The sequence below is a fragment of the Oryctolagus cuniculus genome, chromosome 12, assembly GCF_051225735.1.
Source record: "Oryctolagus cuniculus isolate XC-2025 breed Fujian yellow rabbit chromosome 12, ASM5122573v1, whole genome shotgun sequence".
NCBI classification, from domain to species: domain Eukaryota; kingdom Metazoa; phylum Chordata; class Mammalia; order Lagomorpha; family Leporidae; genus Oryctolagus; species Oryctolagus cuniculus.
In genome coordinates this window covers 14,320,831-14,465,009 of record NC_142878.1, presented here as the reverse complement: position 1 = coordinate 14,465,009, position 144,179 = coordinate 14,320,831, and the positions used below count along the sequence as shown (strand labels likewise).

Genomic DNA, 144,179 nt, shown 5'->3' with positions numbered 1-144,179 from the left:
AGCAAAAAAAATAGAGGGAAAAAAACAAATAATTTAAAAGGCAAATGCAAGTACTAGTATGTAAGTATCTTCAGTAGATTGGCCAAGGTAAAAAAAATATAACTGCTTTATATACTGTATAGAAAAATCTCATCAAGTATAACAATACAGTAGATTGAAAGCAAATAATTAAACAAATGGGTTCATCCATAATGTGGAACACTCCTCAGCAATGAAAAGGAATGAATTATTGATACACTGACTTGAAAGAGGGGAAGAAATTCTAAATGTTTCAATCTGTATGATTGCCTTTGCATAACAAATGTGAAAAGACAAAACCTTAGAAATTGAGAACAGTATTTGACAGGGGCAAGGGGCCAGGGAATGGAGTAGAGGGAGAGGTGGTTATAATAGAGCAACACAAGGGATTCTAGTGATGATGAAACTTTCAATATCTTGACACTAGTGGCCAAGACTTGATCTTACATACTTGATAAGATTGTATAGAATGAAACAGACACACACAATACACAACAGATGCAAATCAGTACAGGCAATACTGGGAAAATTTGAAGTAGATGGTGCATTATTTAAATGTCAATATCTTAGTTGTGGTATTATACTATACATTTTTAAAATATTGGAGAAAACTGGGACATTTTTATGGGATCTCTTTGCTCTAGTTCTTATAATTACATGTGAATCTAGAATTATATCAATAAAAATTTTAGTTAAAATAATTTACATGGGGGCTGGTGTTGTGGTATAGCAGATACGGCTGTCGCTTGCAGTGCCAGCATCCCATATGGGCACTGGTTCAAGTCCTGGCTGCTCCACTTCTGATCCAGCTCCCTGCCAATGGTCTGGGAGGGCTGTGGAAGATGGCCCGAGTACTAGCACTTGGGCCCCTGCCACCCATGTGTGAGACCTGGAAGAAGTTCTTGGCTCCTGGCTTCAGATTAGCTCAGGCCTAGCTAGCCATGTAGCCATCTGGGGAGTGAATTAGCAGGTGGAAGATCTCTCTCACTCTGTCTCTCCCTCTCTAACTCTGTAACTCTACCTTTCAAATAAATAAATCTTTAAAAAACAATTTGTCCAGAATTGTGTTTTTGTTTTTTTTGTTTTTTTGTTGTTGTTGTTGTTTTTGGACAGGCAGAGTGGAGAGTGAGAGAGAGAGACAGAGAGAAAGGTCTTTCTTTGCCGTTGGTTCACCCTCCAATGGCCGCTGTGGCCAGCGCGCTGCGGCCAGCACACCGCACTGATCCGATGGCAGGAGCCAGGTGCTTCTCCTGGTTTCCCATGCGGGTGCAGGGCCCAAGCACTTGGGCCATCCTCCACTGTACTCCCTGGCCACAGCAGAGAGCTGGCCTGGAAGAGGGGCAACCGGGACAGAATTCGGTGCCCCGACCGGGACTAGAACCCGGTGTGCCAGCACCGCAAGGCGGAGGATTAGCCTAGTGAGCCGCGGCGCCAGCCCCAGAATTGTTTTAAGACATATGCACCAAGGCACACATATGCGTACTCCCCACCACACACACACACACACACACACCAAGTAAAGTATGCAATCTTTTCTCTTGAGTGAAACAGTGTTTTCCTCTTGGGAGTTCATCACCTCTCAGATTCCCTGCCCTCTGCCCTAGGGCATATCTAAGATGTTTCAACAAAGAGAGGCACTTCAGGGAGCCACCTTGTCCGAGTTTCCACTCCTGCTTTTGTCTCCAGTTCAGGGTACAGTGCTGATCTGGCTCTTTGGTTCTGAGTCAGCGAGAGTTGGCTCATTATGAGCTGCAGCGTTAACACCACAGCACTAAGCCCAAATTTGGCAGGCCAAGAGAAAAAGGAAAGAACAGAAAAAGGAATGCCAAGACTGCGAGGAGGCAGGATTGAGTAATAGGAATTTGAAACCAATGCTGCTCATGGCTACAGAGCTACCCTTACAGGTCTTTTAAAGTCTGCTGCTCCTTCCTTGGCTGCAGGAAAACACAAAAGGAAGGAGCCTGTCTGTCCAGCTACATCTTTATAATTAATTATAACCTTCTCTATTAGTCAGTAGGTAACAGGAATGTGTGTGCCTTTCAAGACAGGTGAAAGTCACAGTTCTCCCCTTGGGCCACTTAAATTCTAAAGTCTAAACTAGTTAGACCAGTGACTTGGTAGACACAACTATGGTGCAGCATTGTATCATCAGCAGGACAGTATTTTTTTTTTAAAGATTTATTTGAAAGACAAAGTTACAGAGAGAGGTAGAGACAGAGAGAGAGGTCTTCCATCCACTGGTTCACTCCCCAAAATGACCACAACAGCTGGAACTGAGCCAATCCGAAGCCAGGAGCCAGGAGCTTCTTCCAGATCTCCCATGTGGGTGCAGTGGCCCAAGCACTTGGGCCATCCTCCACTGCTTTCCCAGGCACAATAGCAGGGAGCTGGATTGGAAGAGGAGCATCCGGGACTAGAACCAGCACCCATATGAGATGCCAGTGCTTCAGGCCAAGGTGCTAACTCACTGTGCCACAGCACTGGCCCCCAGTGTGGTTATTCTTAATCACCTTTAGACATTGTGTGGTTGATTAGCATTTATGGACATTATGGGAACTGTTTATTCAATCCCCACCCTATAATTTGAGTAATACTTTCTTCTGTGGTGTAGACATTAGTAAAGCAGGGGAGACTAGGAGATCCCAGCACAACCATGGCTGCGAAAATGGAGCTTCTCTAGGTTGCCTGGGGCGACCACTCCTTCTTGCTCACAGCATTGGTGAGGAAGGGGCAACACACAAAGGGGAGCAGGGAGCATCCTTGCCCATTGCAACAGTACCTCCTTCCAAGGGAGCAGAGGGATTTGCCTCAATGCAGAGTTTCTTACCCTCAAAACCTTCCGTGTTGCCATGGCTTTTCCTACCCTTTCTGCCATCACTTTCCCTCTGACAGACTGAACCCCATGGCCAATAATTCCAAATCACTATTTTCTCCAGGATTTTGCAACTGCTGCTTTTCCAGCTTACCACAAAGATGTGACTTTCACACTGACTGTAATTTCAGAGTGACTGCACAGTGTTCAAATTTGTTCACCTTTTCTTGGACATTGTCTAGCAGGGGTGGGGAGCCTTTTTTCTGCCAAGGCATTTGGAAAATTATAACATCATTCTTGGGCAACACAAAATCATCAACTTAAAAATTATCCAGCTATAGACTTATTGAATTTTGAATCCTGCCTTGGCATTGCCAGACCAACTCATTTTGTGGGCCTTATTCATCCTGCCAGCCGGAAGTTCCCCACTCCTTGATGGCTCCAAGCATGTGTCACCTCCTTCATGCCCCTGGGGACACCTCTGCTCCCTCCATCTGTATCGAATTGCCTGTCCAATCAGTTTTGTAAAATGGTCAAAATGGTCAAGGATATCCAAGGAAAGCTTCCTCCACTTTCTCTTCTCTCCTTCTCATCACATGTCTTATCTTTCCTTCTTTTCTCTTGTCACTTTCCTTGGCAGTACAACCTCTACTTGGAGATTCATCCATTGTCTCAGCATGATTAGTCTCTCCCTTTCTCCCACAGATTCTCCCCTTCCATCTACCACCCACATCCTCCAGCCTTCACCTCTCCTGCTCCATAACTCCTTAGTCCTCAGCAGAAAACTCTCATCTCTACTGCTCTGACAGACAATTGTTTTCAGCATCTTCCAGCACAACACCATAGCCATTGTCTTGCTTCAGTGCTTAAGCCACTATCACATCACTGTGCCCATTCACTTCTAGGAACTCTCCCTAATCTTGTTTATTGGGTACTTCCTTGGCTCTTCATCATTTCTAATGATTTCAATTCCATCTCTTCTTTTATTTTATTTTTTCCTGCAGACCTCAGTCCATGAGCTCTCTCCAAGTTCCCTTCTCAGTAATTTCCCTTTTCTGTTTGAATTTCTTTAACTTACCCATAAATTTGCAGATTTCAGGGGCTGTTTTGGTTCTTGCTCCTGAGTTCTCCTCTCAGACACTGAGCTCTTCCTCTACTCCAGTCCTTTCTTTGGATTATTTCCTAGTCTTTAATATGTGGGTAGATCTTTGGAAATGAAAATTCTTGATGTTCCAGACTGAACTCATCCTCTTCTCCAAAGTTTGTTCTTCTCTGTGAATCCTATTTTTGTTCCCATCACCAAATCTGGGAGCTCCAAAACACCCTCCCCTGTGTGTTCTTTGAATTAGCACTAAGTCTTTACCATTCTAGCCTAGGCACCTAAGACAAGGCCTAATACAGAGCATTTATGATCAGCCTGTTCCTCCTCCCACTTCTCATTTTATCAGCTGTTAATTCCTAGGACTGAGAACTAACTATTCACTGCCAAGAATTCAGACCAACTATCTGAAACATCTGAATAAATTGACCATGACGCTGGAAATTGCAAGGAGTAGTGAAAATATGCTAAGAATTGACTTGTGTAAATCTGATTCCCCACAGGGTACTATCAAAGCACATACAAGTAAGCATACAGAAAATAATCACTATTATATCAATTCTTAATATTTATTTTTGTATCACTTTTACTAAAGTAATTCCAGACAAGTGATTCTCATGGGTTTCCTAGCCCTGCCACTTAGCAATAGTGGTGATTTTCTTTCATAAATATAAATATATACATATATACATTTCATTTCTATTACATCTATTACATTTTAAGTCATTATTAAATAATAAAAGAGGGGCCAGTGCTTTGGTGTAATAGGTTAAGCATCTGCCTGCAGTGCCGGCATCCCATATGAGTGCCGGTTCAAGTCCCAGCTGCTCCACATAATATCCAGCTCCCTGCTGATGGCTTGGAAAAGCACTGGAAGATGGCTCAAGAGTCTGGCCTCTGCACCTGTGTGGGAGACCCGGAAGAAACTCCTGGTTCCTAGCCTCGGATCTGCCCAGCTGCAGCAGTTGTAGCCATTTGGGGAGTAAATCAGTGGATGGAAGACCCCTCTCTCTGTCTCTCCCTCTCTTTGCCTGTAATTCTGTCTCTCAAGTAAATGAATAAATCTTTAAAAATAAACAATAAAAGAAACAACAAAGTGCCCAGACTCTCACCCAGTGTTTCACCTTCTAAGAAGCATCTTGAAGGGGATCTAATGATTTGTTGAGGTTCCCAGTGTGGGTGTGGGTGAGCACACACACTTAGGGTGTTTGAGCAGGCAGGCACCAACTATAAATGTATGTATATAAAGGCTTTTCAAGAACTCCATTCACAATACCAGTTAGGTCCCATCACTATTTAAGAGCAATTAGGAACACTAACAATGTACACTGCATACGTTATTACCCAGTTGGATATTTTTATTGCTAGCAGATTTATGTCCTCAGAGAAGGAAAGTGAAATGCAGCTTAGATGAGAACATTATAGGCACAGAGCTCGGAAGCCAGGAGGGTGCGAGCAGGGAAGCTGTGAGGCAAAGTCCTCGAGACTTCGTTTCTAAGGGAACACTGAATGTCACAGTGCTGAACAGGAAATGGGTGATTTAGTCCTCCCTTTATTTCATTCACTCTACAAAAAAAAAAAAAAAAAAAAAAAGTCTCTCAAGAGATTTATTGAGATTATCGATTATCCTGTAATCACAGAGTAATATAGGCAGTACCATCTTTCCATGCAGAGGAAGAAACTGGGCTTTTGATGTTCCTTAGAGTGAAATTATCAAAAAGTGGAACTCCCCAAGGTTCTTTTGCCAACAGGTTGGGCTACAGTGATGATAACTGCCAGGGGTCTGGCCTTGTTCATGTGCAAACTGAGGACACCTGGGGCAAATATTGAGTCACACGTTCCCTGCTGCTGGCAGGGTCATTGGTGACCTCAACAAAACAGCTTCATGGATTCACCTTCCTGACAAGTAAAGCATCTACTGTGTTTCAGAAACTGGACTTTGGTACAGTGAGAGACTATGCCAATAAAGCCACCAGTCTTTTGAAATTAATAACTTAGCGAGAGAAAGTGTGTTAGTAAAATGGCATGGTCTTAGCTGTGGTGCCAACTATGCCCTGGATGCCAACTTAGGCTCCTTGCACAGTAAGCTTTGGTCCTAAGCCCTGTGGCCCAAACACAGGTGCCAACTCCACCCCCACCCTAATGGGATTCGCTGCTCCTACTTCCCTGCCCGCCAGCAAAGGTTTAACAGGACCTGCTTCCAGCACATGTGCTCTCTCTCTTGATCCATTTCTCTCTTATTCTTTTGCCCTCTACCCCCAGCCCATCAGGCTTTCCCTACCCGACAATAAACTTTCCCTTAACTTTGGTGTTTGATGCACTTTGTGGCCACCTTACAAAGTATAAACAAGTGAAAAAATACATAAATTAGGAAACATACTCTGAAGTAATAGGAGGCAGAAGTGAGGGAACAGTAGGAGGTTTTTAAAATCAGGTAAGCAGGCAAGACCTGTGTCTGTTATGGACACTAAAACCTCAAGAATGTGAAGTCACAGGCCCACGTTTCAGGCCTTTTATCCACTTCCAAAGGGGAGTGGTCACATAGCCTGATTGACAGGCGGATGTACAGGTGGATTCAGGTAGGGGGATGAGATCACACAGGGGCGTGGTGAAGGAGTGGCCTTCCAGCTCAGAAACCTAATCAATTTTATCCTATCTGCCTGCCTACATCACTGGGAACAGGACAGAGCTGCATGTGAACACAGGACAGGTGGGCTCTTCAGGTTTGGGTTTGTTTGGGTTAATAGGTGGGTTTTGTTTGTTTTAAGGGTAACGGGAATATATGTGGCATGGTAGAGAGAAACTGAATTTCAGAGAACTGGTGAAGATGGATGAAGAAATTGATGACAAACCTTGGTTAATTTCTTAAGGAGATCATAAATATAAAAGAATACGTAGAAAAGAGGTTGAGAGAAGATTCTGTTTTTAGTGGGGAAGATTTGAGCATATAGCAGACTAGGGAATGAATTAGTAAAAGCAAAAATGAACATGGAGATGATCCCCATGGAGCAGGGGGTGTTTCTCAACGAGAGGAAGAGGGATACAAAACTCTCTGTGAGGTTTGCCTTGGCAGTGGGGGCTAGGGTGGGGTGGGGCGGGGAGAGTATTGAAATAAAAATCGCTTGGGCAACACCATCAGAACAGAGAGAAGGCCCAAGGACTGTCTGTTTTTTAATAGAGTCCTTAGTAAATTTTGCGTAAAGGCTGGGAGCTCTGAGTAGACAGGTTTCTCATAGGAAAAGGGACTTTGTTCTTTGAGACTGCATGATGAAAAGTGTAGAGCATAGTACAAGAAATGGCAAATCTATCAGGGGGAGAGGAGAGAATCAGGAAGAAGCTCACCCCAGCGACATCCAGAGATTAAACTCCCCCACTATCCCAATGTGAGGAGTCAGATGGGTTAATAGGAAGTCATGGTGGTCCCAACAGAATCTGGGGTATAAAATATTTGCTTTCTCCCCCCCAAAACATTAGCTTTTTTAACTATAGATTTTTATATTTATTTGAAAGTCAGAGTTACACAGAGAGAGGCAGAGACACAGAGAGGTCCTCCATCCACTGATTCACTCCCCCATCAGCCACAATGGCTGGAGCTGCACCCATCTGAAGCCAGGAGCCAGGTGCTTCCTCTGGGTCTTCCCACGTGGGTGCAGGGGCCCCAGGACTTGGGCCATCCTCCATTGCTTTGCCAGGTCATGGCAGAGAGCTGGATCAGAAGTGGAGCAGCTGGGACCTGAAGCAGTGCCCTTATGGGATGCCGGCACTGCAGGCGGCGGTTTTACCCATTATGCCACAGTGCCCGACCCCAAAAAACGTTATCTTTAGCAGGAACAAACAGGCCACCCTCCTTCTTTCTGAATATCCAAATTTACCATGAGAACAGCAAGGGAGCTCTTTCTGAGCTCACTGCTTATTGTGAAAACAAGTTACCTATCCCACCCTTCATATGAGTTTTTGTTTTATCATGAGTAGGCCAGACAGGATGGAGAATTGTAAATCAGGCCTTTTTGATGGGTTCCCCCCCTCCCTTGGTAACTGAATGCCAATCTGATTTTCAAGGTTTTTTTTCCCTTATAAATTGTACTTTAAAACCCCAGTGCCATGAGGTTCTCTGGGTTTTCCTCTCTTGGAAGCTCCCCCTCCATGCCACTCTGGCTGGAGGTCTTTGACTCTAATAAATCATATTAAATCTCTCTGCTTGTCCACTTGGAAATTCTTCTTCCATTTGAGAAAAAGAACCGAGGTAACAATTTCTCTGCCGCCATTTTCCCGTAACACCAGGCCTGGTAACACAGCACTGGGATTCTCAGTACCTTGTATTGAAAGTTACACTGAACTCCATATGAACCTGATTCTTCCACATCCTTCTAAGTGTCTAACTGTTATTTAAATTCATTTATCTGAGAGATGGGTATTTGATACAGTGGTTAAAAGTTGCCTGGGATGCTACATCCCACATTGAAGTGCTAGGTTCTGGTCCAGGCTCCACTTCCACTTCATTAGTTTCCTGCTAATGAACATGCTGGGAGGCAGCAGGTGATTATGGGTCAAGTACTTGAGTCCCTGCCACCTACATGGGAGATCAGATTGAGTCCCAGGCTCCTGGTTTCTGCCTGGCCCATCTCTGGCTGTTGTGGGCATTTGGAGAGCAAATCAGCAGACAGAAGAGCTCACTCCACCAAAAAAAATAAAAAAAAAATATTTTTTAAAACATCAGTTGAGGGGCACGCACTGTGGCATAGAGAGTAAAGACTCCTCCTGCCTCTCTGGCATTCCATGTGGGTGCCAATTTGAGTCCTGGCTACTTCACTTCCAATCCAGCTCTGGGCTAATGTGCCTAGGAAAGCAGTGGAAGATGACTCAAGTGCTTGGGGCCCTGCACCCGTGTGAGAGACCCAGAAGAAGCTCCTGGCTCCTAGCTTCAGACTGGCCCAGCTCTGGCTGTTGTGGTCATTTGGGGAGTAAACCAGCAATTGGAAGATCTCTCTCTCTCTCTCTCCCTATAATTCTGCTTTAACACACACACACACACACACACACACAGAGTTTATATTTGAGGGGCCAGTGTTGTGAGCAGTGGATTGAGCCACTGCTCAAAACACCAGAATCCCATATGGGTGCCAGTTCGAGTCTCAGCTGATCCACTTCCTATCCAGCTCTCTGCTAATGTATCTACCATCCACGTGGGAGACCTAGATGAAGCTCCTGACTCCTGGGTTTAGTTTGGCCCAGCCCCAGCCATTATAGCCATTTGGGGCATAAACTAAGGGATGGAAGATCTCCTTCTTCCCTGTCTTTCCCTCTCTCTAAGTAACCACCTTTCAAAAAAATAAATGTTTTTTAAAAATTCATTTGAAAGGCAGAGAAAGAGAGCTCCTATTCACCAATTTGCTCCCCTAAATGCCCACAGTGGCCCCAGGACTGGGCTGTTGTCCAAAGCCAGGAACTCAATCCAGATCTCCTACATGGATGGCAGGAATCCAATTATGGAAGCTGCTGTTCCCAGGGTCTTTATTATCAGGAAGCTAGAGACAGGAGTCAGAGGCAGGTATCAGATCCAGATACTCTGATACAGGATGCGGGCATCCCAACCTGGTACCTTCACCAACAGACCAAATGCTTGCTCCCTATATGTGTAATTTGATTGATGGTGGCCCATCCTTTCAAGTGCTTCCTTTAACGTTTATTATGGGCCGCTTTATTTATTTGAAAGATCAAGGAACAAGAAGAAAGACACAAGGAGATCTTCCATCTTTTGATTCACAAATGACTGCAACAGCTAAGTCTGGGCCACACCAAAGCCAGAGCCAGAAACTCTATCTTGGTCTCCTATGTGGGTGGCAGGGGCCCGAGCCCTTGGGCCATCCTCCTCTGGCTTCCCAGATGCATAAGCAGGGAGCTGGATCAGAAGTGAAGTAGCCAGGACTTGAATCAGTGCCCTGATATGGGACACCAGCTTTGTAAGTGGTGGCTTAACCTGCTGTGCGACTCCCCAGGCAGTTGATAGTGATCCTTCCCTCGAGGTCAGTAACATCCAAGACTGACAAGGAACACCAGAACAGAAGAAACTTGGAATGTGTATGGATTGGGTAACTAGACACTGTTCTCTATACACATATCAGGTTCTTGGCTGCAGATGCATTTCAGATTAGCCAACTGGTAAGCAGCCTATTTATACAGGCTTAGGATTTTCTCAGGACTTGGACTGGCCTGAGTGAAAATAATGCTCTCAGTTCCAAGAACCTTTGCTGTAGAAAGCAAAGATTGATGCTTTCCCATTATATTTTCTAACATTTTCTCCAAATGTTCATGTACTGTGAATGGTATTCTGCTGAGTCACAAAACATAGAAAAATGTATTTGCTATTCTTCTGCTTTTGTGCTACATCATACTTTATTATCTCAATTTTTCATAAACGTCTTTAAAAAGAAAATTACTATCTTCACTGCTAGGCCAAATGTCAGCACCTATTTTTTTCCTTTGTAATTGACATATAACAACTGTACTAGTTTATGGCAGACAGCATAATAATTCAATACATGATATAATTATAAAATTAGGATAACTAGCATTTCAATCTCCTTATCATTTTTTAGATACACAGAGCCTTTCTAGCTCAGAGTATATTTTATCTCACTGTAAACTGTAGTTTCCCTACTAAGCTGTAGGACACTAACACTTACTCTTCCTATCTAACTGAATTTGGTACTCCTTTATCCTCTATTCCCCCCGATCCCTCCTAGCCTCTAGTAAACCATACTCTAGTCTCTTTGAGATCAACTTTTTAAGCTTCTACATATGAGTGACAATATGCAGTATTTGTCTGTGCCTGGTTTATTTCATTTAACATAAGCTCCTCCAGTTTCATCCATTTTGTTGTAAATGAGAGGATTTCATTTTGTTGGTGGCTGAATAATATTCCATTGTGTATATATACCACATTTTCTTTATCCATTCATCTGTCAGTGGATACCTTGATTCCATATTTTTAATTATTGTGAATAGTGAATATTATTTAATTATCTGTGAAACACTGATTTCATTTCCTTTGGATATATTCCCAGTGGTGACATAGTTGGGTCACATTGCAGATCTATTTTTAGTTTCTGAGGCAACTCCATATAATTCTCTATAACTGCTGTATTAATTTATATCCCCACCAACAGTGTGTAAGAACTTTCTTGTTTGCCATACCCTCACCAGCATTTGTTATTTCTGGCTTTCTTGGTAATAGCCATTGTGACTAGGGTAATATGATATCTTGTTGTGGTTTTGATTTACATTTCCCTGATGAGTAATGATGTTGAGAATTTCTCATGTATTTGTTGGCCATCTGTAGATCTTCCTTGGCAGCTATTCGCTGAGCCATGCCCGAGGTGCTGTGACAACATGAAGACCAGTTAGCCCTGGCTCTTGTCCTGGAGGACAGATGATCACAACACATAAAGGAAAAAGAGAAATAATTAGAACTGTGGTAAGTTCAAAAAGGAAATAACAGGGTGCTTCACAGAAAACAATGGGGACGAACTATTTAGAATCCCCTCCAGAAAGCAGAATGTTCTGTGTCACAAAATAGTACAAGGAAAACACTGAGAGCAGAAAAACTGAGCGTTTCTGGTTAAAGAGACTGAAGACACCCTAACTCCAAGTCTTCTCAGGGCCCTTTTGGGAGTCAGGGGCATCATTTGTGTCCAAGAGGGCATCCCATGCTACCAATTACATAGTTACAAGATGACAAGACTCTTCAATGCTGGGGCAATCCATGAAGATGCACTTAGGGGACCCTGGAAATCACTCTGGAGCCCTCAAAACAGGCATATCAGTGCATGTGCACTGAGGCGTCCTCACCCTACACAGAGTCACAACATGACTCTGTATCATGAATTCTACCTTCATTGATTGAATAAGTAACTTAAAAAAAAAGCCAGCAGCTATATTTCATCTATAGATCATTCTCATAAGGACTGAAATGGTATACATAGGGATTTTTTCTTTAAAGTCACTCCTTCATTCCCCTCCTCAGTCCAGAAATACTGTAAATGGCTACTGGATCTGTGTATTTATTAAAACACTGGCTAAATCACTTTCTTTCTGAAGTTTTTTAAATCCCTCTTGGAGGGGGAATCTGAATACAGCACTCTCCATTAATACAACCTTTCTCAGCATGGTGTCTTTATGTTGATTGTGTCATTGGCTTTGGCATCTGTCTGAAGGATGCAGAAGTGGAGCCTCTAGGTCTTTGGCTATGTGAGGATGACATACGACCCCTCAGAACTCTCATCAAACTGTGGGTGTCACATTGACTTCTGACTTGGTCTGCATTCAAGCACAGTTGGGCTTCACCAGGCATGTTGGAAAGCTCGTATTCATACGACCAAATGTTTAAGTCAATCAATTTTCCTTTCATTTTACTGTGCTTGCACTTGGTTTGTGTAAGCTGCAGCAGATGGTTGTGATCTTGTCTTTCACAGGGAGGTGTAGCTCCCTAATACTCAAGGCCAGTCTCTTTCTTTAGGTCTCATGAGGGCTGGGCTGGCATGTGGCAGCAAATGCATGTGTCACCTTCCTTCATAAGGACTCCCAAATGTCTTCAGCCGCTTTGTTTACTATGGTGCTTATGAGGATCATGAAACCAACCAAATTCAACTTTGGGCTGAATTCAAATGGTTGTGAAAGTTCTTATTTCCTCATGAATGCATCTGCTTGCTGGTCCTCATAATATAACCTCATGCCAAACCTCAATCAGCCTGTAATTACAAAACAAGGCCACTCCTGATGGCTTGAAATGAAGCCATTGCTCACCTTGGTCTTCCCCATCAGTTCCTATTCATTCAGATTGACTGACAACACCTCTATCTGCCCAAGAGATCTCAGTTCCTTTCATCTCATCCCTGCACAACATGCTCATACCAACCTCCAGCCAGAGAATGTCTTTCTGGACTTGCTATACCCTCCCACACCACCATGTCTTTTCACATGCTGTTCCCTCTGCCTGGGGTCTTCTCCTCATCAGAGCACCTCTTCTGGTCTCAAATTGTCCCTTTATTAAGAAGAGAGAATTTCTTTTACCCTCTTACTCCCCTGTGTCCTACACTCCTCCATTTTCTCCTCCATACAGCCTGCTATTGCAGCACGCTGGAGTCCATCCCAGAATTCCTTTATTATTATTATTTATTTGGCAGAATGACCAATAGAGAGATCTTCCATCCACTGGTTCACTCTCCAAAAGGCTACACCACTCAACTCTGGACTAAGAACTTCATCTGGGTCTCTCACATGAGTGGTGAGAACTCAGAGACTTGGCCCATCATCCTCTGCTTCCCAGGTACATCAACAAGGAGCTGGATCAGAAGTGGAGAAGCTGGAACTCAAACCGGTTCTCCAACACAGGCCCAATATGGAATGCTTGCCTCACAAGTGGTGGTTTAACCTGCTGTGCTACAATGGTGGCCCCCATTCTGGAACTTCTTATAACCTGAGTGCATTCTGTAGGTTGCGTGCTCTGAAAGATGAGAATGATGTCTTTTAAATTTTGTTTCCCCAACATCAAAAAGAGTGTGTAGTATGTAATAAAGGTTCAATAAAACCTTGTTGAATGTGTGAATGTGCACACATGGTTTTTTCTCCATATTGGTGGAGTAGATATCCTTGAAGAATTGTGGATGATCTTTTATTGAATCTTTAGCATTTTCATAATAGTGTAATCATTTTTTGAAGATTGAGAATTTAAAAAAAAATTTAAAGCTATATTCTTTTCTAAACTTTTTTAAAAGTTTCTTTTTTTTTTGTTTGAGAGAGAGAGAGAGAAAGACATAGAAAGAGATCTTCCATCTGCTGGTTCACTCCCCCAAATGGCCACAACAGCCAGGGCTCGCCCAGGCTGAATCCAGGAGCCAGGAGTCTCTTCCTGGTCTCCCAGGTGGATGCAGGGGCCCAAAGACTTGGTGCATCCTCCACTGCTTTCCTAGGTGTATTAACAAAGAGCTGGATCAGAAATGGAGCAGCTGGGACACAAACTGGCGCCCATATGGGATGCTGGCACTGTAGGCAGTAGCTTAACCTGCTGAGCCACAGTCCTGGCCACAGTATCATTTATAATTATAGAGTAAAAAACTCTCATAAAAGTAAAAATTTGGAAATTAATCAATTAAAATTTATTTCATTGTCAATACAATGGCTATAAACTATAGTAATTTGTGATATTTATGAGTTCATCCTAAAGTTAGACAGATGCTCCAAGGTTTATGGTCCTTTTACGACTTGATTCAAAATATGCTTTTCTAAAAAAAAAAAAAAAAGAACATAAAAATGGTATGATAACTAAAAATTACCCCATGGCAGTCCAAGCATGTACTCAAATCAATCTACTCTTTCCAACCTAAAAATTTTCTGACTGTCCTCACTGAAGATAAAGAAGTTCTTGCAAAGGCTTTTTCATTTTCTTCAAGCATAATCTGTGTCCTGGATGGCTCTTTTCAATAAGGATTAGCAAATATAAGTGTAGGTGTGTGTGTGTGTGTGTGTGTGTGTGTTCTCAGGTAGATTGTAAACTTAGCTAATTGCTCTTTTAAAGTTTCTAAAGCAAAGTGCTTTACACCAGCACCTTCAGATTTGTTTTAATAGCTTCTTCTACTGTAAAAACAAATGCTGGGATAACTTTCCAATGGATTCTAATGGCTCTGTTCTATAAAAGCTGCCATTGACAGGTGCAGCTTTGTTCAGGGAAATGCCAGGCAAGGGTGAGTCTATCCAGCCCGTCACCAGGATGTTCCTCCTGGGACGGTGACACATTCCAGGGCAATCTTACTGCCTTGGTTGCTTCCCTTTTCTGAGACTTATCAGTTCTGAGGATTATCTGATACTATTGCTGATTTGGATACAATGTGTGTGCTGTGCTAACTTCAACCTTCACAAGTCAGTAGACATTGTATCATTCAGTCTAGGAAGCACTAAAGAATGTTTTTCTATTTCTTGTTCCACTATGAATTTCTACATTGCAGTCTGCGTAAATCTTCAACCTCTCAACCTCTTATTTTTTTTTTCAACCTCTTTTCTTAAAATTCCCCAGTGGCCATGACGCTGTTGCTCCTTCCTCAATAAGGAAAAAGTGTAACCCATCAATGAAAGCCACCCAGGCCAGATCAAAAGCAACAGCTCTGAGAAAGTGCCTGTAGGCACACTCCTGCTGCAGGCTGGCTGGTCTTGTCTGCTCCACACTGGTCAGGCAGAATTATTTTGGGATTATTTCTGAGGGTGGAAGGGACATTGGACACCCAGATTCTCTCCCAGCTTCTGTGTCAGCGCTTGGCAGAGGACCAAGGAAGTGTGGCATGATCTTAGTACACTAAGATAACCAGTTGATGTCAGGGTTTATTCGCTGGGCACTGCTTTCAACAACATACCAAACGCAATGACCTCACCTGCTGCTCCCTAAAATATATACTGGGGATTCAGATCTAATTCTATACCACGGTCAAATTCAGTTAAAGTGAAACTCCACATAATACAAAACATCCCCAAGACTTAGCTGACAATCTAAATGATTTCACATAATATTCTATACAATAGGATTTCAGTAGCAGAAACTAATTCAGACAACCCTCTAAGCGTCACTGACATCCCCCAGGTCTTTTCCACTAGGCTCTACCCTCAACCTTTACACTATGTAGTGATATACTTATTCCTCTTTCTCCTTTCCTCTTTGTTATTTATGATGAGAGAAAATGTTTAAGCCCTATAATACCTGCTTTCTGGCACCCGTGTCAAATAACTCCTTTCCTCCCAATTCTCCATGAGGACATGCAAAGGTAGTATGCTGTCCTCTGCTGACAGCTTATGCCAGGGCCACATGCAGCACAGTGCCCCTCTCCTACCCAAGTTCAAAACTTTATCAGGCACACTGGCACCTGCCAGGCCATATTACCCATGGAGACGCTTCCTCCCTCCCTTCACTTCTCCCTCCCTTTATGGGTCTGAAGGTTAATAATCCACAACTGATAATCAACACAAGCTCATGAGTGCCATCTCCAAGAGCCTTCATGCACTTGGAGCTGTGAGAAGTGGTTTTTGTGTTAGCCAATCAGGGCCTCCTGGAATCACAGCCTCTAGCAGTGGCACCCTCATGCTTTTTTGTCAGTCAAGCTCAAAACTTTGACATGATTTGGCTCTCTCCCTTCTTTTTGTTCAATTTTTTAGTTAGTTTTACTAGCCATTCTCCTATCAAAATTCTCTTTGTATTCTCTTCTCTCCAACCATATAACTCCCACCCTAACTGAGAACTATGTCCTTTTGCTCCAGTAATATTCCCTGAGAAGCACTGATTCCAGGCTCTCCTTTGAACCTGGCTTTTCACCACTTACATGTATTTTCCTATTATTATACCTAGCCTGCCCCAAAATGATCCAACTACCTAACCTTATTTTTCCTCCCTCCCTCCCTTCCTCCCTTCCTTCCTTCCTTCCTTCCTTCCTTCCTTCCTTCCTTCCTTCCTTTTCTTCTTCTTCTTCTTCTTCTTCTTCTTCTTCTTCTTCTTGTTTGTTTGGAAGGCAGAGTAACAGGGTAACAGGGCGAGACATACAGAGATCGTCCATCTACTGGTTCTTTCCCCCAAAGGACACAATGATTAAGGATGGGCCAGGCTGAAGACAAGAGCCTGGAAGTCTATCCTGGTCTCCTATGTGGGTAGCAGGGACCCAAGCACTTGGGCCATCATCCACTGCTTTCCCAGGAGCATTAGTGAGAAGGCGGATTGGAAACAGAGCACCCAGGACTGCAATCAGTGCTCTGATATGGGATGCTGGCATCACAGGTGGCAGCTTAATCCACTGTGCCACAACTTTATTTATTTGCTATACTCAGCATGCATCCTCTGTTCTAATCAGCCTACACAGCCCTTCTTTTAACAATTACCTGTATTGAATTCTCCATTTGGTCTCAAGGAACAACTGTGTCTCTGAGAGAAATCAAAAGGGTCTTCAGGAGGAGAGAATTTCCACTTTGACTATGGACTCATCTAAATAATGTTGGAGTTTGTGAACTCAAGAGGCTTCCATAGCCTTGCTGCTCATGACAAGAGCCTTGGGTGATCACTGACATCATAAATAAGAGTGTCAGTTGTTGAATCAACAACAGGAGTCACTATGTACTTGCTCCCCATGTAGGACTTCTGTCCTTAATGTGTTGTACTATGCAAATTAATGGTAAAACTAGTCTTCAAACAGTACTTTATACTTTGTGTGTCTGTATGGGTACAAACTGTTGAAATCTTAGTATAGAGTTGGTCTTCTGTATATAAAGATAATTAAAAATGAATCTTAATGCATAAGATGGGAGAGGGAGTAGGAGATAGGATGGTTTCTGGTGGGAGGGCGGGTGTTGGGAGAAGAACTGCTATAATTCAAAAGTTGTACTCTCAAAATTTATATTTATTAAATAAAAGCTTTCTATTAAAAAAAGGAAAGAAAAAAAAGGCCTTCAGTCATTGCTCTTCAGCTTACCTCAGGTCAACTTTCTTGATCACCCAAGCCTTTGTCACTCCTGCCCTGTCCACTTGCTGAGTGCTTCCCTGCCTTCAACACCAAGACTTTGCCTTATGCTTCAATTCTATTAGCTGATCCTTCTGCAAACCTCCCCCAGCATGTCAGTTTCCACTTCTTTCCACTCTGCTCTTGCTTCTAGCCCTTCCAGAATTTGGAGAGCTGCCATTTGAAGCAGCCACATAGGTAGCTCCCCTGGGGAAATCCCTGGGCACTCCCTCAGTCATAAGTCTCTGTCCTATGCATGCTGATAGCATCCTTTGGATCACCTGCCAAGCTCTTTGGGCTTGTCTGTCCTCTAAATCCTGGCCATGCCCTTTTTCTGGTGCTTGAAGAGGCTATCTCCTTTACCCAGAGTGAGTTGTGGCCCTTTCATCCGTATACCAGTTGAATCCATGCCTTAATGACAAGTCATGCCTCCTCCAAGGTGCCTACTGGCTCTATTCCAGCCCCCAGACAGCTTCTTCTTCTCAAAAACCATGATACTTGTAGGTGGTACAGACTTATTTAACACATTCTTTATTTATGCTAAAAGCAGATATTCCTAACACATGTACTTACAATGAGTCACTGTGTAAGGCACCTAGTTAAAAAAAAGCCACTGCCATCCTCCACCTTGAGAAAGTATCACTCTGAAGGACAAAATGTCATCCAGAATAACAGAGTCAATGACAAGCTAAGGGAGGTGTATGTCATGCCAGCCTTTCTGAGCTGAGGCTTCATCTGTACCAAGATCAGAACCTGGACCAACGCAGTGTGCTCCACATGCCACAACACCACCATAGCCATACTGCTACCTACTTGCTTAAAACGCCTTCTGGACGCTCCAATGTCTAACTTCTTTGTCGTTGTCTGTAAGGCCTTTTTCTATTGGCCCCAGCCTATGCTCCAGTCTCATCTCCTGTGCTTGGCCCTTAAAGATCTGGCATCCCTGATCTGGTGGACCACACCACTTTCCAGATACACTGTTTGACTCTGGGCCTTCACACACACTTTGCCTGGAGCAGAATTTCTTGGACTGCCATTCAAGACTCAAATTAGCTGTATTTTTCTTGTGAAACTTACTCTGGATACTCCAGAAGAAGTATTTACTCCTTCCTGTCCTCAGCATGCCCCTCCCTGTGGAACTGCCACTTACCTATGGAAATACTTACCTACTAATGGACTCTGAGCTCTTGGAGACCTAGGACATGTGTTTTGCTATGGCATCTATCACAGTTCCTGAAGTGTACATGGTGCTTAATGAGGCAAGACTTGAAAGCAAGGAATGGGACCTGGAAATTATGAATGCCATTGGAATCGTGGTCAGTGTTTCTGAACTGTTCCTGGAGTTATTCAGTGGAAAACATGGTTCCACTTTCAAATCAGCATGAACAGCATTAACTGTGTTCTGGACTTGGAGAGTTGCAGTTCATGAGGATATCTTACATGCTCTAGGGAGTCTCACCTAAAGAATTCTGCTTAAATACACCTGTTCCACATTTAGTTAATGATCCCACACCTACTGCCTAGCAACATCCCCTAGACCTCACTTTTGGAGCCCCAGGGACAGACACTTTAAGTTGCTCTGGCTTTGGCTGATTAAGGTTGAGGCACCAAGTCTGGATGTTCAGATATAAAGCAGAGATGGTGATCCTAGCAGAGGGTCCACATGTGGAAGATCAAGGTCAGTCCTCAAAGGCAGGCAAACCAGATCATGGGGAGGGCTGGGAGTAGGCATTTATGCAGCTGCTCAGGCAGATGCATGAGGCAGCAATATCAGCTGTGACCCACGGTTCTGGCAGAGAATTTCAGGCTCTGAGACAGCTGCCAAGAGTAGTTGGGCCCCAGTCTCTGAAGAGGGTTAGAAAAGGGGGTATTAGTCACCAGAACATGGCAGGAACCCAGGTACTGGATCTAGGGCATGAAATCAAATGAAAACTGTAGCAAGGTCCCAAAAAGGCACACAGGAGCAGGACAGGTTTGGATTCTGAGCCAGAGCAGACCCTGGCAAGGCATATAGAACACCAGGTAGATTGTTAGAATCTTTGACATCAAGCACAGATTCCTTTGGGAGGGTCAGCAGGGAACCATTCCTCCTGAGCAACTGGTCATTTGGCTGCAGCACAAGAAAGGTTGAGAAAAGCCAGAACTAAAAGTGACAGTAGGTTGGGGCCTCTTAATGAAAGCTTAGATTTTCTTCCATCAGCATGAGAGGCTGTACTTGTGAGACTCATCTTGTAACCATGCACAAGCATTTCAGACAAGAAACAAAGTATTCTTATAGATAACAAGTTAACAGCAAGTATACTTTGGTTAAGTGATAAGAAAAGATGGGTGGGAAGGTTGAGAAACAGAATTCACAGAATTTGGTATTTGATTTAATGTGGAACCAAGGTTTTCAACTAGGAGGATGTTAGACGCATTGTTGTAGAAAGGGAGACAATGGCCATAGGCATCAAAAGAACAGTCTCAGTCAATAAAAGTTGTGCAGCCTTGGAAAATTACCTTACTTCTGTAAGCTACGGCATCCTTAACAACAAAATAGGGCTAATAATGGTATGTACCTGGTAGAACTGCTATGCAATCAAAAACATACAGTTCTTGGCATAGTTCCTGGCACCTGGTAAACCCCTGATGCTGACTGTTTAAAACAATCCATTGATCCAAACATATTCATCACAAGGAGGATCTGGTTAAGCATAAAAAATATCAAGTGTTAGTTTGGCTATGTTTAATAGGAGATATTTGCTCTATGAAGCACACATCCAGAGGTGAAGATGTGTGCCTATGTGCTGGGCATGTTGGTTAGAGTTTAGAGGGGAGATGTAGGCTGGAAGTGATCTTCATCGATGTAGCTGCAAATCCTCAAAAGGAATGCAATCCCCAGAGCAGAGATACATGATAAAAATAAATATATAATAGCAAATTAAGTACTTGAGGAGCTGAAATGCTGCCCAAAGAGAAACTTTCAAGAATATTACTGAGTTAACTAAGTTCCAAAATAAGACAGGGAGAATATAACTAGAATTTGACTATTAAGAGGTTAGTTGGGTATTTCAGTAACAACCATCCACAAATTCATGACCCAGAACACACATGTCCCTTGACAAAGATCATAAAATCTATCTGGATGCCTCTCATCCAAACTCCCATGTAAGGTAACCAACAAACTGTATGCTCTGTGCTTCATTCCCAACTATTCCATTTAATATATTCTCATTACATCTAAGTACATTCTTATCTGAAATATTTTTTAGTTTTTCCAGAAACAGATCCTAAGACAAAGATTCAAGAGAAAGTTGCACAGTTGGATGTACATAGTCAGATGTGCAATGCCAATAGAGAAGTGGTGAGGTGATTTAGGGCAGTGACGTGTGTACAGTTATTCCAGCCTTCTCGGTGGATGAATGAAATTTAACACCAGAGGAATCACTATGAAACAGTGCAAACATCTGTCTTAGAACTGCCCTATTCAAAGAGCAGGGGCGGCCGGTGCCGTGGCTCAATAGGCTAATCCTCCGCCTAGCGGCGCTGGCACACCGGGTTCTAGTCCCGGTCGGGGCACCGGATTCTGTCCCGGTTGCCCCTCTTCCAGGCCAGCTCTCTGCTGTGGCCAGGGAGTGCAGTGGAGGATGGCCCAAGTGGTTGGGCCTTGCACCTGCATGGGAGACCAGGAGAAGCACCTGGCTCCTGCCGTCAGATCAGCGGGGTGTGCCAGCCGCAGTGCGCAGGCTGCGGCCGCCATTGGAGGGTGAACCAATGGCAAAAAGGAAGACCTTTCTCTGTCTCTCTCTCTGTCACTGTCCACTCTGCCTGTAAAAACAAACAAACAAACAAAACAAAACAAAAAAACAAAGAGCAGGGGCATCTGAGGTATTTATATACTAACTCTAAGAAGCCACTGGTTGAAGGATGTTCCTAGAGAGTATTGCTTGTCTAGTAGAGAAAGCGGTATTTTTCTTATGACTTATTTTACAGTTTTCTCACTAATAATGTCAATATTTTTATTGTGATATATGTACTGCTCCTGTGTGTTTCTTTTCTTAAAAAAATATTTTCATGGGGGCCAGTGCTATGGTGTAATAGGTTAAGCCTCCACCTGCTGCCAGCATCCTATTTGGCATCAGATCGAGTTCTGGCTGCTCCACTTCCAACCCAGCTCCCTGTTAATGGCTTGGGAAATGAGTGGAAGATGACCCAAGTGCTTGGGCCCCTGCACTCACATGGAAGATCTGGAAGAAGCTCCTGGCTTTGGATTGGTCGAGCTCCAGCCATTTTGGCCATTTGAGGAATGAACCAGTGGATGGAAGACCTCTGTCTCTTGGTTGCTCCCCTCTGTAACTCTGCCTCTAAATAAATAAATAAATAAATAAATAAATAAATAAATAAATGTTTAAAAAATATTTTTGTGGTGTGAACATTTGGCACAGTGGTTAAGAAGTTGCTCAAATCACCTGCATCCCTATCAGAATGCTTGGTTGAAGTCTTGGCTCTACTCCTCATCCAACTTCCTGCCAGTGAACACCCAGAGAGAAGCAGGTGATGGCTCAAATGCTTGGGAACCTGCCACTCACGTGGGAGACCTGGATTGAATGAGTTCCTGGGTCCTTGCTTCATTATTTGGGAAGTGAACCAGCAGAAAAAAGATATCTCTCTCTCCCCAACACCACCTCCTTTAAACAAAACAATTAAAAATATTTTTTATGTTTTCTATTTTTCTTCTAGAGTTCTGTTTTCCTTATTGATACCCAAGAACTCTTAAATGCCAATTGTTTTCTGTCTGTCTATACTGCAAATATCTCCCACTTTATTTCTTAACTTTCAGTCCTTTAAGGAGTGGGTTTTTTGTTTGTATGTTTTTTAAGATTTATTTATTTTTCTAAAAGGCAGAGTGACAAATGATTGAAATGGCTGAGGCTGGGCAAGGCCAAAGCCAGGAGCCTAGAACTACATCCTGCTCTCCTACATGGGTTGCAGGGGCACAAGAATTTGAGTCACAATCCTCTGCTTTCTGAGACACATTAACAGAGAGTTAGATGAGAAGCAAGAATTTCAATCAACACTCCAATATAGGATGCTGGCATCACAGGTGTTGGTTTAACCTGCTGCACCACAACACCAGTTTTGTAATAGCAAGAAGTATTTTTACACTTTCAGTCTCATCCATTTGGACAATCATTATTCTCAGCCTCACCTTTCACATACCTCCCCTAATATTCTACCTTTTTCAATATTCCAAGGACTCAAACACATGGAGAGCTATTTCTATGTTCCTTTGATCACAACAATGAGAGTGCCTGCAGGAAGAAGAGATCACATGGAGAGGCAGGAAGCCAAAGAGGATGGGCAGTGCCCAATACTGACCTTGCCACTTCCTATTAGGCTCCATCTTTTAAAGGACCCACTACATCGAGGAACAAGGCTTCAGCACCTGAGTCCTTAGGGGATAAACCATATCCAATCCATAGCCTATTGCTCATCCATACTGTTATTTTTGCTCTTTAGCACCTTTATTAAGGAAGCTAGGGAAGAATTTATAACATATGACTAAACTGTATGAAATTTTAATCATTGATCTGTGCTATATCTGAGTCCCATTAATATAATAAGTGGGGAGTGAGTCTAGGGTACTTCTCCAGAGGGGCTCAAAGGATTTCAAGAGTATAAAATCTAGGGGCCAGTGCTGTGGTGCAGCGGGTTGGGACCCTGGCCTGAAGCGCCAGCATCCCATATGGGCGCCAGTTCTAGCCCCAAAGGTTCCTTTTCTGATCTAGCTCTCTGCTGTGGCCTGGGAAGGCAGTGGAAGGTGGTCTGGGTCATTGGGCCCTTGCACCCACATGGGAGATCCAGAGGAGGCTCCTGGCTTTAGATGGGAGCAGCTCTGGCCATTGTGGCCATCTTGGGGGAGTGAAATAGTGGATGGAAGACCTCTCGCTCTCTGTCTCTACCTCTCTCTATAATTCTGTCTTTCAAACAAATAATAAATCTTTTAAAAAACAAGAGTATAAAATCACATTCATCCTCATAATGTCTCCTCTTGGCAAACATGTATTGATAGAATAAGGAAAGTGAAGATTATTTTGTGTTGATGAATCATAACAGGTAATGGAAAGAATATTATCAATCAAGCAGTCATCACAGGTCAGAAAACTGAACTGTAATAAGGAAGCCTGGAGAAGCTGTTTCTGCGGTAGTAGGGTCCCTGGTTCATGACTCAGAATGCTGCAGACACACTCCCTTAGAATTTTCCTAGTAGCATTATTCATTAAATCCAAAATAGATAAGAACTCAAATGCCCATTAGTTAGTTGTATTATATTAACACTGTATGGCAGTAAAAATGAAATAGCCACAGATACATGCTACAACATGGATAAATCCCACAAACATCGTTCTCAATGAAAGAAAGCAGAAAAGAATATATGCTATATGAATCCTTTACTTCAAGTTCAAAAAGCATGAAAAACTAAACTGTTCAGGATTTTAAACTTTATTTTAAACTTTATGGCAGAAGCATAAAGAAACCTGAGGACATTATATCCATAAATGTCCCCTTTAGGGCAGAGAAAGGGAATGAAGACAAGCTCGCCCATCACTCTGTAGCAGTCCTTCCTGGCCAGTGATCTTGCTGATGAATGCCAACAAGGGGATAGGGGAACTGTTTTCAACTGTATCTAAAATTCTTAGAGCATGTCTCATTGACCAGGGAAACAATTTAAGTCCTCCTTTTTTTGTATAAAAGGGTGGGCATTTGGCGTAGTGGTTATGAAACTGCTTGGGATGTCTGTATCACATATCAAAATGCCAAGGTTCAAGTCCCAGCTTTGCCTTATATTCCGGCTTCCTGTTAAGGTACACACCCTGGGAGGCAGTAGATGATGGTTTAAATACTTGGGTCCCTTATACCTATGGGGGAGAACCAGATTGAGTTCCTGGATCCTGGCTTCAGCGAGGCCAGTCCCAGCTTGGGAAGTGAATCAGCTATGAGAGAACTCTGTCTCTCACCTACTCTCCGTGCCTTTCTCTTTATATCTCTACATTTCAGATAAATAGAATGAAGGAAGGAAGGAAGGAAAAATTGGACAGTGTAATTTGAAATGAGCAAACAATGTTCTTTTGGGCTTATTTATCCTGCCCCAACTCTGAGGCTGCATATTTCACAGGAATTCATTGAATGTGATAATGGGTAGCTCTACTTGTGCATAACTTAATGTTACTTCTGGGATTTGGAGATTTCTCACTTAAGAGTCCTCTTTGCTTTCATTCATTCACATATTCAACAAATGATTCTGAGACCTAATTTTTTTAAGATTTATTTATTTATTTATTTGAGAAGTAGAGTTACAGACAGTGAGAGGGAGAAACAGAGAGAAAGGTCTTCTATCTGCTGGTTAACTCACCAAATGGAAGCAACAGCCAGAGCTGAGCTGATCTGAAGCTAGGAGCCAGGAGCCAGGAGCTTCTTCCGAGTCTCCCACATGGGTGCAGGGGCCCAAGGACTTGGGCCATCTTCCACTGCTTTCCCAGGCCACAGCAGAGAGCTGGATTGGAAGAGGAGCAGCCAGGAGTAGAACCAGCACCCATATGGGATGCCAGTGCCATAGGCAGAGGATTAACCTACTGTGCCACAGCTCTGGCCCCCTCTATATTAATACTAAAGAAAAAGAATCGAGGGAGAAAAATCTCCTTTCTCTATAAAATATTAATTTATTTACTTGAAAAACAGAATGACAGAGACAGGAAGAGAGAAAGATTGAGATAATTCCTTTTGCTGGTTTACTTCTCACATGGCTAAAATAGTCAGGTCTGAGCCAGGTTGAAGCCAGGAAACAGGAACTCTATCCTACATGGACAGCAGAGGCCCAAGGGTTTGGGATCATCTGCTGCCTTCCCAAATGCATTAGTTGAAGACTGGAAGCAGAGCAGGCAAGACTCAACTGACACTCTGATATGGGATATCAGTGTGGCACATGGTGACTTAACTTATTATGCCATTATAGAGGCCCTGAAAAATCTCTTCTTTACTAAAGAACACAGCAAACACAGACAAAAGGAAGAAAAATTATCACTGTGAAACAAAAAATGTAAAGTTGATTCATACAATGATCACCATGGTTGCCAGAACCACCAGGTAAAATTTTAGAAGTTATTCAGTCTTCAGAGTAACACCACTCAGAATAGCTAGTAATTACAATTTACATTTAGAGAAATTTAGCACATTAACCACATTAACCAAGTAATAAAACAGCATCACAAATAACAAACTACCATTATGTACCTCTTCATGCGATGCAGTGAGAGGAGCGTAACATGACTTACAACAATTTCATTTCCAAAAATGTATGTTGGGAATCTAATCATGAGGAAATAATCAGATGAGTCAGATTATGAGAATTTCTATGAAACGACTGCTTTGAAATCTTCAAAAAATGGCAAAGTCATGAAAGAAAAGCAATTTTCTGAGGCTGTTTTAAGATAAACAAAGACTAATGAAATGAAAACTAAAGATATGTATGATTTTGAGTGTATCTTGGATGGGGGAACATCTATAAAGAACATTATTGCAATAATTGGGGAGAACTGAATATGAGTTGCATATCAAATGATAATATTGAATTGGTGTTAAATATCATACGGTATTATCTATATATAAGTGCCCTGGGGTCAGCATTGTGGCATAATGGGCAAAGCCATTACCTGTGACCCTGGCACCCCATACAGATGCTAGTTCCTATCCTGACTGCTCCACTGCTAATACAGCCCTATGATAACAGCCTGAAAAATAAGCAGAAGATGGCCTAAGTGGCTGGGCCCTTGCCATCCATGTGGGAGACCTGGAAGAAGCTCCTGGCTTCGGCCTTGCCCAGCCCTAGCTGTTGTGGCCATCTGGGGAATGAGCCAGCATGCGGGTGTCTCTTCCTCTCTCTGCAACTCTTTCAAATAAATCAATATATTTTAAAAAATAAAAAGAATGTCCTTGTTCTTAGGAAAAACATGTTGAGGTATTTAGGAAAAAAGGTTATGAGGTCTGTAATTTCCATCAAATGATCCTATATTTGGAGATTATATAGATAGGGAATACAATTATGGCACAACACAAACAATTGGGCAATCTGGGTGAAGAAAATATGTGTGTTCATTGTACTGTTCCTAAACTTTTCTTTAGGGTTAAATAATGACTGAGAAATTAGGAGATAAGAACAAATGTAGCATGTTTCATGTGAGAAATATTTGAACTGAAAAAAACAGTAGAAAAGCTACTAAGATCTAATTGGTAGGTTTCAAAGATTTGAGAGGCCTGAAGTTCAGAATATTCATTATAGAAAAAGACTTCTGGGCCGGTGCCTCGACTCACTAGGCTAATCCTCTGCCTTGCGGCACCGGCACACCGGGTTCTAGTCCCGGTTGGGGCGCCGGATTCTGTCCCGGTTGCCCCTCTTCCAGGCCAGCTCTCTGCTGTGGCCAGGGAGTGCAGTGAGGATGGCCCAAGTACTTGGGCCCCTGCACCCCATGGGAGACCAGGAAAAGCACCTGGCTCCTGGCTCCTGCCATCGGATCAGCGTGGTGCGCCAGCCACAGCGCGCTGGCCGCAGCGGCCATTGGAGGGTGAACCAACGGCAAAGGAAGACCTTTCTCTGTCTCTCTCTCTCTCACTGTCCACTCTGCCTGTCAAAAAAAAAAAAAAAAAAAAAAAAAGACTTCTGGACAAGAGGAGATTACAATTAATTATTCAGCTAATAATGTATAATATTGTCTGGACTTGGTGCCCACAGTGAGAAGTGCCACAAAGACAAAAATAAAGGAAAACACAATTTCCTTCTGAGCTTTCACATTAGACACATAATGGACCAGAACAGAAGTTGACATAAGTCACTAAAACAAGAGGGTTAGTCATCAGTGGAAACAACAGAGTCTGATGAAAAAACGTTGGCTGCAGACCTCCCAGGAGATACTGGCCAGAAAGCATCAAATATTCTCATTTCTCTGTCAAAATGATCTTTACTCAGAAATTGGACATATCAGATATTTTAGTTTAACACCAGAAATTCAGGTCCTCCAATTCCCTTTGTCTAGATTTCAAGCTTTTGGGCAACCTTCTGTTATTTGAAGGCTCTGTTTATCTTCTCACAGGGAAAGAATGGTCTTGGTCATATGCATTCCAGTCCCTTCCAGTGAAGGGATTTCCTGTGATGTTGTTTCTCCATTTAAGTCAATCAACTGGCATTCTGGTTTGCATTTCCATCCCCTAAGCCTGGTTAATTTTAGTGCCGCTGGTGGGCTAGTAGGTTTCATGTAGAAGATTCCCTTGGGACTTTGATCTTACCTATATATTGCATGTCAGTCCTAGTTTCAATTGCTGGCATCTGCATTTCTTGTTTAGGTCTCTCTCTGACCAGCTGGGGCAGCTAAGCCCTACTACTAAAAGCTAGCAAGTTGAGGACAATTATGTCATATCACAGGATAAACTGTGAAGCGAGTACTCTACTGGCTCCCAGTTTCCCAACAAAAGTAAATTCCAGTTTCCCAAAATAGATACTTGATTGATAATGTACCCTTTATTGGTTATCTATCATTTCCAGCTCACATTCTTATTTCCTCATCAATGCTTTTTGGGATTATCTTTCAAATAAATTACTTGACTCAAATTGTCTCAACATTGGTTTCTGAGGGACCCCCATAATAAGGCAATTTCATCCACTCATTTGTCAATATTTATTGAGTATTTATGATGTCACAGTCACATTGTTAGCATCACCTTTTCTCTTTAATCATCACAATATCATCCCATTTGCAGACAAAGAAATTGAGGCTTGTTGGTGTTAAGCAGCTGGCCCAACATCATATAATTAGGACAGGGTCCTGGAAAGGGGTAATGGCTGATCAGGCTGGCTGGCATTCCCAGATGCCCAGTATTGAACTGAACACTACAGAAAAGGGGCTTTGTATTCAGAGTAAAAATTTGAGAATATAATTATTGTGTAAAAAGTGTTATGAAGCAAGGAAACAAGGGATTATTGAATGAGAAAACATTTCAATGAAATGTTATTTTTGAAATAAAAAAAAATTCTATTACCTGAGAAAGCAATGTGTTAAAAGAAAACAAACACATACACACAAGCTCATGCTCCAAATATCCCTGGCTTTAAATCCTAGCTGTACTAGTTTTCAGCTATGAGATATGATTTGATTATTTATTATAAGTTTAATTTCCTAATCCACAGAAGGAAAATACATCAGATTTTGGGGAGAATCTATGAAATTTATTCAAGCAACTGGCACCTAATAAGTACACAAATTCAATTTGTAGAGATAAACTGCCATTTTAGGAACTCTGTGTTAAGTAACTGAAATATAGATGCACTCAGTACCATGCCTAGCAGGTATATATAAAAAAAGCAACATAACACATTTTATGCTATGAATGATATCCATCCAATTTTACTATCCTTAAAAATCTTGATCTTTCCATATTGCAATGCTAGTTTAATATTACAACAAAAATTTTAAAAGAAATGCTTTAAGTATAAAATTCTATTTGAAGCAATGTCAAAGAGTTCACATAATAAAATTTCATAAAATTTTGTAGCTGTATGTCAGTGTCAAGCAAGACTAAAAAATATTGCTTATCAATTACAAATGATATTCATGATTCTTCTCTAGCCAGATGAGAGATCCTGGAAAAAAAATTTAAAAACCCCATTCTTAATATTAAGATTTTATTTATGATAAAATTTATAATCCCTGTTAGAATCAGTATGATACATATTTAAAACAGTATTAGACATTTGGATGCAGTGTGAATGATTTCAAAGAACTCAAATGATTCATGTATTAAAAGGAAAAAATACTAAGGGCTCCTACATTGATTTGAGTGGATATGTTTTATTCAGAACAGCTCAGATTAGCAGCAGCAGCAGTAGCAGCTGGTATTCAATGAAATGCTTCCCTTTTCTACCTACTCTCCAGCTGGGTTAAGGCAGACACAAAGAGATTAAAATGACCAAGGTCAAAGCATAATTTGAGAGGACTTCCAGGTTTTTGCTCAAATGATTTAATAGGTAGCCTTGAATATAGGAACATTTACTGAAACCAGTGTTTGAATAAATCTTAAATAGGACTTCACAGATTATCTTGTTTAGTGTCTTCATTTTCATTTTATACATCACATACTAAGCTGCCTTTTTTCTATGGTAACCATAAAATTGTAATCATTTGCCTTTTTAATCACATAGTTAAGGTCATGTTTTTAATTTTAATTTTTATTATTATTTTTAAAAAAGATTTATTTACTTATTTGTGAGGCACAGTTACAGATAAAGAGAAGGAGAGGCTGAGAGAGAGATCTTCCATCCACTGGTTCACTCCCCAAATAGCCACAAGAGCTGGAGCTGGGCCAACCTAAATCCAGAAGCCAGATGCTTCATCTGGTCTCCCATGTGGGTTCAGGGGCTCAAGCATTTGGGCTATCTTCCTCTGCCTTCCCAGGCCATAGCAGGGAGCTCGATCAGAAGTGAAACAGCTGGATCTCAAACCGGTGTCCATATGGGATGCCAGCACCATATGCAGAGGCTTAACCTACTATACCACAGCGCCAGCCCCCACACTAAGCTTCTAAGAGAGCAAAAGGCTACTTACCTAGTTTATTAGAGTTCACAAGTTAATGGGGCTGGTGCTGTGGTGCAGTGGGTTAATGCCCTGGCATCCCATATGGGTGCGGGTTCTACACCTGGCTGCTCCTCTTCCAATCCAGCTCTCTGCTGTGGCCTGGGAAAACAGTAGAAGATGTCCCAAGTCCTTGGTCCCCTGCACCCATGTGGGAGACTTGGAAGAAGCTCCTGGCTCCTGGCTTTGGATCGGCACAGCTCCAGTTGTTGCGGCCCTCTGGGGAGTGAACCAGCAGATGGAAGACCTCTCTCTCTGTCTCTATCTCTCTCTGTAACTCTTTCAAATACATAAAAATAAATCTTAAAAAAAACAATTTAAGATTTCTCACAATAAATTGATATGCTTGGCTTTTCTGTATCTCCTAGATTTCTATAAGCAGGCGATTTTGCATCTTGTCTCTTTGCTTGACACAGCTGAAAAGTGAAACATACAAAGATATGTTACTTTGTCAAATGTTAACTGAGTAAGGGGTACTTTGTTGGACATACTGATCTCGGAATTTTCTTCTTTTACCTTTAAGCTCGACAAGAGTTGATTCATTTACATTTTTTTGGAGGATGTCAGGTTAGCTATTGAGATAGGTATCAGAAACACAGGGGAAAGTCAAGGGCACCCTCGTCTCTCAAGGAACTTGTGGGGTGACAAAAGTGCAAACCCATGTATCAACAGCATGTGGGCAGTGCACAACAGGAAGTGGTACAGTGGCACAGGTATCAGAAACACAGGGGAAAGTCAAGGGCACCCTCGTCTCTCAAGGAACTTGTGGGGTGACAAAAGTGCAAACCCATGTATCAACAGCATGTGGGCAGTGCACAACAGGAAGTGGTACAGTGGCACAAGCAACAACCAAGCCTGAGCAGGTCATAGGCTTCTCAAAGGAGATGCTCGAACTTGTCTGAAAGGTAGAAGGAACTGCATACAAAAGGGCTCAAATGTCTCTTAAGTAAGTACTGTTGGAGCAATGGGTTCATGTTGGGGGTGGAAGATGAAGCTGGAAGGCAGAGGCCACATCCAATTGGCTCATCCTGGAGTTCAGACGTTCAGAAGACCCTGATGAAGTCCTTGACAGAGGTAAGAAAGGAAGCAATACGATCCTATTTGTTTCTTTTAAAAAAGGTTTTTTTGAGGACATTCGGTAATCAAGTAATATTAATATGAAGCAGCATTTTGATGGGTGCTGGGGATAACACAGTGGATGAGATAGTGACTTTCTGGAATTTATGGTACACTTCAGAGACACTAAGAAACAAAACACTAAGGGTCCAAATTAAGATAGTGACAATGGGGTTATGTAGGAGGAAATGGATGCTATAACGATAATCACAACAACAACTGTAATAATCATCCTTATTACCATTTACTGAATACTTCTCACATAGCAGACACTAAACACTTAACATATACTATCTTTTTTCATTCTTCACACAGTAGCTAGAGTAATTTTTATAGGCTAGTGTCATAACCTCCTGAAATCTTTTGGAGGTTTCCCACTGTATTTAACGCAAATACTCAAGTTATTAAGCTACATAATTCTCTAGGCTAAGACCCAGTGTGACTTCTCTAAGCTCAGATTCATCTCTCCCCCTTTCTCTCTCTAGCCACAGTGCCTTCCTAACTGTTCCTAGACAGTTTTAAGCAACTTTTTGCCAAAGGGCCTGCTAAAGCTTCTTTCCTCTGTATTCCCACAGCTTATTCCCTCACTTCTGTGAAAGTCTCTACTTAAATGTGATCTTTTCAATTAGTCATTCTCTGGCTATCTTGCATGATAAAACTCCCTTATACCCTTTGCATTTTTATTTCTCCCTAACACTTGCCACGTGTGTTGGTTTCCTTCCTTCACTACATCATAAATGCCATAAGGGTAGGCTGTTTTGTTCACTGCCATATTCTTGGCACCCAGAACTGTGCTGGCACAACATATCTACTCAATAGATACATAATAAGTGGAAGGATGAAGGCCCTGGGAGGTCAGTACTATTATTTTTCCCATTTTACTGATGAGGAAACACAGATACTAACTCTTGTTCTGTATCTGGTACATGTCACACATAACTGGGATTTGCACGTGATTACAAAAAAAGGCTTACCTTTGTTGAACTTGTGTTATATGCCTAGCTTTAAGCTACTAGTGCTAATCCTCACAACCACCTCATTTTATACAAGAAGCAACTGAATTAGACAGGGCTTCATGGTTTTGCCTGGCATTTTTGCACTTGCTAGAATATTGGGTGCATGTGCACTTTGTTATACTGCCTAAACCTAAAGCCAATTCTTTATGTAGTGTATGACTTTACCTTTTAATTTCCAGGAAAGTGAAGGAGAGGAAGAAATTGAAGATTATTAACATTATTATGACCAGGTGGGAGAGTCATCAGCAAGTCAAGGGATGCAGGATGAGCTGCTCTTCTAACTCCAGATTCCCACATCCAACTTCCTTCTTGATGTCTTCACTTTGATGAGGTCAGCTGCACTAAAAGGGATCTAGAATAACCACAGCAGATTTGAGAAGTCAGTAGCTGTCTCACAACAAAGTTTAAGCTGATACACGGCTCTGCCCCCATGAAATCCTCAGGGATCCACTGTGTTGCTTTGCAATTCCTAGACTGCTTCCCTCTATTTTCATATGTGCTGCTAAAACAAAAATCCTGGAGACTAGGTAATTTATAAACAACAGCAATATATTTTCTCATAGTTCTGCAGGCTGAGAAGTCCAAGATCAAGATGCTGGCAGGTTCAGCATCTGGTGAGGGCTCTGCTCTGCTTCCATAGTAGTGCCTTGTTGCTGCATCCTCTGGAGAAGAAGAATGCCATTTCCTCATTTTAGCAGAAGGCACAGAAGGACCCAAGCCAGCTCCCTCCAGTTAATTCATAAGGGCACTAATCTATCTGTCAAGGCAGAGTCCTCATGACTTAACTGTTTTCACCAAAAGTCCCAACTATTAGTACCACTACAGTGGGTACTCAATTTCCACATGAATTTTGAAGGAGAAACCATCATTTAAACCATAGCACTCTCCAACATTGTTCATCATTTCAAACACATTCCAGTCACCACAAAAGAACAAAGGCAAAGTACAAGGAACATTCCATTTCTTTTGGACTATGATATGGCAGTTGCACACATCATTTCTGCTCATATCCCACTGTCCAGAACTTAGTGATATGGTCACACTTGGGAGTTCATTATACACAACCATGTGTCTGGCTGGATATTCTGCTACCTGGAAGAAGAGGAGAGGACATAGCATGGGTCAATCAGCAAGGAGTCCTTACTAGAGGTATCTAATAAACATCTCAAATCTAACACTGCCAACACTAAATTCATACTTGATTTTTAAAAAATCTGCTCCTCTGCAGATATCTCTACCTCAGTGAATGCTGGAAGATGGAACAAACTCAGTTTGAGTTTGATGTGTCTGCAGAACATATAGTATAAATATCCAATAAGGGGTTGAAGATACTCTGTCTAGTAAGGGTGGGAACCTTTTTTCTGCTAAGGGCCATTTGGATATTTATAACATTCATGGACCATACAAAATTATCAACTTAAAAATGAGCCTGCTGGGGCTGGCGCTGTGACATAGTGGGTAAATCCGCTGCCTGCAGTGCCGACATAACATATGGGTGCTGGTTCAAGTCCTGGCTGCTTCACTTCCAATCCAGCTCTCTGCTATGACCTGGGAAAGCAGCACAAGATGGCCCAAGTCCTTGGGCTCCCGCACCTGCATGGAAGACCTGGAAGAAGCTCCTGGCTCCTGGCTTCCAATTGGCACAGCTCTGGCCATTGTGGCCATATGGGGAGTGAACCAGTGGATGGAAGTCCCCCCCCAACACCCATAATTCTGCCTTTCAAATAAATAAATAAATCTTAAAAAAACGAGCCTGCTATAATTTACTGAATTTCAATTTTCTCCTGCAGTCACTTTGGCAGGGCCAGACCAAATGATCCTGCAGGCCTTGTAAGGCCTATGGGCCTATTGTAGAGGTTGAAAGCCACCACCTGCAGCACCGGCATACCATATGAGTGCCGGTTCAAGTCCTGGTTGCTTCACTTCCAATACAGCTCCCTGCTTATGTGCCTGAGAAAGCAGCAGAACATGGCCCAAGTGCTTGGGCTGCTGCACCCATGTGAGAGACCTGGAAGAAGCTCCTGGCTCCTGATCAGCCCAGCTCTGGCCATTGAAGCCATTTAGTGAGTGAACCAGTGGGTGGAAGCCCTCTAATTCTACCTTTTAAATAAATAAACAAATCTTAAAAAAATCTGAGAATATATATATATATATAAAACAAAGTTTACCACTGTAATCATTAAAAAAAGATTAAAAAAAAGCAAGCTTCTGAATGACACCTGTGTTCAAGACTCAGACTTGAGCTGACTGAATCGGTAGTGTCAGACTATATAATATGATAGGCAAAGAGAACCACGGTTTGGGAGGAAGAGGATTCTCCATAGGAGACTTGCTGTTCAAGAGTCTAGAAGAAGAGGCCAGAGAACACAGGCTATATGACCAAGGGAGCAATTTCCAGGAGGCAGCGGTCAGCAGTGTGGAAGGCTGTAGAGAAGTCAGTTACTATGAAAACTGAGAAACAGCCTTTGGATTTGGCCATTATGCCAAGCAATATATTTAGTAAAATGGAGGCAGATGCTAATTTTTCAGAGTTGAAGAGGGGCTTGGAGGAAATGGCAAAGTGTACATAGTTCTACTTAGCAGAAAGGACAAAGGCAGCAGAGGGAACAACTGAGAGAATAGTCTTCAGGTGACTACTCTGCCCTAAGACTGGTTGTGGAAGGGATGATTCATAGTTGAAGACAACAGGTCAGGAGCAATGCAAATGAAGACAGGATTGTAGGAATAAGGGCGAGGGCATGAAGGAATTCATGCCTGACATGTGTCATGCTGAAGAATGATAGAGATAATACTATGTTCCTACCACCAACATTTACTGTTACTATACTAACATTTATTGAGCACTTACACACCAGATAATGTTCTCTATGGAGCCAATTTTGTTTCAATATTATTTCTTAACTACTGGGATTTACTGACATCATGAAATTTAGTGCCTTTCAACAGTTAAGTGTGAAACACTCTGACGCAGCCTAAAAACAGCAAGTGAATGCCATCCAATCATATCTGTTTTCTCTCAGCTCTCAGCTGATTCCTGGCCCCAGGGCATGCTGGGTAACAAAAAATGAACTTTTGCATTTAATTCATCTGTTGACTCCTATCAATAGGAATTCTTGAGTAACAGGGCAGTCTGTCAAAAAGCCAACCTAACCAGAATTTAGGCCAAAAATGTTTCAATTTACAAAAGCTTATTAGTTTAAATAGATACATATTAGCAGATACCCTCACTTAAATATTAGGTTATTTGGATGAAGTGTCTACAACTTTACAGGTTCCACTTCCTCTTGAAGTGTGAGTTCTTGAGGGCAGGGATAGACTGTTGCTCTTTTATTGTTTTCCAAGGCCTGACACAGTTCTGGGCAAACAGCTGAAGTTCAAAGTTAGTTCAAAGCATTAACACATATGCTTCTAAAATTAAACTGCTTCTTTGTATCAGAATTGAGAAAGTTATTAGAAACTACGGAGTCTTATTTTGACTAGAATAAAGAATTTACTACTCACTTAGTGGATATTAAGTTATATTCTTGAGAAAACGTATCTGAAGGGTCTGATATAAAGAAATTTCACCAAACTGATATATATACATGGAGGTAAACACTACTAGTGTTCTAAGAAATCCTGATATTATTCATGCTGGTAATTCTTACCAACAACTTTCTAAATTTTAAAATGGATAAAGCAAGGAGCTCAGTGAGTTCATGGATTAGTGTCACATTTAAGAATACATATTTAATGTTAATGAACTAAAAAGGATATGTGTAATTTCTCCAGGTTCCAGGAGGAATTAGGGTACTCCTTGATCTTAGTGATAGTCATTTTGTTACCTATGAGCAAATTTACTTCCCTTCTGTCTTTGATTTTTTTGGAACTCAGAGATTTCTGCCATCTTTTTATACACCAGGCTATTAGAAAATCACATTTAATTTATTCAATTTCTACTTAAAGAGGAAATAGAATAGCTAAAATTATCTTCACATGCCAGATTTAGTAGTAACGTTTTGCTTCAATTATTCCATCAAGTCTTTATAGACTTTCTTTTTTTCGATAATTTGCAAAGATAAACACTTGAGATTATAATTTTAACTATTCCCTTCCATAAAATATAACACCAGTATTCCAATGTAGAGGGGAATAAAAAAAATCAGAGTTAAAATATCTTAAAACTTGCCATGGCTTATTATATATTTTAGTGATTATATTTCCCTGTCTATAGAAAAAAAGATGCTGTGAAAATGACGGTTAAAAAATGCACTGCTGTATACCATCATTGATATCCGCAAAGCTGCAAGCCTTGAGACTATGCATTGTAATTCTCTTACAGTTTTGCTAGCAAGTGTTGCAAAACCATTAATACATATTTAAAAAACGCCTTTTAAAATAATAACCTTGTTACTTAACATGACGACACATAGCTTTAAATGGGTTCAGCTGTCACATGGATGACACTTAGCCTCGTTCTGTCTGGGGTCAACCAGGAGGCCACTTCTCTTCATCCACAACCTAGAGAGTCAAAACTGCAGGAGGTGGGCTTTTACCTTCCAGTTTCTGGTAAACTAGTGACATAGCCTGTGCTGGCAAGAGGCCTAAGCAGATGACCTTGGTCTCCGGAGGACTGGCCCGCACTCTGGGGCCGCCGATGTAATATTTACAAGGGCAGCTACGGGTGAAAGGGGCTGGGGTCGGAGATTTAGCAACGGTTAGCTTCTGTCCGCTTCGGGGCTGCAGGCTATCAATGCCACCTTGACTGACAGCCGGAGCCCATCCGACTCCCAACAAGGGCGGAGGCCCGCTCTTCTGTTGGGCCGATTAGTGGGGTCTGGAACCCTCCGAGGGGGCCTCCAGAGTGCACCTCTCTTTCTGATGGCCTGCATACAACAGAAGCCAACAGGAGGCATTACTCCCACCCAGTCCCAAGATGGCGACCGACCCTAGCGGGACTCTCCGAAGAGCCGCGGACCACCTCTCCTTCCCAGCGACCCCTGCGCCGGCGGCGACGGCAAGCGGGAGGAGGGCAGAGCCGGCGCCGGCGGCAGGGGCGGAGCGGGACGCCCTCCCGCGCGCGCCCTGGCCCCGCCCCACGTCCTCGCGTCCGGGCCCGGAGCCCTCGCCCGGCCGGGCAGCGCGCGCTGCCTGCTGGGATACTTTGCCCGCCCAGCTAGTCCTCCCGTCTTGCGCCGCGGCCGCGAGAGCCGTGTTTCTTCCAAGATGGTGGCGCTGGGTTCGGGGTGACTACAGGAGACGACAGGGCCTTCTCCCCTTCGCCGCGACCCCGACACACCAGCCTTCGCTCGCTCGCGCACCCTGCCGCCGCGTAGCCATCCGCCGGCCCAGGCGCCCGTCATCCGCCGCCGAGCTACGCTTCACCTCTGTCGACCCCGCGCTCACGGCAGCGGGCGGCGGCGCCTCCCTCGGCTCCTCCTCGGAGTAGCTCGCGGCCTATAGCCCCTGTCTGGAGGGCCCCGCAGCCCCCCAGCGTGGACGGACAGCGGCGGCCAGCGACAAACGCCGGGTTTTCAGCGGCCCCGGCGCCCCCTTTCCCGGCCTCGGTTTCCGGAGAAGGAAGCGCGGGTCCCGCATGAGCCCCGGCGGTGGCGGCAGCGAAAGGGAACGAGGCGGTGGCGGGCGGAGGCGGCGGGCGAGGGCGACGACGACCAGTGAGGCGGCCGCAGCCCAGACGCGGGGGCGACGACAGGTCAGTGTTGCTGCGGACGCGGCCAAGGCCGGGCGGCGCTTCCTGCCCTCGGCTGCCTGTGCCCCTCGCCATCCTCAGGGCCTGCTCTGGCAAGGGTAGGCGCCCCTTCCCCCACCGCTGCTGGAGCGGGTGTTTAGGGGCGCGTGGTCTGGAGGGGCCAGTGCCAGGAGAAGGCCCCTGGTGGCCGCGGCTGCTGCAGCCTTAACTGTCAGTCCTGGCTGAGCGCCGGAGGCAGGGTTTTGTCGCCCGAGAGGGCCGGAGGCGGGACGGGACGTGCAGGGCGTCGAGAATTGGGCCTCCTTGGAGCGAGGCTCGCTGAGCCAGACGGGGCCCCAGGCTGGGAAGGGCAGGCCATTTTCTTCAATGGTGAACCTTTTCTCGGCATTTTCGAGTTTTTTGTGTTTGTTTGTTTTGGCTCGCTTGGGGGAGACGTATTTAGACACATTTAGAAGTGTGCTTGGTGGGCTGGGGTTTTGGGGGTGGGTTGATGGGGATGGAGGACGGATGGATGGGGTGGTATGTCAAAGCGAAGGCTTGTGCTCACCAGTTACTCATTTGTTACTGGTCACCAGGATTCTGAAGTTGACCGTGAGTTACTGGGTTTGCCAGAGACCGCTGTGTCAAGTGCACACCTGCAAGCAGTTGGCCTTTTATTTATTTATTTATTTTTCCCTCTTTCACTTGAGAAAATGAAAAGGAGTCTTTCCTCGTGTTGGTGTGGAGGCTTTTTTGGTGAAGTCAGAATCGAATGTGCCAAATGCTTTAGTCTGGAGCATCTTTAAAATAATTTTCACACGGACATTGGTTGGTTAAGTGTAGAATCCTGGAAAGATAATTTAGCCTCTCAATCTTTTGTGACTTACTACGGGCGAGCTAAAATAGAAGCGGCATAAAATCTGTGTGAGATTCTGTTTATTAAGTGGCTAGTGTGCTGTTGAAAATGCAAACTAATAGTCCTAAGGGAACATGGATGCGACCAATAATTTGGGGTCATTCCACTGTACATTATTGACGGTCCCAGCAAAATGGTTCCGGAGGCTTTTGGAGAAGAAAAGGGCTTTGAGAAATACAACAGTTAACTACAGGTGTTAAGAAGTTATATGTCGAAGACACATAGAGACCCAGTATCTTGCTGAATAAATTGTACAAGTAGGATAAGAACCTGTTTTCTTTACACCTCTGACTTGCAGTACCCTTACTTAAGGCATTATGTGCTAAATCATGTAAAATTTGCAATGTAGGAGAGACAAAAAGAAATTTGTCTTGGTATGTATATATCGTGGCTTATCACTTTTTAAATGAATAGTGTTAATGATGCTGCTGATAAATCTTCTAAATGACCAGAATCCCTTTATAGAAATACTAGTAAGTATGACCAACAGGAAAAAAACCCAAGTAATACCTTTTAGAAATAATTTACAATCTTTACATGTGAGGATTTGTAATAAGAAATGCAAGATTATAATACAAATAAGTAACTTGTAATCTTTATATAGAAAATTAGAATGTAAACTGTGAAGTTTGATTGTCAATATTTAACTAGGCATTACTGTGCTAAGTCATATGCACACCATCTTCTGGACATTGCACCCTTCCCTGAGGAGTTTATGCAGAGATACAAAATACTGTGCTTTGATTTCTTTTTCCTTGTTTTTGTAAGCTGTTTTTATTTTATCTCTCCTAAATTTCACTTTTTTGTGTGTGACTTAAATAACTTTGTAAAGGTGCTTACTTACCTGTTAGAGGTGTGAGTAAAACCTGTTTTTATACCACTTGTCCAGTCCATTTAACAATATTCATTGAGTGCTGCAGCATCTTTGAACGTGTAACATGTTACATGTTACCAATTTTTTTTCTTAAACCTTAAGTTACTTATATTTCAATCTCTCCTTTCCCCTCCAGAAAATTTGGTAATAATTTACTGGTTTTCTAAGTATTACAATCAGTGGAATGATCTAAAACTATGAACCATGCTTAATTTTTCAGACTAAACATTGAAAATGATGTTTCCAAATGTATTTTCTTAAATGATTATTATGTTCTCTAATCATGTACACTTTTTGTTAAGATCTGTAATTTTTGTAGGCCTGTATGTAGAAACATACTAAGTGCATATGCATTTATTTTAAAAATTAGTATTCTGATTGTTAAGAGTAAAGACAAATTTTTCAGGAATGTTCTTTCAAGTAAAGTGCTTTGATAAAGTTTTGGATGTTTTTGTGATGGTTCTGGACAACAGTTTTGGCTGGTTTTGACAGCCTTCTTCTCAGGCCAAGTATAAAGATAATAATCCGAGACATTGTGGTATGTGTAATAGAAATAACTTTGGATTTAGACCCTGCTTTTCATTCTGGCGATACCATGGTTTCCTTAGTCTTGAGCCACGGTTTTATCTGTAAAATAGGATGGTGAACTTACTCCTATTTGTGAGTATTAAAGGATGTAAAATGCCTAATACATAAGCACTCAACAAGTATTTCCTTAGAAATCTTCCTATCCAGTTTGAATTGTCAAAAGTCCCTTGCATGTGGTGAACTACATCATACTATCTTTGCTATACCTTATGCTTACTCTTCAAGGGCAAGAACTCCTCGTTTTTACCAGAGTCTGTTACCGGCTGTCTTTTTTTTTTATTAGATTTTTTTGGACAGGCAGAGTTAGACAGTGAGAGAGAGGAGAAAGGTCTTCCTTCCATTGGTTCACCCCCCAAATGGCCGCTTCGGCTGGCACGCTGCGCTGATCTGAAGCCAGGAGCCAGATACTTCTTCCTGGCCTCCCATGCGGGTGCAGGGCCCAAGCACCTGGGCCATCCTCCACTGCCTTCCTGGGTCACAGCAGAGAGCTGGACTGGAAGAGGAGCAACCGGGACAGAATCCGGCACCCCAACCAGGACTAGAACCCGGGGTGCCAGCGCCGCAGGTGGAGGATTAGCCTAGTAAGCTGCGGCGCCGGCCAACCAGATGTCTTAATATGTTTGGACTGCTATTATAAAGTATCATAGGTTGGGTGGCTTACAGGAAAAAAACTAAATTATTTTAAACAGCACATTTATTTCTCACAATTCTGGAGGCTGAAATCTCAGATCAGGATGCTGGCAAATTTAAATATGATGAGGGCTCGCTTCCTGGTTCATAATCAGCAGTCTTTTCACTGTAATCTCACAAGGTGGTGGACAGGTAGAGGGATTTCTATTTTATGAGGGTGCTAATCCTGTTCATGAGGGTGGAACCTCCCAGAGATCCTCACCTACTAATACCTCATTTTAGGAGTTGGGCTTTCAACATAGGAATTTGAGGGGAGGGCGCTAACATTCAGACTCAGGCACCAAAGTTTGGGTGCATTAGTTATCAGTAAATCAGTAAATGATGGACTTTCAGTTATTAGGTACCTACTGTGGTTACTATGAATTGAACTAGATACAGGGGCCACATAGATAAGAAAGATGTCTGTCTTCTGGAAGCTGATTGTCTAGTGACTTTATCTACATAACATTTTTTTGGGGGGTGAAACCATATGGCCTAATGGAACTACATTCCCACAACTTTCCAATCCTAGGACAATTTAAGGACTTACCCTCCTGCCCTCCACCACCCCCAACTGCTAAAAGACTTAACTGTTTCATATTTTGTTTATATAACCTTTTTTTATTTTTTCTTTCTTTTTTTTGTTTGACAGGCAGAGTTAGAGAGACAGAGAGAAAGGTCTTCTTTTCTGTTGGTTCACCCCCTAAATGGCCTCTTCGGCTGGTGTGCTGCGCCTATCTGAAGCCAGGAGCCAGGTGCTTCCTCCTGGTCTCCCATGGGGTGCAGGACCCAAGCACTTGGGCCATCCTCCACTGCCTTCCCGGGTCACAGCAGAGAGCTGGACTGGAAGAGGAGCAACCGGGACAGAATCCGGCGCCCCAACCAGGACTAGAACCCGGGGTGCCAACGCCACAGGTGGAGGATTAGCCAAATGAGCCGCGGCGCTGGCGGTTTAAATAACCTTCTGCACATGCTTTACTTGTTTTGATACCAGTCCACCACCTGTATCTGGCACATAGTGTGTTACGTGTTTATATGAGGGGACTTGACAAAGCTTGTGGAAAATGGAATTAAAAGGTTTATTTGAGTGCAGAACTTTTTGAAATCATGTATATGAGATATCTTCAGAAAGTTCATGGAACATGCATATAATGAAAGATCTGCATATATTTCAAAATTTTGTACCAAAATAAACTTGTAATTCTGTTTTTCATGAACTTTTTGAAGTGCATGTGTATTTAAAATTACCTGTAAATAACTTGGTTTTTAAAGGAGTGCTTATTGTTCTGTCATCTTGTAATAGATTCATATTTTTTAAAAATTTATTTATTTGAAAGTTAGAGTTGGAGAGACAGATCGATCTTCCATCTACTGGTACACTCTTCAGATTGCAACAGCCGGGGGCAGGCCAGGCAGAAGCCAGGAGGCAGGAACTTCTGGGTATCCCACGTAGGTGGCACTGACCAAGCCCTTGGTTGGTTCTCAGCTGTTTTTCCAAGGCTGTTGGGGAGCGGAGCAGCCAGACAGGAACTGGCACCCACATGGGATTTTGGCACCATGGGCAGTGGTTTAATCTGTCATTCCACAACGTCAGCCCCAAAATTTGAACCTGAGTAGGACTGTTCTTGATGTCTATCACTGTAGTCATTTTATACGTGAGGAAATTTAAAGTACAAAACTTTTAAATGGTATTTTTTCCTTTTTGAATATTTATTTATTTGAAAGGCAAAGTTTCAGAGAGGTAGAGACAGAGAGAGGTCTTCCATCTGCTGGTTCACTCCCCAGTTGACCACAGTGACTGGGGCTAGGCCAGGCTGAAGCCTAATGGGTGACAGGGAGTCTAAGTACTTGGGCCATCTTCTCCTGATTGCCCAGGCTCATTAGCAGGGAGTTGGATTGGAAGTGGAGCAGCCTGGACTCTAACCGACATGGGATGCTGGTATCAGAGGTAGTGTCTTAACCCACTGTGCCATCACACTAGCCCCTAAATTTTTTTTTTTAAGATTTATTTTATTTATTTGAAAGAGTTCGAGAGACAGAGACAGAGAGAGGTCTTCATCTGCTGGTTCACTTCCCAGATGGCTGCAACGGCCGGAGCTGTGGCGATCCGAAGCAAGGAGCTAGGAGCTTCCTCTGGGTTTCCCACATGGGTCCAGGGGCCCAAGCACTTGGGCCATCTTCCACTGCTTTCCCAGGCCATAGAAGAGAGCTAGATGGGAAGAGGAGCAGCGGGGACTAGAACCAGTGCCCATATGGGATACCGGTGCTTCAGGCCAGGGCTTTAACCTGCTGCACCACACTGCCAGCCCCAGAATGTATTCTTAAAGTCACCCAGGCAGCAGGACCAGAAACTGAGTTTCTGGCCTGATGTTCAGGACTCTGTTCATTGGCACATGTTGTGTCCAGGGTAGTTACACCTAACATTGTTGTGATTACTTATCCACCTTTGGAGATACAGGAGTGTGTTTTACACTTAATAAAAGGCAGCTTTCCCAAGATGCTACCAGCAGATCTTATATTTTTTCTAATACACGAAACAAAATTACATTAAATAGAAAGTGTTAATCTTCTAGGACTTATATCTAAACTTGAGATATTTTAAATACTTGGAGATGCCATATAAATAAAATTTCTAATGAAATTAGAAATCAATATACAGTGAATTTCTTTGTCATCTTACATCGTCATTTATTCCCTAAAATGTCACTTAAAAGTGCTTTGATCTGAGAAATCTTTAGCAAGTAAATACCAGTATGGGTAATAATTCAACATGGTTATTAGTATTAGGGCTATCTTAGAATGAAATAAAATATATATATTTTAAGTTTTGTGTTTATTTTTAATTGAAAGACAGAGTGGCAGATAGATCTTCAAAATATCCATGGGTTCATTTCCCAAATGCCTGGTGTTTTGGATCTGGCCTAATCCAGTAGCCAAGGGCTCCATCCAGCTCTCCCATTTGGGTGGCAGAGACCCAAGTACTTGAGACATCATCTGCTGCCTCCCAGAGTGCACATAAACAGGAAGCTGGGTCGGAAACAGGTAGGACTCCATCTCAGGCACTCAGAAACGGGGTGCAGGCATTGCAAGAGGCAGCTTAACTTGTTGCACCAATAGTTCTTCCCTATATATATTTTTAAATACTGCTCTTTGCACATTAGATTTATCTGGTAATCAGTTATTACTGTTTGGTTTTTAAGCCTTATGACTTAACCTCCTAAAATTATATATAAACTTTTAAGTGCTGTAGAGTCTAAGCAGGTTCAGTGAACAAAAACCACTAAGAATGGAGGAAGGAGCACTAACTTTTGGTAATTACTTTTGAATTGAACAGTACACCTAAGTATTGTTGATCCCAATTCAAATCTCCTGTAATTTTCTGTATTTGATTTGTTAATTTGATAAGTGCTGAGTGAATCATAAGATTGACTGAAAGGAAAAGAAGTTTTGGGAAATATAGAATGGTTCTGTATAAGATTTTCTGTATAAGATTTTCCAGTGTGTCTGAACAAGAATTTCAAACAGGCATTATATGTAGATTATAGAAGAGAATACTACAATATATTATCAGTTAAAACTACTGTCTGTTGCAAGTATATGGGAATTTCAAAGAGTTTATGAAAAATGGAATTAAATATATAAATTAAAATATAAAAATAAAAACTTATTTCTTAATATACATTCTGTTAGGTTCAGTGTACTTTTGTAAGTGATGATACGGGCCATTTAGTCCATTCCCAAAGGATTCTGGGAACTTAACTATGTGAGTGCAGTCATTTTTACATTATTAACTAAAAAAAATGGGTGCACTTCGAAGATTTTTTAGGATTAAGCAAAAAGTCCGAAGGAGCAAAATCAGGATTGCAAGGTGAATGTGTAATGGTTTCCTATCAAAACTGTTGCACATTGGGGTTGGTGTTGTGGCCCAGTGGGTAAAGCCCATGCCAGCATCCCGTATGGCTGTCCCAGCTGCTTCTCTACTGATCCAGCTCCCTCCTAATGACCTGGAGGAAGCAGCAGACGATGGCCCAAGTGTTTGGACTCCTGCCACCCACCTGGGAGACCCGGATGAAATTCTTGGCTTCAGCCTGTCTCTGCCCTCCCTGTCCATTGGGGCTATATCGAGGAGTGAACCAGCAGATAAGATGTCTCTGTCTCTTCCTCTCTCTCACTCTGTAACTTTGAAATAAATAAATCAGTCTTTTAATAAATGAAAAAACTGGCACAATGCCCTTGTTTGAAGAGAGTAATGAGCAGGATGATTGTCCTGGTGGAGGATTCTCTGTTGAAACTTTCCTGGGTGGTGTTCTGCCAAGTCTTCTCTGACTTTCTCAAAACACTCTTTAATAAGCAGGTGCTACATTCTTTGGCCCTTCAGAAAGTCAGTAGGCAAAATGCCTTGAATACTGTTGACATGACTTGCTCTTTATGAGTCCACTTAGCTTTGATAAGACTACTCCCATATCTTGGTAGCCATTGCCTTGATTATGCTTTGTTTTTAGGATTGTACTGATACAGCCATATTTTGTCTGTTAAAATTCTTTGGAAGAAATGCTTCAGGATCTTGATTTCCACTGAAAACTCTTATTTATTGTCTGCAGCTGATCTGGATGCAATAGTGTTGGTACTCATTGAGTAGAAAGTTCTTTTTCTGTCAGAATTGTGTGAGCTGAATCAGTTGATAGGTCTCTGGTGTTGGCTATTGTTTTTTTTTTCTGTGAATTATTGGTCCCCTTCAGTTAGGGAGTAAATAAGTTTACTTTTTACTCACAAATTGGTGTGGGTGGTGCTGTGGGCTTCATCTTCAACATTTTTATTAGATCTTCCTAAAATGAGTTATCCATGTGTAAACTGCTGATCTCTTTGGGGCATTCTTTCACCCAAACTGCACTGTAAATGTGATATTTGTTTTAATTTTAGCAGAATTGACATTGCTTTGATAGGGGATATTATCAAAGTAATGTCTTATCCTTCTTGGTGCCTCAAACTAGATCCTTTAGAGACGTATTATAAAAAAATTAGTATGAGTTTATTTTTTGCAAAAATGGGTTGAAATCCATGTATAGTTTTCTTACACATTTTTCATGAACTTTTTGCATACCGCTTGTAAAAGCATAGAGGTAGTATATGAGCCTTGAACTCTTACAGGTATGCATGGGGTTCAGGTTTTTTTTTTTGGTACTTGTATAAACTTCTATTTTTCTTACCATTTTAAGTGTTTATTTTCGTCTGCTTCAAAGAGCGAGTGAGTGAGAGAATCATCCATCTGCTGGTTTACCCCAATTCCTAACAGTCAGGGCTGGACCAGGCCTACTTAGCAGTCCACAACAGCCAGAGCTGGGTTAGACATTAATCAGAAACCCAGAACTCCATCCAGGTTTCCGTTGTGGGTGGCAGGGGCCCAGCATTAGCAGGAAGCTGGATCAGAAGCAAAGGTGCTGGGTTGGGTTGAGGGCATTGCAAGCTGCACAGAGCTCTACCTATCCCCCCCTTTTTTTTTATTTTTAAAAATTTGAGAGGGGGGAGAGAGAATGAATATGAATATGAATAAATACGCATGCTAGGGCAAGCAGACTCTGATTTCCTGGTTCACTACCCAAATGCCTGCAGTGACGGGTTGAGCCAGCCATGCAGCCATGCTGCTGCCTCCCAGGGTCTGCATTAGCAGGAAATGAGTCAGTAGTTAGAAACAGTTTTCACTTCTTGGTTATTATGTATAATATTGTTATGAACATTCCTAAATGAGATTTTGTGTGAACAAGTATTTAGTTCTCTTGGGTATATACATAGAAGTATAAGTGCTTAGATCGTAAGATAACCCTAACTGTAATATTTTGAGGAATTGCCAAACTGTTTTTGTAAAATGGCCATACGATTTTACAGTTGTAACAGCAGTGTGCAAAGATTCTGATTTTTCTGCTTCCTTATCAACACTTGTCCTTTTTGTTTTAGGTATTTTTTTTTAAGATTTATTTATTTGAAAGTCAGAGTTACAGACACACACACAGAGAGAGAGAGAGAGAGAGAGAGAGGTCTTCTATCTGATGGTTCACTCTCCAGTTGGCTGCAGCAGCCAGAGCTGAGCTGATCTGAAGCCAGGATCCAGGAGCTTCTTCCGGGTCTCTCACATGGGTGCAGGGGCCCAAGGACTTGGGCCATCTTCTACTGCTTTCCCAGTCCATAGCAGAGAGCCAGATCGGAAGAGGAACAGCCAGGACTAGAACCTGTGCCCATAGGGGATGCTGACGCTTCAGGCGAGGGCTTGAACCCACTGTGCCACAGCGCCGGCCCCTGTTTTAGGTATTCTTATACATGTGAAGGTGTCTCTGTGGTTTTGATTTGCAACACCTTGGCTACTTAATGATGAACCTCATTTTATATGCTGATTGGCTCTCATCTTTGGAGAAATACCTATTTAAATCCTTAACCAGTTTTTTCAGACTAATTCCATTTATCTTTTAAAAATATTTATTTTTTTTATTAGAGAGAGAGAGATCTCCTATTGGCCGATTCACGCACTACTACCCCCAAAGCCAGCAATAGCTGGTGCTGGGCCAGATCAAAGCCAGTAGCCAGGAACTCTTTCCAGGTCTCCCACATGAGTGGCAGGTTCCCAGGTATTTGAGCCATCACCTGCTGCCTCCTAGGGTTCACATTAACAGGGTATTGGGAGTGGAACTGAAATTTGAACCTAGATTCTCTGATGTGGGATGTCTTAACTATTTCCCTTTGTCATTTTTCATTTGGGATATTTTTGTTGTTGATTTGTAAAGAGTTCCTTATATGTTTTGTATTCAACTGGCTTATCAGATATATGATTCCCAGTCATTTCTCCTATTCTGTGGGTTGTCTTCACATTCATGATAATTTCTCTTGAAGCACACAAGTTACTCATTTTGGTGAAGTTTAGTTTTTTTTTTTTTTTTTTTTTTGTTATTTGTGCTTTTGGTGCCATTACCTAAGAAATCATTGTCTAATGCAGGGTCATAAAGTTTTTTTTTAATAAAGATTTATTTACATATTTGAAAGACAGAGTTACAGGGAGCGAGAGAGAGAGAGAGAGAGAGAGAGCGCGCGCTAGCAAGCGAGCCATTTTCCATCTGCTTACCCACTCCCCAAATGACCACAACATACAGGTCTAGTCTGGGTGGAAGCTAGTATCCAGGAGCTTCTTTGGGGTCTCCCATGTGGGTGCAGGGACCCAGGGACTTTGGCCATCCACTGCGCTCTGAGGTGCATTAGCAGGGAACTAGGTTGGCAGCAGCTAGGTCTCGAACTGCTGTCCATATTTGATTTTGGCATCACAGGCAGCAGCTTTACCTGCTGTGCCACAGCCAAAACCAGAGACCTATCAACTGATTCAGTTCACACAATTCTGACAGAAAAAGAGCTTTCTACTCAATGAGTACCAACACTATTGCATCCAGATCAGCTACGTTCTTGTCCAAGAGTTTTATGGTTTTAGCTCTTAGATTTAGGTCTGTTACCTGTTTAATTTTTGCTATGTGTGAGGTAGGTATCCAGTTTATTCTTTGATGTGTGGCTGTTCAGTTATCCCAGTACCATTTGTTGAAGGGTTTTCTTTCTTCATTGTATGGTCTTGGTACCCTTGTTGGAAATCATATAAGTTTATTGATTTGTGTTTATGTTCGTAACACCAGTAACACAATCTTAACCACAATAGCTTTTTGGTAAATTTAGAAACCAGGAAGTGTGTTTATTCAAGCTTTCTTGCTATTTTTTTGATTGTTTTTGGCTATCTGCCTTCCCTGAGTTTTCACATACATTTTAGAGTTAATTTACACAAATGCAGGCTAGGATTTTGACACGGTTTGTGTTCAGTCTATGGATCTTTTTGGGGAAGATTGCTGCCTTAGTATGTGTGTTTTGCTTTGAGCATGGGATGTCTTTCCATTTATTTAAGTCTCTTTTACTTTCTTTCTTTCTTTTTTTTTTTTTTTTTTTATTTTTTGACAGGCAGAGTGGACAGTGAGAGAGAGAGACAGAGAGAGAAAGGTCTTCCTTTGCCGTTGGATCACCCTCCAATGGCCACCGCTGCAGCCGGCGCACCGCGCTGATCCGATGGCAGGAGCCAGGATCCAGGTGCTTTTCCTGGTCTCCCATGGGGTGCAGGGCCCAAGCACCTGGGCCATCCTCCACTGCACTCCCTGGCCATAGCAGAGAGCTGGCCTGGAAGAGGGGCAACCGGGACAGAATCCGGCACCCCAACCGGGACTAGAACCCGGTGTGCCGGCGCCGCAAGGTGGAGGATTAGCCTATTGAGCCACGGCGCCGGCTTCTTTTACTTTCTTTCATGCTTTGTACTTTTCAGTGTCTAGGTCTTGTACTTCTATTGTTAAATTTATTCCCAACAATTTTACTCTTTTTGATGTTACTGTAAATGGAATTGCTTTTTCAGTTTCATTTCATATTACTCAATGCTTTCAGATTTTTGTATCGTTAACTTGTATTTTGTATACCTTTTTTTTCTCTTTTTTTTTTTTTTTTTTTTTTTTGACAGAGTGGACAGTGAGAGAGAGAAAGGTCTTCCTTTACCGTTGGTTCACCCTCCAATGGCCGCCACGGCCGGTGCGCTGCTGCCGGCGCACCGCACTGATCCAAAGCCAGGAGCTAGGTGCTTCTCCTGGTCTCCCATGAGGGTGCAGGGCCCAAGGACTTGGGCCATCCTCCACTGCACTCCTGGGCCACAGCAGAGAGCTGGCCTGGAAGAGGGGCAACCAGGACAGAATCTGGCGCCCCAACTGGGACTAGAACCCGGTGTGCTGGTGCTGCAGGCTGAGGATTAGCCTACTGAGCCATGGCGCCGGCCTTTTTTTCTCTTAACAATAGAAATCTACCTATCCAAATTCCTGCCTTCATGGCACTTACTTGTATGCTAGAAGTAAAAGAGACCAAAAATAAGATACATAAAATACAGTCCTAAGGGGGAAAAACAAATGAGGAAAGTGCCATGCAAAGTATTTGGAGGTGGAATGGATGAGGGGAAATTTTATTCAGCATGGCCAGAGAAAACTTCACTGGAATGTTAACTTGAGAAAAGAACTAAAGGAGATGAGAGAGCTAGCCCTGTGGATATATGGGGAAGAACATTGTATGTAGGTAGAGAGTGTATTAAATCTGGGAACCTTGAAATGCAGAAGTATATAATGTACATGAAATAAAATGAAATGGCCAGGGTGGTTTTAGAAAAGTAAATGATGGTAAATAAAGAATCAAGAGGGCACATATCATCTGATCGTTATAAGGAGTTTGATTTTTACCTTTGTGTGATGTAGGAAACCACTGGAAGTTTTTGAGCAAAGAAGTAAAAGGGTATGACTTATGTTTTGGCAACATCATTCTGATTTTGATACTGAATATAGACTGTAAGGGGAAAAGGGCAGAGAATCAGGAGACAAGTTAGTAGTAAAACAAGTAAGGTGACTGTGGGTTGGATGGAGTGATGATGGTGAGAATGGTAAGAAGTGGTTGAATTCTGGATATATATTGAAAATAAAGCCCTTAAATTTGGTAGTAGATTATGTGGAAATGTGAAGTAAAAGAGAAGTGAAAGTTGACACAGTGGTTTTGATCAGAGCAACTGAGAATGGAGTTCAATATATATTTTTAAATTATTGCATTAAATTTATGTGTTACATTACATGCCACATAACTGCAGACAGTTTTACCAAATAAATGTGGCAGAAAAGAAAGGAAGGAAAATGTTTTAAAATGTTAGAAATTAGGTTGTAATGGACATTTGTCCTGAAGTAAATCTGAGCTGGAAAACCATGAATCTGGTGTGTGTTCTATCAGTCTTTTTTTTTTCCTTTTCTTTTTTTAAAGACTGAGGGGCCGGTGCTGTGGCATAGCGGGTAAAGCTGCCACCTGCAGTGCTGACATCCCATATGGGTACCAGTTCAAGTCCCAACTCCTCCACTTTCTATCCAGCTCTCAGCTATGACATGGGAAAGCAGTAGAAGATGGCCCAAGTCCTTGGGCCCTTGCATCCACGTGGGAGCCCCAGAAGAAGTTCCTGGCTTCAGATCAGTGCAACTCTGGCTGTTGGGGCCATCTGGGGAGTGAACCAGTGGATGGAAGACCTCTCTGCCTCTCCTCCTCTCTCTGTGTAACTCTGACTTTCAAACAGATAAATAAATCTTAAAAAAAAAAAAAAAAAACTGATTGATTGATTTGAAAGTTAGAGATCTTCCATCTGCTGATTGACTCCCTAAATGGCCACATCGGCAAGGGCTGAGCGAGACTGAAGTCAGGAGCCAGGAGCTTCATCTAACTCTGCTGCTATGTGAGTGCAGGAGCCCAAGTACTTGGACTGTCTTCTGCTAATTTCCCAGGCGTATTATCAAGGAGCTGGATTGGAAGTAGAGCAGCCAGGACATAAACCAATACCCATCCAGGATGCCAGCATTGCAGGCAGTGGCTTTGCTTGCTAAAAAATCTTTTAAGAATATTTGGATGTTTACAGATAGCCTTATGTAATTGTTCATTTTTGTTGATTTCTTGCCTTTTTTTTTTTCCCTCAGGTATTTATTTATTTTAAATCAGAAGTAGAGAGGGAGGGGGGACAGAGAGCAAGTGAGCTTCCATCCACTGGTTTAATCCCTAGATGGTTGCAATGACCAGGGTTGAGCCAAGCTGAAGCTAAGATCCAGGAGCTTCATCTGGTCTCCCACATGGGTAGCAGGGGTCCAAACATTTGGGGCTATCTTCTTCTGCCTTTCCCAGGCCATTATCAGGGAGCTTTCTTGTTCTAGAACTATATATCCATTGAATTGCACAATATATCTTTGGCATCTTTTCATTTAGTTTTTGACGTTTATCCATTTTATATTAATCACTAATTTGTTTTTTAATACATTGTGACTGTACAACAGTTTATTCATTTTTTGGTGAACCTTTAGATTGTTTTCATATTTAGGCTGTTAAGAATAAAAGTATGCATGTCTTTGTGTGAACATATGTTTTCATTTTTCTAGGGTAAACATCTTAATTTCGAATTACTGGGTCACTTGGTAAGTTTATGCTTAAATGTATAAGGAACTGCTGAACTATTTTCCAAAAGGTTATTGCCATTTTTTATTCCCACCAGTATGTGTGAGAGTTATATAGTTCCTTCAAATCCTTTTCAGTGTTTGATACTCTCCAGTTTTGATTGTAAATGTTCTGATGATTGTGGTGATAGCTCCATTGCGTTTTTAAAAATGTTATATCTATAATATAAAGTTTACCATTTTAACCATTTCAGAGGCAGTTCAGAGACATAAAGTACATTTGCATTATTGTACAACTGTTTCCAAACTGAATGTATTCATTAAACAGTAACCACCCATTGCTTCCTCTGTAGTCCCTGATAATCACCATTCTACTTTCTGATCCTGTGAATTTAACTTCTAGGTACTTTCATACAATAGGAACCATGATATTTTGTATTTGGCTTATTTCATTAGCAGAGTATCATTAAAGTTCATCAGTGTTGTAGCATGGAACAGAATTTGTTTTTTTTAGGTTGAATAATGCTTCAAAATGTATGTGTATAACACATTTTGTTTTATCCATTTATTGATTTACATTTGAATTGTTTGCATTTTTGGCTGTATGAATAATAATACTATGAACTTTGGTGTAGAAATACCTACTTTGGCTTCTTTTGGTTATACATTTAGGTGCAGAATAGTTGGGTTGCATGGTAATTGTTTAATTTTTGAGGAACTGCTGTATTTTCTACAGTGGCTGCACCATTTTATATCACTACCAGCAGTGTATAAATAAAACTCCCCAGTTTTTCCAGGTAATCAATAAAATTTATTTTCTGGGGTTACGAAAGTAATTTGTCATCCTAGTGAGTATTAAGTGTCTTTATAGTTTTAATTTACATTTTCCTAATGACTAATATTATTAAGAAGTTTGCTTCTTTTGTAAGTGCTCAAATATTTTATGTGTTTTTCTTTTCAGAGTGTAAATCCTTTGTCAGATCTGTGTATTCTTTACTGGCTGCTTATTTATTTTAAAAAATTCTATTGCTTTTTTTGTTTTATTTGAAAGGAAGAGAGACAGACAAGAGATCTTCCCATCCCCAGTTCGTTCTGTAAATACCTGTAACAGCTAGGGCTGGTCCAGGCCAAAGCCAAGAGCTGGAATTCAGTTTGGATTCCCCACATTGGGTGCAGGGACCCAAGTACTTGAACCATTATCTTTTGCCTTATATCTTGTGTATTAGCAGGAAGCTGAAATCTAGGGGACAGGATATGTGTGTGCCAAGTGGTATCTTGACCACTAAATGGCCACCACTGCTTATTTTTTTTTTAACTTTTATTTAATGAATATAGATTTCCAAAGTACAGCTTATGGATTACATTGGCTCCCCCCCCCCCCATGACTTCCCTCCCGCCCACGACCCTCCCCTTTCTCGCTCTCTCCCCTTCCATTCATATCAAGATTCATTTTCAATTTTCTATATATACAGAAGATCAGTTTAGTATACATTAAGTAAAGATTTCAACAGTTTGCACCCACATAGAAACACAAAGTGAAAAATACTGTTTGAGCACCCACTGCTTATTTTATTAGGGAGGAGTGTTGAAATCTCTGATTTTTTTAAATAGCTGATTTTTTTGTTTAGTTGTAAAACATTTTGTTCAAATTATTGAGGTTTAATTTATATGCACGTGTTTTGATTTAAAAGCTTGGTCAAAAGGTATAACTTGTTTTAAGAGTTTTTCCTTTAATGAATTCAGTATAGTTCCTAGATAAAGTTCTAAGAATATAATGATATACCCTTCCTCCTTCCCTCTAACTCTGCTGTCCTTCATCCCTCTCCTTTTCTTTTTTTTTTCAGCTTTTGAGATATTTTAAATTTATATTACAGTAAAAAGGGTTTGATGCTTTGCCAAATAAGTTTAACAAGTAAAAACAAAAACACTGTAGTTTAGTAGCAATATAGACAATGGCTATAAACAATACTTGAATGAGAAAATGACCATTTCACCCATGTGGGATGCAGGTGCTGCAGGTGGCCCCTCCTTCTTTCTTATTGTTTCTGTTTAGATAATGTAGTTTATCTTGTTTTTCCATTTACTTCTATAATCTCTGCTTTTTAACTTGAATGTTTAGACCATTTATATTTATTGTAATTGCCAATATGGTTATGTTTAAGACTATTTCCCACTAACCTTACCAGTTCTTCCTTTGTAAATTCTTTTTTGCTTTCTTTTGGATTAATTGAGCAGATTTTTGAACTTTGTTTTTTCTCTGTTAACTTATTCTTCTGTAATTTTTCTCTAGTAGTCACAGTAGGATTTACACTATGCACTTTGATCTCAATTTATCTTCAAAATATAGTTCATCTTAGTTTATAATGTAAGAACATTAGTATATATCTCTTCCCTTCCTCTCCTTCCTTTTTTTTTTTGCTATTTTGGTCTTATTTTGTATTTCCATATGTTACAAATTATACAGTAGATTTTATAAGTTTCTTTGAAGTTTGTTTTTAATTGAGGGCAGAGTTGGGAAGAAAGGAAGTGAATTTCCACCTATGGTTCACTCCCCATATGTTCACGATAGCTAGGGCTGGGCCAGGCCTAAGCCAGGAGGCAGGAGCTCCATCTGGGTCTCCCAAGTGACAGAAATCTGAATGGTTGAGCCATTATCTGCCTCCTGGGGTGCTCCAAAATAGGAAACCAACATCCAAGACAGCATCCTAATGCGCTGCAGTTGCACCACAATGCCTTTTAATTGTTTTAGAAGTAATGATAAAAACTAGCAGTAACATTTTTCTATTTACCTTCATATTTACCATTTTAATTTTCCCCCTTTTTTGTAGATTCCTGCTTATAGATCCAAGTTTCCTTCTACTGATACTTCAAATTCTTCTACTTAAAGAACTTTCTTTAGTTCTTTTTAAATCTTTTTTTAAAATTTATTTTCATTTTTGTCTGAAAGGAAGAGTGAGACAAGCAGATCTTCCACCTGCTGGTTCACTCCCCAAGTGCCTGCAACAGTCAGGATCCCAGAACTCCATCTGGATCTCCCATATTGGTGGCAGGGACCTAAGTACTTGAGCTATCATCTATGATTCCTAGGGTGCACATTCACAGGAAGCTGATTAGAAGCAGAACAGTGGGAACTCAAGCCAGGCACTCTGATATGGAATGTGGGTGTCCCAAATGACAACCTTATGTCTTTAGTATTTCTTCTTCTTCTTCCTCTTCTTCTTCTTCTTCTTTTTTTTTTTTTTTTTTTAAGTTTATTTCAGAGAGACATAGAGGTCCTCTATGCTGATTCATTCCTCAAATGGCCGCAGTGGCTGGAGCTGGGCTGATCCAAAGCCAGGAGCCTGGAGCTTCTAACAGGTCTCCCATGTGGGCATAGGGTCCCAAGGACTTGGGCCATCTTCTGCTGCTTTCTCAGGGCATAGCAGAGAGCTTGATTAGAAGTGTAGCAGCTGGGACTTGAACTGGCGCCCATATGGAATGCTGGCACTGCAGGCGGTGGCCTTATCCGCTATGCCACAGTGCTGTTCCCCTTCTTGAGTATTTCTAAAGTGTAGTTATATTAGGCATAAAAAATTCTGACTATTTATATGGAAATATTTTCATTTTACACATCAACATTTTAGCATGAAAATTTTCAAGTTTACAGACTTTAAAATAGTTAAAATAATTGTAAAATGTAATACCATAACATTTTGTTTGCTTGTCTCATATCTGTTAATCTGACCACCTACTGTATTTCTTAATTTGTCTTATTTTTTGATACTCATTGTAAGTTGCAGATGTTTATATGACACACCATTAACTTCAGCGTTTATATTAACACAAACTTAGTAATTTAGTATTATTAATTAGAATGTAGTATACTATTCCAGTGTTTAATGCTGTATAACGAATCATCCCAAATGTAGTGCCTTAAACATAATTTATTTTGCTTATGAATCTCTTAATTTGAGCTGGGAATGGCAGAGTTGATATCTTGGCTTTAATTTAGCATGTCAGCTGGGCTGACTTGATGCCTGGAAGGTAGAATCATCTGAAGACTTGCTCATTCACACATCTAGAGATTGATACAGATCGTCAGGAATTTAGCTGGAGCTGTGATCTAAGAGCTGTGTTCTAGAATAGTTAAATGTAGCTTCTGCATATGACTCCTTGGCTTCTGTGCTACATGGCTGCCTTTGCAGCATGATGACTGGATTCCGAGAGTGAGGATCTTTTAAAGAGCAAGGCATAAAAGCATGGCATTTTTATGATTTTGCCTCAAAAGTCACAGAACATATACTTCTGTACTTTTTGGTCAAAAGGGTCAAAAACACCATTTAGCTTCAAGAAGTGTCATAGGCTCCACCTCTTGATGCAAGAATGCCACTATTGCGTTGTTAAGAAGAGCATGTGGGATGGGTGTTGTTAGGATGGCCATCTTGGAAAATAATAATTAGCCTGCTGCATTACTATTCCATGAGTTTTGATAAAGTCATACACTTTTGCAACAAAGTCCTAACAAGTATAGAACCCACACCCCTGCCTTCCTTATTGTTCCTCCTCACCCCCCCACCACCATTTTTCTGTTTTCATCATAGTTTAGCCTGCTCCAGAACTTCATGTAAAGAGTATCTTTCATTACTTATGATTTATACAATGTTGTTTTTACCTTGAATGATGTTTTTGAGATTCATCCCTGTTTTTGCAGGTTTCAGTTGATTTTTAACTTTAATTCTATTAAAGGACACTTGGCCTGTTTTCTGTTCTAAACTGTTTTCAGTTCCTAGCTGTTAGGAATAAAGCTACAGTGAAAGTTTGTGTGAAAATCTCTTTGTGGCCATATATTGGTTTTGCTTTCTTTTAGGTGAACAGCGTAGAGTGTAGGTATTTTTTACAGACTCATTTTATAATTAAATGCCAAGTCTTTCCACTAAATTGGTTTTAATTTATATTCCTGTGAACAATTTGTGAGAACGCCAACTGCTTTACATCTTTGTCCACATTTGAGATGGTCAGTCTTTCTGAGGTAGTATTCTGATGCATGTACAGTGATTTTTCTTCATTTTGTGGAATATATTTTCATTTGATAATATATAATTGTAGGTTGGTATATTTTTCTTTGTTTGTGATAAGATTGTGATTATATTTTTTTCTCCCCTCAGACTTAGTTTTTTTCTTTGACTTAAGATTTTTTCTTTATCACTATTTTTCTTTGTGATCATTCAGTTGAGAGTTTTGAGATGGTTGGTTGGTTGGTTGACTGACTGCTTTTAGATCTGTACATTTATAGTTTTTATCAAATTTGGAAAATCAAAACCCATTATTCTATGTATTTTAACCACCTCTTCTCCCTACCATTTCCTTTTTTCCTGTGATTCTGTTCATTACTTTTCTGTTTATGTTGTATGACTTATTTTCCTTTTGACTTGCATTGTTAGTAATTTTTTATGGGATGGTGAGCATTGTAATATTTTGTTTTGGAATGACTGGATTTTGTTTTCTTTGACAGTGTTGAGCGATGTTTTGGCATCCAGGTAAATAACTTGTTGATTAGTTTGATCTGTTCCAGGCTTCATTACAGTGTATCTAGAGAAGGCTTTATTTTAAGGATACTAAGTTCTAAAGTGTGACCCTTATTAATCCTCTCAGTTTGAATGTGTTCTCTTCACTCTGTTTGGAGAGAATTTAGGAATCTCCCAGTTCTTTTAAGCACTGGGAGTATTTAATTCCTTAGCTCCTCTTTTCTCCAGTTTCACCGAGTTTATCGCCTTACTTGTGAACAGTTAGTATGCAGCAAAGGCCTCCCAAGGATGGATTTCTGGATTCTTTTCTCCACATAGTTTTCATCCTCTTTGGCACTCTGTCTTCAGCTCCAGAACTCTGATCTCTTGATTCTCACCTTAGTGAGACTGCTGGCTTCTGATTCTCCTCCATTGACTGCAGGTTGGGAAGTGCCTGTAGAACATACTTAGGGTTTGGTTCCTGGTGCCCCACCCCCCTTTTTCTTTTCTCCTTTCATGGATCCCATTGATGTACTGTTAATCTAGTATTTGAAAATTCTTGCTTTTCACAGGAAGCAACTGGTATGTTTGCTTGAATCATTTTTTGCACTTTCTGTTCTACTTGTGTGCTTTTCTAGTATTCTGTCTGGATTTTTCTCTTTGAATCCTTTTTGATTATAATGTGGTATTTGTTGAATTTTTACGCTGAACACTTGTTTAGCCAGTCTTCAGAAAAAGAGTAGCAGCTCCTCTGAATTGCCCTCAAGTGTGATATCTTGACTTTAATAGCGTAATTTTTCCTGGCTTTATACTGTTTGTGACTAGACTCTGTCACATTCATTGTAGTTTGACTTAGAATGTTTTTGACTTTACAGTGGTACAAAAGCCATATATACAGGATAGAAACTGTACTTTGAATTTTTATCTTCTCCTGGGTTAGCAGTGTATGTGATTCAGCAGCAGCAGCAGCAGCAGCAGCAGCAGCAACAGGATTCAGTTCCTTGTCAGGCATACAGACATGAGAGTGAATGACTGATAATCTAGTCTACAGTAGTCTTTCCTTAACTATGATTTCATTTTCCTTAAATTACCCGTGATCAACCACAATCTGAAATATTAAGTAGAGAGCTAGAAAGACAAATAATTTTTTAATTTAAAAATTGCTATTCTGAGGCCTGCGCTGTGGCTTACTTGGCTAATCCTCTGCCTGCGGCGCCGACACCCTGGGTTCTGTCCCGGTTGTTCCTCTTCCAGTCCAACTCTCTGCTGTGGCCTGGGAAGGCAGTGGAGGATGGCCCAAGTCCTTGGGCCCTGCACCCACATGGGAGATCAGGAGGAATCACCTGGCTCCTGGCTTTTGGCGCGGTATGCCGGCCGTAGGGGCCATTTTGGAGTGAACCAACAGAAGGAAGACCTCTCTGTCTGTCTGTCTCTCTCTCTGTCACTAACTGCCTGTCAAAAAAAAATTGCTATTCTGAGCAAAATGATCAAATTTCCTGCTGTCCTCCATCTGACTGGGAGATGAATCATAACTCTGTTCAGAGTACCCATTCTGTGTAGTCTACCTCATCATTAATCAGTAACTCTCTAGGTTACCATAAGGACTCACATTTATGGCAGTGCTTTTAAATTCAGGTTGCCCTTGTTTTACTTAATAATGGACCCAAAGTGCAAGAGTAAGGATACTGGCAATCTGAATAAATGAGAAGCTTTGAAGTGCTTCCTTTAAGTATCCTCTCAAATCATCATGTGAAGGGTGAATGCATTAAAACAAAATACTCAGAGACCACATTTATGTAACAACAATATAGTGTTAGAATTATTGTTTTACTGTTGTTGATAATTTCTTACTGTGCCTAATTTATTAACTAAGCTTTGTTATAGGTATGTATAGCTAGGAAAAAACAATTTACTTGTAAGTAGGTTTCAGTACTCTCTGTACACTTTATTGGGGGTGTGTCTTAGAATATCTCCTTCATAGACGAGGGGTTCTACTATCCTTTGTTGCTAAGCTGTAATGTTTGGTAGGTTCAATCTATTAAATGTGTTGTAGACTTATATTTTCCAGTTATAATGGATTTATTTGGTTTAACCCCATCATGATTGAGGGGTCATATGTGATTGTGTCTGGCATTTTTTATTTAGCATATTTGTGAGATTGCACCCACATTGTTGACTGTAGTAATTGATTGTTTATGTGTGTTAATGTTAGTACTCTGTTTTAGTAATATACCACAGTTATGTTGATGGATATTTTAGTCATTTTTTGTGGCTATTAAAGAACATTGCCATTCTAAACATTCCAGTGAATGTTTTCTTGTGAACATATGTACTCGTTCTGTTTGATGTATACTGAGGGATGGAAATTTTAAGTCATAGAATATACTTATATTTAGTGTATATAATTGCTGTCAGAGATATTTGAAGGAGGTATATTTTTATTATGTTTATTGTGTTATGCACTAATGATAGAGCAGACTGGGAGAAAAGAACATTATTTTTCTATTAGAAACAAGATTTTGATTATTCTAACACATTATTTTCTGAAATAAACATTTGTTAAGTAGGCATTTGTGTTACTTGCGAAAATCATCTTTTTTATTTATTATTTATTTTTTTATTTTTATTTTTTGACAGGCAGAGTGGACAGTGAGAGAGAGAGAGAGACAGAAAAAAGGTCTTCCTTTGCCGTTGGTTCACCCTCCAATGACCGCCGTGGCTGGTGCGCTGCAGCCGGCGCACCACGCTGATCCGATGGCTGGAGCCAGGTACTTATCCTGGTCTCCCATGGGGTGCAGGGCCCAAGCACTTGGGCCATTTTCCACTGCACTCCCTGGCCATAGCAGAGAGCTGGCCTGGAAGAGGGGCAACCGGGACAGAATCCGGCGCCCCGACTGGGACTAGAACCCGGTGTGCCGGCGCCGCAAGGCAGAGGATTAGCCTAGTGAGCCGTGGCACCGGCCTCTTTTTTTAAAATCTGTATAACATATTCATATTTGGAACTCTGTCTCAGGATCTTTTATTAGGTCATGGATCCTGATTCTTTTTTTTTTTTTTTTTTTTGGTAGGGGAGGGGAGAGAAAAAAAAAAAAAAACAAAAAGAAAAACTGTTCCTCAGCAGTCAAGACAAGGGCTCTTGAAAGTCATTCAGCATCATTCTTTCTGTATCTGAGTGAATGTCTCAGATTTTGATTCATCTCGCATTGAATCTGTAAATTGCTTTTGGGAAAATGGACATTTTCTGATATTGATTCTTCCAATCCATGAACATGGAAGAGTTTTCCATGTTTTTGGTATCTTCTATTTCTTTTCTTTTCTTTTTTTTTTTAGAACAGCAATGGCTTAAAAAATAATATATTACTTTTGAAATTTTTTAAACTTTTATTTAGTGAATATAAATTTCCAAAGTACAGTTTATGAATTACAATGGCTTCCCCCCCATAACTTCCCTCCCACCCGCACCCCTCCCATCTTCCACTCCCTCTCCCATTCCATTCACATCAAGATTCATTTTCAATTCTTTTTATATACAGAAGATCGATTTAGTATATATTAAGTAAAGATTTCATCAGTTCGCACCCACACAGAAACACAAAGTGTAAAATACTGTTTAAGTGCTAGTTATAGCATTACTTCACATTGGACAACACACTAAGGACAGATCCCACATGAGAAGTAAGTACACAGTGACTCCTGTTGTTGACTTAACAATTTGACGTTCTTGTTTATGGCGTCAGTAATCTCCCTAGGCTCTAGTCATGAGTTGCCAAGGCTATGGAAGCCTTTTGAGTTTGCCAGCTTCGATGTTATTCAGACAGGGTCATAGTCAAAGTGGAAGTTCTCTCCTCCCTTCAGAGAAAGGTACCTCCTTCTTTGATGGCCTGTTCTTTGCACTGGGATCTCACTCGCAGAGATCTTTCATTTAGGTGTTTGTGTTTTTGTGGTTTGTTTTTGTTTTTTTTTTTTTTTGCCAGAGTGTCTTGGCTTTCCATTCCTAAAATACTCTTATGGGCTCTTCAGCCAGATAAGAATGCCTTAAGGGCTGATTCTGAGGCCAGAGTGCTGTTTAGGACATCTGCCATTCTATGAGTCTGCTGTGTATCCCGCTTCCTATGATGGATCGTTCTCTCCCTTTTTGATTCTATCAGTTAGTATTAGCAGACGCTAGTCTTGTTTGTGTGATCCCTTTGAATCTTAGACCTATTAGTAAGATCCATTGTGAACTGAAATTGATCACTTGGACTAGTGAGATGGCTTTGGTACATGCAACCTTGATGGGATTTTATTGGAATCCTCTGGCACATTTCTAACTCCACCATTTGGGGCAAGTCCGATTGAGCATGTCCCAAACTGTACATCTCTTCCCTCTCTTATTCCCACTCTTATATTTAACAGGGATCACTTTTCAGTTAAATTTAAACACCTAAGAATAATTGTGTGTTAATTACAGAGTTCAACCAATAGTACTAGAACAAAAAAAAAATACTAGAAGGTATGTTCTGTTTCTTCTTTAATGTATTTTAATTCTCATCTTAGAGCTCTTGACATCCTTGTTTAAATTTATTCCATGGTATTTGGTTTTTTGGGTAGCTATTGTGAATGGTATTGATCTTAGAAGCTGTTACTCTGCTGTGGCATTGCCTGTGTATACAAAGACTGTGTTGAATTTTGTGTGTTGATTTTTATATCTGGCTACTTTACGAAACTCTTCTATGAGTTCCAATAGTCTCTTGGTGGAGTCTTTTGGATCCCCTATATATAGAATTATGTCATCTGGAAATAAGGTAGTTTGATTTCCTCCTTTCCAATTTGTTTACCTTTGATTTTTTTTTTTTTTTTTTTTTTTACCTAATAGCTCTGGCTAAAATTTCCAGGACTACTGAATAGCGATGGTGAAGGGCCGGCGCCATTGCTCACTTGGTTAATCCTCTGCTTGTGGCACTGGCATCCCATATGGGCACCGGGTTTTAGTCCCAGTTTCTCCTCTTCCAGTCCAGCTCTCTGCTGTGGCCCGGGAGGGCAGTGGAGGACGGCTCAGGTCCTTGGGCACCTGCACCCGCATAGGAGACCAGGATGAAGCAGCTGGCTCCTGGCTTCGAATTGGTGCAGTGCTGGCTGTGGCGGCCATTTGGAGAGTGAACCAATGGAAGGATGACCTTTTTCTCTGTCTCTCTCAGTCTATAATTCTACCTGTCAAATAATTAAAAAAAAAAAAATAGTTGTGGTGAGTGAGGGCATCCTTGTTTGGTTCTAGATGTCAGCGGGAATGCTTCCAACTTTTCCCCATTCAGTATGATTCTGACCGTGGATTTGTTATAAATTGCATTGATTGTGTTGAGGAGTGTTCCTTCTATACCCAATTTGCTTAGAGTTTTCATGTTGTATTTTATTATGCTTTCTCAGCATCTATTGAGAAAAGCATATAGTTTTTGTTCAATAGTTTGTTAATGTGGTGTAGCACATTGATTTGAGAATATTGAACATTATCTACATAGCAGGGATAAATCACACTTGTTCTGGGTGGATGATCTTTCTGAAGTTCTGTTGGATTCGATTGGCTAGAATTTTGTTGAGTTTTGCATCTATATTTGTCAGGGAAATTGGTCTGTAATTCTTTTTCTTTGTTGCATCTTTTTCAGGTTTAGGAATTAAGGTGATGCTGGCTTCATAGAAAGAATTTGGGAGGATTCCCTCCCTTTCAGTTTTTTTGAATAGCTTGAGAAGAATTGGAATTTGTTATTCATTAAATGTCTGGTAGAATTCAGCGATGAATCCATCTGGTGCTGTGCTTTTCTTTGTTGGGCAGATGTTTCTGTCTTTGTTATGGTTCTGTTTAGGTTTTCTGTGTTTTCATGGCTTAATTTAGGTAGGTTGTATGTGTTCAGGAATCTGTTCATTTCTTACAGGTTTCCCAGTTTGTTGGAATACAGTTTTTGTAGTAATTTCTGATGATTCTTTTAATTTCTGTGTTGTCTGTTGTTACATTTCCTTTTTCATTTCTAATTTTATTAATTTGGGTCTTTCCTTTTTTTGATTAGTTGGGCAATTGTGTGTCAGTTGTGTGTATTTTTTCAAAAAACCAGACTATGACCCTGTCTGAATAACATCGAAGCTGGCAAACTCAAAAGGCTTCCATAGCCTTGGCAACTCATGACTAGAGCCTAGGGAGATTACTGACGCCATAAACAAGAACGTCAAATTGTTATTTCAGCTTCATTGATTTCTTCTCTAATTTTAATTATTTCTTTTCTCCTAGTTTTTGGTTGGGTTTGCTGATGTTTTTCTAGATACTTGAGATTCATTGATAGTTCATTTATTTGGTCCCGTTCCAGTTTCTTGATGTAGGCACCAATTGCTATAAACTTTCCTCTTAACACTATTTTTACTGTATCCCATAGGTTTTTTTTTTTTTAAAGTATTCATTGGATTTTTTTTTTTTTAATAAGATTTATTTATTTGAAAGAGAGGGGGGGGGGGTCCTGCATCCGCTGGTTCACTTCCCAACTGGCCACAATGGATGGAGCTGCGCCGTTCTAAAGCCAAGAGCCTCTTCTGGGTCTCCCACGAGTCAATGGCCCAAGGACTTGAGCCAACTCCATTGCTTTCCTAAGCTGTAGCACAGAGCCAGATCAGAAGTGGAGTAGCCAGGACTCGAACCGGCGCCCATATGGGATGCTGGCACTTCAGGTGGCAGCCCTGCCCACTGTGCCACAATGCTGCCCCCAACCCCACAAGTGTTGATATGTTGAATTGTCATCTTCATTTGTTTCCAGCAATTTTTTGATTTCTTTTTTTTTAAAGATTTATTTATTTGAAATTATTACACACAGAGAGGAGGAGAAGCAAAGAGAGAGAAAGAAAAAAAAAGAGAGGTCATCTGTCCGCTGGTTCACTCCCCAATTGGCCGCAACGACTGGAGCTATGCCCATCCAAATCCAGGAGCCAGGAGTTTCTTCCGAGTTGTCCATGTGGGTACAGGGACCCAGGGACTTGGGCCATCTTATACTGCTTTCACAGGCCATAGCAGAGAGCTGGATCAGAAGTAGAACACCTGGGACTTGAACCAGCGCCCATATGGGATGTTGGCACTGCAGGTGGCGGATTTTCCTGCCACAGCGACAGCCCCGATTGATTTCTCTTTTGATTTCTTCAGTGACCCAGTGTTCATTCAGGAGCATGTTGTTTAGTCTCCATGTGTTTGCATATGTTCTAGAGATTCCTGAGTTGCTGATTTCTAGCTTCATTCCATCATGGTCTGAGAAGATGCATGATATATTTTGAGTTTTTTGAATTTGCTGACACTTGCTTTTTGATCCAACATGTGGTTAATCCTAGAGAAGGTTCTGTGCACTGCTGAGGAGAATATATATTCCACAGCTGTAGCATGGTAAGTTTTGTAGATATCTGTTAGGTTTGTTTGGTCAATAGTGCTGATTAATTCTGTTGTTTCCTTGCTGATTTTCTGTCTGGTAGATCTGTGCACTTCTGAAAGTGGGGTATTGAAGTCCTCTATTACTATTGTATTTGAGTCTATGTCTCCCTTTAGCCCCATTAACATTTCTTTTAAATAGCCAGATGCCCTTCAATTAAGTGAATATACATTTAGAATAGTTACATCTTCTCCTTGAATTGATCCCTTAATCATTACATAGTGCTCTCATTGTTGCTGTGAGTCTAATTGGAGATGTTCTGATAGTAATCTGGCAATTCTCTGATGCACATTTTAGAATCTTTGTTTTACTGTGGAAAGTTTGAATACAATGTGTCATGGTGAAGATCTTTTCTGGTCTTGTCTATTAGGGGTTCTGTGTGCTTCCTGTACTTGGATATCCCTTTATTTCTACAAATTAGGTAAGTTTTCTGTTATTATTTCACTTAAAAGTCCTTCTATCATTTGTTTCTTTCTATGCCTTCAGGAATTCCTAGAACCCGTGTGTTTGGTCATTTGATGATATCCTGTGGATTCCCAACAGTGTTTTTTAGTTTTCTAATTTCTTCTTGTTTTTGTTCTGAGTGAATAATTTCCTGCGATTTGTCTTCTAATTTGGATATTCTTCTGATTCTGTTGTTAAGGCTTTCCACTGTGTTTATTTGTTCTATTGAATTCTTCATTTCCAAGATTTCATTTTGATTTAAGAACTCAATTTCATGGGAGAAATTTTTTTGTCATGTAAGGATTTTACTAGTTCGTGCATTTTCTTCTGATTACTTCTAAGTAATCCTGTGATCAATTTTTTGAATTCTATTTCTGGTATTTCTTCAGTCTTTTCATCTTCACAATCTGGTATTGAAGTGTTTTATTCTTTTGCGGGCATCATGTTGTGTTCCTTAGTGTTTCTTGAATCAGTGTGTTCATTGTGCGGCATTTGTGCAGATACTTTTTGATTTCTTTGAATTTTCTCTGCTGTGGCTTTTATCTTTGGATTATACCTCTGTGGATTAGTGTAGTTTCTATTTTTTCAGTGAATACCTAGAGGCCTATGGTGGGTGTGGCCAGGGAGCTTTGTTGGAACTCTAGGGTGAAGGGAGTTTCCAAGGTGACATCTAGGTTGAGTGTGGTTAAGTCAGTCAGTCTCTCTCTTTTTTTAATTAGAAGAGTGGTTTGTTCTGCTCTGTTGGCGTAGACTCAGCTTACCCCCTCTCCTCAAAGAAGACCAGTTCCTTGGGCTATAATATTTGTCCACGCTGCCACAAGGATCACACAAAGGATCTGTATAGTCCTTGGTCTAAGCACAGATTCCCCAGCAGAGTCCCTCACCAGGGAACTGGGGAGCCCTGAACATGTGGAGGCTCCCACAGTGACTGCCCAAAGTTCCAGCCGCACCCAGAACCCTCCTACACATCCTCAGTGTTTTCACAGTCCCAGCAAAAAAAGCCTCCTACAGTCACAAGCACCCAGCCCCCTATCAGTTCTCCCCACCAAACCCTGGAGTCTCCGCCTGGCCAGGCAAGGACAGAAGCTGGTGCAGCTGTTAATGTATGTCCAAAATGGCACCTGCTGTTTATTAGCTTGTTACAGGGATGTCGTTGAAGGGTGTATGGGGAGAGAGAACCGTGCACATCTCCCCGTCCCCTCTCCTCCCGCCTTTTTTTTTTTTTTTTTTTCCCCTCCTCTAGTTTGCCAGGTACACTATCCTCCACAGAGCTCCAAGCCAGATTCCCTCCAGGCTCTTCCTGCAGCTTTATTGCCAGTGACTTGGGCTGCCAGGGTCTGGTCTTACCTCACTATTTTAGAGTTGGTGAGGATGCTCTTGGCTGCTGTGGTCCTGAGTTGTGCACGTCCTCGTCCTCCACGTAGGTCCACTGTGTCCCTCTAATTTGTGTGGAGTTTCCTCTGCTGTTTTCTCCCGAACTTCCCAGAGACTGCATTCTCTCCTTTTTTTTTTTTTTTTTTTTTCCTTTTTAAACTATCTTCTCCTAGACTAGAGCAGTAAGCTCCCTCCCTACTTCACCATCTTAATCCAGTCTCAAAGAGTAGGGTTTCAACACTACATGGTAGATGACTTTGGAGTAAGGGTTGCAAAAGTCACAGAAGTATTAGTATCTTAATAAGCCAAAGTATTGAAATCAGAATACAGATAACCAGTAATTCAGCGACAGTACTAGGTTTGTGTCTGAATGTTGGTGGATCATGTAATGTCTCCCAAACTGAGAAGAAATCCTGCGTCTGAAGAATGAAGAAAGAAACTCTACAAGAATAAAAGGGTTTATTGGGGCACCTTACATGCTAGTTTCCATGTTGGGGCAGAACAGCAGTATGGGCAAAACTACAGCAAAGATTTCTGCACAGGGGTACAGAGAGGGGCTAGATTTTACATATTTACAAGTCAGATGGGGCCGGCGCCGCGGCTCACTAGGCTAATCCTCCGCCTTGCAGCGCCGGCACACCGGGTTCTAGTCCCGGTCGGGGCACCGGATTCTGTCCCGGTTGCCCTTCTTGCAGGCCAGCTCTCTGCTGTGGCCAGGGAGTGCAGTGGAGGATGGCCCAAGTGCTTGGGCCCTGCACTAGGATAAGCACCTGGCTCCTGCCATCAGATCAGCGCGGTGCGCCGGCCATTGGAGGGTGAACCAACGGCAAAAAGAAGACCTTTCTCTCTGTCTCTCTCTCACTGTCCACTCTGCCTGTCAAAAAACAAACAAACAAAAAAAACAACACACAAGTCAGATGGGATTGTCTAGAATCTGTGTTACATTTCTTTATGTATGCTTTTAGTAGTTTGTCTCTAAGGCATCCTGCTGGTCTTTCCCACCTTATCAGAAAACTTGTGATAGGAGCTGGAGTTGTGGTGCCACCTGCAATGCCAGCATCCCATACAGGTACTGGTTCAAGTCTTGGCTGCTCCATTTCCAATTCAGCTCCCTGCTAATGCACCTGGAAAAACAGCAGAAGATGTTTCAAGTCTTTGTGCACCCATGTATACCTGTACTGCACCCATGTAGGAGATAGGATGAAGCTTCTGACTTCTGTCTGACCTAACCCTGGCTGTTGTAGTTATCTGGGATGGAGGATATTTCTCTCTCTGTCTCTGTCTCTGTAACTGCCTTTCAAATAAATAAATCTTAAATAAGACTTGTGATAGCACTTAATTTTTTGATGAGTCCTGTTACTTTGGTGGGAATTCAGCATCCTCCTGTGAGACAGAGGTTAAAATGGAGGTCTGAGACTCAAGATGGCTTTACTGATTTGTTGTCACCATGTTGTTCATGTTGGTAATGTCATTTGAGTAATGCTTAGATGAATGATGCCCATGTGGCCAGGGCTTTAAGTAATAATGTATGAAGGGGTTTGAAATTTGTTGTATTGGTGTTGGGAAGGCATAGAAGCTTTTGAATATAGTTACAGGACCAAATTATATTTTTTCAGGAAGATAATCCTTTTTATTATTCTAATAACTAATAATATTTGGATAAAGGCAAAAGGGAAAACCAGATAGAGGTGCTCTGCTCTGTATGACTGCTGGTAAGCATAGGAAAAGAAGCAGAGGCCGGTGCCACGGCTCACTAGGCTAATCCTCCGCCTTGCGGCGCCGGCACACCGGGTTCTAGTCCCGGTTGGGGCGCCGGATTCTGTCCCGGTTGCCCCTCTTCCAGGCCAGCTCTCTGCTGTGGCCAGGGAGTGCAGTGGAGGATGGCCCAAGTGCTTGGGCCCTGCACCCCATGGGAGACCAGGAGAAGTACCTGGCTCCTGCCATTGGATCAGCGCGGTGCGCTGGCCACGGCGGCCATTGGAGGGTGAACCAACGGCAAAGGAAGACCTTTCTCTCTGTCTCTCTCTCACTGTCCACTCTGCCTGTCAAAAAAAAAAAAAAAAAAAAAGAGAGAGAGAGAGAGAGATACCTCAAAGATAAAATTCTGTGAGTTATAAATTAGAAGTAAAAGGGAATGAGCATGGCCTTCAGAAGCACACACATTCGGGTTTGAATCTTTCTTTCTTTCTTTCTGTCTGTGTGTGTGTCTGTCTTTTCTTTCTGTCTTTCTTTATTAAAGATTCATTTGATAGGTAGAGTGACACAAAAAGAACATACTGGTTCACTCACTGAATGGCCACAATGGCCAGAGCTGGACAGGCTAAAGCCAGGCCCAAAACACCATCCAGGTTTCCCATGTGCATGGCATTTACTAGTTAAAGGACAGGAAGCAGGTCACCTCAATGTCACCTCAAAGATCTTTTGGCAAGATCTGTCTTATTTATTTGAAAGGCAGTGTGACAGGGAGATAGAGAGAACTAGAAAGAGATCCTCCATCTGGGGGTTAATTCCTCAAATGTCTACAGTGTTTGGGCCTGGGACAGGCCAAAGCCAGGAACTTCATCTTGGTCTGCTATGTGGGTGACAGGGACCCAAGTACTTGGGCATTTTTTTTCCCAACCACATTAGCAGGGGGACTTGAACCGGCACTCCCATATGGGATAGCAGCAGTGTAGGCAGTGGCCTACACAGTGCTGGCCCCTCAAAATTTCTTCCTTGGTATGATGTTTATTCTTTGAACATTTTCTTTCCTTTTTTAAGATTGATTTATTTATTTGAAAGAGTTACAGAAAAGGCAGAGAGGGAGGGAGGGAGGTCTTCCATCCGCTGGTTCACTCCCCAGTTGGCCGCAATGGCCAGAGCTGCACCTGATCAGGAGCCAGGAGCTTCCTCCAGGTCTCCCACGTGGGTGCATGGGCCCAAGGACTTGGGCCATTTTCCACTGCCTTCCCAGGCCACGGCAGAGAGCTGGATTGGAGGAGGAGCAGTCAGGACTAGAACCAGTGCCCATATGGGATTCCGGCGCCTCAGGACAGGGCATTAACCCGCTGCGCCACAGCGCCGGCCCCTATATGAGGTGCCAGGTTCTGCAGGTGGAGAATGCACCTACTGCGCCACGGCACGGGTCCCCTGAAAATTTTCAGACAGTGCAAGTGTAAAATATTTCTCAAAGTTCTATACTAGAAGAAGTTACTATGAATGGGAAGGTTTGGCTAACTTGTGTTTATTTTGATGAGATAAGGAGATTTGACTTTATCATAGAAACAACTGAAAAAACTGTCAAGAAAAACTAGGGATGGTGTAGAAATTTGGGTTGAGTTCCTGTGGTAGTATTGGTAACACTTGGTGAACAGTTTGTACTGAAAAATATGACTTTTCTGATTTGAATCACTGGACTAATAATGCTATCATTTTCTCACAGGATTTACTTTGTGTGTCTGCCCGTCCCCAAGGAAGAGTATCTTCCCCTCGCCCCCAAACTGTTAGGACTCTTTTATAAATGCATATTTACAAACCTTGTTTTTTTCATTAACAACACTTAACTACATATTGTAGTTATGATTTATTGTGGTTTCTATTATTTGTGCCCACCTCCTCCACCCTCCACTACCATCACATAAAGAGAAGATTGTTTAGTTTCTTTACTACTTCATTTTCATCTACCCTAATAAGCATTCAAAATCTACTTGACAGATTTTGAATGGATAACTTTTAAGAATTTGAAAACTGATGAGTAATGGTTAGACTAAATAAAAATGACGAGAAATACAAAAGTTGGTACCCTTTTTGTTTTTAAGATTTATCTGTCTATTTTGAAAGTCAAGAGAAGATCTTCCACCTGCTGGTTTACTGCATAGATGGCTGCAAAGGCCCACACTGGGCCAGGCCAAAGCCAGGGTCTCATCTGGTCTCCTACTTGGGTGGCAGGGGCTCAGACACTTGGGCCATCTTTTTGCTGCATTTCCCAGCCTATTAACAGGGAGCTGGGTTGGAAATGAAGCAGCTGGGACATGACCCACGCCCATGTGGGATGCCGGTATTATAGGGGTGGCTTTACCACCTATACCAAAATGCTGTCCTGGGCACCAAATATTTAATTATAGCTAGGAGGACAGTAAGATTAGGAATATATAGAGTGCATAAGTATTTGGGAAATGAATCTGATTTTAGATATACTGGCATTAAGTGCTAATTATACTTTGAGTAGTTGTATACCATTTGTAATTGGGAGTTATAGACTTATCACTTAAGAGATAAAGATTTAAAGATGTAGACCTAGAGGTCTTCAGTATAAGATGCTATGGGAGTGGATGACACTGCACTGATACTTGATTTAGAAAAGATAATTGGTTTTAGAAAAATGACTGTTGATAGAAACTTGGAGAATGGCCAGTGAAGGGTGTGAAGATGAACTAGTGGAAAATCTACTTGTTTTTAGGTAAAGGAGCATGGGTAGGTACAGCATTAGGGAAGCTGGGGAAAGTAAGGAGTGATTGAGTGATAATGATGCTACAGAAATTAAATAGGACTAAGGAATCACAGCATGTGGAATATACAAGAATGATGATGACTTTTATAAGAAAAATTTCAGTAGGTGGAAGGTTTTATGTATTAGCAGCTGAGCTGATGAATTTAAGGTTTTTCTGGCATTTGAAGGGGAACAAGATAGTGGCACACTAAGTTAAGAGTAAATGGAATTATGTTGCAAGTACTATGTGAGAGCCATTTTTAAAACTTTTCTTAGTCTTTTTAAACTTATTTTTTATTTTTTTCCCCATTTATATGAAAGTTACACAGAGAGAGAGGAGGAGAGGCAGAGAGAGAGAGAGAGAGAGAGGTCTTCTATCCGCTGGTTCACTCCCCGATTGGCCGCAATGGCTGGAACTAAGCCAATCCAAAGCCAGGAACCAGGAGTTTCTTCTGGGTCTCCCACGTGGGTGCAGTGGCCCAAGGACTTGGGCCATTTTCCACTGCTTTCCCAGGCCACAGCAAGAGCTGGATTGGAAGTGTAGCAGCTGGGACTCGAACCGCCGCCCATATAGGATGTGGACACTGCAAGCGGTGACTTTACCTGCTACGCCACAGCGCCGTCCCCTTTTCTTAGTCTTAACTGCAGAATGGCCTTGAAACAGAACAGCCTAAGGGCCAGAAAACTTAAAAGTTTGGTCAGTTTTTGGTCAAATGTGAAATATAAATGGACAAAATTTAGTTTTAACATGGAGCTTTACTGATAAATGTAAGATACCAAAAACATAAAATAACTGGAAGTGTTGGGTGTCACAGAAAAACTGATGAAAAATATAGTCTGTGAGATAAGTTTTAACATGAGTTCTGAAGAAAATAGGCCTTTGGAGAGGAGATAAAGGCCATTACCAGTTGTATTAATAATAATGCATGTATGGTTTTATGTGTATGTATATACCTATATATATATATATATATACACACACACACACACACACATACATACAGAGAGGGAAAGAGACTGAAATTTTTGGCAGGTCATTTTTTTTTTTTTTTTTTTAAATTTTTGACAGGCAGAGCGGACAGTGAGAGAGAGAGACAGAGAAAAGTCTTCCTTTTTTCGGTTCACCCCCCAGTGGCCGCTGCGGCCGGCGCACTGCGCTGATCCGAAGCCAGGAGCCAGGTGCTTCTCCTGGTCTCCCATGCTGGTGCAGGGCCCAAGGACTTGGGCCATCTTCCACTGCCCTCCCGGGCCACAGCAGAGAGCTGGCCTGGAAGAGGAGCAACCGGGACTAGAACCTGGGATGCTGGCACCGCAGGCGGAGGATTAGCCCATTGAGCCGTTGCGCCGGCCAGCAGGTCATTTTAAGAATAAAATAGAAAACAAATAAAATAGAAATGAATAAAATAAAAATCTTAGTGATAGAAATAGATGATAGATACATGTTTTACTTATTAGTTTCTTATTAGCTTATTAGACTGAGCCGTCTATTAAGGAGAGACAGCAAATATAAATAAGGGTATTACATCTGGTGTTGTGGTTCTGATGGTTAAATTTACAGAGTTGAGTGTGACTGACATTTTTGCTGCTTAAAATTTTTATTCATCCTGTGCCTTAGAGATACTATGTATTTCCTCTATGATTTTGTGTTTCTAATCCATAATTAGGCAGGGTTTCTGAAATTGGGGTCTGTATATCACCCAGTGTATATGTAAATAGTCCAGATTCATACATCCCTCTTGCATTGAATCAATATTGTTGAAGATGGAGCCCAAGTAGCTGCATTTTTAGATTTCCTAGGTGGTTTTGAGACTCAGTCTTCTAGTGTCTTAAAAGTTTGGTAGTTTTACTAAAAAATATTTATGTGTAGTGTATTCATTTTCTGCTGTCAGCCTGTGGGATACTGGGTGGGATTCTTAATCTTTGGGATTTGATTTCCTCATAGGGTATAATGTACTGTGTATTAAAAGATTACAATTAATATTCTATAGAGAAACACTCTATACAACTGAATTAGCATTTTACAGAGATTATTTGGAGGCTTGCTTTATGCTTCAGAATTAGTTTGTTGTAGGAGTTAAGTTTTGATAGGTATGCTAAAAGTTTGATTTGAGAAATAATATTTTTATTTCTGTGTACTGAGTCTGTTAAATTCCAGATAGGCATTATTCTTCATCCTTTTACTATATTTTTTTCCTGATCCAGTATCCTGGCAATTGAGAAGCAGCAGTCACAGGACCTGCCCATGACCAGTACTCTAGGAGGTAGTGGATAGATGCCCATATTTGTACCTAACATAGTAAATGCATGGCATATAGAGTTAATTAAAAGCAGAATTGTTGCAGTTATCTGAAAGGATCAGTGGTGTGTACTTAGTGAGTTCCTATAACAGGGACACTTCAAAAAGTTACTAGAAAATGCGCACTGTGAAAAGATTATGGATGTCACTTTTTTTTTTTTTTTGACACTAAAATAAGCTTAGTTTTAGTTGCCTTTTTGCACCAACTTTTTGCAACTCCTGTATATATTTTTGGCATACTTGGAGGGAGGGTAGAGGAAAGAAATGGAAAGCACTTAGCTTTGTGGATTAAAATAAGAAAACATTGCTTTGTCAGCTGAAAGCACTCAGGCCACAGGACCTGCCTAAATACCCTTCTACTCATCTTGGCAATAGCAGTAGGGTAATTTGTCTCTTGATATGTTCTTGTATGTTCATAAATATTATGGAAGATGAATTTACATTTATTTTATAAAATATGAATGATTTTTAGTAAAATTTATTTGAAAGTTTATTCAGTTGTCTATGTAAAAGGAATTGAGTGAGGTGTTTTATATTTTAGGTTAAAAATCTGTAAGAGCCTGATTTTAGAATTCACCAGCTCCTCAGAAGTTTGGCGAAATATGGTATGTTTACATTTTTTTGTTTTTGTTTGTTAAGAATTCATATTGCATGAATATCTTAATGTCATGGTTAGAATAATGACAAATGCGTTCAGCAAATTTGGACGCTTGCCATTTTTAAAGCAGTGTGCTAGGTACTAAGTAACTATATAGGTAGGCTGTATGCAGGACCCAACTGGAGTGCATAAAGAATTTAGAAGATTAGTGTGTGCCATGAGAAGTAAAAATAGTATTTATAAGAGGATTGAGGGGACAGGTTTGGCTGTTGGGCTATGAATATTAATAATAGATTTCATTTAAGATTTCATTATTTGCCAGACATTGTTTAGATGTTAGTTCATTCATCTTCATGACAGTCCTTACTACATCTTAGTTCTACCTATAGGAATACTAAGGTTCAGAGAGGTTAAGTAACTTGCCCAAGATTTCCCAGCTACTGAATGGCCAAACCAGGGACATGAATACCTGTTTGGAGCTTGTTTGGTGTTCTATTAAGCATTGGACCTCATAAAAGAGGAGTCTGGAAGAGATGTTTTGACTTTGTAATTTTTAATATACATATAGCTGTTTAATTTGGCTTCAATTAGTCAATTGAAAGATATTTTAACTTTCTTATTTTTGTGTTTATAAGATGTGAAGTTAGTGTTATTTGTATCTTCCAGATCACATACACTATTAGTTTCATCAACACTTAAGAGGAAACTCACTATTTTGACTCCATTCTTCATTTCAGGAATGCTGTTGCTTCTTTCTCATGTGACTTCAGTAATACATAGGTTCTTAATAAGACATGTAATTATGTCAGTCAAATTTAATTACAAGGTACTTCAAAGAATTAGTGGGAAATGGAATTAAAAGAAGTTTGTTTTGGTGCAGAAGTTTGTTAATTCCATGTATACTTTTTTCCTAATTCACGTTTTTCATGAACTTTTAAAGACTCCCCTCATTTCCTCATAATGATTGGATGTCAAAATATTTTGTACCAATTTTTGCTTATCTTTTAAATCCATTTTCCATGAACTTTTTGAAGTATTCTCATCTTTTTATAGTGATTGTAAGTCTTATTTATGGGCATTTCCTGAGATTATTTACATATACTCAGACAACTCCTCACCTTCATCTGGATTTAAAGCCCTGTGTTCATAGCTATGGAAGTACAGGCTCAAGCATTGATGTGTCAGCACTTCTCTATGGGTTCTCAGATACCTTGATGTTTTTTATTTGGCTCTGGGTCCATGCTGGTAACTGCCTTCTGTGCTTGTCTGTTGTTAGTTTGAACGCATTAATTATGAAAGATCATTCCCTTCTAATTTTCTCATCTTCCCTTAGTTGCTCCTCAGATAGTGCCTGAATAATGCAGTTCAGTAGGGGAATTACAAGAGGAAAAACTAATAGTTTGAAAGGATCTCTTGATACAAGGCTATATCACATGTATGCTGTGCTTGCCAAAACCTGTAGTATAATTAAGGAGATCTGCAAAATTTGGACCATGACAATTAGGAAAATTTAGCTGAGGCCACCTTAAAAGGGGGTAAAAGATAACTTGGTTGAAAGGAGGATATAATTTCATAGTTTTATCATAATCTTTCATGAAATTGAATCTAATGAGTTTGACTGGAAAGACTAGGACGTATTTTCATGCAGTAACCAAGGAGTTTTGGCTAATGTGTGGTGAATCTACGTAAATATGGAATAAGTAACACTTTGGTTTGTATATGTGCGTGTGTATGTATATAACTATTTCTTTAAACATTTTCATTTTTGGTGATTTGTTTTCTTCATCTGTTTAAGAACCCTATCACTAAAATGTGTCATATTGAACCTGTTGCCATAATTTTGAGGTCTCAATCCATGTCCTAATTTTTTTGCTCTTACATTAAGTAGCGAAACTAAACCAAAATAAAAATTCAGCCTCCAAAATCCAAACTTCTTTATTCAGTAAATTTGCATTTTATTACTAGTTTCAGCACTAATTCTAAAATCTTGGGCAAGTCAGTTAATCACTCTGAGGCTGCTTGATTTTTTAAAGTTCTTATGTATGAAATAGCTTTATTAGTTAGTCAAGTTGTCTTGAGATTCAAGGTAATTACCAAGCAGAGTGCTTTGTAAACTCATAACATTACACAGAAGTAGAAGGTATTATCACAGATTGAGTTTCCTTTGTCTGAAATAATTGAGACCAGAAATGCTTTATTTCTGAGTTGTTCGGATTTTGAATACTTGTATAGACTTTATTGGTTGAAAAATTCTATAATTTGAAAATCCAAAATGCTCCCAATAAGCCCTCAGATTATTTAGGAGCATTTTGGATTTTCAGGTTAGGGATGTTCAACCTATACCATGTTTTCTCAATGAAAATATCATTTAAGAAAACAAAATGCTGAAGAATAGTTCTTTGTAGTAATTATTCTTCTGATGAATTTTGCATTGACACCTAATTTAAAGTTTCAAATTATTATTTGAACAATGAATTGGATTTATATATTAAAGTGTTCTAACTAAAGATTTGTTTAATTTATTAGAGTTATTAAGCCTACGCTCAGATCAAGTTAGCAGCTAGACTGGTGTGCCAACCTGTTTTTAATCAGTGACTCAAAGCTGTGATCACCCTGATGTCACCGAATGGCCACAGCTTGTAAAAGGTAATTTTGAATGTTATGTTAGAGCCTTTAAAAGGCTGCCATTGTAAAGTGAAATACATGCTGTAAAAATGGAGAAAATGTGTAGTTGGCAGAAACACTGCCAAGAATAGTGGACCTAAGAGTTGATTTATTTCTTCATTTAGTCTCATTCTGAAATATTTATTTTTTTCCCCTCATTCAGAATATCAGTAGCCACCACTGAAGACTTATCTGTGTGGATAAACAGGAAAGCATTTCTCAAAAAATTTCAAGTTGTAACATATAAACATTTTATTATATACATTGTAAAGGAGATTTGTAATATTTCTTAATAAACATTTTAAAGTGTGTCTTTTACGTGGTGGGTGTTTTAATTAAGATACGTTTCTAGAAATTTTTATAACTTTAATAAAACTAGTATACTTTTCTCTCCTAGAGAGTTACAGTGGAGGTAAAAGGAGTGGCTTGCAGGATGGAGAAGCTGCACCCAGTATTATTGGAAGTGAGCCACCGTTTGAATTTGCTAGCTAATGCTGCAGTATTCAGATTAGTGGGTGTTTTGTGATCATACTTTTTGCTATTCAAATCAAGACTTAAAATTGAGACTTTTCTAAGCTGTATTTTCTATTTTTTTAATACTACTTAGTTATGGCTTCGTTTTTAAAATTTTCTTTCTGCTTTGTTACTCTGCTGGTTTAAGATAACAATGGCTTTTTTTTTTTTAATTTAGTAAAATTATGAGCACATAGTGGATTGTAACTCCCAACATCTTAGCAGTAAAGAATAAATAAGCTCTGAAGGAGCCAGAGTAGAGTGTGGGAACTGTTGTATAAGGGGGCCTTAAAAAAATTCATGTCCTGAAAAAAACATGTAAAAATTTAAAAGTTTTTCTGTATCAAAATTGTAATTCCATTTTTCCACAAAGTTTTTGAAGTGCCTTTGTGTGTTTCATAGTTTGAAGAGTTTGTATCCTAACTTTAGGATAATTTTTGGTAACTTTAAAATATTATTGAAATGTTTAAGCAAGATGACTAGAAATTTATTGAGAAATGGATCATTAATACTGCAAGAAGAGTGTTTATTCTCTGTATATTCATTTTTCTCTCGATTTAAAAAACATTTCCTATTTGAATAGAAAGTAATATGCTATATATGAGACCCAGAATAGATTTATTTTAAGGAAAATTTTTCAATTTTTTCTTATTGTTTTGTTCTTTTTCTAGACTGGATTGGTTTAAATTATTTGGTTTGACTCATAGACGGTTTTTAGTAACTCACTTTAACATACATAGATATTAAGTAATTATCTAGTATAACAATAGTGACATTTTGATACAAGTGATCACATACTGTTTAGGGGAAAGAAATTGGGAAAAATTGATGTTGAACTTTATCTCTGTCCTGTTTCAGAATCTCAAGACTTTGCAGCCATTATATGTTTTACTTTAAGGTTTGAGCTTGTTTTCCTTTTTGGCTGTGTCTTTCCTTTTTTTGCAGTACTATTTTAATTTTCCTATCATTAAGTCCCATTTTTCCCCTCACCTTGCCCTGATAATTTTTAGAGTTTGATACCTACATGTTTGAAAGCTTCTAATCTGCCCGTCTTCCCTCAGTGCCAGCACGAATTTAGTTTTTGTTTTGCAAGCCAGCTCTGTCTCTTTATAGTATGATATCTGATGCTAGGGGGTCACACTTGGCAAAAATGAATCAGCTGGTACATGGGCATATCATCAGTTTTTAGCTCTTCTGTCTAAAAGATACTAGTTTGGAAGCAATCTTGGGGTACTTACCCCACAAGGCTGGTAGAGACCAGGTGTGTCACAGAGGTGATTTGCTTGATCCCTGGGGAGAGGGTAGAGTGAAATTTTTACATTGTGTAACTTCAAAGTCACTACCACCTCCAGCATGCTCCGGTTTTTAGTTCTTAAACAATTTTCTATAAAATTTAAATATACTGGAAAGATCTAAAATAAATATTTGAGCTGCTGGAGTATTGCGTCCTTCGAATATGAATAGACTACAGTGAGTGTAACTTTGAAACCCTAATAAAAATTTTTTTTTGAAGCCCATAAATTTGGGGAACATTTTCTTCTAATGACTCTGATTTTAAAATTCTTTTAAGTTTTTTTTTTTTAAGTTGGATATCTGAAGTCTGATAAATTCACAAATCAAGTCCTTATAGTACCAATTTGATATACAGGTTTTGACTTCAAAGAAAATTTTTTTAACCTTTATTACGAATTTGAAACATTAGAAATTGGTATTATGTTGCTGTACATTTTTTTTTTAAATAAATTTGTGTATTTTTTATTTGTAAGAGTAACAGTTTGAGAGAAAGAGAGATCTTCTGTCTGCTGATTTGCTCCCACAGTGGCTGCAATGGCCAAGGCTGGGCCTAGCTGAAGCCAGGAGCCTCATTGAGGTCTCCCACATGGCTGGTAGAGTCTCAGACACTTGGACCATCATCTGCTGCTTTTTCCAGGCCGTTAACTGGGAGCTTGATTGGAAGTAGAGCAGCTGGGACACAAACTGGAACCCATATGAGCTGCCAGCTTTGCAGGTGGTGGCTTTATCCACTACAACACAACACCAGCCGCTGTTGGATTACTTTACAGCAGTGGTTGACTAATGCTGTTTATAAAAATGAATAAGGTAACAGGCTTTTTTTTTTTTTTTATACTGTAATAGTCATGGAAAATATGGGTTTGTGTCCTTCAAAATGAAAGTGAAAACCTTCTTCTTTAGAATTTTCAGTATTTCTACTTTAAATAACAGCAGTACATTCAGAGGTATCAAAGTAATTGACAACTATTTAAAACTGAATTAATTGACAATTATTCAGAGCTAACTTCAGTAGCCCAGGCAGTATACTTCAGATAGGTAGTACATCCTGCTAATATGTTTTTAGAGAGACCTAATTTCATTGTGGAATCAAGATAATCATGATCAGAATGGTATCTCACTGAGGCTGTTAGATTTTAGTTTGTTATTTAGTACAGAGATTGGCAAGCTTTTTTGTTAAGGTCTAGATAATAAATATTTTAGGCTTTGTGGACCATATGGTCTCTGCCACAGAGAGTCACTCTTGCTTTTTAAGAGTGAAATCATCCTTAGATAATACCTAATAGAACTTTATTTACAAAAACAGCTGGTGTCCCAAGCTTTAGTTTGTCTAACTTAGCAGTAGTTTGTTAACCATTTTGAATATCATTTTATTAATATGGATAATCAAAACTGGGCAAAAGATAGCTTCGTAAAATAAAAGCTTGTTTGTTTTTATTATAAATATTCAACTGTAAATAATTATGATTTATAGTGGTTTATCTGTTGGTATCTGACTAATGTTAACAGTTTCCTTTTCTTGAAGATAATGCATAATGTTTTTTATTAGTCCAGTACTTTAAATGTATTGTATGGTAAGCCGATCTGACTACTTTTTTCTCATTTGAAATGTTTATTTTAAAAACTATTGCATCTAGTGCTTATATTTTATTCTTCAACCTGTCTTTCCAAGTTATATGTTTACCCTTTTTTAGAAAATGGTGGAATATTTTACTAACTTTTTCTTCAATTGCATTTTACAGATCACCAGGAGAACCTCAGTCTGACGACATTGAAGCTAGCCGAATGTAAGTATGACTTGTTTACATTGCCCTAGACAGCTTTGAATATTACCACATTACTTGAAAATGATTTCTAGTTAAAATATTTTAAAAGCAAATTTGGACATAGAAACATACTTGCTTTTTTTCTTATCAAATACCTCAAAACCTTGGTAAGAAGTCACTAGATTTCTACACTTAAAATTTCATGCTCTTGGATTCTTATCTTTTTGCTTTATCCTTTGTGTGGTAGAAGGGAGGTTGACAAAGAAGTTGAGTTTAATAATCTAGTGCCATCTTGTGTGTAAGGCATCAGGTATTATGTTTTGGGTGCAGAGATGCATGAGAATTAGTTCCTGCTTTGCAGAAATTTAAAATATACTCAGATTAAAAGATGCAGAAACAATTTCATTCACTGAGGCAGAATGGTCACCAGAGTGTACCCTGGACGTAAAGTCCTGGAGTAAGCAGGTATGCACTAAGAACCTAATTCTGATGGAAGGGAGATAGGGTTAACTAGAGAAGACTAAGTTAAATCTTAATATGTGCCAGGGAAATAGGCATCTGGAACTGTGAGCTGGATTGTACTAAGCATAAGTATGAACAAAGTTGTGAAACAGCATAGGGTAGAGGACAGTGGGCAATTGAAGACTTTCAGATCATAGACTGGGAAAGAGGTAAGACTTGATAGAAAAGACTGTAACCATGGCATGCTCTCTGAAGGGTTTTGGCTTATATCTTACAGATATTTTGGAGTCCTAAAGAATTCACTCAGTAAGAGGTAGTAATGCTGTTAGACATGTATTGATAATAGCTTTAGCAGTGGATAAACAGGATTAAAGTTAGGATGATGACGACTTCAGTAGTTCAGTCAGTGAAATCATTAACAAGGACAGTAGTACAATATAAATATCAAAATAAATTTTCTAGGTATAAGGCAAATATTTAGAAAGTGAAGTAAGGTTTTATTGATTCATTTTGAAGACTTAAGTTTAAGGTAATAGAGGTGGTAAGGGTTTTTGAGATAGTAAGGATCAGAATGAAAGATACAGTTATTGGGTTTGACCTTGAATAAGAGGAAAGACATTTATCTGAAATTAGAAGAAAGAGGTAAAGATGATACATAATGTTAAATGTGTTTGTGCATGAGGGTCAGAAAATCAAGGTTTTTTAAACTGAAAATAGTAGGAAATTATTTTTTGTACTGATGGACATTGTGAATCTTCAAAAAAGGACTGTAGATATATTTTTCAAATATATATGCCAATGTAACTTCCTATTAATTTTTAAAAAGCTATAAAATATGTAACCCTCTTCACCATTTTAAATGTACAATTTAATGGTGTTAAGTTTATTAATATTGTGCAACCATCACTACAACAATTCTAACAGTGTATCATTTTGCCAAACTTTTTTTTTAAAAGATTTATTTATTTATTTATTTGAAAGGCAGAGTTCCAGAGAGGCAGAGGCAGAGAGACAGAGAGAGAGAGAGGTCTTCCATCTGGTGGTTCACTCCCCAGATGGCCGCAATGGCCAGCGCTGTGGCAGTCTGAAGCCAGGAGCTTATTTCAGGTCTCCCTTGTGGATGCAGGGGCCCAAGGACTTGGGCCATTTTCTACTGCTTTCCCAGGCCATAGCAGAGAGCTGGATCGGAAGTGGAGCAGCTGAGTCTCAAACTGGTGCCCATATGGGATGTTGGCATTGCAGGCTGTGGCTTTACCTGCTACGCCACAGTGCCGACCCTTGAAAAAACATTTTTAAGACTTGTGGAGTTAAACAAGATAATTCCCTATGCCCCTCTCTGCTGCCAGTCACCATTCTACTTTGTGTCCATGATTTTGACTAGTGAATACTTCATATAAGTATAATCATGCAGTTTTTATCTCTTGGCAATTGACTTATTTTATTTAGCATAGTGATCTCAAGGTTCATCTGTATTATAGCATGTGTCAAAATTTTCTTTTTTTAAGGCTGATTATATTTTATATATGTACTATATATACATTCATCTGTTGATGGATGCTTTGGTTGCTTCCATGTTTTAGCAATTTTGAGTAATGTTACTATGAATATAGGTGTACTCTTGAAGACTCTGCTTTCAGTTGTTTTGGACATATACCTAAAAAGTGGCATTATTGGATCATATGATAATCTATTTTTAATTTTCTCAGACCACTGTATTGTTTTCCACATTGGCTGCACCATTTTACATTCTTGCTAACAGTACACAAGGGTTCCAATTGTTCTGTATCTTGTCAGAATTTTTTTGTTTGTTTTGTTTCTAGATAGTAGCCATCCTAAGAGAATTGAGTAGGTATTTAATTTTAGTTTAGTGACCATGTACTTTTTATGAAACATTTTTTAGTTGTGTTTTGTGGAATTGTATAATTAGTATATAGTTAGGGAACTTGTTAATACTGAAAACTTAGTAAGTTACTAAGGGGTATGGGTGAATAAGTAGAATGAAGATTGTTGAGAGTCTCATGCCACAGTGGCTAGCTGAAATTAGAAACCTTATCACTCTTGCAGTTGTAAATTTTTTCTCTAGTAGCCAGAAGATTACATTATTCCAGGGTTAGGTATTAGCAGAATAGATGGGCTAGAACCACTAGTGGTATGGCACAGGATATTAACATCGGGGTAATAAGTTTATATGCTTTGGATGAAGGCAGTGGTTGGAGGGTTGTGGTGCCAGATCAAAATGTTTAATTGTTTAATGAAAAACCTGGCTTCTTAAGGTTTAGATGCTAGCAAGATATGATCTTGTATTACTCATCTTACAGAAATGTTAATTTGAAAAGCTATCCACACAGAAAAATTCCTTCAGAAGAGCTACGAAAATTATTTCAGAGATTACTGGATTTGGCACAGATGCTCCTGCATTTGGCACAGATGAGGAAAGATACATTAAAGAGAGTAGGAAGGGCAGTGTTAAATTACCTGCATCACTTCTCCTTTAACCCTGGGTAGCAATATGCAGAGATAATCTCTTTTGGGGGAAAAAGAAGGGCATAAACTTGAAACTTTGTATTTGACTTCAACAATGGTCCTGTTCCAGTAAAGTGGAGGGCCAGGCAAGTCCCCGACCCCAAAGTCTTAAGTTTATATCCATGGACTGAGCCTCTTGTCCCACCTTGGCTGAATACCAGACTTCTAGTTCCAGGACAGCCCACTTCTAAGCCAGTACCTGGAGCTTTATCCTCCTTGTGTTCCTTGTTCGAGGTCTCAGGGTCTCCTTATTACTCCTTATCCTTCTCGTGTTCCTTGCTTCAGATCTCAGGGTCTCAGTCAGTCTTATAGACCCTATTGCTGGGTTGATCCCTTCAAGCTAGGATTATCCCTGTGGACTCAAGTACAAGGCCAGATTCTGTGTCCTCAGGATTTATCCCATGGTTCTGTACCTAATCTCCAGGCCAGTACCCACATACCAAACCTCTGAGCTGGTTTTCCTTAATCTAGCCTGTGCACTTGCCTTATCACCAGTAGATGTGAAACTGCAAACCAATCTCTCTGGCCTCACGTTCCTATGGAACCAAAGTACAGATCTACTCCAAAAGACCCTGTGCCAAACCTGCCCCACATACCAGAATTTTAGTACCTCCCTTGTAGAACCTGCTCTTGAGGCCAGCCCTGTGGTCTCAGGTTCCAAGCTTGTGCCCCCATGAGGCCAGTACCTTGGACTTAGGCGCTAGGCTTGTTGTTGTGGGCCCAGGTGCAGACCCCTTCTAGCACCTGGCTGGTATTACAGATTCAGACTCCCAGCCTACTCCATCACCAGATCAGCCCATGAGGACCCAGGCTTCAGGCAGGTCCATGTGGACACAGACTATAGGACCGTGTTCCTGGATCCAATAAATAGGTCCACTTCAGTGCTGTCAGGTTTCATATCCAGACCTGAGACTTAGACTTCAGACCAGCCTACCCAAAGATTCCAGGAGCAATACTGCCTTTGCACACCAGATGGCCTACCACAAATCTCTGCAGGCTGACTGGTGAAGAACTTTCCCAAAGTCAATCTGTAAAAGATTGAAGTCCCATCTTTTTCAAATACAGATTTCAGTGCATGACCACAGGGATAAAGAACAGTCTGGGAACCATGACACAATCAAAGGAACAATATTACCAGTTTTCAACTCTAAAGAAATGGCAGTTTGTGATCTGCTTGAAAAAGAATTCAGAGAATTTTTTTTTTACGATTTTATTTATTTGAGAGGTAGGATTACAGATAGTGAGAGGGAGAGACAGAGAGAAAGGTCTTCCTTCCATTGATTCACTCCCCAAATGGCCACAATGGCTGGAACTATTCTGATCTGAATCCAGGAGCCAGGCACCTTTGCCTAGTCTCCCACGTGGGTGCAGGGTCCCAAGGACTTGAGCCATCTTCTGTTGCTTTCCCAGACCATAGCGGAGAGCTGGATTGGAAGTGGAGCAGCTGGGACTAGAACCAGTGCCAATTATGGATGCCAGCGCCGCAGGCAGAGGGTTAACCTACTGTACCATGGTGCCGGCCCCCAGATAATTTTTTTAAAGAAGCTCAGTGAATCTTAAACTATAGAGAAACAGAAAACAGTAAACTACCAAAATGAGAAATTTAACTATGAGTTTGAAATTATTAAAAAAGTCAAATTCTGGAGCTGAAAAATACAATGAAAGAAAAAATGCAAAAGAGGGCATCAGCAGTGGAAGAAGAAAAATCTGAATTTAGGTTATTTGAAGATATATAGTTGGGGCTGGTGCTATAGCATAGTAGGCTAAGCTTCCTCCTGTGGTGCCAGCATCCCATATGGGCACCAGTTCTTGTTCTGGCTGCTCCTCTTCTGATCCAGGTCTCTGCTCTAGCCTGGGAAACCAGTAGAAGATGGCCCAAGTCCTTGGGCCCCTGCATCAATGTAAGAGACCCAAAGGAGGCTCCTGTTGCCTGGCTTCGGATCGGCTCAGCTCCTGCCATTGCAGCTATCTGGGAAGTGAACCAACAGATAGAAGACCATTCTCTCTCTCTCTCTCTCTCTCTCTCTGTAACTCTACCTTATATAAATAAATAAATTTTTTTTTAAAGTAGAGAGATATAAAAGAGAAAAGAAAGAAATGGTGAATTTTTACAGGATTTATGGAACAACATCAAAAGGATAAAAAAAAGAGTGGAAGAATTTAAAGGAAAACAGACACAAAGCTTATATTATAATAGTAGGAAGATATCAAGTCCAGTAAAATTCACCATAAGTAAGGTTACATCAAGATATGTAAACAAATTTTCAAAGGTCAGAGGATTTTGACAGCAAAAGAAAAGAAATGTTTCGTATATTCCAGTAAGGCTGTAAGTAGACATCTTAGCATAAATCTTATAGGCCTAGAGAGGGTGGAATGAGACATTTAACCTGTTGAAGTAAAAACTATCAGCCTAAATAGCTTGCCTGGCAAAACTGTCGTTTAGAAAGGAAGGATAAATAAAAACTTTACTAGAAAAATTAGAGGGAATTTATCACCACCAGACCTGTTTTAAGTACAGAAAGGAATTCTTCAAGCTGGAAGAAGCCAGAAAAGGTCAATGAAAATAAAATGGATATTGTTTCCCAAACTAATTGATAGCAGAACTTTGATTGACACAGTTCTGTCTCTAACTACTACTATCTCATGATAATTATGAGATTAAATGATGTTATATACATAAATCACTAAGTGCTGGTGAATGAATGCTCTGTTTAGCATCTCAACTGTGGCACTACTCTCTACCCTGTTGCCCCTAGAAGAAATTGAGGCAACATGTTCAACTTGTGCTACTTAGAGCATATTTCCTACAAACTACTACTTTCCTGTGTTGGTTTTCTCTTCATTTTTGCTACTGCTACATTCTTGCCGACAGTACTATAACAGTGATTTCCTAACTAGATTGCCTGCCTCTAGTTTTGACCACTTTTGTTCCCCAGTTTAGTAAATGGAAGTATTGTAAAGGCAAATTTGATTAGTCATTTATCTGTTTAAAACCCTTTATTGACTAACTGCATCTTTTCTTAGCTATTGGTTTATGAATTTTATGAAATTACTGACAAAGTGAAGTATCTGCAGTTTTGTGGATAGAAGGTCATTAGTTTTTATTAAATTATTTCTCTGTGGGCTAAAATCAAAATTCTTTGTCCTAGCTTTTGAGTTCTCTCATGATCTAGCTTCTCCCTGCTTTTCCATTTTCATATTTTTATACTTCTGTTAGATTTCAGGCTCTTTAACTGCTTGTAGGTGTCCTATTCTCCTTTTCTTTACTTCACTCATTTTCCTCTATCTAAAATGTTCTTCCCACACTTTTTGTTATTAGCTGCTAGTCATTTTTTATGATTCATCGCTACTAAATTGCCTCTTTATATTATAATGTCTTCGTAGTCATCCTTATGATATTAAAATCATCTGACTTTCTCCTTTAAACATTAAGTTCCTTGAGCTCGTTTTAAATAGCCTGAGGAGCTGGGATTGTACCAGAGTCTCAAGCAGAGTTAGATCTTTAGTGGAGTAGACAATTGAAAATCATATTGCTCAAGCCTTAAGAAAATGAAATTGTCCCAAGAGAAAGTATCTAATGGCAGAGATCCCTGGGACGTACAGATATTTCTGGATTTGGAAAGGAATTCTGAAAACAGCTAGTAAGAAAGGAGAAAACTGAGAAATAGTGTGCTCAGAGCCCAAAGTCAGTAATTTACATGAAGTCTCTATATTTTTAGCAAGTTCAGGTAAATTAAGTAGTGAAATGTGATTATTTTTCTAGAACAGTTTCTGCATTCCCAGATAAAGAAGGTAGATTGTTTATTTAGTAACCCCTGGACTTGTTTCTTTCCCATATTTCTGCTTTGAACTGCTACCATTTTTCTCACAGCACAAAATCCCTGCTGCTTTGAAGCTTATGTCTTGTGGCTGTGTCATCCTTTGGTGAGCGCGCAGTCACTGTTTTTGTCCTTGAAACTGGTGCCTAAGCTTGTGCTCTTTCACTCTACCTTGGATATGTTGCCATCTCATATAGTTAACTCCTAACTCTTGAATCTCAACTCAACTATTTTATCTTTGATAATGTTCTCCATTTTAGTGATTCTTCCTACATCCCAGGGCATGCCAATCTGAATACCCCCAAAACATCCTAGTTCAGGTTGCAGTCTTTGAATCTGTTTCTGCCATTTGACTGTTTTAATTACTTTATATAAGTGTAGTCATGAAATATTTATCTTGGTGATTGGCTTTTTTTTTTTTTTTTTTTGTATAGAATGGTATCCTCAAGCATGCTACAGGATTTATTTATTAAAGACTGAATAATGTTGCATTGTATGTACATACCACATTTTCTTTATGTAGTCATTTATTGCTGGACATTTGGGTAGATTCCACTTCCTGGCAATTGTGGATAATGCTGCAATAAACCTGAGTGTATAGCTGTCTCTTTGAGATCCTATTTTTAAATCGTTTGAATATATACCTAGAAGTAACATTACAATATCATGTAAGTCTGTGTTATTTAAAAGCTGTGCTTTTTTTTTTTTTACAGTGATTTTTCCTCCTTTTTTTTTTGACAGGCAGAGTGGACAATGAGAGAGAGAGACAGAGAGAAAGGTTTTCCTTTGCCGTTAGTTCACCCTCCAATGGCTGCCGCGGCTGGCGTGCTGTGGCCGGCGTACCACGCTGATCCGATGGCAGGAGCCAGGTGCTTCTCCTGGTCTCCCATGGGGTGCAGGGCCCAAGGACTTGGGCCATCCTCCACTGCATTCCCGGGCCACAGCAGAGAGCTGGCCTGGAAGAGGGGCAACCGGGACAGAATCCGGTGCCCCGACCGGGACTAGAACCCGGTGTGCCGGCGCCGCAGGGTGGAGGATTAGCCTAGTGAGCCACGGCGCCGGCCCTTTTACAGTGATTTTAAGCTCATAGCAAAATTGAGAGGATGACAAATTTCCAATACACCTCTCCCCTCACACCTGCACAGACTCCCTATTGCCAACATCCCCCAACAGAATGGTATATGTTACAATCAAGAAACCAAATGGCACATAACATTTACCTATTATGAATAGTTAATTCACAATCATTTCTTAGTGTTGTACATTTTATGACTTGGGTGAAATAACAGGTAACCACCATTGTATAAAGTCATATAGAATACTTTCATTGCCCTAAAAATCTTATGTTCTACCTATTTATTGCTCCATCTCCTGATTCTCTGCAGCTCTTGATCCTTTTATTGTCTCTTCTAGAACGTCATATACTTGGAATCATTCAGTTAAGTTGCCTTTTTGGATTGACGTCTTTCACTTAGTAATAAGCATTCAAATTTCTTCCAGTTCTTTTTATGGCAGTTTATTGATTTAAAGGCAGAGTGACACCCACAGCAGGGGGGTTGGGGATCTTCCGTCCACTGGTTTATTCCCCAAATGTCTATAGACAGTGGTGTCTGGGCCAAGTCAGAGCCAGAAGCCAGGAATCCTTTGTGGTCTCCCACAGCGATGACAGGGCCATCTGCTGCTGTCCTCCTAAGCACATTAGCTGGAAGTTGGATCAGAAGTAGAGAAGCTGAGGCTCAAATTGGCATTCTTTTTTTTTTTTTTTTTTTTTTTTTGACAGGCAGAGTGGACAGTGAGAGAGAGAGACAGAGAGAGAAAGGTCTTCCTTTGCCGCTGGTTCACCCTCCAATGGCCGCCGCTGCAGCCGGCGCACCGCGCTGATCCTGGCAGGAGCCAGGAACCAGGTGCTTTTCCTGGTCTCCCATGGGGTGCAGGGCCCAAGCACCTGGGCCATCCTCCACTGCACTCCCTGGCCATAGCAGAGAGCTGGCCTGGAAGAGGGGCAACCGGGACAGAATCCGGCGCCCCAACCGGGACTAGAACCCGGTGTGCCGGCGCCGCAAGGTGGAGGATTAGCCTATTGAGCCACGGCGCCGGCTTCAAATTGGCATTCTGATAATGGGATTCCAGTGTCACAAATGGCAGCCTAACACAGTGCCCCACAACACTGGCCTGGGTTTATGACTATTTAGTTTCCTTCCTTTTAGTGCTTAAATATATCATTTTCCAGAGATGGTACACAGCTTATGTACCATTCACTTAATGAAAGTTATCTTGCTTGTTTCCAGAGATTTGACAGTCATGATAAAGCTACTATAAATATCCGTATGCAGGTTCTTGGGTGGTCTTAAGTTTTCACCTCCCTTGGGTTAATACTAAGGAGTGATTGCTAGATTTTATGAAAACAATGTTATTTAGTTTTGTAAGAAATGGCCAAACTGTTTTTCCAAAGTGGCTATACCATTTTGCAATTTTTTTGTTTGTAAGAATTTCTATTGATCTCCATCTTCATCAGCATTTGATGTCAGTTTTCTGGATTTTGACCATTCTAATAAAATATGTAGAGATATCTTATTATTGCTTTAAATTGCATTTCCCCATGGCAGATGATTGGAATATCTTTCATATGCTTAATTGCCATTCTCATGCTTAATTGCTTATCTTCCTTGGTGAAGGATCCCTTAAGGTATTTGACCTCTTTTCAAAGTTAGGTTTATTTTAATTGTAGATTTTTAAATTTTTTATTATAGATAATAGTCTATCAGATGTATCTTCTGCAGATATGTTCTCCTTGTCTTTGGTTTGTCTTTTCTTTGTGTTGACAGTGTCTTTTTTACAGAGTGGGAATTTTTTTAAAAAAGATTTATTTATTTATTTAAAATGCAAAGTTACAAAAAAAGAGAGAGAGGTCTTCCATTTGCTGATCCACTCTGCAGATGACCACAACAGCCAGAGCTGTACAGATCTGAAGCTGGGAACCAGGAGCCTCTTCTGGGTCTCCCACACAAGTACAGAGGCCCAAGGAATTGGGCCATCTTCTACTGTTTTCCGAGGCCACAGCAGAGAGCTAGATCATAAGTGGAGCATCCAGGACTTGAACCGGAGCCACATGCGATGCCGGCACTGTAGGCTGCGGCCTCACCAGTTATGCCACAGCACTGGCCTGCCCTTTTTCTAGTTTCCTTAGACAGTAGCTTATATGATGGATTTTTGGACCTTCTACAACACATACTTCAGTGGTTTGATTTTTTATGTCTAAAAGACTGTTTTCACTGTGTTTCATAAATGTTGAAAATTGTGTTTTCATTCAGTTCAAACAGTTTTATATTTCCTGAAGTTTCTTTTTTAAATTGTGTTATTTTGAAATTGTGAAGCATGGTTTTTAATATCTAAGTATTTTGGAATGTTCTAGTTACCTTTCTGTTACTGTTTTCTATCTGAATTACATTTTGGATTTATAGCAGACATTTTATATGATATCTCTTCTTTTAAATTTATTAAAGTGTGTTTTGTGTGCCAGAATGCAATCTGCTTTGGGAGAATGCTCCGTGTAACCTTAAGACTGTGAGTAATTGGTCTGTACATATCAGTAAAGTCCACTTGATCGATCTTGGCAGATTTAATTATCTACTGATTCCTACCTCCTGAATTTGTCCATTTCTCATCAAGGTGTATTGAAATCTTCAACTATAATAGTTTGTTTACATCTTTCTCCTCTAGGTCAGTTTTTTCTTGTATATTTTGGTAACTGTTGTTAGTTGCATATAATTAAGGATTGTTGTCTTCTTGGAGTATTGTCCTTCTTTATCTTGGTTAAATTTACTTTTTTTGAAGTCTGCTCAGTCTGAGATTTATATATAGTTACTCCTACATTGTTTTTATTGCTGTCAGTATGATATATCTATCTTCATACTGTTTTAATCTATATGCATCTGTGTTTAAAGTAAGTTTCTTGTTGACAGTATACTTGGATCTTACGTTTTGATTGATAATTTCTGCCTTTTTAAATGTTGCATTTAGACCACCTTTGTGTGGTGTCTTTATTGACAGTTGGGTTAATGTCTATTAAATTTGTTAATATTTCTTATTCTGTGGTCCTTGTGTTCTTTGTTTATATTTTTATCTTCCATGTGTTTTCTGACTTTTATGGTTTAAATGGGACACTCCCCCCCCCCCCCCCCCCCAAGATTTATGGGTTTCTCTCAGATCTTCCATGTGAGTAGTAGGTGCACAAGCACTTGGGCCATTGCAGCTGCTTTTCTGAAGCCATTAGCAAGAATCTGAATCAGAAAGTGAAGCAGCTGAGAGAACCGGTGCTTGTATGGGATTCTGGCTTGCAGGCAGCGGTTTTACCCTATGCTACAACGCTGGCCCCTAAATTGAACATTTTATAAAGATTCCAGTTTTTTTTCTTTCTTAATATATCATTTTATAAAAATTTTGTTTTACTGATTGACATGGAGTTTGCTTTGAATATTTACAAGTAATCCAAAGCTACTTTGAAAGAACCCTATGCTGTTTCATGAGTAGGGAGAACATAACAAAATAATTCTAGGGACTGGCTTTATGGAACAGCGAGTTAAGCTGCTTCTTGTGATGTCAGCATCCTGTATCAGAACGCTGGCTTGGGTTTTGGCTGCTTCTCTTTGCATCCAGCCTCCTGCTAATGTAAGTAGAAAAATAGTAGATGATGACCCAATTCCTTGGGTCCCTGTCACCCACCTGTATGGAGTTCCTGGTGGCCCAGCCCTGACTGCTAACATTTGGGGAGTAACCAGAAGATAGATGATTCATTCATTCTCTCTCTCTCTCTTTCTCTCTAAGATTCTCTCTCTGCCTTTTAGATAGAGATTGATTGACTGATTGCTTGATACTCCCTTCTGAATCTTAATTTTCTTATTCATTTCTTTTATTTATAATTAGTATAAGTGTGTGTTTATTTGTACATAAAATATACATGTAAGGACACATAATTGTATACTCTGTTGATAGTATTTATTTATTTGAACGGCAACACAGAGAAAGAAGGAGAGAAGCCTTCTGTCTACTGGTTCACTCCCCAGTTGGCCACAATGGCCAGAGCTGCACCATTCTGAAGCCAGGAGCCAGGAACTTCTTCCAGGTCTCTCTCACGGGTATAAGGGTTCAAGGACTTGGGCCATCTTGTACAGCTTTCCCAGGCCGCAGCAGAGAGCTGGATCAGAAGTGGAGCAGCTGGGATTCGAACCAGCACTCGGATGCTGGCACTGCAGATGGTGGCTTTCCCCGGTACACCACAGCACTGGCCCCGATAGTATTTTAAACAAACGTTTCTCTGTTAAGTCAATTAAATGTAAGCAAAATAAAATATTTTATTTTACCTTCTTATGTTCCTTCTTTTGTCTTTATGCAGATACATGTTTCTATCTAGTAATATTTCTTGCAAGGCACTTCTTTTAACACCTTTTTGAAGGCATGTTTACTCAAAACATATTGCTCAAATTTTTGTTTGTCCTAGAATAAAAGATGTTTCTCATTCACTTTTGAAGGCTGATTTCACAAGTGACCTGCCATGTTCTAAATTGTGGCATTTTTCTCTGAATACTTTAATGTTTCACTTTGCTCTCTGTTTGCAGAAAGGCACCTTTAAGTTTTATTTATTTTTCCTAAATAGGTAAGGTAATTATTTTTCCCAACTTTTCAGAATTTTTTTTATCTCTGAATTACTATACTTTCCTGTATTATGCCCAAGTATATAGTATTGTTGGCAATTATCTTTGTTCTCTGAACTTTGTGGATTTTATGACTTGATTGATAACATTAATTTGGGGGAATTATCAGTCATTTTTGTTTTACATATTCCATCCCCCTTCTCCATCTGATATTTTCATTACAAGTATATTGTATGTTTTGATATTATCTTGTAATTCTAGTATTTTTCTCTTTCTTACATTTACTTCTCAGTTTAAGTTTCTGTTAATACATGTTCAGGCTGTTACTTCTTCATGTGCTCACAGTAAGTCTATCAACAGTGTTCTTAATTTTGTTCCAGTTTTTTTTTTTTTCCCCCAATCTAGTGTTTCTTCTTTTGGCTCTTAGAGTTTTTATCTCTTTGTTTACATTGTCCTTTTAAAGAAACTTTTTTAAACTGACACGTAATGATTGAACCAAAATTGTATTGAGGGGCCGGAGTTGTGCTCCAGTGGGTTAAGCCAGTTGAGGGGTTAGTGTTGTAAACCAGAGGGTTAAACTGTAGCCTGGGATGCTGGCATCCCATATCAGTGTGTCACTTGAGTCTTTCTATTCCAGCTCTCTTTTAGTGCACCCAGGAAAATAATGGGAGGATGACCTAAGTACTTGGGCTCCTGCCACCCATGTGGCAGACCTGGATGTTGAATATGTCAAATTCATGTTCTACATGAAATGAGATAGTTTTTTTGTCCTTCAGTCTATTAATGCAGTGTATTAAATTGATTTTTGTATGTTGAACTTTGATTTTTTAAAAGATTTCTTTTATGTATTTCTTTTTTAATTTATTTGACAGGTAGAGTTGTAGACTGTGAGAGAAAGAGACAGAGAAAGGTCTTCCTTCCATTGGTTCACTCCCCAAATGGCCGCCATGGCCAGCACTGGACCAGTCCGAAGCCAGGAACCAGGTGCTTTCTCCTGGTCTCCCATGCAGGTGCAGGGCCCAAGCACTTAGGCCATCCTCCACTGCCCTCCCGGGCCACAGCAGAGAGCTGGACTGGAAGAAGAGCAACTGGGACTAGAACCTGGTACCCCTATGGGATGCTGGCACCGCAGGCAGAGGATTAGCCAGGTTAGCCATGGCGCCGGCTGCTATTTTATGTATTTTGAAAGAGTTACAGAGAAAGGTGGCAGGGAAAGAGAGAGAGAGAGAGATCTTCCACCTGCTCGTTCACTCCCTAAATGGCCTGAATGGATGGAGCTGAGTTGAACCGAAACCAGGAGCTAGGAGCTTCTTCTGGGTCTCCTATGTGGGTGCAGGGGTCCAAGGATTTTGTCCATCCTCAGCTGCTTTCCCAGGCACATTAGCAGAGAGCTGGATTGGAAGTGGAGCAGCTATGACTCGTACCATTGCCCATATGGGATGCCAGTGCTGCAGACCAGGGCTTTAATCCACTGTGCCACAGCACCAGCATCTGTCCTTGCTCCTAATGAGTAAGAAATGTGTAGAAATTTAAGAAATAAAAATCTTGGGGCCCGCATTTTGGAAAGCCACGGTCTTTCCCACAAGGAAAGGGAAAGCTCCCTTTCCTACAAGGGAGCTAGTATTTCCCAGCTGTTCCACTTCTGGTCCAGCTCCCTGCTAATGGCCTTGGAAAAATAGCAGATGATGGCCCAGGTGTTTGTGCTCCTGCTACTCTCGTGGGAGACCCTGAAGAAGCTCCTGGTATCTGCCTGGTCCCACTCTGGCTGTTGAGACCATCTGGGGAGTGAGTTAGTGGATGGAAGATTTCTGTCTCTATGTAGCTCTTTCAAATAAATAAATTAATCTTTTAAAGTAAATTTTTTTTCATATTTAGGTTTATATTAATGGGGTCCTATGTGTTGTTTGAGTACATATATGCATTGCATAATATTCAAATTATAGCAGGTTTCTTTTTAATATTTATGATTTCTTTGTGGTAAAAACATTCAGAATTCTTAGTTTTTTTCCAAATACACATATTACATTATTGCTGCCTATAGTCACTCTGCTGTGCAGTAGTCTCCTATCTAACTGTAACTTTGAATCTGTTAATCATTCTCCATCTCTCCTCCTTCTCACTCTCCCCAGCCTTTGGTAACCACCGTTATATTGTAAACTTCTATGGGATCAACTTTAGAAGATTCTGCATATGAATGACATCATATAATACTTGTCTTTCTGGTCTTGGCTTATTGCAGTTAATACAATATCCTTAGTTCCATCCATGCTGTCACAGAGGACAGGATAGTATCCTTTTTTTTCCGACTGAAAAATGGGGCCCCAGCCATGGTGTAGTGGCCATGGCTGCCAGTTCAAATTCTGGCTGCTCCACTTCTGATCCAGCTCCTTGCTAATGTGCCTTGGAAAGCAGTGCAAGATGGCCCTAGTGCTTGGGCCCTTGCACCCATTTGGGAGACTCTGAAGCAGCTCCTGGCTCCTAATCAGCCCAGCTCTGGCTGTTGTGGCCATTTGGGGAGTGAACCAGTGGATGGAAGATCTTTCTCTTTGCCCCTGCCTCTCTGTAACTCTGCCCTTCAAACAAATCTTAAAAAAATACTCCATTGTGTATATGTTCCACAGTTTCTTATGTGTATTCATAAAGAATGCATAGATTATTTCCATTTTTGGCTATTGTGAGTACTGCTGTAAAGAACCATGGGAATGCAAATATCTTTTTAAAAGACTAATTTCATTTTCCCTTTCTAATGTATTCAGTGTTTGAATTGTTAATATGGTAGTTCTGTTTTTAATTTTTTAAGGAACTTCCATATTCTTTTCCATAATGGCTGCACTAATTTGCATTCACACTGCAGTGTGCTAGGGTTGCCTTTTCTCCATATTTTTGTCAACAGTTGTGTTTTGATAATAGCCATTCCTACTGGATAAGGTGATGTCATTGTGGTTTTGATCTGCATTTCACTGATGATTAGTGATTGTGTGACTTTTTCTTAGACCTGTTCATTTGTATTGCATCTTTTGAAAAAATAATATTTAGATCTGTTCCCTGCTTTTAATTGTATTATTTGATCTGTTTGCTTGATGGGTTTCTTTTAGCTCTTGAAGTAAGGGCAAAATATCTTGAAGTATTTCAAAAAGTTAATGGAAAAATGAATTAAAACATAAGTTTATTTTGATGCAAGAAAATTTGAAATCTGCATTATGAGATCTTCAAAAAGTTCTTGAAAAATTCTTGTAAGACAAGTTTGTGTCCTAAAATTAGCCTACCTTTTAATTCCATTTTCATTAACTATTGGAAGTATCCTGTTATATTTTTATTAACTGCTTGATAGATGTACAGTTTGCACAAATTTTTTCCCGTTGTGTAGGTAGTTCCTTTACTCTGTTACTTATTTTCTTTTCTGTGTAGTTTTTAAGGTTTTATTTAATACCATTTGTCAACTTTAGCTTCCTGTGCCTTTGGGGTCTGATCCAACAACACCCTTGCCTGTGCCCACAACCTGAAATTTCATTTCTCCTACATTTTCATCTAGTAATTTCATTATTTCAGATATTAATTTAGGTCTTTAACATATTTCCTTTTGTTTTTATAAAATATTTATTTGAAAGACACTGTGACTTGCAGGGAGGGTGAGATGGGTGTGGTGGGGGGAGAGAGAATGAATGAGAATGAGAGAATGAATGAATCTTCCCATGTACTGGTTGATTCCTAAAATGGGGGGCCAGACTGAAACCAGGAGCTTGGAATTCCATCTTGGTTTCCCATATGGGTAGCAAGGGCCCAAGTACTTGGGCAGTCTTCCACTGCTTTCCCAGGCACATGAGCAAAGAGTTGGATCAAATGCAGAGCAGCTTGATAAGGGATGCTGGTATTGCAAGCAGTGGCTTAACCCTTCGTGCCACAATGCTAGCCTCAGTGTCTTTAATATATTTTGAACTGATTTTTGTGTATGGTGAGAAAAAGAGGTCGAGTTTAATTTTTCTACATGTAGATAGCCAGTTTTCTCAGAATTATTTGTTGTGAGGATTCAAATGTGTTCTTAGCAACCTTGTTGATGATCCATTGGCTAGAGATATGTTGGTTTACTTGTAGCCTTTTATTCTATTTGATCCATTTTTTTTTTTTTTGTTAATGATTTATTTATTTACTTGAAAGGCAGAGTTACAGAGAGGCAGAGAGAGAGAGAGAGTTCTTCCATCCACTGTCTCACTCCCCAGATGGCTGGAGTTGCGCCAATCTGAAGCCAGGAGCCAGGAGATTCTTCTGGGTTCTGACATGGGTGCAGGGACCCAGGGACTTGGGCCATCCTCCACTGCCTTTCCAGGCCATAGCAGAGAGCTGGCTTGGAAGTGGAATAGCCAGGACTCGAGCTGGTGCCCATATGGAATGCCTGTACCACAGGTGGTGGCCTTACCGGCACTGGCTGATCTATTTGTTTTTATGCCAGTACCATGCAGTTTTTGGTTACTGTAGTTTTGCAGTATATTCTTATGTCAGTATAATACCTCCTGCCTTGTAGTTTCTGTTCAAGATTTATTTTGCTATTTAGAGTTTTTTGGAGTTCCATGTGAATGTTAAGAGTTTTTTCTAGTTCCATGAAGAATGTTGCTGGTACTTTGATAGGGATTGTTGAATGTGTAGATCACTTTTGTGAGTACAGGCAATTGAACAGTAATTATTTTTCCAGTCCATGAGCAGGGGATCTTTTTCTGTTGTTTGTGTTCCCTTCAGTTTGTTTCATTCATGTGTAGTACTTTACCATGTAATGAGCTTTCATCTCTTTGGCCAAATTCATTCCTATGTATTTTATTCTGTCTTTCTCTCTGTAGCTATTGTAAATGAGATTGTTTTCTTGATTTTGTTTTCAGATAATTCGCTGTTGGCCTGTAGAGATGCTAATGATTTTGTTACTGAATTTGCAGTACAATTTTATTCAGTTCCTTTAGTTCTAATAGTCTTTTGTGGATTCTTTGGTTTTCTGTATGTACATTGTGTTAACTGAACAGTCACAATTTGACTTTCTCCTTTCTAGTTTGGATGCTGTTTTATTTCTTACCTAACTGCTATGTTTATGACTTCCTTATTAAATTGAGTAAAATTGGTAGAAGTGGGTATCCTTGTCTTGTTCCTGACTCTCTGTAATAAGTCTTCCATTTTTCCCTGTACTTGTTGATGATAGCTGGTGACTTGTTAAATATTACATTTACTATGTTGAGATACGTTAATTTTGTACCTATTTTGTTCAGATTTTTTAATCATGAATTGATGTTGAGTTTTATCAGATACCTTGTGTGAATCTATTGAGATGATCATCCAGTTTTCCCCTTTGTTCTGGTGATGTGATGTATCACATTTATTGGTTTGTGTATGTGTACCTATGCTTGCATTCCTGGGGTGAATCTTCCTTATCATGATGTGTAATCTTTTTTTTTTAATGTGTTGGTGGATTTGGTTTGCTAATATTTGCTATGGGTTTTTGCATCTGTGGTCATAAAAAACATTGAGTGTAGCCATCTTTATTTTTTGTCTTGTCCTCCAGTTTTTTGTTTTTTTTTTTTTTTTAAGATTTATTTATTATTTATTTGAAAGGTAGAGTTACAGAAAGGCAGAGGCAGAGAGAGAGAGAGAGAGGTCTTCCATCCGCTGGTTCGCTCCCCAAATGGCTGCAACAGCTGTAGCTGGGCCGATCTTAAGCCAGGAGCTTCTTCTAGTCTCCAACATGGGTGCAGGGGCCCAAGGACCTGGGCCATCTTGTGCTTTCCCAGGATTTAGCAGAGATCTCGGTCAAAAGTGGAGCAGCCGGGTCTCGAACCGGTGACCATTTGGGATTCCGGCACTGCAGGCAGTGGCCTTACCCACTAAGCCACAGTGCCGGCCCCATAGTGTCGGCATTGTGTTGGCTGAGCTCATATAAGGAGTTCAGAAAAATTTTTTTATTTTTTGGAATCTTAAAAACAATTCAGTAAAGCAGTCTCATCCTTGACCTTGCCTTGCTGGAAGACTTTTTGGTGCTGATTCAAACTTGTTCCTTTTTGTTGTTACGTTCAGGCTTTCTAGTTCTTTATGACTAGATCTTTACTATGTTTAAGTGTCCAAGAATTTGACCATTTCTTCCAAGTTATCAAATTTGTTGGTATTTATTTTCCCTTATACTCTAATGATCCTTTATCTTTCTGTGATGTCAGTAACATATGTTTCAACTCTATTTATTTATAGGAGTCTTCAAAAATTTTTGTTTATTTATTTATGCAGGATCCCCTGGTTCATTTTCTGAATGCCCACATTGGCTGAAGAGCCAAAGTCAAGAGACAGGATCTCATTTCAGATCTTACCCTTAGGTGGCTGGAACCTAACTACTTGAGATTTCACCAGTGCATACTAGGAACCTATCAAGAAGCTGGAATCAAGAACCAGAGCTGGGAACTGAATCCAGTTACCTCCCTTGTGGGATATGGGCATCCTAACAATTGTCTTAACTACTAGGCTAAATGTCTACCCTGAGTCATCTTTCTTTTATTGATCAACTAAAAATTAGTCAATTTTGTTTGTCATTTTTAAGAACTAGATTTTTGTTTTATTGATTATAATCTTTAAAAATATTTATGTGAGACTCATATAAATCTTCCACCCACTGACTCACTGCCTAGATGCCTGCTATAGCTGGGTCTGACCCAGCTTGAAACAAGGAGCCAAGAACTGGCTGGGTCTCCCAACTGGATGGCAGGGACCTGAGTACTTGACCCTTCACTGCTGCCTTCTAGAGCATAGGCATGAAACCAGTCACCTCTGGATGGTATGCAGGTGCCCAAACAGCATCTTTTTTTTTTTTTTTTTTTTTTAAGTTGTATTTATTTGAATGACAGAGTGAGAGGTGAGAGGGAGAGACAGAGAGTGATCTTCAGTCATCTGGTTGATTCCCCAAATGACTGTATTTAAGAATGAAAAAATTCTGTCTGTGAGGTATTAAAATACAAGTAATAGGTGAATTTGGCATCTTTTACAGTAATTACTTTTAATCATGAAAGTTATTAAAAATTTTTAGTGTAAAAAGTTTCCAAAATATGTTCTGGATTTAATATTTTCATATACTGTAAATTAGATGGCAATATGGTTACACTTAAATATTCAAAATGTCATTGGGGTAAGAAAACAAAGAATAATGTATAATATGGTTGTTTGTCCAGTAACATGGAGATTCTAGTGTGGCCTTTTCATCCTCATCAGTGTAGATGCTGTTTGTAAACTGGCGACAGAGAAATATTACCAGTTTAAAGGGTTACTTTTAAATCTTCTGTTAGTAGTATTAAAAGCTGAAATTTTGGAATCAACCCTGGATTCAGATCTGTTATTAGATTTGTGATTTGTTAATGTAATTCTTCTGAGGACTACTAAGTTAATATTGCCAACTCATGTACTAGTGAGGATGATAATTACAATAATAGCAGTTAACACTTACATAGTGCTTAGTATGTACCAGACGGTATTCTAATTACCTTATGTGTATTAACACGTTTGGTTTTCCAGACCATGATTATTATATTGATTATACTACCATTTTAATGATGAAGCAACTAAGACACAGAAAAGTTAATTAATTCATTTACGATCACATAGTAGAAGGCAGATCTAGCATATGAATTTAGGTAGCCTGGCCTCCCAGTAAGAGCTTTTTACTGTTAGGTTTGCTGCTAGCTAAAATTTGAGTATAAAGTCCTAGCATATAGGTTTTCAACAAATTAGAAATACATTACTTTACAGAGTATAATGCTAACATTTCCTCAAGATACTTAGTGTACTTTTATGGTACCAGGTTCTTTGTATACATATGAGATTCAAATTATGATGTATTGGAAGGTTTTGTACTTTTTTTCAGATGCACATTATTTGTGGATTTTTCCCCCATAGACATTACTGCCAATGTCAGAAAGCATCTATTTTGAAGTGAATTTGCGTTTCTAGAACAATATAGTGGAAGCAACTTAGACTCTGATACTGGGAAACGTTTGAACTATTCTTGAACTGTACTGGTTCTGTACTTTCCTTTGTGTAATATAAGATTTGATTTGATTTCTTGAGGTGTTTTTTTTTTGGGGGGGGAGGGTGTCTCTCTTTGGCTGTAGAGTGAAGATAATCCTCAAGGTCATGAGATGGTGTAGGTCAGAGTGCCTGGCAGTTGGTCATTAATGTCATTAGCCACTTCTACTGGTTTCTTGACCACCTCCCTGTTACTAGAATAAGTTATAATGTAAAACCAATGAAAAGATTCTTAGAGATGAGAAAATTGAGGCTTAGAGAATTACTTGCTCAGAATTTTATAGTTACTTAGAAGCATCTCTGACAACACCTAGCGCAGATGTTCTAATTTCTTAGTGTATTTTTACTGTTCATACTTCTTTATTCATTGTATATAGAAGTTTTATGTATATGAGAAGTTTTTTTGGTTTTTTTAGGATAAAATGTGATGGTTCTTATTAAGAAAAATAGCTATAGTATTTTGACTTTGGTAAACTTTTAAAATCATGAAGATACTTTAGTAAATTTTGGGGTGCTTCAAATCATGAAGTTTTGAAGTTGCTGTATTTTTCTCTGTTCATGTTGATTAACTTTTAATATACTAGTAACATGCTTATCATAGAAAAAAATACAAAAAGGACGAATTTTTAAAAATCATGGCATCCAGAGAAAAATGACTATTAACACTTTGAAATAATAACCTACTACTTTGTAACTGACTTCTGTCAATTTAGTGATGTATTAGGAAGACTTTTTTTTTTGCCAAATTTAGATATTGCTAATTTTTTATTTATTGTTTCAATTCATATCAAATCATTTAAATAATGCCCTTTTGTTGAGCATGCTGATTTTTCCCCAGATCCTTGTATAATTTTTATTTTCTACAACTGAAATCGGTAATTAATGTGATATTTATATTTTTGATTTTTTTTAATTATTTATTTGAAAGGCCTGGTTATAGAGATAGAGAGTTCAAGATTGAGATCTTCCATTGGCTGGTTCATTACCCAAATGGCCACAGAGGTCAGGGCTGGGCCAGGCCAAAGCTTCATCTGGATCTCCATGTACATACACGGGCCAAAGAGTTGGGCCATCTTACCTTTCTTTCCCAAGCACAATAAAGGAGTTGGATTGGAAGTGGAGCAGCTGAAACTCAAACCTGCACCCATGGGATGCCTGTGTTGCTGGTGGTGGCTTGACCTGTTACACCACAAACCCAGCCCCCATTTTTGAGGGTTTTGGTGCTTTTTATGCATTTACTTCAGAAAAGAAATACTCATTTATTTTCTTATTAGGGAAATCCCCTTCTTTACTGAAGAATAACAATATATATTTTAAGCGTTCTAGATTTTATATTTCACTTCTTTTATGTGTTGTCATTTTCCTATTTTGTAGGAATAATAATTTTTAATATTCAAAAATTGGTTGTTAGTAGCTACATATAATATTATGTCATGTTTGTGCAGTTTTTAAATGTGCTTTGTGGGTTTTTCTTCTCCATTTGCATGCAACGAATGGTACATTGCATGGAACATTTCAAAAGTATAAGCACCAGAATGGCTTGAATGTGTTTGAATGATTACTCTTTGTTGTCTATCTTGGTGCTCTTTTGAGAAAAAATTGGACTTGTGTCCATTATCTACTGAATTGCCATCTTGTTGAGTTCTCCTGATTAACAAGATGTAAACTCTAGTGCTATTGGCCATTTAGTTTTATGTTTTAGATAGTTGAAAAACTCTTTAGAGAATTAAATTAGGTGAATTCTTTTTCTTTCTTTTTTTTAAGAGATTTGATTCTTGATAGTTTTTATTCCTATGCTTGTGAATTTTGGACCAGACCGAAAACCTATAAATTAGTTTCTCTGAATTCAGTAGACTACTTAAATTATGATATCATATCATCAGTTAGTAGCATTTTAGAGTTGAATAACCCATATTAATGGATTATGTAGCCCAACTTCTTGATGAAATAATCCTTCCTCAATATTCTCAGTAGCTCTGCTGGAATGTACTTTAAGTTCACAAAGTAAGAGGAATATTAGATTTTGCCCAAAAGGAACTTAAAGATTACATGTTCCTATGAGAAGGAATTAATGAAGAGATTAATGATAAGTTTTGGGTTTGTAAGTTTATTGTGGAGCCTGTTTCTTTCAGTATAGCACTAACTTTTGATATTTCATCTGTAAATTTATTTTTAAATCTCCCATATGGTTGATAATTGGGAAAAATTATTTCATTTAGATACAAAATCTGTGTTAAGTGCAAATCAAGTATTTATGAACTGTAGAAATAAAATTGTGATTAGTTAAAGGAAGACTGGGTTGATGCTTGTAATGAACCCTCATTTTCATGGTGCTAGTTTTTAGGTGATAAAATAACAAAATGTGTTAAGCAGTTTAACCACATATAACATCAAGTCCCTTCTTTTTTAACTAAAGGAAACCATTATTAAAACTGTGCTTTCAATAAGCATTGCCATTCTTTATCATGGTCTCTTTGAAAATATTTATCAATTGTATCAGTAGTTAATAGTTGTGAGTAAATAGTAGATCTCTGTCTTTTACATATCATCTTAATATACAGATTTATTACCTCAGTGCTTTACTAACTTTTGCCATGATGATATGTTGAGCTTTGTACCTGAGAGCTGTACTAATCACTGTGCTTACTGTTTGAATGTTTGGTACAGGAAGCGAGCAGCTGCAAAGCATCTAATAGAACGCTACTACCATCAGTTAACTGAGGGCTGTGGAAATGAGGCCTGCACGAATGAGTTTTGTGCTTCCTGTCCAACGTTTCATCGTATGGATAACAATGCAGCAGCTATTAAAGCCCTTGAGCTTTATAAGATTAATGCAAAACTCTGTGATCCTCATCCCTCCAAGAAAGGAGCAAGCTCAGCTTACCTTGAGAACTCGAAAGGTGCCCCTAACAACTCTGAGATAAAAATGAATAAGAAGGAAGGAAAAGGACCTCGAATTGATTTTAAAGGTAAGATGTCTTAGTTTTAATTGAGAATTGTTGGTGGAAAACCATATTGCAGATTTAAATGTGCGCATTTTGTTTTGCCCCATAATGGGTGTCATTAAGACATCACAGTGTAGTAGAACCGATCTTTTGCTATGTTAAAAGGATAGAAGTACAATAATCTTCCAAATAAAAAAGATCATGGAAAGTGCACATTATGAAAAGGCCTACCTGTGGATTTCAAAATGTTTAAAGCTACCAATCCTAAACTCCAAGCTTTTTCCCCCCTCACAGTGAATGTAATGAATATTAGTAATAAGAGAATCAGATTTTTTTTTTGTTTAAGATTTATTTTATTTATTTGAAAAGTGGAGTGAGAGGGAGAGACAGAAAAAGTGATCTTTATTTCACTGGTTTACTCCCTAGTGTCTGCAATGGTCAGAGCTGGGCCAGGCTGAAGACAGGAGCCCAGAATTCCAACTGGATCTCCCATGGTGACAGAGGCCCAAATACTTGGGCCAGCTTCTACTGCGTTCCCAGGCACATTAGCCAGGGAGCTGAATCAGAGTTGAGCAGCTGCCACTCAGTACTGGTGCTTATGGAGGGCACCAGCTTAATCTGCTATACCACGCCCAGCCCCAGGAATCAAATTTCTAAATGATTGGCAAGGCTGAACAGCAACAGAGGCAACTGCGTTTTAAGACAGAAGGCTTTTTACCTAAGACATATGTAAGAGAATGCCTCTAAAATTTTCAGTAACATTATTTGAATCCATGTTAAGTGAATTAATGATGTAGAATTGGGTTGTATCTTCTGTTTCCACAAATAAAGCTGTTTTCATAAATTTACACAACTTTGTTGCTCAAGATAGAGTTTCATATTGTAAATTAGCTCACACACTATGGAAAATAGGTGAATCTTGTCAGGATATACAAGGTGAAAGCTGCGTAGACTGCCTTTATATATATTTGTGCAGGAACTTTGCACCTACAATCTAACAGGAACTGAATGTAGAATGTACTGGCAAAGCTAAATGCACCCCCTCTGGAGGAGTGTACTTAATTTGTTCCCATCTTAGAGGTGCTTAGTATGTGGTTCTCCTAGTCTTTATACTCCTGCCCCTGTTTTTTGCTCGACTACATAAAGTTTTGGCCTTATTTCTTATCTCTTCCTCTTGTTTTCTTCCAGTGTTAAGTATTTACTATAGTGTATTTCTGTTAGGAATTAAAGATGCTTTAACTGTAGTAGGAGTTTTTTTATTTCATCATCATATTTGTTAGCTCTAGTTACAGTGTTGTATTGTTGCTGAGTTGTTTGCCCCAAACTCTGCTTTTGCATAAATTTTCTTAAATGCAAAATTATATTATAGATTGAGTATTTTTAGGAACACACACTTCTGTATCACAAAATATAGAGGTAAATTTATAAATATCTCTTCATTTAATGTGTTCTCAGTAGAATGCATTTATTATCGATACCCAAACTTTATGAATATTTAATTGTAATGATTTTAAACTAATTTATACATATATCTGGAAACTTGGTTTAATATATTTTTTTTGACAGGCAGAGTTACACAGTGAGAGAGAGAGACAGAGAGAAAGGTCTTCCTTCCGTTGGTTCACCTGTCAAGTGGCTGCTACGGCCGGCGCGCTGCGCTGATATGAAGCCAGGAGCCAGGTGCTTCCTCCTGGTCTCCCATGTGGGTTCAGGGCCCTAGGACTTGGGCCATCCTCCACTACACTCCCGGGCCACAGCAGAGAGCTGGACTGGAAGAGGAGCAATTGGGACTAGAACCCGGCATCCCAACCAGGACTAGAACCTGGGGTGCCAGTGCCGCAGGTGGAGGATTAGCTTAGTGAGCTGCGGCGCCTGCCTTGGTTTAATGTTTTAAACTTGGTACATTCTAGGTAGGATTAGTAGAATGTCAGAATCACTTAGTAAAGTAGGACATGTCAACGGAGGATGTGTAACTCGATAGGTCATCTTACTGTACACAGTGCCGGTCTTAGTTAACAACCTTATGATTTGATGATTAGGACACAAAGGGTTTTATGTCCTAACATATATATGTGTAATATTATGGTATTTTCTGAAATTTTATATTAAATTTCAGAAAATTTGATAGGGTTTTTGCATTGTTTTATGGGAACGTTCCATAGTGTTTTCCAATTAAAATAATGAAGCAGTTTTTCGAGGAGATATTACTGATGTTTGACAGAGGATATCTATGTATTCTTAGTAAAACAAACCTGCGAATTAGTATTTTTTTTATTTTTATTTATTTTTTATTTTATTTTTTTGACAGAGTGGACAGTGAGAGAGAGACAGAGAGAAAGGTCTTCCTTTGCTGTTTGTTCACCCCCCAATGGCCCCTGCGGCTGGTGTACCGCGGTGATCCGTAAGCCAGGAGCCAGATGCTTCTCCTGGTCTCCCATGTGGGTGCAGGGCCCAAGCACTTGGGCTATCCTCCACTGCACTCCCGGGCCACAGCAGAGAGCTGGCCTGGAAGAGGAGCCACTGGGACAGAATCCGGCACCCTGACCGGGACTAGAACCTGGGGTGCCAGTGTCGCAGGCAGAGGATTAGCCTATTGAGCACGGCGCTGGCCCCGTGAATTAGTTAAAGAGTTAGTTCTGTAACCATACATATTCTCTCTGATTTTATTAAATCATAAAGGGCCTAGATAAGCTGTGAAAGAACCCAGTGACAAAAATAAAGACAAAGTAGACTGGAAGGATGCAGACACAAATGGAGTACCAGCAAAAGGAGCAGTGGCAACCTTTGATAGAAAATATTAAGGGAGTTTTCCCAGAGGATAATAATTGTTTTAAAAACAAGCTTCATAATATGAAACAACTTTGTTGTAGTTGTCCCTGACCTTTTTCTCTGAAGCTAGAATTTCAGATAATTTAAACATTTATTTGACACTAATCAGGGACTATGAAGTATTTACATTTAAAATATATTTAGTTATGTTTAATAACCTCAGTCCTGTGTTCTGTTTTCTTTAAAGTAGCTTGCATTTCTTTTATCACATTTTTTTAAAAAATTTATTTGTTTCTTTGTAATAGAGTTACAGAGAGAGAGGAGAGAGATCTTCAATCTGCTGGCTTACTCCAATTGGCCGCAACGACCAGGGCAGAGCCAGATCAAAGCCAGGAGCCAAAAGCTTCACCTGGGTTTCCCATGGGGTGCAAGGGCCAAACCATTTGGGCTATCCTCCAATGCTTTCCCAGGCACATTAGCAGGAAGCTGGATCGGAAGTTGAGGAGCCAGGGCTTGAACTGGTGCCCATGTGGGATGCTGATGCTGCACATGGCAGCCTAGCCCTGGCCATTGCAGCCATTTGGGAGGTGAGCTAGGAGATAGAAAATTTAGTGCCCTGCACTGTGGCATAGCAGGTAAAGCTACCACCTGCAGTTCCAGCATCACATATGGGTGCTGGTTCAAGTCCCAGCTGCTCCACATCTGATCTAGCTCTCTGCTATGGCTTGGGAAGGCAGTGGAAATGGCCCAATGCTTGGGCCACTGCACCCGTGTGGGAGACCCGGAAGAAGCTCCTGCCTTCAGATCAGCACAGCTCCGGCTGTTTAGGCCATCTGGGGTTTGAACCAGTGGATGGAAGACCTCTTTCTTTCTCTTTGGCTCTGCCTCTCTGTAACTCTGCCTTTCAAATAAAATAAAACTTAAAAAAATCTCTCCCTCTCTATCTTTGTAATTCAGCATTCCAAATAAGTAAAATAAATCTTTAAAATAAAATTAGAACTTAAAAGTTCTTCGGACCCTAACATTTACATGAATTTGGTTTGCTCGAACTTGTTTGGGCGCTTCAAATATGAATGGTATACAGTTTTGAAGATGATAATGATGTGAAACATCAAGATATAATTACTGTGTCTGTAACAGTGGAGTAGCTTACTTATGAGTATAGGGAAATAGGGGAAACTTCATGTTATGCATGACTTTTATAAAGGTTTATTTGGCACAGTAAAGTAGGATTGTCAGAGTGCCTTTAAAATTATCTTAAGTATTTGATTTAATGAAAACTCTACCAGTCTCTTGATGAAAATAGATTAAGGTTATTTCTTATGCTTGATCTGTATCCTCCTTATAAAAATAAGTTTTTATATATTTGAAAGAGAGAGAAAAATAGATTCCAGCTGCTAGTTCATACCCCGATAGATGCAACAGCCAGGGCTTGGTCATGCAGAACCAAGAGCCAGGAACTCTGTGTCTCTGTGGGTGGCAGGAACCCAGATATTTAGGCTGTTAACTGCTGTCTCCTAGGTGAGTTAGCTGGAAGTTGTATAGGAAGTAGAAGTAGGATCTCATGAGCTCTGATATGGGATGTGTTAAGCAATGGCTTAACCTGGTGGTCCACAATGCCCTCCCCAAGCTAGAAATGTAGTAAACAAAATAGATCATTTATTTTTTTCTTCTAAAATAAAATCCTTTTGTTCCATTACCCAGAATGGGGAAAGCCTTGGCTTCAAAAAGCTGGGAAAATTAGGAAATGTGATCCATTTTTATGCCTAGAAAGAAGAGCAAATAGACTTTGGTGACTGCATATGCCCTCTTTTACATGTATGCTCAGAAATGGCCTTTTTCCTAGCTTTTTTTTTAATTGCTCAAAAACTGTTACTTATTACTTTAAGATTTATTCCAACTTGATTTCTATTTTCAGATAGCAATTTCATCTTCAGAGTTTGAGAATGATACTCTTCTTACCCACAGAATAGTCACCCTTGAATAAACTTGAAAGACCCAAAAAGAACCAATTTGTTATAAATTTTTTTAGTATTTATGAGAGAGAATGCTGCCATCTTCTAGTTCACTCCCCAAATATTTGAAATGGAGTTGATGGGACCATGCTAAAACTAGGATCCAAGAACTCAGTATAGGTCTTCTGTTTCCATGGAGGGAAGTACTTAAGCCATCACCTGCTGTTTACCACAGTGTGTGTGCATTAGTATGTAGCTAGATTGGGAGGTGAGCCAGGGCTTGAAATCCAGCACTCAGGTATAGGATGCAGATGTCCCACATGCTGTCTGGGGACAAATCACTAGGCCAAACACCTGCCTCCAGCTTGGTTTCAATACATAGAAATGGAGGTCCAAGGTTGTTTTTAAGAAGGTGCTGAAGGAACCTTTCTTTGAACCTGGCCATCTTAGCATTTGAAGAATAGCAACAGTAACCAAAAAAAAAAAAAAAGATAATAGTGCTTCTGCTTTATGATTAGGTAAAAGGCATATTGTGGTTAGTGAACATATACATTTGTTCATTTTTAAAATTAAAGCCACATATTAACATACTCCTTTATTGTGTAGAAAATTTGCGCGGTTGTGGGCTTTAAAAGTTACATACTGTTAGGCCGGCGCCGCAGCTCACTAGGCTAATCCTCCGCCTTGCGGCGCCGGCACAGCAGGTTCTAGTCCTGGTCGGGGCACCGGATTCTTTCCCGGTTGCCCCTCTTCCAGGCCAGCTCTCTGCTGTGGCCAGGGAGTGCAGTGGAGGATGGCCCAAGTCCTTGGGCCCTGCACTCCATGGGAGACCAGGATAAGTACCTGGCTCCTGCCATCAGATCAGCGCGGTGCGCCGGCCGCAGCACGCCAGCCGCGGTGGCCATTGGAGGGTGAACCAACAGCAAAGGAAGACCTTTCTCTCTGTCTCTCTCTCACTGTCCACTCTGCCTGTCAAAAAAAAAAAAAAAAAGTTTACATACTATTGAAAGCATGTAAACTAATTGTTGAGGCTGTTGATATTGGTAGTTATTTGAAAAAAGTAGGTAAGTATATTTTGATAGAATTCTGAGTGTTAGTCAAAACATTTGACTCTTTTACTATAACCTATAATGACTAAGTAAACAAATACACAATATGAAAATAAGTGTTTGCTTTTTTCTTCTAATTTTGTAGATGTGACATACCTAACTGAAGATTTGGTATATGAAATTCTTGAATTATGTAGAGAGAGAGAGGATTATTCACCTTTAATCCGTGTTATTGGAAGAGTTTTTTCAAATGCTGAGGCATTGGTCCAGAGCTTTCGGAAAGTCAAACAACACACGAAGGAAGAACTGAAATCTCTTCAGGGAAAGGATGAAGACAAGGATGAAGATGAAAAGGAAAAAGCTGCATGTTCTGCTGCTGTTGCTGCTGCTGCTGCTGCTGCTATGGAAGAGGATTCAGAAGCATCTTCCTCAAGGTTTGGTGATAGTTCACAGGGAGACAACAATTTACAAAAGTTAGGCCCGGATGATGTGTCTGTGGATATTGATGCCATTAGAAGGGTCTATACCCGATTGCTCTCTAATGAAAAAATAGAAACTGCCTTTCTCAATGCACTTGTATATCTGTCACCTAATGTGGAATGTGATTTGACATATCACAATGTATACTCCCGAGATCCTAATTATCTGAATTTGTTTATTATTGTAATGGAAAATAGAAATCTCCACAGTCCTGAATATCTGGAAATGGCTCTGCCATTATTTTGCAAAGCAATGAGCAAGCTACCCCTTGCAGCCCAAGGAAAACTGATTAGACTGTGGTCTAAATACAGTGCAGACCAGATTCGGAGAATGATGGAAACATTTCAGCAGCTTATTACTTACAAAGTCATAAGCAATGAATTTAACAGTCGAAATCTGGTGAATGATGATGATGCCATTGTTGCTGCTTCCAAGTGCTTGAAAATGGTTTACTATGCAAATGTAGTCGGAGGGGATGTGGACACAAATCACAATGAAGAAGATGATGAAGAACCCATCCCTGAGTCCAGTGAGTTGACACTTCAGGAGCTTTTGGGAGAGGAAAGAAGAAACAAGAAAGGTCCTCGGGTGGACCCACTGGAAACTGAACTTGGTGTTAAAACTCTGGATTGTCGAAAACCACTTATCCCTTTTGAAGAATTTATTAATGAACCACTGAATGATGTTCTAGAAATGGATAAAGATTATACTTTTTTCAAAGTAGAAACAGAGAACAAGTTCTCTTTTATGACATGTCCCTTTATATTGAATGCTGTCACAAAGAATTTGGGATTATATTATGACAATAGAATTCGCATGTACAGTGAACGAAGAATCACTGTTCTCTACAGCTTAGTTCAAGGACAGCAGTTGAATCCATATTTGAGACTCAAAGTCAGACGTGACCATATCATAGATGATGCACTTGTCCGGGTAAGTTGGGCTGCTGTTTAAAATCAATACTAATTTAAAAACAAACTAATGATGAGAGTATTCTGATGGAGCCCAGTGAATTCATTTTGCAAGTGACTATTTGGAATAAAAGTGTCATATATCACAGGAACACACGGGTATTTCTGATGTTAAGGATTTAAGGTGTGTGCTTTTGCTCTTTTGCAAGGTTATAAATGTGTTCTACAAAGTATTTGTTGTCTTATACAATGATTTTTTTCTCTCTGAAATATAATGGGTGTTCTAAATCTTGAAAATTAATTCTAAAAGTGTCTGCATTCAGAAGTGTTGGGAAAAGACTAGAATACAGGAACAGGGGAAATGTGGAGACACAAAATAATAAGTATAGATATGACTACATTTGTAAGTACACCATCACATTATAAATTGTGTTCAAAAACTCCTTGTCATAGAAAATACACAGTTACATTATTGTGAACTTTATTCATGAAATGACTATGGGCAGGTTGGTACATGTTGCTAGTAAAAGTCTGGATCCCCACTAGGCCAGTCAGAAAAACCTTAAAGACATTGCTAAACAGTTTCAACTCACTTAGAAATCCATAGTGAAAACTATGGGTCTTGAAACTTATGGAAAAACCACCTATTCTAGAAATTTAGTGATGAATATTATATTCAATCAAATCTCAGGACATTGAGCTGAGAAAATACTGGGAGCTCAGGTACTTCCTGTTTTTCTAGTTGGAATGCCTCTTGTTCTTTACTTTTTCCTCAATAGGAAATATAAATTTTAGTGTCTCTGTGTAAGGATATAGAGCCGGCCAGTAGACAGAAACCAATCGCCAGTCACATTTTACCAAAATTTCCACTTATCATAGTATGCTTTCAGAGTTTTATTCCATTCAAAGTGTTATGTATTCCTATCATTGCTAGTTTTTTGTCATCAACTTCAATTGAAATGTAATGTCAACTAAAAGTACAGACAACTTTTTATAATTACAAAGAATAGGAATACATGATAACCAGCAAAAAGTTTTATTTCAAAGTGTATTTTAGTTTTAGAATTGATTTGTCTGAGAATTCATGAAACTGTAAGCCAGTGGTAAAAGTTGGTTGACATTTTAGAATTTAATGTTATTGGGATTTTTTTGTCTTCTTTCTTTGTGTCTGGTTTTTAAAAGTGACAAATAGTATTGAAGAAAGATCCAGCATTTTTTAAGCAACTCAAACAGTTTTGAGTGGTGACAATGATAGAAGCTTTAACTGCATGAAGCAGTTATCATTGCTTGCTTCTGATGAGTTTTTATTTTACTTTTGTGGCTTTAAGCCACATGAAAATTAACACACTTAATAACAGTAGGCGACCAGCAACTTATTTTTACTGTTTAGCAGAATGGTAGAGTGCTTTATAACACTGTAAATGAAGGGGGATGGCATTGTGGTGCAGCAGCGGGTTAAGCCACTGTTTGCTGCACCCGGCATCCCATATTGGAGTACTGATTTGAGTCCAGGCTACTCTGCTTCCCATCCAGCTTTCGTGCTAATGTTCCTGGAAAGGCTGCAGAAGGTGGCCCAAGTATTTGGGCTCCTGCTACCCAAGCAGATGACCAGAATGGGGTCCTAGCTCCTGACTTCAACCTGGCCTAGCCTAGGATGTTTATGGACATTTGGGGTGTGAACCAGTGGGTGCAAGGTCAGTCGGTCGGTGGGTCGGTCAGTCTCTCTCTCTCTCTTTGCCAAATAAATAAGTAAATATATATTTTTAAAAGAAAGCAAGTGAAGTTTGATAAAAAGCACATCGAGGTCTATCAGTGTATATCCACTGTTACAGCAGAATTGTAAATGCCAAAACTGCATACCCTGGTTGACTTTGAGTGGGTACTTTTCACCTGTGTTCAGCGAACGCCATGCCTATCCTTTAAAAAAACAACAAAATTACTCAGGATTCATTTCAGGCTTTAAAAAGTCCCTCCACCTTCCTCACCTGCCTTCTGCTGAGTTGTCTACTCAGCCTTACTATCCTTGTTGCCCCCTTTTTATACCTAGAAACATGAAGACTGAGAACCACCAAAAGTTTAGGTACTTTATTCTGTTTTAAAACTTATCCTCTAGGATTTGAAAGGAACAACCATTTCAGTTTTTGAAGTCACCTTCTAAGCAGTTGTTAAAATAAAATTAACAATGAGCTTTTAAAATTATGCTAATGAGTTTTTTAGTGAGTTCTATTTAGTTACGTGAAAACTGGATGCCCTGACTTGGACTTTTATAAATCAGAATTTACTAGATAATGTATGTACTTGAATATTAACAGTTCACTGCTATGGTCTTGTGTGTCAGATGCTTTGATATATAGTGGAAATATGGAGATGGTGCCCGCTAAGAGGTTTCTTAGGTATTTACATATTTAGATACTTAAATATTAACATTAAGCAGATTTTATCCTTAACCTTTCTTCCCTTCCTTCAAAATTAAGTTTTTAAAAGTTTAGAAAAATAAGTCATCTAAATAGGTCTTGCAAAACAACTGATAATTTGCCTGTGTAAATTTTTTGAAATATTAAAAGCAGTTGACAATTATGAAAGTCATGTTATTTGAGCAGCACAAAATAGGATTACTGTGAAAAGTGATTTAAGATCATTCCCTCAAGTCTCAAAGTATTATTTTTCAACATTTTATTCCATAAGGATCTACTTAGCTATTTAAGCCTCATTCTTATTTTTATAGCAGTTTAACAAATAATTTTGAACTACACAGTAGGGCTGTGTAGGGAAAAGACATTTTTTGCTAACTGGAGTTTTTAAGACTTTCTTCAATGACAGGAAGAATTAGTGGTTAGCGTTTTATGGAATCTAAGATACACTGAATATAGGACACACTATTACTACTAGGTAAGAAAATGCTACCAAGTAATTGTGATTTAGCTGTTATTAAACAATTAAACTATAAGATATAATAAACTTATTATTCATTTGTTTATAGATAACAGAAACAAATTAAATGTATCTGGATAATCTGAAAGGTCCATTCTAATAGTTTAAACCTACACACCAACAGTTTTGCATAGAGATAGCATTGAAGTATAAACAGCTACCCTTTCTTAGACATTCCAAACATTTTTAAACTATTATTATATCTGAGTACTACTTCTACTTAATATCTATACCACTTAGGCATCTTTCTTGAATTACAGATTAGGATGGGTTTTATGTAGTAGCACAGGATATGTCAGGGATTATCCTTTTGATTCATGTAAATCTGGCAGTATATTTTTTATGTACCTGGATTGCTTTGATACCAGGTCAATTTTTAGAATTTCAGTATCATGGCCAAAGTTCAGATCACCATTTTATCTAACAATTAATTAAATCAAGAGTCTTAGAAGAGGGGCTCATATGTCAGGAAGAGGTAGATTTTATATCAGTGTTTTTATTTGCCCTCAGTAATCTGCCTTTTGCTAGTTTCTATGTTAAATTAATTCAAAATATTGTCATAAGAAATCCACATCCATAAAAATCCACATGTGTATGCTGAATACTTTCCGAGAAGTGTATAAATTCTCCTTTACAAAGTGCTAATGGACAAATTCTGCTGATTTGCATATATACTGCTGCATTTAAAACTACTTGTGGATAATGGATACCAGATTAGTTCACATGAAGGAGTAAATTCCTGGTGTTATATATAGCATACTGGGGAGACTACAGTTACAATAACCTAATGTATATTATATGAACAAATGGAAGGAGGAAACTGTGAGCCTCCAGTTAGAGCAGTATCAAAGGGGGGAAGGTGTTGATTACCCAATTTTGATCAGTACTAATTTTATACATGTATTGAATGTCACATCATAGCACATATGTACAATTACTGTTAAAAAAAAACTTGAAAAAAACTTGTGATTTAAAAAATTCAGTTTTAAATGTTTTATCACGTAAAATAATATACTTTAATAATTTAGTTTTAAAATCATTCTTAGTTGACTAAATGGAGGTTGTTTTCCAAAGAAAATAAATGCAACCCCTTCCATAATAATAGCAGGAAACTTGCTACTTGATTTAGGTTTCTTCTTTGACATTTATTGTGACTTGAGAAAGTTATTTAACCTTTCATTACCTCAGGGTTGCCATTCTATAAAATGGGTTTAATATTACCTAACTCATAAGGTTGTTATGGAGATTAAATGAGTTGCTGTGTGTCAAGTGCTATATGTTGTTGCTATTACTCCTGGAATATTTTTGTGCTTTAATGTCATGGGTTTTAAATTTTAAGACAAGCCAATAAAAATTTTTTAAAACTAGTAACATGAAGTAATAGCAACAACAAACTTACAGACTCTTACTTTGTGCGGGGAATTTACTTAAGCACTTAACATGTATTAATTAATTATATTATGTTTATTTTACAGATGAAACTAAAAGAGAGTTAAAGTTATATGTTTACAGTTACCATAATAGAACATAATGCATTAAATTCTTTTGGCAATCAAGGTGAGGAGCATAGAGTAGAGATTGGTGGAAGTGAACAGATATGTAATACCGTATTAAGAATTAACAATAAATTTGTCTCAGTTTTATTATCATATACCTTAGGTAGGACTAAGACTAGGACATAGAACCTTTGAATCCCAAAGTTATTTTCAGACCTACATTGACTTGACTCTAAAGTCTTGGAAATAGGCTGTCAGATTCCTTTGAGGACACAAAATTGTCAATCTTGTTCAAAGAGCAAAGTTGTTTTAAATGTTACCAATGTGTGATATGTTATCTTAATAATATTGTCTGCTCTGTAGAGCTTTTCCTCATATTTTTATTAAACACAACTTTGTAATATTAAGACTGTTGTGCCATTTATTTTCTTGCAAATGAAGAAACAGACTTAAATTACTTGATAAAGCTCAAAGTTTATGTTAAGGGACAGCTGGAACTAATTACAAAATTCTGGCTCAAAACAAGAACAGGCATTCTTTACGGCTAAAGACTAAATTTATAGACTCTTAGAACTCTGTAGTTGGACAAGGGCAGTTGATACTTTCAGCCAGTTTTCTCAAACTTTTTTTTTTTCACTGCAAGCCATAGTAAGAAATATTTTACACAGCATTCCAGCAAATACACATATCCATCTGTATATCTAATTGAAACCAAAGTTTAACACTAAGTCCATTACTTTGTGAAATACATTCTGATTTTTTTTTTTTTTTACCTTCTTACTGATTGGAAGCCCTGAAAAGCATTATACTACCAGTAATGAGGTGCAGTTTGAAAAACATGGAGGTAGGGTACCCTTACCTGAGATTTGTAAATTACAAGATTCTGGGTTTTTTAAATAGATACTATAATGTCCAAATGAGTACTGTTACCTAAGTAATTAATCACTGTAGGGCTGTATAAAACAGTTACTCTGGTAATATTTCCCTTGTTCAAAAACACTCTTAAAATTCTGTTTATTCTAACACTAATACCTTTGCTCTGTTTTGGGATGTGTTCATCTTGGAAGAGTGACTTTTTTGAACAGCTAACAGACATTTGGAGGCAGTTAGGAAATAAGATGAATAATTAGGAATACAAGTTAGTATTCGATACATAAAACAGTAAACAAATTGTAACATAACATTTCATACTCTAATTTAGTGTATATGATTCTCATAGTGACAGATTAATCACATTATTCTTTAGATATGAAAAAGTACTTGGTCAGAGATTTGTAGCTGAGAATGTTAGATACTCAGATTTGACAACTTAGATGGTAAGGACATGAGCAAGGGTATGTCTAGCCTGCTTTCAAGAAAATATGGGTATAAGATTCTTTCTAATCCATTAAAAAGTAATTTATGCTAAATGCTATTGTGAGAAATAATAAACTGCTTCCCTATTCAGTGTATTTTTGAAGCTTCAAAAAAAAAAATAAATAAAAGAGCATAGAGATAGCTCCTTTGCTGGTTCACTCCCCAAATTCTTGCAGCAACCATGGCTGGGCCAGGCCTAAGCCAGAGGCCAGGAACCCAAACCCAGTGGATAGCAAAGACTCAATCACTTGAGTCATCACTTGCTGTCTCCCAGGGTGTACATTAGCAAGAACCTTGAATTAGAAGTGGACTCAAATGCAGGCACTTCTATGGGGATGTAAGTGTCCCAGTTGGTGTTTGAATGGCAAGGCTAAATACCTGCCCCCAGTGTATTTTTTGTAATTGAAATTATGTATAACTTGATAAATATTAAGACTTAACTCTTAAGTCTATTTTCTAATAAACACAATTACTAGTGGCCAGTTTTGAAGTAAAATTCCTGTATTTCATCAGTTTTTGCTGAAGTGATTTTGTTTTAGAAAATCACTTAGATGTTTGGGTTCTTTCCATGTTGAACACTCATATACAAATAAGAGAATCTAATTTTCTACAATGTATTAATTTCATAACAAATCAAATGATGATTTTTTTCTGTCCTGTATGTCTGTGAGACTGAATCTTTGTCTTCACTGCCTTTTAATCATTTGGCTTCTTACTTCCTTTGAAAAGCAGTGTCAGTATCTTTTATTTGCCTCCTTAATCCTACTCATTGTTTTTATGTTGCTTCTATTTCTTATTTTGATTTTATCCTGTTACTGACAGTCATCTTATTTTTCACACTTATCTTTTCAATCATTAGCTAGAGATGATCGCTATGGAAAATCCTGCAGACTTGAAGAAACAGTTGTATGTGGAATTTGAAGGAGAACAAGGAGTTGATGAGGGAGGTGTTTCCAAAGAATTTTTTCAGTTGGTTGTGGAGGAAATCTTCAATCCAGATATTGGTAAATATTTTAGTGTTATGGTGGTGTTACTTATTCCCAATTAAGAGTTTGTTCATATTGGTTTATAAATATTTTATATTTTTTGCATGGATTATATATACATATAAGGACCAAAATTGTAGATTTCAGGGACTGCTTTGCAATACTTATTCAAGTTCTTACTTAGACTTATTTAGCCAGATATTCTAGTAAAGGAAACTGTCTCTGGTAAATTGAATTAGAAACACTTTAGAATACTACATTTAGAATAATTAAAGGATTTGTTTGCTCTTTGTAATCTAAAACACTGATCAAACTCGTGGTGTACTGAAATTCAAGTGGTTTGAAGAATGTTGTGAGAATGTCTCATAGGTGTATTATGTTAACAGTTTAGAAACACTGGCTAATATCAAATTAGTTACGTTTATTCACTATGAGGTTTCTTGGGGAGTAATGTAACATTTCCCCCAAATCTTTAACTGTAGAACCTTCTTTCCATAGCCTCCTCCCTGCACTTAATAATATTTGACCCAGGAAAATTCTGAGTGTACTTTTAGATTATTTATGTCAATATGACAGTGAATTATCAGAGTTCTGTTTTTTATCCTTTTTCTTGTGATAGTCCAAGAAGAAAAGGGCAGAGACACTACCTTTTGGATCATCTTTACTATATAGTTCTGAATTGGTTCAATTTCTACAGTGTAATCAATTAGACATTATTGAGCTTGCTTATGTTTAAAATTGAGTGCTTTGACAGTTACAGCAAAAGGTCTTCACTAAGGGTACCCTCAAAGTTGTGAGGACTGTAATTAATATAGAATAATGCATGGCATTTCCTTTAAGCTTTAGAGTTGAGCTCTTGACAGTCTTTTGAATTTTAGTAGCTATAGGTACATTAAATTGACCTTTCTGTAACTGTTCTTAATTAGAGGGGACTGGAGTGTGTGTGTGTTTATGTGTATAAAGAGAAATAAATGTTGAGTTTATGACATAAATAATGGTAAGACTAATGCTACTTTAGCTTATTTTAATAATCAGAAGGCTTTGCTATTTGTATTTTGTTCAGAATAAACCAAAGACACATAAAACTGTGTCATTTTTGAGATATAAAATTTATTTATGAACTTATAAGGCATTAATGTGTAAGCTCATTGAGTTTTGTGAACCTTAAAATTGTAGTTTCTGATTTATCTAGAAATGTGAAATATTAGTATACTTGTATTATATGCAAAAATGTTTTCAAGAAATACAATAAACAGGTCCAATTAATAAAATAACTTTAGTAATGGCAGTAGAAATATCAAAAAAACTTTTTTGATAGGCAGAGTTAGACAGTGAGAGAGAGAGGCAGAGAAAGGTCTTCCTTCTGTTGGTTCACCCCCCAAATGGCCTCTTCAGCTTGCACGCTGTGCCGATCCGAAGCCAGGAGCCAGGTGCTTCTCCTGGTCTCCCATGCGGGCGTAGTGCCCAAGCACTACTTGGGCCATCCTCCACTGCCTTCCCGGGTCACAGCAGAGAGCTGGACTGGAAGAGGAGCCACCGGGACAGAATCCAGCGCCCCAACTGGGACTAGAACCGGTAGTCCAGCGCCACAGGCGGAGGATTAGCCTAGTGAGCTGCAGCACCGGCCAAAAAGAAATATTTTTATAAGAGACATCTTTAGTGTGTTTTTCTTCTAGGCACTTGAAAAAATGTGCCCAAAATGAAATCATCTTTGATTTCAAACTTGTTATCTTTCATATACAAAGATGAGAATAGTTTACCTATGTAATTTATATTCCTATTATAGTTTATTGTTCTTCAGAACAAGGACATGCATTTGTGACAAATTCTTCAAATGTTTCTATTAATTGAACTGTTTTTGGCATGATGAAAAATGATACTCTTACCAGGTTATATATTGGCCTGCAAAAAGAGTAGAACTCAAGTATGAATTGGATGATTTTCAAACCATTATTTTATGAACATTATTTCAAACCATATTTAATGAACATTGTAATAGGAAACTGCCCAGTGCTTAATAGATGCTCTTAATTATTAAGGAGAGATTTTGAAATTCCTTTTTTAACTTAAACTAAATTTAAAGTTAAATTGAAAGTGAAAATCAAGGAAAATTTAAATTTTTTTCAGTATTTTTATCAATGGATTTTGAAATATATTTGTATTTTCTATTATTTGATATTCAAATTCTTAGTCCTTTTGGAAATTACAGATTTTTTTCAGATTTAACTTATTCAGCTGCATTGTAACAACTGATAAAAACAATTTAACTGAAAAAGTTGTAAATTTAATTAAAATATTTATCTTTTTTCTTACCCATTTATTTGAAACAGAAAATGTTAATTTGGTCTTACTCAAACTCAGAGAGCTAAACCAAAAACTATGTTTGAGTTTTGAATAGTGAAAAATATGTGAAACTGGAAGACTAGAAAACTTTACTTATATTGATTCACAGTTAATATTGTATTAAATAGCTTTCTTTAATTGTATCGTTTATTAAATTTATACATACAAATTTATTAAAAAAAATGCTAGAAAAATATCACAAGCCATTATCTGATTTTGAAAAAACAAAAACCTTACCATAATTAAAAAAAAAAGTAGATGTGGGTTACCTTTTTTTTTTTTATTTTTTTTTAAGATTTTATTTATTTATTTGAGATGTAGAGTTACAGACGGTGAGAAGTAGAGACAGAGAGAGGGGTCTTCCTTCTGTTGGTTCACTCCCCAAATGGCCGCAACAGTCAGAGCTGGGCCGATCCGAAGCCAGGAGCTTCCTCCTGGTCTCCCATGTGGGTGCAGGGTCCCAAGGATTTTGGCCATCTTCTGCTTTCCCAGGCCATAACAGAGAGCTGGATTGGAAGAGGAGTAGCCGGGACTAGAACCAGTGCCCACCTGGATGCCGGGACCACAGGCAGAGGATTAACTTACTGCACCACGGCACTGGCCCCAGATTATGCTTTAATAAATGAAATATTTTCAGAGTAGAATAGTCCTGTTTCTTCTGTTTTTGCATTTATTTTTCAGCCACTGAGTGGATAATTATGTGTGAATTAATCATGTGTTAGAAGGTTAGAAAACTTAACAGCTTTTCTGACTTTGTAGAAGTGCTGCCAAACTTGTTAATTACTGTGTTTCCTTAGCTTGTTGCCATTCGCCACGTACTGTTTTATTAAGTCATGATGTAATAGAAAAACATTTTTAGTTTACTTAGTGTATGTAAATTTCGTATGAGAAATGAAATCCTGTTGTTTGCAACAAAATAGATGCAACTGGAAACCATTATCCATAGTGAAATAAGCCAGTCTTAAAAAGACAAATACAATATGTTCTTCCTGATCTGTGGCAACTAATAGAGTGCCTAAAAGGTAATTTATAGAAGTGATATTTATGCTCTGAGCTGCAACGGTTTTGAACTGCCCTTGACTGTTGAGGAACAGATTTAATTTTCCATACTATTTTTCGAACTCTTTTCTTAGTATAGGGTTAATCTTATGAATATAAAGTTACTTGAAAATAGATCTTTATATAAAGTGAGAATGGGAGAGGGAAGAAGAAGGGTGGGAGTTGGTGGAGAGGGAGAGTGGCGAGGAAGAGTTACTGTTTCTAAGATTGTATATACAAAGTGCATGAAGTTTATGTACCTTCAATAAAAGGTTTCGAGGTATAATTTTTAAATGTATAATTATTTCAAGTTTACATTGATAATGTTCATAGGTCTGAAATAAAATACAAAATTAATATCTTTTTACAATTGTTTTTGTAGGTATGTTCACATATGATGAATCCACAAAATTGTTTTGGTTTAACCCATCTTCTTTTGAAACTGAGGGTCAATTTACTTTGATTGGCATAGTACTGGGTCTGGCTATTTACAATAACTGTATACTGGATGTACATTTTCCCATGGTTGTCTACAGGAAGCTAATGGGGAAAAAAGGAACTTTTCGTGACTTGGGAGATTCTCACCCAGTAAGTCCTTTGCCATTTTTTATACAGTCTCTTAGATTTTGTTTGGAATCTTTGATGATTTTTATATTGAATAACATGAAATTGTTTTAATCTTATTGCTATACCATGAATATTTTAAAAGGAGAAATTTTTATATAAACTTTTTTTTAAAATGAAATTGACAGGTACAGTAATAGTTGTTCTGGCTTAGTAACTTCGTGGCTGTAGTTCCACGGTACTCTGCCACCTTAAGATACTGTCGATGTGAAATCCACTGTTAAGATGGTGGTGTGAGGTTTCTCAGAAAATGGTATGACAGCAGTGCCTGAGAGTCTGTCTTTTCTAGATTGTAAACTCTATAAGGGGAAACAATGGATATTTGTACTTTAATATTTATTGACAATTTTTTTTTTCAAGAAAAATCATATAAACTATTTACTGTTTTGTGCACTTATTGATAGCCTCAATTTTCTGTTTCTGATTTTAAGGTTCTATATCAGAGCTTAAAGGATTTATTGGAATATGAAGGTAATGTGGAAGATGATATGATGATCACTTTCCAGATATCACAGACAGATCTTTTTGGTAACCCAATGATGTATGATCTAAAGGAAAATGGTGACAAAATTCCAATTACAAATGAAAACAGGAAGGTAAATAAGTTTATTATATCACCATTGGTTTGTTTATTAACTTCAAAGCAGGTGTGCTTATAACATTCCAAGAAGTATTTAATATGATTGAAATCAAGAAACAAGAAATCTCCTAATCAGTGATGTAAATGGTAGAACTGGCATGAAAACACAGGTGAGTACCAAATCCCTTTAGGGAAAGAACAGTGAAAGAGCAAGAGAGAGAGAGTGAATAGAACAGTGTAGCATTGCTATAGTATACAGCAAGAAAGGAGCAGATTTTTTCTCATACTGGTTTTAAGGTCCTTATCACAAAAACAATGATAATTGTGTTTAATCTCTATGTATATATTTCTTTGTGAATGTATATATATTTGTGATATAAAAAATGCTCTTCAGAAATATATTCACATTACATAAATGTTTCTACTGACTATAAAAGGTGGTAATCACAAAGTTACCATAATTTAGTATACCATTAAAAGAATCTTGTTAATATAAATCTTTTAATAAAATGTTACGCTCTTTTCAGGACACAAAGTGCATTTTCTGATTTTTGCTATGGTAACTAAAGTATCAAGTTAAAACACCAGCATTTTTGCTTAAGTGGATATAGTAGGTAGTTCACCAAATGTAGTAGAAAACATGTAATTTTCTGGTTTGCTCAAATCAGGTACTTTACACTTGGTTAAAACTGTTGGCTTTTGTAAGTAGATGTGCACATAGTTTAAATTTGTCTATGTTTGCATACTTAGTTTAGGGAAACTGTATCAAATAGTTTGTATCAAGGCCTCAACTTTCATATTCAGTCCTGTTTAATATAATATTGAAATTTACATCTATAAACCATATACTTAGGTTGCCTTTTGATAGCTTTATTTTGACTGTTGTAGAAAGCTATGAAATTAATTATTTTCCTTGTGTATATAAAATTATAAGTCTAAAAAATATTGAATGTTTTTTCCTTGAGAAAATAAAAACACTTTTCAGACTAATGGCTTGTTGTGTTTTGTTTGTATAGCGCATTTTAAGAAGTTCTTGTTTTCTACAGGAATTTGTTAATCTCTATTCTGACTACATTCTGAATAAATCAGTAGAAAAACAGTTCAAGGCTTTTCGCAGAGGTTTTCATATGGTGACCAATGAATCTCCCTTAAAGTACTTATTTAGACCAGAAGAAATTGAATTGCTTATATGTGGAAGCCGGGTAAGAAAGCAGATATCTGCAGAAAACAAATTCATATATTGATATATGGCTTTTAATGGTGTAGTATACAAGATGTTAAGACATATTTTCTTGAATTTGCAGAATCTAGATTTCCAGGCACTAGAAGAAACTACAGAATATGACGGTGGCTATACCAGAGACTCTGTTCTGATTAGGTGAGGTACTTAATTGTTAAAAAGAAAAACTGATTCACCAAAGTGGTGGGGCGTTATCCTTTAGACCTTGTCTGTAAATAATACTTTCCATATAGGCAAACTTATAGACAGTAATGTATAAAATTAGGAATGTGTTTGTAATATAATCATGAGTTTTTATAGTCAAGACCACTCCTTGATCCATTGGCTGCTGAAAGATGTTGTGTTAGCAGGCATGAAGATATCAGAGCTCTTGCGTAACCAGGTGCATTGTCAATATGAGCAGGAATCTGTTTCTGAGCACTAGGTCTCAGTAGTAGGCTTGTTGTAAAGATAATGCTATTACCCATGCCTTGGTCTCCATTTGAAAGGTACAGAATAGATTTAATTGAATTCCTAAGAGCCCTTGACCAGATAAACATTAACTTCAACTTAAAGTCACCAGTTGCACTAGTTCCTAACAAGAGTCAGCTTATCCTTAGAAGTTTGGAAGCCAGGGATTGACTTGCCCTTTATAGCTTTGAAAGTTGTTTGTTCTTATATCTAGACCACTAAACTTTCTCTCCATATCAACAGTAAATAAAACTGCCTTTGCTTTTTCTGGAGTAGCACATTAATTTCCGATAAGAACTCTTCTCCTGCATTCACATCTTGGCTTTTTGACTCAGAAGGGCTAGCTTTGGGCATATCTCCACTTTTGATGTGCTTTTCTCACTAAGCCTGATGATTTCTAGCTTTTGATTTAAAGTGAGAAATGTGTGACTCTTTCACTTGAATACTTAGAGGCCATTTTGGGTTATTAATTGGCCTGATTTTAGTACTGTGTCATAGGAAAGAGGGAGACCAAAGGTAAAGGAAAAAGAAACAACCTATCTATCCATGGAGCAGTCAGAACACATACATTGTTTATCCGTTGAATTCACAGTCTTATATATATGGGCATGTTTGTAGCACCAAAACAGTTATGATAGTAAAATCAAATCACTGATTAAAGACTACCCTAACAATCGAATAAGGAAAAGGTTGAAAATGTTGCAGAAAGTACCAAATGTGAGAAAGATACCGAACACACACATACTGTTAGAAAAATGGGACTGGTAGACTTATTACAGAGTTGCAACAGACCTCCATTTTTTTTTCTTTCTTTTTTTTTTTTTTTTTTTAAGTGTAAAGCACAATGAGGTACAACATTTCACCATTAACTGCAGTGTGAACTGCAACAACAAAAATATTTCTTTGGGTTAAATAAAAAGAGTACAATTTCTTTTTTCCTCCTGAGTTTTGAGAGTTCTTAATATAGTAGGTATACTACTCTATCTTTGCTCCTTTAAACTCCTTTTTCACATTTGTCAAAAATAGGTCAGGGGAGGCAGTTAGCATAGTGGTTGGGGCACTGATATGATGCCTGTGCCCCAGATTGGAGTATCTAGGTCTATTTCAAGCTCCAGCTCCTGACTGGAGCTTCCCAGGAAACAGTGGCGATAGCTCAAGAACAAGGCTCCTGGAACCTACATCAGAGACCTAGATTGAGTTTCCTGCTTCAGCCCAAGTCATTATAAGCATTTGGAGAGTGAACCATTCTCTATTTTTCTCTGCCTCTTAAATAAATTTTTTCAAAACCAACTGGTGATGTTTGTATTAGCCGGCTTCTGAGATTTGTCTCTGCTTCATGCATTTTGAGGCTCTGACATTTGGTGCATATCCATTCAGATTCATTTTGTGTTCTAGCTAGATGGATTGTTTAGTATTATATAATCTCTTTGGTGTCTTATAGTTTTCCTTGCACTGAATCTAATACGAATATAACCATTCCTTTTTTCAGTTGTTAGGTTCAATTTGTGTCACTGATTTTGAAATTACAGTTGGATCACTTTTTAAATCCATTTATTCAGTCTCTGCCTGATCTGGTGTATTTAAACCATTTTTGTTTTCTGGGTCTTTTCTGTTTATACTACTTTGTGCTTTTTATTAATTTTTCTGTATGTAATTTGAATATTGTTAAGGATTTCCTCTTGGTTTATTTATAGGATGGAGTCTTTTTGGTATATGTTGTTTTGTAGAGTTTTCCTTTGTTTGCTATGAGGATTCCTTCATACATGAGTGACTTACCACTGTTTGTTGGTATCAGCACTGCTTTGCTTTTTTTTTTTAAGATTTATTTTTTGAAAGGCAGAGTTGGAGAGGGAGGGAGGGAGGGGAGGGATTAAGGGGAGAGAGAGAGAGAGAGACAGGTCTTCCATCTGCTGGTTTACTCTCCAAATAGCCACAATGGCCAGAGCTGGGCCATCTTCTCCTGCTTTCCCAGGACATAGCAGAGAGCTAGATTGAAAGTGGAGCAGCAGGACTGGAACTGGAGCCCACATGGGCTGCCGGCACTGCAGGACATTGCTTTACCTTTTAGCTACAGTGCTGGACCCTCAGCACCACTTTGAAATATAGAAACCTTGCTTTCATTTCCAATTTAAATACTTTTCTCTTGAGTATTACAGTTTTTATAGCTTTGCGTCAGTTATCAAATATGCTCTGTAGAACTGTTAGTGGAGTGGCAGTCTATTTTCCAGGATTTCATATTTTATAATTTCCTTAGCCAGTCTTCAAAGGCGGATCTGTTGATATATTTTAATTTTTCTTTGTATGATGCTGAGTTTATTATCTTTTTATTCCTAATAAATACTTTCAGAGATGTTATTTTGGGTTTGCTCAGCTTTAATGGGTTTGGGTCATTTGCCACATAGTTTTTTTTTTTTTTTTTTTTAAGATTTATTATACTTGAAAGTCACAGTTACACAGAGAGAAGAGAGAGAAAGAGAGAAGTCTTCCATCCGGTGGTTCACTCCCCATACAGCCGCAATGGCCAGAGCTGTGCAGATCTGAAGCCAGGAGCCAGGAGCTTTTTCCAGGTCTCCCACTCAGGTGCAGGGGCCCAAGGACATCCTTTTCTGCTTTCCCAGGCATAGCAGAGAGCTGGATCAGAAGTGGAGCCAGCTGGGTCTCGAACTGGCACCCATATGGGATGCCTGCACTGCAGGTGACAGCTTTATCTGTTACGCCATCACGCTGTCCCCACATAGATAGTTTTTAGCCATCATTTCTTCAAAAGCTGTATCAGCACCATTCTCTGCTTTCTTCTGGTCCTGTTATTAAATGAATGTTGAATCATTTGTTACTGTTCCATGTGTACTTAAAGCTCAGTTTATTTTTTAGTCTTTTTTTGTTGTTCAGATTTCTCTCTTCTGTCATATTCACTCTACTGTAGAGCCCATTCAGTGACCATTTTGCTTTAACTGTATTTTCAAGTCTAATTTCCATTTGCCTTTTTATTGTAACAGCTGTTTCTTTGCTGAGATTTTGTTATATTTGTGAAACAGTAGAATTTGTAATTACTTATCAAATCATTTTTTAATATTACTGCATTAAAGTTCTTGTCAGTTAATTCCAACATCTTGTTCATCCTTGTGTAGTGGTTTTCTTTCATTTCATTTTTCCCAGCTCTTGGTATGATGGATGATTCTTGGTTATTATATCACATACTTTGGGTCCTATTTAAACTTTTTTACTTTCACTGGCAGTCATGTTGAAGTTTGGCACACAGGTCCTGGTGTACTTTTATGGGTTGTGATTCCAATGACAGTATTCAGAGAACTCCTCTTCAGTGCTGTTTTGTTTTGCACTATTTATCTCATTGTACTGGGACTCTGACTGATAGCTGCTGGTGCTCCTTGGTTGGCATGCCTCTAAGGATGAACTGTGGGTGTGTTTTATTTTTTTTTTAAAGATTTATTTATTTGAAAGGCAGAGTTACAGAGAGAGGTAGAGCCAGAGAGAGAGAGGACTTTCATCCGCTGGTCGCTTGTCCATTCCCCAAATGGCCTCAATGGCCAGAACTGGGCCAGTTTGAAGCTAGGAGTCAGGAGCTTCTTCCGGGTCTCCTATGCAGGTGCAGGGGCCCAAGGACCTGGGCCGTCTTCTACTGCTTTCTTAGGCCATAGCATGGAGCTGGATCTGAAGTGGAGCTTCAGCACATGGTTGGCCCCTGTGTGTGGCCTTTGGGTCAGGGAAGAGCTTCCCCTCCAGCTCTCTATGGACTGGTGACTGCATCATGAGCCTGTTGTGGCAATATCTGCCTTATACCTAGTAGTGCGCCTGACCAGGTGGTGTCTATAGGGAAGAAAGGAACTCTGAGGTTCTCAAGAGAAAGAGAGCACTCTAGGACCAAGGCAGATTCGAGTGGAATTCCACCTGCAACTGCTCAGCAGCACGTGTCTCAGGATCAGGAAGGGGAACCTTGGGCACATCTTTTCATTTGTGACTGAATTGTTCTTTTATAAAGCCTCTTATTTGTAGAATTTACTTTAGCTCCGTTTGTAATTTGTTCAGGTTTCATTGGTGTATGTTTTGCTACTTTGATTCTCTATAGGAGCATCATCCTTATGCACATATATACTTGCTTTTTATCCCAATATCAACTTGTTTGCTGTTTAGCTATGATCATTTTTCATTACTCATTTTTTTTAAGTAAAATAACAGGGAAAGATGCGGCCATGATTACTTCTCTTCCTTTAGAAGCAGAGTTCTATGTTTTTTGTAAAATGATAAAAAGTAAAGCCTTGTCCTTTCTGAAATTGTCTTCTTTATCCCCCAACTTCACATATATATTTGAACTTTGCTTTCTCTTAATTATGTTTGAGCTGGTCCATTTGATATGTTCCCTGCATTTTCTTCTTGATGTGCAATTTGCTTTAGAAGGGGGTTTTAATGGTGTTCAAGAGTTTCAAGGGCCCAGGGCTCATTACATTGTGATCTCTTTGCAATCACCTACAAGTTGGATCCTGTATAACTCCAACTTTTAACCGCTTTTCTCAAAGTGGCCTGTGCTTTCCAGCAGGTTGGCAGTTTTCTGGTTCTTCTGTCGAGAACTTCAAGTAACCTAATTAGTTACCTTCTCTCTGCATCTTTACGCACTGATGCTGATAGCAACGAGGCCTTTTAGCTGTCAGTGCTTGGTTCCTGTTCACTTACGAGGGAACATATAATTTCATGGATTATGAAAGTTTATTTTGATGGTAAAGGTTTTGGATTCCATGTTTTTCTCAGAAAGTTTGTGGAGAATGCATAAAAGTATACACTGAAACAATTTGATCTTTTTATTCCATTTTTCCCTGAATATTTAGAAGTACTCACAAATAATGAGGTTATAAGATATACCTTATTGTCCAGCTTTATTATTAATATGTCTGTGGGCTTTTGGTTGTCCCATCCAGTTTGCTCTTCTGGGGCAGATTTGGAAGAGAGAAGAGCAAAAGCAAAATAATGGTCAGTGCTACAGTTGTCTTTCCAGAATTCCCGTCTTTTGCCTGCTTTTAGTGTCCATTAGTATAATTACCTGAATCTGTCCCCCTCCCCCCCAAAATCTGGTTGTCCTGCATATACACCATTCTGTCATTCTTTTTCTTCATCAGTTGGTGCTATTTGATTACCTTGAAGAACAGTTCTACTGAAAAGGCATGGTAAAAGGTATTTAAATATTTAGAGTAAGATAATTGAATTTTTTAGTTGGTTTTGATTTCTTTTTTGAATAGTATTATGAATTTAAGGGTAAAAAATTTAGTTTGTCTCAAAGTCATTACTCTTAGCTTGGACTTATTGTGCTTTTAATGTGACCCTATTAGGTTTTGGCACTTTGTGCTCACCTTTGAACTTTCTCATCCTAGTCCTGTTAATTGGCATTTAGAAGTCAAATTTTGGGTAAAAAGTATGAAATTTGCTATTGAATGTTATTATCAGACAGGAGGAAGGTTTTTCCAAGATACCCTGAAAGCCATACCATATCAGTGCAGAGGTATCTGCCACATTGTGTGGATACAGTATAGATTATTAATACCTATGAATACTGTGGTATCTCCAACCTTTTGCTATTAGTAGTAATATCACAGTGAATTCTCTTGTGTAGCTATCAATCCATACATATGTTTGGTGTCATTAAAATAAATTGCTAAAATGAATGCTAGATTGTTGTATCAAATGGTAGATGCATATGTCATTTTCATGCGGAGTGCCAAATTCTCCTTCACAGAATTGTAACATTTTGCCCAATACCACCAATGGAATGTGAGAATATCTCTTTTCCTAAAACTTCCTAATCAAACTTTGATGTTTACTTATCTCCCAGTTGAGAAATGGTATTTCAGTGCTGTTACGAATTTGAAGATGGAATCTTATATTTGAACTGTTTGTATTTTTTATGTAGTCTTCTGCTCATGCTTCTGTCATCACTTACAGAAACTTAGATGTAGGGAAATTGGCCTTTCAACTTTGATAAGTTTGCACAATTTTTTCCTAGTTTCTCATTTGTCTTTTGACTTTTTTTTTTTGCCAGGTACAAGTGTGTGTTTATATAGTTACCTAGCAAGTCTTTTCCATTACTCCGCTTTAATAGTTTAGTTTTATTAATTTTTTGGTCCCTGTAAATGCATTAGAAATTTTGGTCATAAGTTAACTTGTATTTCCACAGATACCTTGCGTATTTCTTTAGTGTTTTGGAGTATTCCCATTTATATTTCAGATTTGTCTCTCTTTGAATTTTCCTTTTCTTATCAGTGGTGTTCTTTCCTATACAATGTTGCAATTTTCCTTCATGTCGAAATACAGTATTACAAGTTTTCCATTGTTCACTGCTGAATTCTTCTGGTGTACTTTTGGCAGCCAGAAAATTTTGATTCTCATCTGTGAGATGATTTTCATCTCTTTATTTGGATTTTGATACTTTTTCTCATTTATGTTTCTGTATGTTATTTTTTTTTCCTGCACTTGCCATTAGTAGATCTTACGTAATTAAGGCTCGTTTTCATCAGCCACTTCCATTCCTTTATAACCAAAAGCTATTTTGAAGGGATCCCTCTGCCCTCTTGCAGATATTATAGACTGCCATTTCTGGTAGCAGCGCTTTTGCTATGAGCCTTCCTTTTAACTATTCTGTTGCCAGTGCTCTATCCTGACCTCAGTAGTTGTCTCTTAGGGTGTAGCTCTGACATGAGGTGAATCCTAACTAGTATTTTTCTGTGCACACCTGCTCTTCAACATAGCTTCTGCTGGACTTTGCCAATGTGACTCAAATGTGAACTCTGCTGCCTACATGACATTTGGTGTTTGTTTACAGCAGTATTTCCTAGTTTTACTCTAGATTATGGTCCCCCTGCTTTTGATCTGAATGGATTTTCAGATGTAAGGTGAGATCCATGTAGCTACCACTTTTTTTGTAGAAATCTGGAAACTGTTGCATTTCCTGTTCAGTTATCAAATTGGGTACATTCTTAGCTCATAACATAGGAAGAATAGAATTTTGTTCTGTGATTGTTTTTATTATATAAAATTGATAGAAACCTCAATTTTCAAGTGATAATTTTTAAAAACAGAATCTCAGTAGTATATCCATATGAAGCTGGTCAGTGTGACCAGACTACTACTCTGGTACTTCCTTCAGGGTCTGTTTTCTCTTTTCAGTGACACCTACCAATTTGCCTCCTGAAAGTGTGATATTCTCTGCCAGGATTCTGAGAACTTTCTAATGAATATTAACAAAGCATGTTGGCCAGCACCGCGGCTCACTAGGCTAATCCTCCACCTGCGGTGCCGGCACCCCGGGTTCTAGACCCAGTTGGGGCATCGGATTCTGTCCTGGTTGCTCCAGTCCAGCTCTCTGCTGTGGCCTGGGAGTGCAGTGGAAGATGGCCCAGGTCCTTGGGCCCTGCACCCGCATGGGAGACCAGAAGGAAGCACCTGACTCCTGGCTTCAGATCGGCGCAGCATGCTGGCCGTAGCGACCACCTGGGGGGTGAACCAACGGAAAAAGGAAGACCTTTCTCTCTGTCTCTCTCTCACTGTCTAACTCTCTTAGTTTGTCAAAAAAAAAAAAAAGTATTTTTTCTAAAACTTGGAATTTTTTAGATGTGAATTTGGATGTATGTATATATTTTATGGATTGGTGATTATACCTAGCTTGCATATATGAACTTTCATTTTTCTTTGTAGAACTCAGAATAACTTGTCATTATAACATGACTTCATTACACAGGTTTTGGGAATGTTGGAGGTTAAATCATTGTCTTATAGTGCATATGACAGAAAAAAAATAATTCCCAACTTGATAAAAGTTGTTTATTTTATATGAAATTATATACTTTTGTTTTGCTGCTATTTTAGGGAAGAGAAGAAAACAAAATATAAACAGTATACCTAGCACTCTTTTTCAGTTGACAAGATTGTTTATGACCGCACTTTGTGATTGCATCATAGTTAACATAATCATCTGTTGTAAGATACATTTATCACTACATTATTTACAACAGTAAAAAATTGGGAAAACCTAAGTTTTATTTATTTAGAACTGATTCCTTAAGGTAATTTTGCATAAATAGAATTTCTTTATATTTTCTATGGCTTCTAAATTTTTTCCTAATATGATTTTAAGAAAGATAATCTTACTAGTACTAGTTATAATAATAATCGCAAAACTAAAATAAGTATTTTATCTTTTCTCATTAGGGAGTTCTGGGAAATCGTTCATTCATTTACAGATGAGCAAAAAAGACTCTTCTTGCAGTTTACAACTGGTACAGACAGAGCACCTGTGGGAGGACTAGGAAAATTAAAGATGATTATAGCCAAAAATGGCCCAGACACAGAAAGGTAATTATTAAATCATCATTATATGCTATTTAAACACCTTAAAATTCCATTCCACATAGACATCTGAACTCTCCTTGTAGCTTCTGAGAACTTTGTGATTTTGTATAGAGATATCTAAATCATATGAAACAGTGGAGAATATTTTGCTGTTTTGTTTGAGGAAACTTTTCTTAAATTGAGGCATATTGGTTTGAAGTTTTTCAAATTAATATATATTGACTTGATTCACCATTTGTTAATTGAAGACTATATTATATAATAATGTATTTAGAATTAAATTGAGGCTTAGGAGATTGTTCAGTGTTAGATCATGCTTGAATCCATGGTTTTATAATGTTGGCATTTCATTGTATTCTGTCCACATACTGGGGTAGGTATCATACATGATCAGTAGCATATTTGTATAAATGTATAGATATTCACCCATTTGTATTGATTTTACATTATTTGACACATCATAGTGCTAATGTAAGTTTGTTTATATTTGTTATTAAATCATTTTCATAGACTGCTGCCAATATTTCTAGTAAGCATTAAAAAGGCACAGACTTTGAAACATGAAAACCAGTTCTGGATATTTTCTCCACCTTAGTTACTTCTCAGTAATTCAGCCAACTCTAATGTGGGTTTACTGATAGCAGTTCTCTGTAAATTTATTGAAAGAGACAATTTATTAAATGAACTACAGGGGTTAAGTACCTAAACCAATAGCTGCTGTATACTAAAATCAGTTACTGCAATATTTTATCATCATCATCATCATCGTAGCATTGAATAATTTATAGAAGACAGGCTGATTCTTGCAAGTTGGACAGTGAAGTTTAAGCATTGCATTAATGTCTAGTCTGTATTGCAAACCATCTCAACTGTGTATACCATCTAAAAATAGGATCATTTAATACTGAGCATATTTCCCATGACTTACTATTTTCCTGTTTTTCCCCTTTCTCTCTATTTAGGTTACCTACATCTCATACTTGCTTTAATGTCCTTTTACTTCCGGAATATTCAAGCAAAGAAAAGCTTAAAGAGAGATTGTTGAAGGCCATCACATATGCCAAAGGATTTGGCATGCTGTAAATCAAAATAAAAACACAAACAAAAAAAGGAAGAAAAAATTAAATTTTAATAAATATAATAAGAGGGATAAATTTGGTTGTGATAGTGTCCCAGTATAAAAAGGCTGTAAGATAGTGAACCACAGTAGTCACCTCTGTCTGTGCCTCCCTTCTTTATTGGGGACATGTGGGCTGGAACAGCAGATTTCAGCTACATATATGAACAAATCCTTTATTATTATTATAATTATTTTTTTGCGTGAAAGTGTTACATATTCTTTCACTTGTATGTACAGAGAGGTTTTTCTGAATATTTATTTTAAGGGTTAAATCACTTTTGCTTGTGTTTATTACTGCTTGAGGTTGAGCCTTTTTGAGTATTTAAAATATATATACCAACAAAACTACTCTCCCAAGGAAAACATTGCCACCATTTGTAGACCATGTAACCTTCAAGTGTGTGCTATTTTTGTCCCTGTTATCTAACACAAATCAGGAACTGTATTTTTTTTTTAACAATTTGCTTTTGAAACTTGAAGTCTTTGAAACAGTGTGATGCAATTACTGCTGTTCTAGTCCCCAGAGTTTTCTGTGCAAAATCTTAAGATTTAATAAAGATGGAAGGGAGAACTTGGAATGTTTTAACTGCAGCCCTCAGAACTTTAGTAACAGCACAACAAATTAAAAACAACTCATGCCACAGTATGTTGTCTTCATGTGTCTTGCAACCAACTGTTTGAGTAGCCAATCCTTTCTTAGTATATGAAAGGACACAGATTTTTTTTGTTGTTGTTCTTGTTAAGTTTACTGGGAAAAGTGCATTTGGCCAAATGAAATGGTAGTCCAGCCTATTTCAACAACGTTAGGAAGTTGCTTATTATTTAAAAAAAAAAAAAAAAAAGCATGTGAAAGTGCACTTAAACTTTTTATTAGTTATTACCTAGATTTTAAATAGACAATCCAAAGTCTCCCCTTCATGTTTCCATCATTTTGTTTAATCAACTGTTTTAGCAAGGCACATGATCAGTGTTGCAGCATATTGGAAAGGATGGCTACTGTGCCTTGTGTTACTTAGACAGTAAGTAGACCTGGAAAGGAATGGAGCTATTACTCCTAAGAATTACGTTGTGTGTCCCCAAAGATTAAATTTGCTTCAGAAAGTGTTAGAATCACTTTCATATACTGTGGGTGGAAAAAGTCCAAATAGGTTTAAATTGCTGGCTGTTCAGAAGTAAGTAGTTTTCCCTTTCCTAATATTCTGTGTCTGTGATGTTATTTTCTTTTATTGCATTATGAAATAAAAGGATTATGTATTTTTAACTAAGGAGAGATACTGATATATCCTTTTAAGACAAGCTACAGCTAATGTGCTGAGCTTGTGCCTTGATTGTTTTAACTGATTACTGCAGATCAGCCTGATGATTTGTTTGAAATTCGTAGGAAAAATACTGCTATCGAATCAGTGGACGGGAAAAAGGATGTCTTTCAGGATTATTTTAATTCTTTAAGTAATTGAGAGAGAATTGTTAATGTACCATAACACTTAATAAAACAGTGGCATTTTCACAATTTAATGGATAAAGAAGATAATGCTTTCCATACTGTGATAAGGTAACGTGGGGTTTTTCTGGGCCAACTGTTAGAACACTGTAAAGGTATGTATACTACTTGAAGCAAGGGACCCTCACATGATGATAGCATCTTAATCCAGGACCTCTCATCCACTGTGCTTCTGATGTATAATGTGAGAAGAAGAAAAATTGAGTATTAATGGGGACATTTTATAAAATAAATTGGTGAAGAAATTTGTGCTCTTTAGTTCTTAAGTTTTATCACTACAGTATTAGAGTTCTACAATTGGAATAATGTCTGTATGAAATGTTTTTAAATAATAATTGAATATAGGTGATCACATACAGGTAGACTTTTAACAAAGAGCCAACTATCCTTAAAATTTTATTAAGAGTAATCACTGGTTGTAGACAAGTAGTTCCCACTTGCTTAATGATAGTTATCCTGAGCATGTTATCACCTCTCTTATCATTACTGCCTTTTCAATTCACTAAATGTCACTAAATATCTTGAGAAGTAAATTTGACTGTAGTCTAGTATGATGGGTACACTCTGTACCCCAAATATGTTATAAAAGTACTTTTTTGCTTAGAAATTCCATTATATATTTTGATTTTCTTTGAATCAGCCCACAGTCTACAGGAAGCTCTGGGGGATAAAATTTACCATAAACTTTCCTTTGCCTTATGTTATTACAGAATAGTCCTACATGAAACATTAAAGCACAGCTGTGGCTATACTTTTTCTGAAGCCTGGCAGCTCCAGTATATAAGTTTGGTGTCCCTTACTCTGTATTCTGCTTTCTTGGGCTGTGATTAATGTATGATAAAATCCAGTTACAGTATCTTTAGCTTTGAGATACATGCGTTTGTACAGATACATATAAAAAAGAAAAATAAGGCTTCAGATCAAGAATGTGTTGATGCTACTCATTCATTCTTCCACAGCCAACCCAACAAACATACCTGGGCAATAGCACACCCTGTTGCCATAAGAACATGGCTATGCTGGGATTTCATGCCCCTTTCAGGAATTTTTTTCAAGAATTCATGCTATTTGTCTTCTCATGGCTACTCTATCTGTAATCTTGATCGCCTGTCTGCTTAACTCAAAAATATGTTTTCTGACCTTTCATCAGCCTAAGGACTTTCTCCAACCTTCTCTGGATCACCAAAGAATCAACACAGATTCTACCTGTTCCCTTTTTTGTCTTGCCTCCTTTTACTCACCCTGTTAGGGTGTAAAGAATTTCCTGGAGAGGAGGGAGGGTAGTAAGTTTTGAGATCAAGCTTTTTCCTCCCCTCCCTGTTCAGATCAAAGGGTTGGCATTTATTCACGATTACCACAAAAATATTTTGATGCACATGTGGGTGGATTTCATTGTATGAAAGGCTGCTCATCCAGTGGTGTTTCTCTGAAGATGTATTCCTCAAACATAATCTCATAATTACACAATCAGAAACTCCTGTCCTTAACCTTTTTTTTTTTTTTTTTTTAGTTTTTTTTTTTTCTTTCGACAGGCAGAGTAAGACAGAAAGGTCTTCCTTCTGTTGGTTCACCCCTCAAATGGCCACCACGGCCAGAGCTACGCCAATCCGAAGCCAGGAGCCAGCTGCTTCGCCCCAGTCTCCATGTGGGTGCAGGGCCCAAGCACTTGGGCCATCCTCCACTGCCTTTCTGGGCCACAGCAGAGAGCTGGACTGGAAGAGGAGCAACCGGGACTAGATCCCGGCACCCATATGGGATGCGGGCTCTGCAGGTGGAGGATTAACCTAGTGAGCCATGGCGCCAGCCGTCCTGTCTTTAACCTTTAATGACATCCTAAACATGGACTCCTTTTTCCATTCCAAGGTATACAGATCTTAGGTGGATCTTCTCCAGTTCTACATAAAGTTCATGTGTGAACTTCCCTGTGTGTCCCTTGTCAACCTCAGTAACTCCCAAAAACCCTGATTTCTCTATTTCTTGCCCAGACTTCGATCTCCAGGATGTCCTTCTTGCACCTCAAAGTGAATCTACCTGAAAATGAAGCTGTTATCTTGCATCTCTGCTAACCATTCTTTGCTTCTTCCTTAAAGGTGTCACCTTTCCCTCATCAAAATGCTGTTCTTTAACTGTCATAGGTATTGATCCTTTCCCTTCAAATCTTTATTGTCTCTCCTTCATTATACTTAGATTAAGGCCCTGACTTTCTGACTCATCTGGATGCTCTTGGCTGATAACTTCACTTCCTGACTCTTTCCACCTCCTTCTCTGGTTCTTTTCCATTCTGCTGAAGTACAGGTTTGCTGCTATTAATAACCCCTACCCCAAGACTCACTCTGCAATTCTGGCATTCAATGCTCTTCATCTACCTTTCCAATTTGCCTTCTATTCCTAAGGCATCTTACCTAGCATCTTCACTCATGCTTATCTTGTATTTCTTAGATCCCCCTTAAGACCAAATTTCAAAAGCACTTTGCCAGTAAAGATTTATTGACTCCCAAAGTGCCTCCAAAACCTCAGAGCAGCCCACACATCCATGATAGCACAGCATGGTGGGACATATTTTTTATTTGAACACTGAGGAGTCAACTGAGATTCTCACTGTCTCTGGCCGTTCTTGCTAAGATCCTATCCACATTTAGGTTCGATTATGAAGCTTCTGCTTATTTTTGGTATGTAACCACTGCCTGGAGTATAAACATATTCATGGTCAAGATTTTTTTTTTTTTAATCTTTCTGCTTCTTACACACATAGTAGATGCATAAATGACTTAGTTAAAAGTTTGGCTCTATCCCCTCACATCCCTTCCCAAGTTACCTCTTACTACTCAGTAATTGGAAATGACCTCCCTGCATTAAAATGCTCAGTGAAGCTTGCTAATTTTTCACTAAAGTCAGTCTCTGTTCCTCCTCCCCCCCACAGAGGCTTTTGACTTAATATTTAGTAATTAAGAATATTCTCACTGAGGAAGTGGAATCCCTGTCCTTTCAAGCTGTAGAAAGGAAGATCAATACAAAGGATGAAAAGGTCTGAGTCCATGACAGCAAGATTTTGGCATGATTTTCCCCACCCTACACTTCTGATGTGCTCTGGCAACAAACTCTGATAACGTGATCACCTTCTCTAACAATTCTCATCCTGTATCACCCAGGGGAGATGGGGTCAACCGTCTTGTCCTGTTGCCAGCGACTCAAATCTGTCAAGGAGCAATACTCAGCCAAACGCTGCTTTCCTTGCTAAATCAAGCACTACTCGTGATGAATGCCTGCTTTATGTGAGAGCCACACTTAACATTTTCTCATACTTCCTAACTGTAACCCTGTTAGGATCTCACAGGACCTAAATTATAGTGCACGCCAAGTACCTTGTTTATATGATACGATTGTTAGTCTTTATGGAATGGTTCCCTATGGCCCATGCATGCCCCTTGCCCAAGCCACAAAGCCATCAAACAGGGCTGAACCTTTGCCCATCTAATATCTTCCTGTCGCCAAAACTCGAGATTCCTAGGTTCAGCCAAACAGTACCTGGAATAATTATTATCCAGTCCACTGAAAACCAACAGGAAATGGAATGGGATTTGCCTGGTAAATAGCATACAGTGTTGAGGGTGAAACCTTTGCAGTCTGATAACTGAGTCCTTGCCTTGCCATTCCTATGGCTTAAATTATACCCAATCGTACCTTATCACTGGTTGTCAGGATTCAATGAAATTGAAATACAGATGCTAGATAACATCTTGCAAGACATCCTGGAGAGACTGAGATGGATTCTCCCAACATTAAGAAATAAAGAGAAGGGAGAGTCTTTATTGAGAGGTTGCAGGAATTGAATTTCCTTCATCCACTTCAGAATGGAAGAATGTTTTCCCTGATCTTTAAGATGTAATCATACCATAAAAAGTAACCCTTTTTAAAATGTAATTCTAAGTATAGTCAGTATTGTGCAGTCATTGCCATGTAATTCCAGAGCATTTTCATCACTACAGAAAGAAATTGTGCACAAATTAGGAGTGACTGCTGCTTATTAGCCCCTGACAACCACTAATCTACATTCTGTATATGGGTATATGGATTTGCCTGTCTTGGACATTTTCATAGCAATGGAATCATGCAATATGTGGCCTTTTGTGTCTTTTTGCCCCACTTAGAATAATGCTTTCAAGGTACATTGATTTTGTAGCATGTATCAGTGCTTCATTTCTTTCTGTGGCTGAATGTCATTGTATTGACATACCAAATTTTTTGTTGGTACATTTGTTGATGGATGCTTGTGTTTCCATTTTAATACTACAACTATGAACATTTGTGTATGAGTTTTTATGTGGACCTGAGTTTTCATTTCTTTAGGTTATATACCTGGAAGTGGAATTGCTGGGTTATATTGTAACTTTATGTTCAGCCCTTTGAGGAACTGCCAAACTTATCCCAAATGGCTACATTATTTTACATTCCTACCAGCAGTATATGAGTTCCAATTTCTCCCCATCTTTGCCAAAACATTTATCTCATTGTGATTCTAGCTATCTTAGTTGGGTGAAGTGGTATGTCATGGTTTTGGTTGTATTTCCCTTAATGACTAATGATGTTGAGCATCTTTTATGTGCTTATTTGTCATTTGTATATCTTTGGTGAAATGTCTGTTGAGATCCTTTGTCTATTTTTAAGAATTCAGTTGTCTTTTTATTACTGGTTTTAAAAAATATATTCTGGATTACAGGTCCCTTACCAGGTAAATAATTTGCAATTTTTCCCCCATTTTGTGGGTGGTATTTTCATTTCTTGATAGTTTCCTTTGAAGCACAAAACTTTTTAATTTGATGTCCAAATCACCTATTTTTCCTATTGCTGCTTGGTGCTTTGGTGTCATATCTAAGGAACCATTGCCTATTCCAAGTCATGAAGATTTGTGCTTGTTTCAAGCATCTAATAGTTTTAGCTTTTAGTTTTAGGTCTTTGGTCCATTTTTGTATTTGGTGCATATAGGGGTCCAACTTCATTCTTTCGTATGTGAATATCTAGTTTGTCCAAGCACCAGTTGTCAAAAAGTCATTTCCCCTATGAATGGTCTTGGCATCCATGACAAAAGTTGACTGTAAATATATAAAATTTTATTTTTGAACTCAATTTTATTCCATTGTTCTATATGTGTATCTTATTCCAGTACTGCACTGTCTTGATTATTGTAGCTTTTAATGGGATTTGGAATGTGTGAGTCCTTCAACTTTGTTCTTTTTCAAAGTGATTTTTGTCTGTTTAGGTCCCTTGCATTCCATATGAATTTTAGGATCAATTTGTCAATTTCTGTAAAACAGGCAGCTGGAATTTTTTATAGTGATTGTGTTGAATCTGTACGCAAATTTGAGGAATGTTGTTATTTTAACAGTATTAAGTTTTTCAGTTCCCGCAACATAGAATGTCTTTCCATTGTTATGGTCTTTAGTTTCCTTCAGTGATGTTTTATAGATTTCAGTGTACAAATCTTGACCTCGTTGGTTAATTTTTTTCCTATTTTATTCTTTTTAGTGTTATTACAAACAATTGTTTCTTAATTCTCATTTTTGAATTATTGATGGCTAATGTCTAGAAATACAAAGGATTTTGTATGCTGATCTTGTATACTGTAGCTTTTCTGAAGTCATTTATTCTAATACTTTTTTTTTAATTGCTTAAGATTTTCTATATACAAGATCATGCATCTGTGAATAGAAATACTTCTTTCTTTCCAATCTGGATTCTTTTAATTTTATTTTCTTGCCCAAGTGCCCTGGCCAGCACCTCCAGTAAAATATTAAATAGAAGTGGCAAGAACAGCCATCTTTTACTTGTTCCTGATTGTAGGGGGAAAGCATTCAGTCTTTCACCATTAAGTATGATGTTAGTTGTGGGTTTTTCATAGATGCTTCAAGCTGAGGAAATTCCTATCTGTTCCTAGTTTGTTGAGTGTTTTTATCAACAAGGGTATTGGACTTTGTCAAATGCTTCTGTATCTATTAAGGTTGTCATGTAGTTTTTGTCCTTTATTGATATGTTGTATAACATTGATGGATTTTTGTATATTGAACCAATCTACATTCCTGGAATAATCTCACTTGTCCATGCTATATAAACCATTTTCTATGCTGCTGGATTTGGTTTGCTGGTATTTTGTTTAGAATATTTGCATCTATATTCATAAAGGATATTGGTCTGATTTTCTTGTTATTTCTTTACCTGGTTTTGAAATCAGGGTAATGTTGGTCCTCATACAGTGAGTTGGGAACTTCCCCTGCCTTCAAACACAGTGAGGTTTGTTTCAAATGAACTTTGAGACCTTGGTGTATGATTTTTACATCTTGGGCTATGCAGGAGTGGTAGCTTGTGGAAAAGGTCCCAAAGTAAGCCATGTCTGCAGTGGCCTCTGGCAGCTGAATAAAGGGCACTTCCAGCAATGAAGGTATTTGGTGTATGCTTCCTGTGGCCACAGCTGGTTGCCATAAGAGATGGACTGTTTACCATCTTGAAGCACACCCTTCTCATGTGGGCTTTCTAGAAGCTGGCTACCAGCAGCTGAGTGCTATCCAGAGTAGAGGCTGTTGGGAGGAGAGGCTGGAAATGGCCAGCCATGCCAGAGAATTTTGTTTATGGTTTTCAGCAGCAGGTATTCCATGGAAAAAAGTTACTAACCCCTTGTGTCCAGTACCAAGACACTATAGTAACTGGGTAAGGCAGGATTTTTTTTTTTTTTTTCTAATTCTGTTTCCTTCAGAAGGGTCAGAAATAAACCTTAGAATGGAAAGAAGGTAAAGGGGAATGAGAATAGTTTGGCATTTTGATGTTTCACTTGTATGGGCTCTTTAATATCCAGAAAAGGGTCCTTTATTGCCTGAAAGTGATTAGGAAAGCTATATGGGCTGAGGTTTCATCCCTAGAAAAATCCATGGAGTAGGCTTCCAAATGGAAAAAAAGTTGTGTTGTCTGTAGACCTCTTCTACCACCATCACAGTTTTCATGATTCAGTAAACCAGACCAATGGAAAGGATTTAAAGGATACTTAGGATTATGATATTTATGATCCCATTCCAACTGAAGTATGAAATGTTTTTATTACCATTACCAGGGCAAAATGCTTGTTGAATTCAATTTTTCAGAGTGTTGGAGTGACTCAAGACTGCTTCATTGAAATAAGGACTCTTTCAGGCAGATTGAGCCAGACACGTGCAATCCAGTAAAGGTTATAAAACTTTGTAAAAGTACAATTTGGACTAAGAATTTGGGTTCAAAAACTTCAGACAGGTGATGAAGGTAGCTAAAACTTAACACATGAGGAGGTGTATAGTAGTAAGGTAGACAATTCATTGAACCTTAGTGTCAGACTACCTTAGTGTCAGACTAGAAAGAATCAGAATGATTAGAAGTTCTTGCAGATCATGCCAAGGACTTTGGAATTTATTTTACAGACTGAGAAGCAAAAGCATTATCAGATAATAAACTAGAAGAATCTAAGTCCCCATGTGCACTTCAAAGTGAGGATATTATTGTGTTAATTCTAGAAAGGCAGATCCACTTTAGTATAGAAGGAAAGACACAGTCCAAGACAGGGACTGGAACTTGTAAACTTCATAGTCATACAGTCTTGGCCAGGAGAAGAGTCAAAGATGAGTACAAATTTCCCATTTGGGTGATCAGATGGGTAGTGATGATGTTGAGTTTATATAAAAGAGGAGCAGGCTTGGGAGAGTGGGATGGGGGTGGGGGGGTTGTGGAATTAATCCCGTTGTGTCATGATTTAGTTGAAGTGTCTGAAATAGCCAAAGTGAACTGTCCGGAAGCAGTTCCAAATTTGTCTAGAGAGAAGCCTACGAAGAAGATAGTTTACGATTCCAGTTTGTAAATCATAGCTGAACCCTTTGACGGGAACATTATCACTAGGGAGAAGGATTAAAAAGGGAGGAGAGAAGGTCAAGGAAATCCTTGGAAATGTTAGAGTTACACAGATTAGTTGGCTTGCGAATTTTTGTCTGCTGCACTAGACTAAGTTCCATGTGTACAGGGCCTTTGTCTTATTCATGGGCATACCTGGTGCCTAGAGCCAAATATAAGGGTGCTTTGTGGAGCCACACAATTACAGTGTCTCAGAAACTTCCCACCCACCTCCATACTGTCTGCATACTGCTGGCTTAACACTCATCCCTGAATCTGAACTTTCACTTTAGCTATTAAGGAGGGTATATATAAGGGGTCTTCAAGAAGTTGATGGGAAATGTCTTATGAAAAAAAATTATTCATGAACTTCAGGTTTTCTTGTTGCAGCAAAATAAGCTTTAATTCCTTTTGTCCACAAAATTATCCTCGGGTTATTTCCCTTTTAGGCCCTATCACTATGCCCGACACTGCTGAATTCCACTTCCCAGTAGTAGTGGGGTCAGCAGTGAGATCTTTCTTGAGGCAGATGAGGAAATACCCTTTCTCCAGAGAGAGCCACCTACAGCAGGAAGGTAACCTCCAAGAACTTCAGCTGAGATTGGGCAGGAAGAACCCAGCTCAACACAGGAGGGTGGTGTGCATTTAGACCCTGTCAAATGGAATTTGTTTTGTCACCTAACAATACATTTTAGAAATTGCTCCCAGTATATTTGCTTCCAGCACCCAAACAGTGAAAATGTTCTTCACCTTCACATGCTAAGAGGATGGAGATAGTTTTCAAATTTAAATTGTGTTTATTGAAATGTCAAAAGTGCATAGTGCCTGTCTACGTCTCCTTAGAACTAGCTCCAAGAGTAGGAATGTTCATTTTCTTTCCCTGTTTTCCAGTATATATTTGTTGAATGAATGCATGAATAAAATTATGATTGCAAAGACAAAGGGGCCGATTTGTCAACTAGACTTAAAATTTCTATAGAAACTGCAAATAAAAAGTGTATGGATTGTTCCTGTATGTAATCAGTGATGTTGGATGGAGATTTTTCTGACATTCAGATGCTGTTACGCTTTCTTCCATTGTGCAGTGACAACCACCCTCACATTGCATTTAGGAATGTAGTTTGTTTCAGAAAAGCAATAGAAGGAAAACCAGCTGTTTTCCAAGTATTCTTAAGAAGGTGGTGAGTAAATTGGTCATTTTTTCTTAAGTAACTTTAATTTTGTGAGGACGACTTTGTTTGATCCCACTGTACCTGAGTTTCTACTTTCACTGCAGCCCTACCCTAACATCACACTTGTCATCCCATTATTCATTTTAGTGTGGCTTTTTTGTTTCTCTTCACAACCATATGTATTCTTTGAATGCTTCCATTGTA

The 144,179-nt window shown here is 39.1% G+C and overlaps 1 protein-coding gene and 1 long non-coding RNA gene across 33 annotated transcripts; one reads left to right on the top strand and one right to left on the bottom strand.

Annotated features, from left to right (window-relative positions):
• Positions 1-28,139: 28,139 nt before the first annotated feature.
• LOC149122946 (uncharacterized) lies at positions 28,140-37,282 on the bottom strand. Of its 4 annotated transcripts, none has more exons than XR_016217293.1 (4): positions 36,776-37,254; positions 32,406-32,592; positions 30,082-30,524; positions 28,140-29,120 (listed from the first exon to the last, which is right to left on the bottom strand). It is a non-coding gene; the product is annotated as an uncharacterized LOC149122946 (long non-coding RNA). The 4 variants fall into 4 exon arrangements; XR_016217294.1 differs by having other exon boundaries at positions 30,440-30,524; positions 36,776-37,249; XR_016217292.1 differs by lacking the exon at positions 28,140-29,120 and having other exon boundaries at positions 29,482-30,524; positions 36,776-37,259.
• A 49-nt stretch (positions 37,283-37,331) lies between these two features.
• UBE3A (ubiquitin protein ligase E3A) lies at positions 37,332-135,149 on the top strand. 29 transcript variants are annotated; one of them, XM_089309225.1, is made up of 16 exons: positions 37,432-37,932; positions 51,953-51,988; positions 73,369-73,427; positions 74,004-74,067; positions 76,587-76,706; positions 79,168-79,337; positions 80,270-80,314; positions 103,449-103,750; positions 109,645-110,912; positions 117,533-117,677; positions 121,423-121,628; positions 122,096-122,260; positions 123,291-123,446; positions 123,549-123,622; positions 132,143-132,286; positions 133,246-135,149. In XM_089309225.1, coding segments are annotated over exons 7-16 (2,583 nt in total). In that variant the 5' UTR covers positions 37,432-37,932; positions 51,953-51,988; positions 73,369-73,427; positions 74,004-74,067; positions 76,587-76,706; positions 79,168-79,337; positions 80,270-80,312; the 3' UTR covers positions 133,367-135,149. The 29 variants fall into 29 exon arrangements, with proteins under 29 accessions (XP_089165345.1, XP_089165344.1, XP_069909655.1 ...); XM_089309224.1 differs by lacking the exons at positions 73,369-73,427; positions 79,168-79,337 and adding an exon at positions 77,122-77,187 and having other exon boundaries at positions 37,389-37,932; XM_089309223.1 differs by lacking the exon at positions 73,369-73,427 and having other exon boundaries at positions 37,423-37,932.
• Positions 135,150-144,179: the final 9,030 nt, after the last annotated feature.

Bases quoted from the DNA above. Each gene is read 5' to 3' on its own strand.
- UBE3A (XM_089309218.1), top strand. From the start codon at position 76,687: ATGGCCACAGCTTGTAAAAG. The intron at 80,315-103,448 runs GTAAGTATGACT...TGTTTGGTACAG, and splicing joins GACATTGAAGCTAGCCGAAT to GAAGCGAGCAGCTGCAAAGC. The intron at 122,261-123,290 runs GTAAATAAGTTT...TGTTTTCTACAG, and splicing joins TTACAAATGAAAACAGGAAG to GAATTTGTTAATCTCTATTC.